The following is a 144,179-nucleotide window of genomic DNA, read 5'->3' as shown; positions in this document are numbered from 1 at the left end:
TATATAAGCTGTACCAAAAACATCTAGGGTGTGGTTCTCCTTTGTGGCGTTAGTCGCGAGAATCCACCCGAACAGCGCTGTTTGTCTCCTACCAAATAAAACTGCGTTGGACTGAATCTCAGAGTTCTGCGTGTCTCTAAGGGGATATTGGCATACCCCTCCTAGAGGGAATGAACTTAAGCATAATTTGTGCAACACTAGCAACACATTTTTGGCACCAATTTGAAGTTCCCTCAAAATGCAAATAGCGGCAGCAGAGAGGAGATTTTTGTTGGTACCATGGCAGGGAAATAAATGCCCCTGAGCTGCCACTGGTCCCGAGGCTGCTCAGGTTTCCCCATAGCCACTATTTACCTACCTACCAAACAACATGCACATTAATTGCATTCACACAATTGACGTCCCACATAGTTTGGCCCAAAGAGAATCTGTGGGAGAGGAACTCTGACAGAGTATGTGATAGAAGCCCAGAGAGGGAGAGAGAAAGAAAGAAAGAAAGAAAGAAAGAAAGAAAGAGGAAGGCTGTGCAAGCTGAAGACCGTATTAGACATGTGGAGCAATTGCATGTATCTTAAACATGTGCTTGCCCCATTCACATACAAAGCAGGTGGTGGTGGGAATCGTCCGTCCGTCCATCCATCCATCTATCTCATTGCAATTATTTATATGCCACCTTCCAGCGGGGGGATCTACATGGAAACGGAACGAGAAGCGCTTTCTGGTTATATCTGGATTTTCTTGAAATCGCTTTGGTCCATCAGGGGCACACGAAGCAGGAAAAGCGGTGTATACAGCACCTAAAAACTGGCTTCCCTAGGTCACATGAAAGCACTTTTCATTGTGGTTGGGCGGAGTAGATGGAAGTGGCCTCCCACTTATGGAATGTTCTCTGAGCATGTGCTAAGGAGAGCAAGCTGGGGCCTAGAAGTTGTCCATCAAGAGTTAGCACCTGGGCATGTGCTAAGGAGGTCACCTGGTGAGATGTATTGTATTTCTCTTTCAAGTATAGTAATTTTTAAATTTGCACCTCTACATATAAATTGGCACATGAACATTTTATGCAAATCTCTATCCTCTTTTGTCCTTTTTTTGGGTGTTATATAAGCAGCCGCCTGATTGCATCCCACCTTGATAGCTTTGCTGAAGGGCAGCTTAGAAATCTTTTGAATAAACAAAAGGAATATTGTTAACTTGTGTTCCTACAAATCCCACACTGTTGCTAGAAAGCTGGGATCACTCAACCATTTCACATCAAGCCCGTCTACACTGAGGAAGCTAAATGCCACTGCCACAGCTACAGCAGTGAAGTGGGACAGAACAAAGAGCTTTTGGCATCATAGGCATGAAGATCAGTATAGAACTCAGTCCAATCGGGGAGCTATTGCTGACTAGAAAACAGAAAGACCACATTCGTTCTGATAAGTTGCTGGGCATAAGTTGCTCCAAGGGGTTGTCCAGTTCAGGTAGATTGCTGCTAATTTGCTTTAGAGCTTTTGTTCCTTTCACAATCTAAGTTGTTGGCATACAGTGGGAGCTCTATTCAGTCTCAGCATTAGAAATATATCTCTTGTCAACCTCCTGCTGCATTAATTTGTGAGTAATCGTTTTCTGTATTGAAACCATTTTTAAAGGAAAATAGGAAATGTAAGACATGCACAAACCTTATATGTATTTCAAAAAAATGTTGCACCTATTATTATTCCAAAGAACACCCATGGTTTCTGAGGAAAGAAGGAGAGTAGTGTGTGGGGGTGAGGTGGGGTGGGGAGATACATTTTCTGTTTGCCACTGGCATGGCTGAAGCTATAGTTGCACTTGGAGCTTGTATTTGTATCTGATTTTTTAATGCCAGAAGATGGGTAGAGCAGTCTCTGGGGTAGAGCAGTCTCTGAGCTAGAGACTTCCTTCTTCAGATCAGTGCCATTTTGGATTTTGTTTCGGAGTACATCTGATCTGCAAGGTCTACATTTTCTGCATACTTACTTGCATCTGTTTATACTGAAATGAAGATAGAAAAGTGTGATTCTCAATTTGATGTGCAATTTTAAGAAGTTAATATTCTGCAGCTATCCCCCACCACTTTTCAAATAAAAAAGTCAAGGATTTTTTTGTCCATTTTCCCCATGTTCCTCATTTTTGTTATCTCAAAGAGGAGAAGATGGACAGTGCCCTGAAACAAACAGAATTAGGTGGGATCTACACATGCATCCGAATGAGGCAGGCTATTGTCCCTGCAAATAGAAAACTAGCACAGCAAGGAAAGGACTGGACGGGAATCGTTTCCTCTGTTGTGCTAGTTTTTTACTTGCACATATCATCCCTACACATATGTAATTCAGTTCTTTCTTTCTTTTAACATGGGAAAACAGTAAAAATGGTATCTCCCATCTAGTGTGGCTATGTGTCCTACTTTACAGAGGCCAATCCTCTATTTGAAGGGCCCAGGGAGGACAGATCTTTATTTGAAGGATCATCCATTCTAAATCAAGTTTAAAGAAAATGAACCACAAGAAATGAGAGCAAACAGGAACCTTAAACTTGCCCATCAACAGCAAATTGAGCAGCTGGCACACAGGACACCATGGCCCTGTTTCTATGACAACGGAAGGAGAAGGGAGGAGTGGCTCACCCGCATTTTTGTAGGAGCCACTTTTGGTCCGGGCAGGGCTCCACGAGGGTGTACATCGCCCCATTCTAAGTGGCTTCACGTAACTTACTTCCAGGTAGGGTGCGGCGGTTGGAGTGAATGTCATCTGAGTGGCAGGGGCTGCTCAACCAATGAGAGTCTCCCCCACCCCCGCACACAAGATGTGAAGTGTCTGCGTAGTAGTTACTTCTCCTTGTGTGCATTTGTAAGACAAGCCTCCCAACGAGCCCCAAGCCTCATTGAATACAATGGGTGTTACTTCTGAGTAGACACACATATGCTTGTGCTGGGAAAGACACAGTGGGGAGAACAGAGGGATGGGAAACCAGCCCCCTTTCTAACCAAACCGATACTGTGCAGAATCTCTATAACGAGGCTGTGAATTAGTTACTTCCTAAGGCAATAAAGCAAACAACAGAGAATTGGAGCCTTGAGATCATGCTTAACTGCACTTAGGCAATTGGGCTTTAAACTGTGCCATTTCAATTGAGGGGGATCTCTGTAAATACTGATGTGGGCAGTCAGAGAGCAAACCTAATCCAGCACAATAGGAGTTACTTCTGAGGAGACACTAATGGGTTTGTTGTGGGAAAGAGGGCAGTAAGCTCAAAGATGGAAACCAGCCCCCATTTTAACCCACAGGATTTCTATTCAGGGGAGAAGCCTCATTGACCACAATGGGAGTTACTTCTGAGTAGGCACTAATTGGTTTGTGCAGGGATGGGAAACACCCCGTGACCAGATTCACCGTGAAAGGCACACCCCTGGGCAGGGCTAGCATACCTGAGGTCAATGCAGGGGTTTGGGCACACAGCAACTATACTGGGGAGAACCTGACTTGAGGAAAAGGATCAGACTTTAAGCAGTCTCAGGAAATCCAGTTTTCCCCTGATAAGCTCTGAGGTGGCTGCTGGATGGCTACGATGTCATGTATCCCTAATGACCTCCACACACAGCCAATTTGGAGTAAATCGCTCATGGAAACAGGCCCCCAGTCATAGCTTTCCCCACTCCGGGGAGATGTATTGTATTTCTATTTAAATGTTAGTAATTATCCCTAAATTTGCGTTTATACATATAAATTATCAGACATATCTGGGTCTTTTTTCACCCTTTTTTAGGGTGTGTGTGTGATGCATCACCTCTCTTTTTGTGATGAATGTGTCCACTTTACTCCGTCCTGAAGTCAAAAACGGCACAGTCTATTTTATCTCCTCTCTATGATTTCATTCCCACCTCATTCTGCAGCATTTTGAACCACCCTCAGTCTGAGCTTGCATGCCCAAAGAATAAGAACCTTTCTACATGAGGCATTTATTGTAGGCTTGTGATTCCTCACTCATAGTAGTTTGTGGGTCCAGGGCCTCTGCCGTGCTTTGCAACCATTATAGTGTTTTGTTTTGCTTTTCTAATGAGGACGGTCTGGTATTTTTGTGAATGGTGGCATGAAACCCTTGATTCCCATGGAAAACAATTTCCCCTAGAGAATGGTTTTGGAGGCGAGCATTCATAACTCTTCATGGATCACTGCCTTGTTGTGGTGAAGGGGCTTGTGTAACTCAGTGAAGCCCTAAGCTATGCCGTGCAGGGCCACCCAAGACGGACAGGTCATGGCAGAGAGTTCTGACAAAATGTGGTCCACTAGAGAAGGAAATGGCAACCCACTCCAGTATTCTTGCCAAGAAAACCCCATGGAGCGTATCACAAGGCTCAAAGATATGATGCCGGAAGATGAGCCCCTCAGGTCGGAAGGTGTCCAATATACTACTGGGGAAGAGCAGAGGGTATTTCCAAGTAGAGCCAGAAAGAGTGAAGCGGCTGGGCCAAAGCCGAAAGGACACTCAGCTGTGGATGTGTCTGGTGGTGAAAAGAAAATCTGATGCTGTAAAGAACAATATTGTTTAGGAACCTGGAATGTCAGATCAATGAATCAAGGTAAGCTAGAGGTGGTCAAACATGAGATGGCAAGATTGAACATCGACATCTTGGGAATCAGCGAACTAAAATGGACAGGCATGGGCGAATTTAATTCAGGTGACCATCATATCTACTACTGTGGGCAAGAATCCCTTAGAAGAAATGGAGTAGCACTCATAGTCAACAAAAGGTGGGAAAAGCAGTACTGGGGTACAATCTCAAAAACGATAGAATGATCTCAGTACGAATCCAAGGCAAACCATTCAACATCACAGGAATTCAAGTCTATGCCCCAACCACTGATGCTGAAGAAGCTGAGGTTGATCGGTTCTATGAAGACCTACAACACCTTCTAGAACTAACACCAAAAAAAGATGTCCTCTTCATCATAGGGGATTGGAATGCTAAAGTAGGAAGTCAAGAAATCACTGGGATAACAGGCAAGCATGGCCTTGGTGCACAAAATGAAGCAGGACAAAGGCTAATAGAGTATTGCCAAGACAACACGCTGATCATAGCAAACACTCTTTTCCAACAGCACAAGAGGCGACTCTACACTTGGACATCACCAGATGGTCAATATTGAAATCAGATTGATTATGTCCTTTGCAGTCAAAGATGGAGAAGCTCTATACAGTCAGTAAAAACAAGACCTGGAGCTGACTGTGGCTCAGATCATGAGCTGCTTCTTGCAAAATTTCGGCTTAAATTGAAGAACGTAGGGAAAACCACTAAACCATTCAGGTATGACCTAAATCATATCCCTGATGAATATACAGTGGAGGTGAGGAATAGATTTAAAGGATTAGATCTGATAGACAGAGTGCCTGAGGAACTATGGACAGAGGTCCGTAACATTGTTCAGGAGGCAGCAACTCAACCCATCCCAATGAAAAAGAAATGCAAGAAAGCCAAGTGGCTGTCTGATGAGGCTTTACAAGTAGCTGAAGAAAGAAGGGAAGCAAAAAGCAAGGGAGAAAGGGGAAGATATATCCAACTGAATGCAGAGTTCCAGAGAATAGCCAGGAGAGACAAGAAGGCCTTCTTAAATGAACAATGCAAAGAAATCGAGGAAAACAATAGAATGGGAAAGACTAGAGATCTCTTCAAGAAAATCGGAGATCTCAAGGGAACGTTTTGTGCAAAGACAGGCATGATAAAGGACAAAGAAGGCAGGGACCTAACAGAAGCAGATGAGATTAAGAAGAGGTGGAAAGAATACACAGAAGAACTATACAGGAAAGATCTGAATGTCCCTGATACCCATGATAGTGTGGCCACTGAACTTGAGCCGGACATCCTAGACAGTGAAGTCAAGTGGGCCTTAGGAAGCATTACTTACAACAAAGCTAGCGGAGATGACAGTCTTCCAGCTGAGCTATTTAAAATCCTAAAAGATGATGCTGTTAAAGTGCTGCATTCAATATGCCAACAAATTTGGAACACTCAACAATGGCCGCAAGACTGGAAAAGGTCAGTTTACATTCCAATTCCAAAGAAGGGCAACGCCAAAGAGTGTTCAAACTACCGCACAATTGCGCTCATTTCACATGCCAGCAAGGTGATGCTCAAAATCCTACAAGCTAGGCTTCAGCAGTATGCGAACCGAGAACTACCGGAAGTACAAGCTGGGTTTCGAAGAGGCAGAGGAACTAGAGATCAAATCGCCAACGTTTGCTGGATCATGGAGAAAGCAAGAGAATTCCAGAAAAATGTCTATTTCTGCTTCATTGACTACGCTAAAGCCTTTGATTGTGTGGATCACAACAAACTGTGGCAAATTCTTAAAGTGATGGGAGTACCAGACCACCTTACCTGTCTCCTGAGAAACCTGTACGAGGGTCAAGAAGCAACAGTAAGAACCAGACATGGAACAACCGAGTGGTTCAAAATTGGGAAAGGAGTACGACAAGGCTGCATATTGTCACCCTGCTTATTTAACTTATATGCAGAGTACATCATGAGAAACGCAGGGTTGAATTAATCACAGGTCGGAATTAAGATTGCCGGGAGAATTATCAACCACCTCCGATATACAGACGATACCACCGTAATGGCAGAAAGCGAAGAGGATCTCAAGAGCCTCTTGTTGAGGGTGAAAGAGGAGAGTGCAAAAGCTGGTTTTAAACTCAACATTAAAAAAACGAAGATCATGGCATCTGGCCCCATCACTTCCTGGCATATAGAAGGGGAAGAAATGGAAGCAGTGACAGATTTTACTTTCTTGGGCTCCAAGATCACCGCAGACGGTGACTGTAGCCATGAAATTAAAAGACGCTTGCTCCTTGCGAGGAAAGCTATGGCAAACCTAGACAGCATAGTAAGAGGCAGAGACATCACCTTGCCGACAAAGGTCCGTCTAATCAAAGGTATGGTTTTCCCAGTAGTAATGTATGGCTGTGAGAGCTGGACTATAAGGACGGCTGAGCACCGAAGAATTGATGCTTTTGAACTGTGGTGCTGGAGAAGACTCTTACGAGTCCCCTGGACTGCAAGGAGGTCAAATCAGTCCATCCTAAAGGAAATCAACCCTGAGTGCTCATTGGAAGGACAGATACTGAAGCTGAAGCTGAAATATTTTTGCCACCTAATGCAAAGAGAAAACTCTCTGGAAAAGACCCTGATGCTGGGAAAGACTGAAAGCAAAAGGAGAAGGGGATGACAGAGGATGAGATGGCTAGATAGCATCACCGATGCAATGAATATGAACTTGAGCATGCTCCGGGAGAGAGTGCAGGACAGGAAGGCCTGGCGTGCTATGGTCCATGGGGTCACGAAGAGTCGGACACGACTGAACGACTGAACAACAACAAATTCATAGCTCTGTGACGGAACCCCTGCTGTGCATGCAGAAGGTCCCAGGTTCAGTCCCCAGCTCCTAAAAAGGATTGGGTACCAGGTGATAGGAAAGACCTCAGCCACTGAGCTACTGCCAGCCACCAGAGGACTGCTGGGGCAGAGGGCAGGGCAAGTAATGATAGGCAGAGCCAAGGGGTTGCAGTAGGCAGAACCAAGGAGAAACAGTTACCCACAGCAGCAACCCATTGTACAGAAAAGGGAAATTAGTTTTGAGATCATGCCTGTAAAGCAGAGGATAGGGCAGCGGGAGACCCACACAGTTGCACTCCTTTACAGCCACATTTTTTTGTTCCAGCAACAACCCCCCTTGCTCAAAGAAGAGAAACTAGTTAAGTTATGTCAAGATCATTCCTACAAAGTGGGGAGAGGGGGTGATCTCTCTTTCTCACACACACACACACACCCACACACACACACACACACACACACACTTTAACACTATTTCATTCTCCCTTTCTTACTTCAAGCACATGGGGCCCAGTCCAGATTGTGGCTGCCCCACCTGCACAAAGCAACAAGCTGTCCCTGCCAGCCACAGTAGACAATGCTGGGCTAGTTGGACAAAGAAGCTGACCTGATATAAGGCTGCTTCCTGTGCTGGGATTCTGTTGGGCAGTCAGAGGTTTTATTGGAAATATATGTTGGGAAATGAAAGTCTGTTCTTCCATCCACTGCTGACTTCGCATCAGCATTATTAGGTACAGGATTTGTATTCATTTATTCCATTTTTATATCACCCAATAGCTGAAGCTCTCTGGGTGGTTCACAAAATTAAAACCACAAAAATACAACAGAAAATACAATATAAAATATAATAGATTAAAACTACAGAATAAAAATACAACCAGAGTAAAACCTAGCAGCAGTGCAGATATTTAAAATGCCATAGCAGATTTAAGACAGCAGAGCTAAAAATCTGGAATGCTAAAAAGTATGCCCAGGAAAATAAAAAGGTCTTCACCTGACGCCACAAAGAGTACAACGTAGGCACCAGGTGAACCTCTCTAGGGAGCTCATGCCACAGCTGGGGTGCCACAGCAAAAAAATAATGCTGTTTTCCTGGTAGCCACCCACCCCACTTCCTTTGGCAGGGGCTCCTGGAGAAGGACCCCTGAAGATGATCTTAGGGTCTGGGCAGGTACCTATGGGAGGAGGTGATCCTTCAGATAACCTGGCCCCAAGCTGCTTAGGGCTTTAAATGTTAATACCATTTTGAATCGGGCCCGGAAAGGGTCTATAGTTGTATATATACTCTGTGCAACTTGCTGCTTGGTATGATAGGTATATCATATGTGCAGAAAGCATGCGTATGCACGAAACTGCCCTGCTGTATACAACGGCTTGTCTAGCGGATCTACTGAGAAGGGGAGTCACCCAAGGGTGATTGGGTGATATTTTGTTCAGCTTTATTCTTTGGGTGGGAAATATATAGGCCATGCATGTATGAGTTTGGGAGCTCAAATCTACCAAGGGAGCATATTGTCTACTGTAGTTAATCCCATTTGTAGATAAGCAGACAAAGCCTCCTTGGCTTCAGCACTGAGATCTGCCTGGCTTAAAAAAAAAAAGTACTTCAGATAAATGTAAATCCATAAGTACAAAACACTTTGTTGGTGATGTGGTTATTCCAATAGGTTACAAATCCCACCAGGTTCTTCCTCCAGAGAAATAGGAAACCTAATAGTACTGTGGCCGCATTTTCTCTTATATCTCTGTTAAGTAGAAGTGCTCGACTAGAGGATTACTTTAGAAAAAGAAAATAAATGAAAACTGAACATAAGAATATAAGTGGATATTTTGGATTCCTGGATCTGAGGTCAGAGACCACGCTCCGACTTTGGATCCAGGAATCTGTGCTCCTCTCCTCCCCTCCCCCTTCCCCTTGCAGCCAGTGTGGAGAGAACTGTGCCGGCTGCCTCTCTGAGGTTGCAAAAGCAACCTTGGAGAGGAGGTAAAGGGGGGCATTTCTGTGGGTGGGGAGGGACTGGAGAAGCTGGCTTATGAAGTATCTCCAGGCCTCTTCAGCCTCCTTCTCTCCCCCTCTGCAGTGCCCCAGCTAGATGGGTGAAAAAGCCCGTCTAGCAAAAATGCAGAGGGGGAGGAGTGTGGAGGTGAAGTTTGCCTCTGCCACTCTTCTTGCTTTGCATTGGATGCCTGTAAGCCTCCAAGTTTGGAGGCATATGAGCACTGGAAGAGGCTTGTGCCCTTAATGTACTGTATTTGTTATTTTATGCTGTTTTTACTTTGGTTTTTATATTGTATTTTATGTATTTTGTATATAAATTGTGTAGAGAACTTAGGATATCAAGCAGTATACAAGTACTTTAAATAAATAAAAATAAAACCTACTTATATAATCTATTCAATTAAGAATTAAATGCTTATATTGTTGTAAACAACAACGGCACAGTTTTTAAAGTTTATAACATGGCTGAGTTTACTGTCCGTCCGTCCCCCCCACAACTGGCAGGGGGAGTGTTACACACGTGACCTGTCCTCATGCTGCCAATGAACACAGGCAACAGAATGTGGCATGTGAGCAAAAGCTCCTGCTCACCAGGCTCTGGTGTTCGGTTGCAGGGAAACAACATGAGATACTGTTATACTTGGCAGCCACACTCCTATCTGAAGACCCCAGTTCCTGGAGTGACCGTGCCATTGTTAAGGCAGCTTCTGGCTTGGGGCCTTCCTAGCTATTTTAATGTGGCTCAACGCAGCCATTCCTTGCCCTGTATAGAAAGGACTGGTTCTGGATGATTTATTCAAAGAGGCGAGGGGAGGAGTGCGAATGAACACAAAATAATGGAGCTGTTCTGAAGTGTCACCGGTGTAATAAAATGCCCTTTAGAGAGTACTAATGAGCCTAGCCATACACAGCTGGAGGCAAGTGTTAAATAAGGCTGGATCTATATACAGCCAAAGGGATCTGACATGAAACAGACCTGTGCTTTCTTTCAAGCTGACACAAATGCTGCCAAGCTACCGTTAGTGAGATCTTTCAGTCAGGTTACTAAGTATATTCCTCAGCACCTTTAAAAATGGTCCCTGCACTTGTAGGCCACAGTTGCAGTTGGGGTGCAATCCTACGCTGGGAGTAAGTCCGATTGAACATAAGAGGTTCACGTCTGAGTAGACATGTGTACAATTGCACTGAAGTATTGTCGGAGGACCAACCCTGTCTCCCTGCATGTCCCAGGGGGCTACATCCATAACAGCTGAGCTATTGCCCTCACGTCCTGCTTGTGGGCTTCCCAGAGACCAGTGGTGCAGCTAGGTCTGGTATTTCACATGGAACTCTTTCTTCCCTTCCATCTCCCTCTTCAAAATTTAATTCCAAGGAAGCTCCCAACAATGGGCATGTAAGAGCAGAAAAGTAAAGGGAGAGAGGATTTTTGCACCTCAAAAACAACAACCCTACACCAGAAATTAGGAATAGTGACTTCCTAATGGTCACCTTAAACACCTTCTGATTAAGATCTCTAATCCCCTAGGGGTGTGTCTTGACAGTTTTTACTTTTTGTTTTAGTCTTTGAGAAATGGAAACTTTATGCATGGCTAGCACAAAAGCCACTGGACCTAACTGTCTGAAATCTGGCAGGTTCAGTCAGCTCCAGAGAGGCTGACAGGTCCCCAGACTCCATGCACTTATGTGGAAGCATAAAAGAATTATAGTTCTTTGCTTGGACAGATTTTCTTGAAAAAAGCAAATTTTACCTGTGACTAGCACAAAAGCCACTGGGCATAACTGCCTGAAATTTAGCAGGTTCAATCAGCTCCAAGGGAGCTACCAGGTCTCCAAATTTCATGAATTTATCATACAAACCAAAAAAGTTATGGCCGTTTCTATTTTCCAATAAAAGTCAATAGGAAAATATTAAAAAAAAAAAGACAATTAGGACAGCTTAAAAGATCCAGGGCACAGCTCAAAAAAGATCTGGGGCCTGTGCCCAGGTGGGCCTCCTATTAATGATGCCCCTACCAAGCAGCATCTGTTTCTGACAGTTCACCAGATGAAAAGGGGAGGCAGGCAGGCAGGCAGGGGCAAACGTGGCGCTGCCTCGAAGTTAAGCCAAGGATAACCTTCCTGGATAACCTTGCTTGCAGTGGCACTCCTATGATACCACCACAAGTCAAAACTGAAAGCATTGTGTTGGGATTTTGTGGCTGGCAAATTTAAGCCATGTGCAAATTGTGTAATTCACATGAGGAGGAGGTGAATATGATGAGCATACAGGGTCTGTAGGATGGCCACTTATGCATGACCCCCAAAAAGGGGACAAGAGAGGACACAAATTTGCATAAAATGTGCACATGCCAATTTATATGTGTAGACACACATTTAGAAATTGCTATAATTTAAATAAGAAACACAATACATGTCACCATAGTGAGGAAGACAGTGGCTAGGTGACCTCCTGTGCACCTGCTCAGTCTGCTGACCAGGTGCTACCTGTTGATGGGCAACTTCAAGGGCCCTTCTTACTCTACCTTCTGATGGTTCTCTATCTTTAAACTGGAGCTGGCCACTTAAGCCCTTCAAATGGAGAATGGCTTCGAACAGAGGACACACCTCTATAAAGTAGGACATGGATATTTTAAGGGTCAGAGATCCTTGCTACAGTCAGATCCCGATAGGAAGGTGACTTTCCCTGCACGTAAGAGTAAAAAATCTGGCAGACATTAATCTTTCCTTATCAGTATGTCTTAGGAGTGGTTCGTATTTGGATAACAAACTCCTCTTGCCACATTGCAAGGTCAGGCCTCAGCTGAAAACTTTGGTGACATGCCAACCGGAGCAGAGATTACAATCCATACTATAACAACCTCCCAAGAGGGCCACTTTTGATATTGTCAGTTGGTGTTATGCCCAAAGCCTCGAGACATGCAGAAGAATGGATAATACTTAGCACAAATAGTAGGAATTACTAAAGGAATGTATGAGTTTATTAACTTCCCAAAGATAGAAGCCCAAAATGGCATGTAACCCTACAACAAGCTAAACTGAAAGGAACACAAAGGCAGCAGAACTATATCCTGTAATAATAACTAGGGCCAAACTAGATGTGACATGGGAGAGCCATGTTCAGGATTGATCGTGGTTTTCAAAAAGAAGCTTGCAGCAGTCCCAGGCCCCAGCAGAAGGGGGGAATTAAATTGGGAGTGCAGCCCTTTTTCTACCCCCCGCCCCACATGCCATTTCTGCTATTAAAATCCTTTCCCCCGTTCTTCCTCTTTACCTTTTCAGGGGTGTTATTGTGCCAGGGTGGGGGAATGTAAAGTCACTTCTTTGCAAAGAGGAGGTCTTCCCCACAGGAGTGCAGCCATTGCCTTTTCCTCCCACTAGCCTTTTGTTTAACCTGAGATCATTTTTGCACTTAACGCAGTCTCTAACATAATTAACATCAATCCTATACAAGTTTACTGAGAGGTAAATCCCACTGATTGCAGATCTAGAATTCAATGGGGCTTACTCCCAGGTAACCATGTACAGAATTGCAGCCTAAGTATACATACACCACTTCATCTTACAAATTGCAAACTGGGCCATTTTCACCCTGCTAAACAACATCTTTCCCCTCCAACCCTCACTCCTTTTTTTTTTTTGCTTAGCATCCAGCTTATACATTTGAGGAGCAATTGATAGGGTTTCTGGGTTCTATGGGAAAGTAGGCGTACGGCACTGGGCCTGTTTCTTCTTGACGATCTTTCTCCCACTGATGCTTCAGAACCTACATGTTGCCACCTTCGAGACCCGAGTGCCACGTGACGGAGTGAGCTCCCGTCTTCAGTCCCAGCTCCTGCCAACCTAGCAGTTCGAAAGCAAGAAATTGCAAGTAGATAAATAGGTACTGCCTCGGCGGGAAAGGTAACAGCGTTCCGTGCACCTCGGTGTTCAGTCATGCCGGCCACATGACCACGGAAGCGTCTTCAGACAGCGCTGGCTCTTCGGCTTAGAAACGGGGATGAGCACCGCACCCTAGAGTCGGACACGACTGGTTGGGGCCACCTTTACCTTTACCTTTTTTACAAATGTTTTAAATAAATAAGTAAAAAGTGCTGTGGTGGGGGCAGGAGGGAGACATTCAAAATGGCTGCCACCTCGCCCAGAAACTCAGCAACATTACAGTTATGATTGTAAAGCAACCATTCATGGTTCAAATTAACCGTAATTTTCTGCTTGATACGTTTGGTCTAGGTTTGGATTGATAAGAACAGCTGTCAAGAGGCTAACTGCAAAAAAAGGGAAACCCAAAGTTACAGAACATAAAATTGCAGTTAATTTGAACAATAATTGCTGAACAATCATAAATGAGGAAAAGACTGTCCATTTTCCTGGCAAGGTTGTGGTCATTTCGAATAGTCCCCTCCTGACCCCGCTGCAACATTTGTAGGAGGGGCAACGTGTGGATTCCAAACCACGGAGGAGGGGGAACATCTCTAGAAAAGCCATGCCTCAATGTGGTACAACAGCTTTCCCATGGAAAACCAATTGCTCCCGTTAAGAAGAGTTATGTTGAATTTGATAGTTTGCCACTCTAATGTTTAGTTGCCCCTTATAAAGGTACCCTGCTGTTACTTTTGAATAATCCTTAGAAAACAATGTAACCCTCTTTCTAACACATGACTACAATCATATTAATTATGCTTTTTAAATATTGCCTATAATATTCTAGCTCTGCACACAATTTTCAAAAGATGGGATCCTCCCTCAAGTTTTGCAGCCTCTAAGACAAATACAAAAGGAAAGAGATCCAATGAGGAATGGAGCTGAACAGGCCAGAAATAAATGAAACTCATGAAAGAAATTCAGCAGTAAAATAAAACTTTTAGAGGAAGCCAGAGTGGTAGGATGCATTTCAGTGGGTAGGGAGTGCCATGCATCAGGGTGGCTAATGCAAAGAGGCAAAGTGAGGGAGAAAAGATTAGAATCCCAGATTAGAAAGAGAGATGGGGAGGGAATGAGCAGAAACATAAGGAGAAGTCATCAAAAGAAGGGGCAAGATCATGTGCAAATGTGAGCAGGAGCAGCTCATACTGAATGCAGGCAGTAATATGAAGTCAAGGAAAACACCAGGGAGGGCCGGAGGGCCCATGACATTTTGCTGCATGAGGTGAAGGACAAGATGGAGCCCCTCATCCACTCCATATACAGCAGGGGTGGGCAACTTGTGGCCCTCTAGATGTTTTGGCCTACAACTCCCATCATCCCGTACCATTGGCTATGCTGGTTAGGGCTGATGGGAGTTGTGGCCCTCCAGAATTTTTGGGCTACAAGTTGTGCACCCCGACATACAAAAACAGACCAGATGGGCAAGTGAATTCTACTTTAACACTGGCAATGGAACAGCATCCACCACTGCCCTGAGGCAGCAGCTGGTTAGCTTAGGGGGTGCAGGGCAGGATGTGTGACACCTGCAGCTCTGTTCTCAACACCTCACTGCCAGAGTCGAACCCCCAGAACATCCGCTGCCTAAGGCAGCCACCTCACTCTGCCTAATGGTAGGGCTGGCCCTGGAAAATGCCATCATAGTGGCATGAAAATGAAACACAAGTGAGGCAGGTAGCCAAAGGGAGAAGAGAAATAGAAAGGATGAGTCAGAAGAAGAATATAGGGGTAGTTTAAATAAGAGAGAATGAGAACTAGAGCCAAGGTTTTTGCTACACTACAATTCTTGGGATACCCCCCCCCCCATTATAGACAGAATCTATAAATGCTTCCTAGGTTAAGATTTGGTCATGCTGGAGCTGGTGGCAGGGACTTGTAGGAGCCCTCCTGTGTATAAATCTGTAATGTTGGAAGTGGGCTGACTTACTCTTTTTGTATTTTGACTTAAAAGCTTGAAATAGAAACTTGTGGTGTTTTTTTAAAAATCCGGTAAAATCTCCAGAAAATGCAGTCATGTCCCAGTTGCTTTTGCGAAACGGTGCTGTGGACTACATAAGATGAATGTGAAAACGTGGCTTCCAGAAGAGCCAAAAGTTCAAGTTTTTGATTGCAGATGCCAACCAAGCTAAAAATATACCATGTGTGAATTCTCGCAGCAAAGCCGCTAACATTTTGCAGATGGAAACAGGGACACTTGTGCATTTGTAACACCTGTTCTCTCTTTGAGTACCCTTACCTCAGGCTTCCCCAACCTAGTGCTCTCCATAGGCATTGGACTACAACTCCAAGAATCCCCCATCTGGGGGGCACCAGGTTGGGAAAGGCTGCCATACCTCCTTCCCTTTCTTCTGGCCCATCTCTGCAGAGCTTGTCCAGCCCCAAGTTCTGAAACAGGGCATGTAGGCAAACTGACCATCAGAGTTTCTTTAGCTGTCACCACCACCTGAAGAATGTTAAATAGAGCATTTAAGCTGCTATCCTAAAATGATGCAGAGAGGAAAGCTTTGGAGATGCTCTATCCTGAAGGCAAAGGGCAGATAACAAAACCGACACAGGGGTGGTGGTGAGAGAAAAGGAGAACCATGAGCAAAATGAAATAAAATGTCAACAAATCCGTTGAACAAATCAAAGTCAAGGGGGCATGGCAGTGAAAAGGGGGAATGCCCAGTATGAAGACTCTGGGTCAGATTAGGCCTGGGGGGGGGGGCGCTAATTCTGAATCCCTACTTAAAAACTACATATAGTTCTTTAAAAGAGACAGGTAGCTACTTCAAATTTTATAGCCTTAGTGGGTACGCAAAAGCGCTCTGACGCACGTGTATTCATGTTTCTGCTTTTAAACTTCTAACCATTGAATAGGCTTTCAAATAGTATGAAATTCCAGTGTCCTTGAGGGACATTCCTCATGCAGAAAAAAATGCTAATAGAAATGGTTCCCTGCAGCTTAAACTCCGGGGGAAAGAAATAGTTTCTTGACCCATTCATTTTTTCGGCAGCCTTATCATCCTGGGCTGTGCTGTCGGCTAGGTATCACATAGTAATGACAGTCTGTGCTTGTCAGTGGTTGGATGGGAGGCCTAAACTATGTTAAGCCCTGGATGAAGGAGGGAGGATGAAGAAAGCGTTAAAACGTAATGAGTGAAAACACTTTTAGCTGAGGCCCTTTCAGGTTACAAAGGGTCCATGCCCCACCCCTGTCCACCCGCCTCCTTGGATCTTGGGCTTCCTACTAGAGACATAGTAATGGCATGGTGGGGCATTTCTACAAGAAAGAGTAAGGAGAAGGAGTAACAGCCTCCACTCTCTCCTCTGGGCACTAGTGAGAATTAGGCCCAGGGAGAAAGGGCAAACAAGTAGGCAGTGGCAAGAAGATGGGCCCACTCAGAGAGGGGGCCCATTGAGGTCATCTTTCATAAGCACGCCCCTCACACCCACAAAATCTGGAGCTGACACTGCCTGGGTCCCTGTAGTGTGTGTGTACTTTGGCTCACTTGCATAAATCATTTGTATCAATAAATCATTCTGTAGCGGAGTTCAGGCAAGCAGATAGTTCTGCCTTTGGGCAGGGGCAGTGGTGTAGTGGAGCCAGGGCTCGCAGGGTTGCCGTGCTCTCACTCTTTTATTTCCAGGGATACTGACATCCTCTGCCACCCCGCTCAGAATTCCTTGTTCCCTCTGAGTTTACCTGCAATCCTCACAGTAGCTGGGGGAAAATGAATTACTGGATTAATAATCATGCAATCCCAGACGTGACTACTCAGGAGTAAGTAACAATATATTGTTTCCTGTTGCAATGCAAAGTATTTTGGGGTGGCTTGGTCTTGAATGGGCAACTGAGGTCCATCAGCATTACAAAAGACTTGCTCCTAGCAGATGAAAACTCCTAGAACTGACTTGTTATGGATCAACACAGCTGCCTGCAATTTTGCACTCCCCTCTGGAATGTGTCTATGGGGGCTGTCATGATAAGCACCTGCACTTCAAGAGCAGAGGTTTTGACTAGAAGGCCTTTTGAGCCTTTTGGACTATATAATTTTTATAAAATTATAGGGGCACTAGAACCTGTGAACAAACATTGTAAACCCCAGAGGCAGCCCTTGGCCTAGAACAAGTAACACAACCCTACTCAGGTTGTTAGTGAGTGCTCTGATAAAAATAGCAGAGGGAGAAAATACTCGATTGTGAACTTACACAGCAATCCTCTTCCTTCCTTGGATTACTAATAGCGCAATCCTAGACAAGTCTAGTCAGGAGTAGGGATGTCAGAGAATTTCGCCACGAATCTCGGGGAAGCCGAATGCCAGCGCATTTGGCCCCCCGAAATTGGTGGCGAAACAGTCTGCCCCCCCGCTCCCCCCGGGACGGGACTTACCTTGGGCGAATCCTCCTGGCGGCGGTGGCTCCGGTGGCGGTTCAGTGGCAGCAGCTGCGGCAGCCGGTCTTCCGACTGGCTGCCACCACCGCCATTTCCAGTAAAAAACACACACACAAAAAATGTGATAGGCTACGTAAAGATTTATGTAGTCTATCACAGCTAGATTTTTAAATGTTTACGTAGCCTATCATGGCTGATTTAAAGGAAAAAAAACCACGCACATACGCAAATGTCGGCGCCCATGGGCACCGCCATTTGCGTTCTTTATTTTGACACGTCTTAGTCTACATAAACATTTACGTAGACTAAGATGGCAAAAATAAGGGGAACGCAAATAGCGTAGATGCTGCGCTATTTGCGTTCTCCTTATTTTCGCCGTAGTCTATGTAAATGTTTTCGTAGACTAAGACGTGTCAAAATAAGGAATGCAAATGGCGGCGCCCATGGGCGCCGCCATTTGCGTTCGTGCGCTTTTTTTCTCTTTAAAATCAGCCGTGATAGGCTACGTCAACATTTACGTAGCCTATCACGGCTGACTGCAGGGACGCAAATGGTGGCGGCTACGGCCGCCACCATTTGCGCACCCGGCTGGCCAGGATTCGGGAGGGGGAGGGACGGAGCGCCTCCCTCCCTGGCCAGAATTTCAGGGGGGAGGGACGGAGCGCCTTCCCCCCGCCAGAATTTCAGGGGGGAGGGACGAAGCACCTCCCCCCCACCTCGAATCAAATTTCGTTAAAGGTAAGTCACTTTCGTACATCCCTAGAGTATACCATACTGAGTTCAGTGGCACTTTTTCCCAGGTCCATTCATGTAGGATGGCATCCTATATGGACTTGTAAAAGAGCCACCACAGAACGGATTAGAATTAGCTGCATAGACAGAGGTAAACATTCAGCCCCCCTGCTCACCCCCTCCATTTTTTCTGCCATCTTCATAGATGAAAGGAGCTATCTGGTAAATTATTAAATACTTTTATAAAAATTAATCAACCTTGCTTCTTAGATCTGAATTGTTATTTCAATAAGCCCCATTTAACCAGTGCAAAAGAGAGCCTCCCCTCACTTCAGTTTCAACTTCAGTTTGTAGAGTTCACCAGCTGAAAGCAAAGGTGTAAATGGCTACAATGAACTCGAGATGGATTAAGTTTTGGCTGAGTACATAATTTATTTCCTTAGACTAGGGCTGGCTGGAGGAAACTAAGGCCAGTAAACCCTGAAAAGCTTTGTAGATTTCACATTTCTTACCAGCAGTTCGAGACCCGAGTGCCACGTGACGGAGTGAGCTCCCGTCTTCAGTCCCAGCTCCTGCCAACCTAGCAGTTCGAAAGCAAGAAATTGCAAGTAGATAAATAGGTACTGCCTCGGCGGGAAAGGTAACAGCGTTCCGTGCACCTCGGTGTTCAGTCATGCCGGCCACATGACCACGGAATCGTCCTCGGACAGTGCTGGCTCTTCGGCTTAGAAACGGGGATGAGCACCGCACCCTAGAGTTGGACACGACTGGTTGGGGACACCTTTACCTTTTTAAGTGTCACACACACCTTCACCTGCATATTTAAGGCTGCAGCCACCCAGTTTTGGCTCTATGCATAGATGGGAAATTTTTTGACTACCCTACTCTTGTTTGCCTCTCTCTTCATGGGTAATCTGATCTTTCAGAATGCACTTTGCATTCTGCAATGATCTAAGCCTTCTAAGGCAGGGATGGGGCACATGGGTGGGGCCTCCAGGTGCCGTCGGATCACACTTCCCATCACCCCCACCATTGGCCCTGCTGGCTAGGACTAATGGGAGTTGTAGTCCAACAACACCCGGAGCGCTGCATATTCCCTAACCATCTCTGATATAAGGGGTGCTCAAATGAACCCCTTCACACATTCAGTCCACGCCTGAGGGGCAGCATCAACACACTTGCTGGCTGTCTGCGTTGCACACCAGCATGCCTGCTGACCATGCCTTTGGCAACCCTTCTAATGCATTCGGCAACAGTGAGAAAGTGGTCCAACACATCAGTACACATGTAGGGCTGGGCTCCTCCACCCAATCCTTGGCCAATCAAGGTTCCCAGAGGGGTCAAGGACCCTGCACCCATACAAGAGCAAGTGTGTAGGGAGTCCCATTTTCACTAATGCCAAATGCACTGCTTCCACGGGGAATGGCCAGTGGGCATGTTCCTGCTGCTACTCCCTTGCACATTCATTCAAGGTATGAGGGGGTTTGTTTGAACAGCCCCCACATATGTTCTTGGATGCCACTGGAAGCCCCCCGCCCCCCTACTGCCCCATGTGAGTGTGAAGGACAAAGTTCCAAAATTCTGCCTTTTCAGACTTCTATTCCTGGCTGCCTAGTGAGTCTTTGCCACTGCTTAGGCAGAATGCACGTTTGGTGCTTTTTAGGGGGGAGGGGAGAGAAATAAATGCGCCTCAAGGATGTATGAGAATTTCATTTTAGTTTGCAAATCATTCGTACTTGCCCCACTTGCCATCCAGAACATGAGCGTATTTCTTCAGAAAACGTTTGCAAATTCTCGAACTTGTGATTGCGTTTGAAAAATGTGCACTTTAAAATGCTCATCCCCCCCCATACACATTTTCATGCTTTAGTCAATGCGGGGGGGGGGAGTGCACACTTTTGAAAAATGCACATGGAAATGCACACTTTTCCCATTCGAGCAAAAACTGAAACAAGTCACAAACAAAACGGGAGGGAGACGAACCGAGCTATGGAGCGGACGTTGGAGAACCTTGGCTTGTTCACCTTCTTTTGCTCTGGCCCAGGCAATGGAGATGGCAAGAAAGAGGAGCAGCAGATGCCACTCCCTGCTTGTTCATGGGCTGTCTGCCTGTCAAGCAAGCAAGTGGTAGCCATAATGAGAAACAGGATGAGGAGCAACAGCAGCTGGTGACAATGGTGGGGAGAAAGTAGACTCACTGAGGGAAGGGGCCCATGGAGGGAATCTTGTCCCAGGGCTTTCCAAAACCTGAAGCTGGCACTGGGGGAGGTCCGATACATTCATGAACTGGGTCAGGGAAGAGATCCACATGCAGAAACAGCTTTATGCACATACAGTTGGTGTAAATGTAGGCCCGCATCTAGATGCATGTCCCTGCCTGCATCACAGACTTTATCCAGGCCCAACTGTACTAGCTGGGGGGGAGGGGGATTGTGGCCCTCCAGATGTTTTGTCTTAGACTTCCCATCAGTCCTAGGCAGCATAGCCAAAGGTGAGGGATGATGGGGCTTGTGGGCCAAAACATCTGGAGGGCCACCAGTTGCCCACTGCTATACTAGCTGGATGAATCTTTTGAGGCAAATGGAGAAGTGTGTCCTCGATAGGGGCTGCCAGTTGTGACTAGTTAATACCTCTTGTTACAGCTGGATTGGGACTAGGGTGGCCATGTATCCTTATATACAGAGGACAGTTCTCTATTTGAAGGGCTGTCTAGTCCAAGTCTGGTTTACAGAGAAAGAACCCTAAGAAAGGAGCGCAGGGGCCTTGCAGTTGCCCATCCACAGCTAGCACCTAGACAGCATGCTCTGCAGTCACACAGGTCATATGGCCACAGTCTTCCTTACTATGGCTACATGTATTGCACTTTAATTTAAAATAGCGTAATTATTTCTAAATCTGCACCTCTCTCTATAAATTAGTGCATGCAGATTTTATGCAAATATGTGTCCTCTTTTGTCCTCTCTTGTGATCATGTATTTCCTCTTTTTTTGCAATGCGTAAGTGACCACCCTGATTGGGACCAGTGTGCTGCAAGCCTCACCTACCTAGCCCCTGGCAGTGGGAAGAAGCATCTTTTGTAAAGAAAGATTCCTAGTCCTCCGAAGATTCTGCCTGAGTGCAACATTAGGAACACGAGTCAGGCTCTTGGGAGCAATTCACACCAGTAATGTGCAATTTCCTAAGAAAATGGCAGTCTGGAGAGGTTGATTCAGTCTGCAGCCCCGCACGTGCCTTTCCAGGGACTTTTAACGACTCTTGGTTCCAGGCAAATTGTTCAGTTCTCCTGTTGGCTGGTTTAATGTCCTGAAGTTGCTGTTTACAAAAAGCAAATGTTTCACTGTTAGCTAATCCGGCTTGTTTGCAAAAGCCCTTAAGGCTAATTTTAATTGCCAGTAAATGATTCTTAACTATATAAATTAGAGCAAGTCGAGGCTGAGCATTTCTGAGATTTTGCACCATAACAAGGAGTTAGGAAATGAATTAGCCCCAAATTGAAAAGGGGAAGGTTTCAATCTGAAGTCGGGCAAATTTGAGACATCATCAAGTAAAGATAATCACTCTGCGGAATAACAATAAGGATCTAGCTTATCGTGTTAACAGAGAATTTTTAATATGCCATTAGCAAATCTGACTGCTTTGGATTTCGGGAGAAAACTCAATAAGAAAGTTAATGAAGAAAAGGGAAATCAGCCAGACCTAAATGCCTCAGGACTATAGTTGCTAACAGGAGCCAAAACTTTGTGTTTTCAGGATGTAGGGTTGCCAAGTCTTCATTTAGAGATGGTGCCTGTCCCTTTAAAGCAGCCTTCCCTAACCTGGGCCCCTCCAGATATTGTTGGACTACAACTCCCATCATCCCTAGCTATTGACCATGCTGGCTAGAGCGGATGTGACTTGAGTCCAACAACATCTGGAATGTCATTGGCTCCTGCTTTAAACGCTCTGAGGCATCACAGAAGAAGATGTAGCCACTGCACTTCTCACATCGACGTGTCCTGTTGCCCCCCCTTCCTCTCCTACCTGCTGTACCAAGCAGTACTGTAGTTTTTCCCCCACAGCAGGCTGAAGAGAAAGCTGAGATACATTTTATCCCAAAGCCTTGGAGCTTTTAAAGCAGGGCTCGGGAAACCTTTTTCCCTCCAAGGGCCAAACTCCAATCTGGCAAATGTGTCAGCTGTGGGTGGGGCCAAAGAAAGACTGGGCAGGGCCAAAGTGGGGCTCTTACTGATGTGAAGCCTACTCAGAAGTAAGCAGGACTGGATCCTGGGTCACTCAACAGCTTCCTCCACCCTCCTCTGGGTGGCAGGGAAAAGCTCTTATATCTGATCAGCGAGTGATTGGAGATATCAGCTTTTCCCTGCCAGGAGGGGTGGTGGTGGTGGTGGACCTGGGGCAGAAGCTGATGGCTGGATGGGGAACCCACACAGGTTGCATCTGGTCCAGTGGAGGCTGGTAGCTCCAATTTCGGTGGGGCTGTGAATCCACTCTGGGTTTCAGTTAGAACCAGACAGAACTCTAAAGGAGCTATCCAAGTTGTGGAACCTATTTTGGGGATAGGATTCAGCACCTTTAGAGTTCTGGCTGCTTCTGATGGAAACCCAGAATGGATTCACAGCCCCACCAAATTCGAAGCCACCAACCTCCACTGATGTGTTCTGTGAGCCAGAGGTTCCCCACTTCTATTTTAAAGGGACAAACACCATCTCTAAGGGTCACCACCTGAGAACCCTGTGGGATGTATGTGTACATCTTCGCCTGCTATGATTTGGTCCTGGAAGTGGTCTTAAGCCAAAGGATCTTAGAGCTGCTTCAAACATTACCCTTCCCTTAAAACAAGGTAATATTAATGTAGGAAATTGTATCTATGGTGAAGCATGAAAAATGTAGGGATGTCAGAGAATTCCGCCACGGATCTTGGTGAGGCCGAATGCCAGTGCATTCAGTCCCCCGAACTCCATGGCGGAACGGCCTGCCACTCCCCCGCCCCCCACAGATATCCCCCAGGACAAGACTTACCTGGGGTGGATGTTCCGGACTTCGGTGGCTCCAGCAGCGGCTTCGGTGGAGGCGGCGGCTGGTCTTCCGACCGGCTGCCGCCACCGCCACAGTTTGCAGTCTGTCCCCCCCCATTCGTGATAGGCTACATAAAGACTTACGTAGCCTATCACATCTGGGTTAAAAAAACAAAACAAAAATGTGTACGCAAATGGCGGCGGCTATGGCCGCCGCCATTTGCATTCCTTATTTTTGGCCATCTTAGTCTACGTAAATATTTACGTAGACTAAGACGGCAAAACTAAGGGGGAACGCAAATAGTGTAGCGGACGCTATTTGCGTTCCCCCTTAGTTTCGCCGTCTTAGTCTACGTAAATATTTACGTAGACTAAGACGGCCAAAAATAAGGAACGCAAATGGCAGTGGCCATAGCCGCCGCCATTTGCGTACGTGTTTTGTTTTTTTTAACCCAGACGTGATAGGCTACGTAAGTCTTTACGTAGCCTATCACGGCTGAATACAGGGACGCAAACAGCGGCTGAAAACAGCGGCTGAAAACAGCTGAAAACAGGGACGCAAAACAGCCGCCGCCATTTGCATCCCTGCTAGCCAGCGGCCAGATATCCGGCTGCTGGCGGAGCCAGCCGGCGGCTCCACGGAATCCCCGCGAAGTGGAGCCAGCCAGCCAGGATTCCATTCCAGGGGGAGGGAAGGAGCGCCTCCCCCCCAGCGGAACCCAGCGGAGCCAGGTAAGCGGGGTTTCATACACCCCTAGAAAAATAGCACAAGTGTGTTTCCTAGCACAAGGATTCAGACTGAGCAGCTGTTGCACAGAAGAACACTCATCACATCCCACTGTCAGGGTGGAAACTGAGCCGATAGAACCCCAGAGCAGTTCTGATTCTGAGGAGGATCAGCAATCTGTGGGAGAGGAGCCAGCTCATCCCTTACAGGCACAGCAGCTGGCAGAGATTCCTCCTGCCGGCATTCCTGAGATAGATAGTGACCCGGGCAGTGAGAGAGTGTGGGAGGGGGGCTTGCTAGACGCTCGACGCAGACGCAGGGAGTGATGAGCGATGGAGGGCGCGGAAAGGAGGCGTAGCACCAGTTTGGCGCGCAAGCAATGGCCGCCTCCCGTGGACCCAAGGGAAAGAGGGAGGACCTCTCCCTAGTCCATAAGTTTAGGGTCTTCAAGTGATTCTCCTTCAAAACGGGGACCAACTGCCTACCCGGAGCATAGGCTACTCTGCTGTTCATTGCTTAGTCTCTGGTGATTAGCATCTGAAAGAGTCATAAAGTTGTAAAAGGCTTAAAGCCTTAAAAAGAATCCTTTCGTCTGTGTCTTGAGGTGGCTATTGGAGTGTACTGAAATAGGCTGCTAGGGTGCTATTCTGGCATTCACACTTTTTGCCAACACAGAAAATCTCCACATAGGAAAATGGTAATGTGTGAAGACAGCCCTTTATGCAGGATATTAATAATCCCTCTGAAGTGGCTATTCAGTTGGAGAAACTGATTACATCACTGAGTTTGAGTTCTGCACATGCCTGGATGCCTCCTCCTTTAAGGAGATTGCCAATCTATCATGTCACAGAATTTGTGGTCAGATGTGCTGTATCTTCTCCAAGTGACAGGCACATCTGATTGATGAGCTGTGAACATCCCTCCCAATGCTTCTCTGCTTGCTTTGCTGGTCTTGTGTTTCCCTTGCAAGTGAGTCAGCTGACTGGCCTGAAGCATCCAGTCTCAGCAGCTTGGAAATTGCTGTCATTGTGGAGGGGTGGTGAGGAGAGAGAGCTGAGCTCACCCAGCAAGTATCTGGGAGGCAAAGGAAAAATGCAACAGTCTACTTCAGGGGTACACAACCTGGTGTCCTCCATTTGTTTTGGACTGCACCACCCATCATCCCCAGGCGGCATGGCCAGGGATGATGGGGAGGCATAGTTTTGCTGGAGGAAAACATGTTGCCTACCCCTGGTCTACTTGATTAGATGTTCTATGAGAGGCCAGGTACCAAAATAAGATCAGAAGCAGTGATGGGTGCACAGACAGGTCGCAGACAGCCAGTGGGCACCAAAGCATTCCTCCACAGCCCTTATATCTCCGTATCAGCCTGCCTGCCAGTCCCAGGCTTCACTCCCTCTCTGAGGAGGAGAAACCCTAAGGAAGGGGTGCTAAAGCCATTTGTGGTGAGGGGCTGGATTGCCTCCCATGGGCTGGATGACATAAATGGGTGTGGCCATGCCCTCTGGCATTATTCCCCAGGCCTCAGCCATTTTGCCTTTTTCCATGCTGAGAGGGGAAGTGGAGATCTGTGCCTCTCTCAGCATGGAGAAAGGGACTCGGCTGCTCTTTCCAGCACTGGCTGAAACTTTGTATGGCAAAGGGACTTGGCTGGCATTGGGAATGATGTCAGATGATCTCTCTGAAATGAAGACAAAGATATCCAAGACATACATGCTAATTACTCAAGTGATGGTGACCAAGGGGGATTTTTCAGTGCTGGAAAATAAAGCTGCAGGCACCAAAGCAACAATTTATTTATTTATTTATTTATTTATTTTATTAAGTTTATTAATCGCCCATCTGGCTGGTCACCCAGCCACTCTGGGCGATATACAATAAAAAGTTCAAAACAATAAAATTCTACATTAAAAACATCACATTTCTAAAATTACCCTAACCCACCCAAAATGCCCGGCTGCAGGTAGGGCCAGGGTGGGCAACATGTGGCCATCCAGATGTTTTGGCCCACAACCCCCATAAGTCCTGGCCAGCTGATGGGGTTTGCAGGCCAAAACATCTGAAGGGCCTCAAGATGCTTATCCCTGAGGTAGGAGAAGCTGGTGCCAATGGAGGCTTCTCCCCACCCTACTTTTAGCCTCTGCATGTGTGTGTGTGAATTGTGGAAAACAAGCAACTGGGGGCAGGGAGGTTTAAATCTCCCCTACCTCTGTGAGGTGGTCCTGATCCAGATTGGAGTGCCCTGCATGGACTTGTGAATACAAAGGAAAGAGAGGGTCAGCTGCATGCTACATATTTAGCATGCCATGTTGTTTGATCTTCAACCATGCTAGGAATGGAAGGAGGCAGAGGCAAAAATGGCTAGTAAAAGGGAAGGCTAAGAGTTGTTTTGGCTTATGCTTCAGTTGTCCTCATTAAATCTGCTTTTAAATGAACGAGTGCCTACTTTGATTTTATAAATTGGAGTTTACTGTTTGTTATTTTAAATATTTTCAGTTGCTGTTTTAATTTATTTAGGGCACAATCCTATGTATGTTTAGACAGAAAAAAGTCTTACAACTCCCAGCATTCCTGGGAGTTGGAGGACATTTTCCTGTATACACAGGCATAGGAGTGCACCTTTAATGTTATATGTAATTTGCATTTTGTTTTATATATTTTATATCTGGTTATTTTTAATGTTTACCTGTTAAACCATCTAGAGGAGGCTGTCTCTTGAAGGGTGGTACATTAAAAAGAAAGAATGGCACCTGTTATTTTGCCTAGAGATGCCATTTTGCACTTGCCATTCTTGTCTTGTGGTTTCAGCAGCTCCTTCCCCACTGTCTATATTGCAGGGATGTGGAATTGGCACCCCTCCAGATAGTGTTGGACTCCAACTCCCATCAGCCCCAGATAGCATAGCCAATGGTCTGAGATTATGGGATTTGTAGTCCAACAACATCTGCAGGGCATTAAGGTCCCCACCCCTGCTCTATAATAAGTTATATCTCCAAGTGTGTGCCTATGGGGTGGATACATCTTTTCTCCAGTGTGCATGCGTGTAAAGGCATGCACCTGAACACTAGGGGAGTGCATAATACACAGATTGCCATTTCCTGATGAAGCCCATTTGAACCCTTAGCAATGATAACACATTATAGGACCTGTATATTATTTTGTACTATATATTTAACCCAAGGAACAAACACCCTACTTGCTTTTATATCATATGACCAGATCCACAAATAGTGATAACTGGGGTGAAAGCAGAGGTGTTGCAAGTACACAGGAGTAGCAATGGGCAAATATTAGTTCCTCTCATTTTTCAGTCAGAGGTTTGGTCCATCTTGAACACTGAGAATTCCTCCAGTCTAGAAGTTCAGTTTGCCCCAAACATTGAATATTAAAAAGCAAACACTTGCATGAAAAATTCATAAGCATTTTTGCACACATTTCTCCTAATACATGCATTTTTGTATGCATTTTTACCTAATACATTGTTCTGCAAGCAGTTTTCCTAATACAATGCATATTTTATCCCAGTGGTTTAACAACAGCAACAACAGAAGCGCTGCTGAAATCAAGAAAGCTTGGGGAGCAGATTTGTGTGTGAGATCCTGTTCTGTTTCTGAAAACAAATTCCAGGGCTGAGCATGTGCTCAGTGGCACCCAGTTGTGCAAATCTATGTCTGCCTTCTTGAGCCATTATTTTGCACCTGGCTGCAATCGGTGGACCTCAGGATTCTAGTGAGAAACAAAACAGACTGTGTAAGCCTACAGTCTGTCCAATCTTGCATTAAGTAACTATAGCTGATCCTCTGTCTAGTGCAGGGTTGGGGAACCTCCAGCTTGCAGGCCTAATCTGGCCCACAGAGTTTCCCCATCCGACCTCCAGAGGTCCCCACCCCCTTTCCCAAGCTCCTTCTTTCCCAGGCCCTCCCTCCCCCAGCGCTAGAGACAGGCAGGTTTTCTCTATTGTGTGGAGAGGAAACCCCACTCTTACCTCTGATCACTGAAAAACTCCCCTGTGATGTCAGGTGGGGGAGGGGGAGGGGTTTAAGGGGGGAGGAGTCTGCCACTGGATGTCATTTGTCCGCAGAGGGATGAGCTGGAAAGCAATCTACATTCTACATTTTTGTATGCATTTTTGGACTGCAAAATTCAGAAAAGTGTGAGTTAGTATCCAAAGGATAACTGAGTTTCAATTCACATAGTGGTTTGAAGGTACAAAATTAGGTAAGTTCCTATTAAAACGTGATCTGAACAAATTTCTGCCCCATCCCTCTTTTCATCTGTTAAACACTGAATTGTATGCGTTGTTGGTAGGCTTGGGGTACTTTGGGCTCTAGGATTGCAGCTGGAGTGTGGGCAGAGACATAAGCATGGGATTTGGGGTAATAGAATGGCTAATGGTGGCTTGTAGGTGCATGTTCATGTGTCTGAGTGTGGGGAATTGGCAATATAATTTGCCTGGATTTACAAAGAGGTGTCTTGGGATTAAAAAAAACTTGGTAAACCCTTCTTTATATAGGATAGCCAAGTCCAGCTTCAGCTGCTGTTGTCTTGCTCTACAACTGTCTTTGGGCTGGCAACTAACTAGCATGGGCTTCCAGAAGCAGAAAGCAGGTTACAGACAGCCAACTTGTCATAGAAGAAGTGAAGTTCAGACCCAGAGAGTTTGGTATGCCAAATCTGGGATGTTCACAGAAGAGTTACTATAGTACCATTCCGAGGTCAAACAAGCCAATAAGCAGGGAAGCAACAACAGTCAAATAAATCACAGAGCAAAGAAAACACAGTCAAGGATGGTCTGGGTTGTAAATCAGGACATTTGCATGAAGCACAGGCAAGACCTAAACACAGAAGCATGAGCCGGAGATAAACGTTTCTCGGAGAGAGGCTGGGTTTCTGCCAGGGCTTTTCAGGGTGGTCAGCTGCGGACTCTGCCCTGCTTGCAGCCGCACTAATCAAGGGTCTTCAGATGCCCTCCTCTGGAGAAGCCCCTGCCTGCACCTAAGTGGAGCCAGCTGTGTACGCTGTTTCAACTGGAGGCATCTCCTGGGGAGTTATGGGAGGGGCCTGCTTCTGCTCAGCCTCTTGAGTTCACCAGTGACACACGGAAAGGGCCGGGTTGTTCATTGGCAGGCTGGCATGGCATTCCTTGGATCTTTCCCTCCAGTTCCTGGTCTGGTAAGCTGTCTTTGCCCCATGAGGAAGAGTCCTCCAGGGGAGGCATGACAGCTGCGTGCACCAGGGAGCTTTGGCTATTGGGTGGTATAGAACTGTAGCTTCATCAGAATGTCCTGTTAGAAGACCACAGTAATGGAAGGTATTGTACTGTTGATGGTGGCGCAGCGAAGCCAGGGATGCAGCACAAACACTTTTTGATTAGCAGGGATGGTGACATCATCTGCCACCCATCTCAGAATTCCCTGTTCCCTCTGAGACACGTTGCACTCCTCACAATAGCTGGGTGTCTGTGTGAATTTTCTCAGCAACAGTATATAGTTGTGAGCTATCCCTGTTGTAATGCAAAGTATTTTGCGGGGGCCTTGTCTTGAATGGGCTTTTAAGATCCAACAGCTTTGTAAAAGACTTGCTTTCAGTAGAGATGAAAACTGCTGGAATTGGCTTGTTGATATGGATCAACACAGCTGCCTGAATGTTGGCCTTTCCTTTGGGGGTGGCGGTAGGGGCGTGGCTATGGGGACTGTCATGAGTGCCTGAACTTCAGAATTTACCACTGCCTGTAGATCAGGAACAGGCAACTTGGTGTCCTCCAGATGCTTTGGACTACAACTCCCATAATCCCTGACCATTGGCTATGCTGATGGGGCTAATGGGAGTTGTAGTCCCAAATATCTGGAGAGCACCAGACTGCCTGTCCCTGTGGTAGATATTTCCCTGCCTCTGCAACCCTAAAAATTACATGAGCCCTTTCAGGATCTGGGTCTGAAGACCCTGATAAGAACCAGTAGGGATGTATGGGGTTCCAAATTAACAGTTATTATTGTTTTTCTTTTTTAGGCAATTGGCTTGATTCGCTTTGAAGGGCTGCCTAGATCTTTATTTTCAAAGGGGCGAATATATGTGCTTTGAGGGGCAGCAAGATTTCAGATTAGTTCCCCAGAATATATTCTGGTCCAGATTTCTTTATAGCAAGGATGGGATTTGCTATTTCAGGGCCATGTTTTCCTCTTAAAAGCACAGCAACACAGGAAGGACAGCTGAATATATAATGGGGTAGCATTTATTGTAGCAAATCATTATTGATACTGTTGACATTGGAACAAATGCTGAGCTATGCTTTTATCAGGGGGCTGGCTAGCAAGTTACAGGATGAACAAATAGTATTCCTGAATATGGAAGGTAGAAAAAACCATGCCATCCAGTAACCACTCTGTGGGGCAGCGCCAGACTCTAATGGGCCGTCGGCATAGTGCTGCCCATTGGCCCTTTACTGCTGAAGCCCCTCACCCATGTGCCCACTCACTGAAGCTGCCCACTCACCTGCACCCCCTGTCTGTCCACCAAAGCAGGCCACCTGCCTGCCCACCCGCACTCTACTCTTTCCCCCCTAACCTGGTGGTGGCCGCTGCTGTCCTGGCTCCTCCTCCTCCAGCTTAGACACCTCTACTGGCAAAGCTCCACAGCACCCAGCCAAGCGCAGACCCCATGCGTGATTCTTAAAGGTCCCCCCGCCTTACACTTTGGGTAGGAGCACTCTTAACTAAACAGATGCTGCCTTTGGGGGGGACTTGGCCAATGAGGGCAGAGGAGTGACATAAAGACTGCCCTGTGCCTTCATTGGTCATGTTCTACCCCAAAGCAGTGTCTGATTGATTCAGATTGTTGTTGTTCAGTCGTTCAGTCGTGTCCGACTCTTCGTGACCCCATGGACCATAGCACGCCAGGCCTTCCTGTCCTGCGCTCTCTCCCGGAGCGTACTCAAGTTCATATTCATTGCATCCGTGATGCTATCTAGCCATCTCATCCTCTGCCGTCCCCTTCTCCTTTTGCCTTCAGTCTTTCCCAGCATCAGGGTCTTTTCCAGGGAGTTTTCTCTTCGCATTAGGTGGCCAAAATATTGGAGCTTCAGCTTCATTATCTGTCCTTCCAATGAGCACTCAGGGTTGATTTCCTTTAGGATGGACTGATTTGACCTCCTTGCAGTCCAGGGGACTCGTAAGAGTCTTCTCCAGCACCACAGTTCGAAAGCATCAATTCTTCGGCGCTCAGCCTTCCTTATAGTCCAGCTCTCACAGCCATACATTACTACTGGGAAAACCATAGCTTTGATTAGACGGACCTTTGTCGGCAAGGTGATGTCTCTGCTTCTTACTATGCTGTCTAGGTTGGCCATAGCTTTCCTCCCAAGGAGCAAGCGTCTTTTAATTTCATGGCTACAGTCACCGTCTGCGGTGATCTTGGAGCCCAAGAAAGTAAAATCTGTCACTGCTTCCATTTCTGCCCCTTCTATATGCCAGGAAGTGATGGGGCCAGATGCCATGATCTTCGTTTTTTTAATGTTGAGTTTCAAACCAGCTTTTGCACTCTCCTCTTTCACCCTCAACAAGAGGCTCTTGAGATCCTCTTCGCTTTCTGCCATTAGGGTGGTATCGTCTGTATATCGGAGGTTGTTGATAATTCTCCCAGCAATCTTAATTCCGACCTCTGATTCATCCAACCCGGCATTTCTCATGATGTACTCTGCATATAAGTTAAATAAGCAGGGTGACAATATGCAGCCTTGTCGTACTCCTTTCCCAATTTTGAACCAATCGGTTGTTCCATGTCTGGTTCTTACTGTTGCTTCTTGACCCTCGTACAGGTTTCTCAGGAGACAGGTAAGGTGGTCTGGTACTCCCATCACTTTAAGAATTTGCCACAGTTTGTTGTGATCCACACAGTCAAAGGCTTTAGCGTAGTCAATGAAGCAGAAATAGACGTTTTTCTGGAATTCTCTTGCTTTCTCCATGATGCAGCGATTGCTGTTGCTCAAAATGTAAATACATACATACATATATATGGGGTGCTGCGGGGCCTGCAGGCATGGCCTGGTGATTCCTTCACCAGCAGGGCTGGCTGGAAGGACAAGGAGGAGGATGGTAGCTGCTGGGCAGGCTCAAGAGCGAATGGGCCGTTCTGAGCCCATGGACTCTTGGCAACTGTCTTCCCACGCTGACCGCTGACGCTGGGCCTGTGGGGCAGAATTCTCCATTCTTGCCACCCTCTCATATTGTTTGAGATATATTTATGGATTATTTGTGTCTTCCCTTTAAGCTCTTGATTTCGAGTATTGCCAGGGAAAAGACTGCCAGTCCCAATCAGAGGTAGCAAATCCTATTGTTTCAACTTTACAGATGGTGTGAATCCTGTTTGTAACGTGTATGTAATCACAAAAGCTCTCTGGAGTAACAGAGTATTAGGAATGGTATCAAAGCCTGCCTAGTTTCTGTGCCTCCTTAAGCTGGCTGACACGCTAGCTTTGGAGTGAGAAAGTCTCCCCCAAAGTCTTAAAATAAGCAAGGAAAGAAAGGTTCCTCCTGTGCAAGCACCGAGTCACAAGCTGATCTCCAAAAATAATAAATTTAGAAAGTGGCAAAAAAGAGAAGAAAGATTAATCCCACTTCAAAACATAAATAAGACCCAAGTAAATAATATTACGCTCTGCTTGGAGGGACTTTGCTAATGAGAGGAATAAACCTTGTTCCTCTTAAGAACTACTAATCCTAAAATATGTGAAATTTGGAACCAAACTGGCAGCAAGGATGTTTGTTAGCACTTGCTCTCAAAGAGAATTATCTTGGCTCTGCTTCAGCCCGCTTCATTGCTTATTTAAGCACAACCTCTCATTAGCACGTGTCATTACAGACACAAAGGCAAACTATCAAACAGAAAGTAAACAGGGAAATCGCCCCGGAAATTGTGCTTCTGGCAAAAACAAAAGTTTGTGTGTGTGGGTGTGTGTTTAAATGTGTGGGCAGGCGAAGAAACTTCCAGTCTATTAAAGGATGGCTATGTAGATATCCTAGGGATGTCCAAGTCGAGCTAGTTATAGGAGTCGTGTAACTACTGCTACCAAAAGCAGCAGCCCTGTGTCTTCTCCTCATGCTTCCATAATGTCCAGTGCAACAAAAATAATGAAGGGGCTGGTGCAACTCCCCTATGAGGAAAGGGTACAACATCTGGGATTGTTTAGCTTGGAAAAAAGGCAAGTGAGGTGCCTTTTGATGGAGGTGTACAAAATTATGCATGGTGTGGAGAATGTGGATAGGGAGACATTTTTCTCCCTGTCTCATAACATTAGAATCTGGGGTGATCCCATGAAGCTGATTGGTGGGAGATTCAGGACAGATAAAAGGAAGTACTTCTTCACACAGCACATAGTTAAACCGTGAAATTTGCTACCACAGGAAGTAGTCATGGCCACCGCTTTGGATGCCTTTAAAAGGGGGTTAGATAGATTCCAGGAGAAGGCTATCAATGGCTACTCATCTTGATGGCTATGTGCTACCTCCAGTACCAGAGGCAGTGAGCCTATGTACACCAGTTGCTGGGGAACATGGGTGGGAGGGTGCTATTGCACTCATGTCCTGCTTGTGGGTTCCTGGTCGACGGCTGGTTGGCCACTGTGTGAACAGAATGCTGTACTGAGTGGACCCTTGGTCTGATCCAGCCTGGCTCTTCTTACATTCTTATCTTTTTAAGGGCAGGCAGCTTGTGGCCCTCAAGTTGTAGGCCAAACCATCTGGTTTGATACTGAATTGTACTGTTTTTGTTCTGCAAGCCACCTTGAGGAGACCATGGTCTTCTTGAAAGGTGGCTAAACACATTCTATAAAAATAAAATAAATACGAATTTCAAAACTGTTTTCTAAATCAGAAAACAGTTTCTAAAAATTGTTCAAAACCTGTTTTGTTTCATCAAGCTTTTGCTGGGTTTAGAAGTTGTGGATGTTAGTGCATTCTGCTACTTTTTAAATATTGATTTTATTTTATTGTTTTGTTTTAAACCTTTTATGACGTTTTGTATAATTTTATTTCGTGTAAGAGGCACATGACTATAAAGTAGGCTTTATAAACAAAGAAATGAATGCATGAATGAGGATGAATAAGCACTCTCTCTTTCATACTGGTTAAGAAAAGGCAGGTACTTACTTGTAACTGTAGTTCTTCATGTGGGTATCTGTGCATTCACACATATGGGCTCTGTGCCTGCACTGAGCTTCTTTTGGGAAACTTCTAAAGCTGAGGAACACTTTTGGCGGGAACCCTTCTCCCACTGTCCACTGAGCATGTCCAGTGGGTTCCCACCCATTCCCTTAGTTCCTTGAGACCGCCTAGTGAGGCCTCAGACCTGAGAGAAAAATCACACCTTGGTATCAAAGCGAATTTGACATTAATACCAAAGTGGGGATGGTGGGTGGGTCGTGTGGATGCACAGATGATTGCTTGAAGAACTACAGTTACAGGTAAGCAACCCGCCTTTCTTCTTCATGGTCCCTGTGCCCCACACATATGGACAATTAACTTGCTCACTTACCAGAGGTAGGTAGGTGTCTCACTATAAGATCGATGACAGCACTGCTCGCCCAAAGGCACCGTCTAAATGTGCTTTGATATCCAGTTTATAGTACTTTACAAATGTCAAAGGCTTTGACCATGTAGCCGCTTTACATAAGTCCAACAATGGAACATCTTTGCCAAAGGCTATAGATGTGGCAACCCCCCAAGTCCAATGCCCCTGGATGTGAGATGGGTGCTGCAAGCCTGACAGCTCATAGGCTAAAGTAATTGTTTGTACAGTCCATGAACCTAGCCATTGAGATGACACAGGAAGACCCTTCTTTGGGCCTCCTTAGCAAACAAAATGTCATCTCACCTTATGGATGGAGGCTGTTCTTTACTTATAAAAGGCTAGTGCCTTTTTGACATCCACAGCATGTAGCTTTCTCTCTAGTTCAGAAGATGGCTCTGTGGAAAAGGATGGCAGTGAAATAGATTGATTGACATGGAAATTGGTGACTACCTTTGGTGAAAAGTCAATGTCTGGTCTCAAGCTAACATTGCCCTTGTGGAAAATTAAGTAGGGATGATTGACCCGGAAAACACAGATTTCACCAACACGTCTGGAGGAAGTGATAGCCACTCAAAAGGCAACTTTCCAAGACAACAACCGAGCCAAAGGCTTGAAGGGTTTAGACAGGAGAGCATGCAAAACAACAGAGAGGCTCCACTGAGGCACCAGAAACCTCACCAGAGGGGCTAGGTTCTTTAACCCATACAAAAACTGCCAGGTAGTGGGGTGTGTAAAAGCTAAAACCCCTGCATTTGCCCTCTATAAGATGAGAGAGCTGCTAAATAAACCCTAAAGCCTCAATCCTTCCTGAAACAGGTGATGAAGAAACAGAAGAATATTTTCAATTGATCCCGTAAATGGATTGAAACCATGAAGTTCAGCAAGCTTTGTAAAAGAAATCCACTTAGATGAATAAGACTGGTGTGTGGCTGTTTCTTTAGCTGTGTCCAAATAGTTTGAACCTCCAAAGGGAATTGAACAGGGTTGCTTACTGTTGGATTCTCCAGGCTGTGAGTCTCAGCGTGTCAAGGCTGGGGTGTCAGATCCTGCCCCAATCCCAAGAAATGAGGTCTGGAGTCTGTGAGAGATGGAGAAATTGTCTGTTGGACAGGAGAAGCAGGGCCATGAACCACAGCTGCCTTGGCCACTACGGGGTGATTAAGATGCAAACTGTCCCATCCTTTGTTAGCTTCTGAAGAACCCTCAAGAGAAGTGGGAATGGAGGGAAAAGGTAAAATAATTCTTTTTTCTACTGGAGATGGACAGCATCGCCCAATGACGAACAGCTGATCCCCACTCCCATGCAGAACCTCTTGCAAATTGCATTCGATAGAGTTGCAAACAGGTCTGTTGCTGGCTGTCCCCATTTCCAAAAAAGATGATGTAGGATGGTCAGGGACATCTGCCACTCATGGGAGGACTGATACTATACTTAGGGTGCCTGCTAAGACATTGTCCCATCCCGCAATGTGAAGGGCACTCAAGAAATGTTTCACTGAATTGCCCACTCGAACACCTTCATAGTTAAAGCTACGAGTTTGGAGGGGAGTGTGCCTTCTTGCTTCTTGATGTGCCAAAACACAGTGAGGAGTTGGACATGTCTGCCTTGAAGGTAAGGCTCAAAAGTATGCATCACTTTCCAGACTGCAAGGAATTCCAGAAAGTTGATGTGATAACTGCTTCTCCTTTGGAGACCATGTACTCTATATTCGGCACAGACCACAATGTGCTCCCCATCCCAACAGGGAAGCATCCATTGTTAATGTCCTTGTAAGGGAAGGCTGAACAAAAGGTAGTCCCCCACAAAGGTTGTCTGGGTGCATCTATCATAGAAAAGAATCCGCTATTCTATCTGGCGTCTCACATCTGTGGTTGAGTCGAAGATGCGGAGCAACCAATTTTGCAGTGGCCACATCCAAAGCCTTGCCCATCAAACAACCATGATAGTAGCTGCCATATGTCTCAGGCGTGTTTGAATCATAGGAGCTGAGAAAAGTATAGGGTAGTGGCTAAAGAGTAACTTCTCTTGTCTCTGCTGAGGGAGATATACTCATGCAACTGTCGAATCCAGTAGAGCCGCAATAAATGGGATCCTTCCAGTTAGTCATAAAGTTGACTTTTCTTCATTGACATATAGGCCCAGTGCCCCCAGAAGGTTCAGAACAATCTCAGTAGCACAATGGAGGGAGTTCTTGGAATCCAAGAAGCCAGGCATCCAGATAAGGGTAGACTTTGATGCCCTGAAGGTGAAGGTACGCATAAACAACTGCCACGCACTTTGTAAAGACTCTGGGAGTGGTTGATAGACTGAAAGGCAGTATACTGAACTGGAACAACTCAGTATTGAGGACGAACTGTAGATACTTCTGGTGGGAGTCGGCGATTGCTATGTGAAAATATGCATCCTTCAGGTCTATGGCTGCAAACCACGCACCCTTTCAGAGTAAAGGGAGAATCAGTGCTAACAAGGTCATTCCGAACTTTCTGGGCAGGATGAACTTGTTCAAGTTCTATACATCCAGAACTGGATGGAGTACCCTGTCCTGTTTTGGGATTGGAAAATAGCAGGAAAAAAACCCATTTTCTGGATGGTATGGAAGCACTCTCTAGATCGCACCCTTTTGGAGTAGAGCAGTTGTCACCAAAAACAAGACTTCTGATGGGGCATCGCTCCAACAGTGTCCAATGGGGGAAATAGTATGGAATTCTATTTTGTAACCATGACTATACTTAACACCCAATTGTCTGTTATTGCTTTCCAGGTGGAGAGGAATCAAACAAGGATAGAACCAAAAAAGGGGCTGACTAGGAAGGCTGTATACAGTAAGTATTGGAAAGTCAAAGCCACCACTTAGATGGGGTCTTGTTCCTACCACATCCCTGACAATATTTAGAAGAGGAGCTTGCTTCTGCTGCGGTTGCAATGACTGGTATCGAGGATAGCGATCAAACAACTCCTTGGTGGAATAAGGCTGTTCAGGACGGAACCACCTACAATGTTTATGGGGTTATTGCTGCTGTGGAAACCCAAGTCCCTTTTTTTGGGCAGTTGTTTCAGCATTTTGGATAGAGTCCATCTATTCATCTGTTTTGGCACTGAACAGCCCCTCTCCATCAAAAGGTGGGTCTTCTATCCTCGAGTGGGCTTCAGGAGTCAGTCCAGCAGATCACAGCCAGGCATGTCTCCAGAGAGCTATAGCACCAACCACTTACTTAGTGTTGCAATCAGCTCCATGATATAAGCTTTTAATCTGCTGCCTAAAAAGTTTGACAGATTCAGCATGGAAAATTCTAGCCTGGTCCTTTTGAGCATCTGGAAGATATGCGCATAGCGAGTCCATTTTTCCCCAAAGGAAGAGTTGGTAATGAGCCATCATGACCTGACAATTGGCAACACGCAATCCAAGAGCAGCCGATGAGTACAGGCATCGACCCAACAGATCTAATCTCTTGCCTTCCTTGTCCACAGGTGAAGCATGGACTTTCTGAGATTATCCCTGTGCTGACTCAGTGCTTATCATGTTGGAACATGGGTGCAAATACAGAAAAGTTGTGTCCTTCTCTTGAACTCAGTACAGAGACTCTAGTCTCTTGGATGCCGGTGCTATCAAGGATGAGGTCTTCCATGACTGATGAACCATCTGAAGGAGAGTCGGGAGGAAAGGGACTGCCACTGGGTTAGATGATTCAGAATGGACCACATCAAAAACTGGATCCTGAATGTATTGTTCAGGTCATTGAACCTCAGTCCCCAGAGATTGAGCCATCCTGCTAACCTGCTCTGAGAAGTGGAACATATCCTCAAAAGGAGATGCTGTCAAGGGCTCCTTGGAGGCCTCTCTCAGTCTAATCCAGTAGCCAAGTCCACACACAAAGGGATTCTTTTCAAAGCTTTATTCCTCTTTTACAACTTAACAACTCTACTGTTAGCAACTAGATATGAGCAGCAGAGTACCTATGCCCTAAGTTGGAACAGTTGGTCCCCGTTTGAAGGAGAATCACTGGCAGACCCTGAACTTATGGGCTAGGGAGAGTCCCTCCCCTTTTCCCTTGGATCCTCTGGGCGCAACCGTTGTTTGTGCGCCAGCCGGGCACTATGCCTCCTTTCTGCGCATTTGGCGCCGCTCCCTGCGTCGGCGTCGCGCATCCAGCAAGTCTGCTTCCCGCGCTCTCTCACTCCCGGGACGGCTATCTATGCTAGGAATGCCGGTGGGAGGAATCCCTGCCAGCTGTTGGCCCTGGGAAGGAAGAGCACACTCCTCTCCCAGGAGCGACTGCTCTTCCTCAGAATCAGAACTACTCTGGGATTCTATGGGCTCAGTGTCCACCCTGACAGATGCTCTGTCTTGGTTTTCCACCACATCATCCAGGGAGGGAAGAGAAGGCACCATAGATGAATAAGATGATGAATCGGACTAGTAATCGTCCACTGAATCATGAGGCATAATCGTCTATTGACTGCAACAGGTGTTTGATCTGCTGGCCCCATAGGCAGGGGTTAGGAGTGGGCAGTATAGTATTTGTGCCTGCAGGTGGTGGTGGGGCACTGGAGGAGGTAGGAGAAAAACCATCCTCTGCTGGAGGACGAGATACAGTTGCCGAGGGGCAAGGATGGTATCGGGGAGAAGTTGCTCCAAGATACCTGCGATGATCATAATAGTGCTCTCAATCCTGAGAGTGATGCCAACCCCTGAGAGGGTAATGTCTCTGAGGAGGGAAAGACCATTCAGAACATCTATCCCAGTCTCGGTGTAGAGATCGTGACCTCTGTCTGTGATAATGTCCATACCAACAATCTGCATCCAGAGACCTGAATGACCGAGGGGAGCATGATTGCCATCTTGGTTCTGGGCTTGCAAATGGAGATGGAAGCTGTCGATCCCGAGGGGGGTGAAAAATGTCGCTTCTGATTTCGGGAGTCATCTCCCAATAAATGACGAGGAGACTGGCCATCTCAGTGTGAAGAAGTTCCTCGGTCCTGAGGAAGCGTTAGCGGGGAAGACACTTCCACAATTTCTCCCTCCAATGCCATAGAGAGTGGGTCCAGTATAGGGGCAGTTGGTAGCAATGCAATCAGCTATTTTATTAATGGCGGTGTTGGAACCCTTGTAGTTGAAGGTTTATCAACACTCTTCTTTTTCTTATACTTTTCTATGCTTTCCGACCCAGATTCCAGGTTTTTAGCTTTTTAGAAAGCTTTTTTTTTTGCTAACGACACCATTACGGAGTGCCCTGGTGTAGGCGGGTCTACCTGGTCCACAACAGGAGCCAAAGATTGTGGAGAGGAAGGTTTGGATGAAGATGTAGCAGCCACTGTCTCCTGTTTTACATTAGAGTTGGTCAGTTATTTAGAGTCCACTGCCAATAAGGCTTTTCTCCAAAGCTCCACTTTCAGTCTATCCGACTGATTTCTCCTTGTCTGCTTAGTGAAAGATTGGCAGAGTGAACACACCTCGTGTAAATGTGATTCTTCCAAACAAAACAGACAGAGGGGTTCATCACACAGAGCTTTTATCCTGCTATTGAGATGGCTCTGTCTTGGAAGTTTGCAGGCTCTTTACATGACACAGTTAACGTCCAAGGTACCTCCTGCAATTTTCCCCAGCCTATCTCGTGTTTTCTCTAAAAAATGTGGTATTTTTTTTCCAGCCCATGGAACAGGAGCGCCATAACCTTCCCATGAAATTCTCCAATAGCAGAAGAAACTGCTGTGTCTGCCTGCTGTGGGCATTTGTTTTCGGTTGCTGGGGGCACAGTCAGGATTACAAAGGCATTGAAGATGGGAGAGGGGTTGCACAGGAGGAGACCCAAGCAGATTTGACTGGTGTGAGGGCAAGAATCGCCTGCTGATTGCAACTCCTGCCTCTGCATTTCTCAGCTGGAGGGAGAAGAGGATAAAATGCCTCCCTGCAATGAAGGGAGACACATCTGATCACCCACCCCACCAAGCTCAGAAGCAATGTCCTCTGTTTATTCAGAGCACCCCATAAAGTTCGATGGGGCTTACTCCCAAGTAAGTGTGCCAAGGGTTGTAGACTTACAGGGTGATCTAATGTCTACTCAGAAGTAAGTCCCACCCCACATAAGTGTGCCAAGGGTTGCAGACTTACAGCACAATCTTACATGCTATGTCTACTCAGAAGTAAGTCAGAGGTTTCCTGGGGGCTGAGAGAAAACAGTACAGCAGACATTAAGCTACAAAAACAAGACTCCCCCCCGCTTTGCACACATGCCAGGGAGGGAGGGAGGCCTCCCTCAGTTCAGACCATGGCTGCAGTGTAAAGAAGCCCTTCCCAATCCCACAAAGAAACTGAAAGTAGGAAGCTCCAGAAAGAGTGTGTTTTTTTGCAGGTTTTTTGCTTAATGTAGAGACACCCAGGGAGAATGGGGATCAGTTGGAGGCAATATTTCATGCATTTGCAAAATGGAGCTTTAGAGGCCATACGCAGGAACAAACCACAGCCGTGGCTTGTCTGATGGACGAAGATAAAAGAAAAATGACAAAAAGACTAGGGTTTTTTTGGATTAAAATGTGAAGGAACAAACTAATAAAATAAAAAAACAACAGGAAGGAGTAGTCCTCAGCACTATTTGTAACAACAAATGTTCTCCTAACATGGATGAAGATCCCGCAGAGGCAACCAGCTAGGCAGTCGAAAGAGAACCAAGGGAATGGGCTGGAATCTGCTGGACATGTGCAGTGGACGGTGGGGGAAGGGTTCCCACCAAAATCATTCCCCGGCTTTAGAAGTTTCCCGAAAGAGGCTCAGTACAGACACAGAGCCCATATGTGTGATGCACAGAGACCATGAAGAAGAACATGCAAAAACAGGTGTGGAATGTTTCATTCCCATTAGTACTCCTGTCTTGACAACCAAGGATTTAGAAAAAGTGGAAGGTTTGCAGAGCTCAGTTGAAACATGTAAGCACAGGCTGTTCTGGTGGCTTTGGATGAAAGTTCAGATTTATACATCTGTTTCTAGCTATGCAGATGCTATAAGGAAAGCATTTAGATGAGTGAATGCTAATTGAGGCAGCAGAGTACCTTACAAAACATTACAGGCAGGAATAAAGGAATTCCACAGCATTAGATTGACCAGAAGGTCCACAGGTTGAGCACAGACAGATGGAGGGAGAGGATGGCTACTGTATATTCACCTGCTGACAATGGCATTCTCCATGGTGTTGAGAGCAGATTTACTGTTATGGCTAATTGCACTGATCTCTGATCTGTCTAGCCTAGACCTGCCAAACATAAATCGATGAAGCAAACTCCTGCTGAGCTGAACGGAGGGAAAGAATTAGTTGCTCCCACATCTCAGAAAGAAAACACAAGAGAATAAATGTGGATTCCACTAGGGTCACAACATTATTATTACAAAGCTGATCTGCAATGTGGTTAACTATTAAACTGCCAATTTTCCCTCCTGCACAGTATTCTGTCTACCAACACTAGAGCTAGGAGTGTGTGCCATCTCCTAGTACATGGATTGGACAGGTGACATTGGATCAGTTATACCAGGTGTGCAGAACTGTTGACCCAGAGGAAAAAGTCAGCTAGCAGCTTCAGCTGATGGTGGCCAGAGCCAAAGTGGGTAGAATTTGCAGGATTGCACAGCATGCTCTCTCCCTCCTTCTCTCTCTGTGTCACCTCATCTCTCTCTCTCTTTTTCCCCTGCCCCCCAACCCTCATGAAATTAAGCTGATGGCTGCATGTGGCCCATGAACTGCAGATTCTCCACCCCAGAGTTGTACCAACAGTTTCTTGCTCTTCCTTCCCTGCATGCCTTAAAGCATGGATGCACAATCTTTTTGATCCCGAGGGTTGTATCAGGTATCTGGTGGGGCGGGGGCGCTCTTGTACACACACATTCACATAGAACTCACTCTCAACAAACAACTCACACACCATGTACTCACGCACAGACCCTCTGGGGAAAAAAAAATGAAAAAAGAGGGGAAAGGAAAAATGCTCTCAGAACAGACATTATTGCTCCTGCCACAGAAGCCCCATTCTTAGAGCATCCTAGGAAGCAGGCAGGAGCCTTCCTAGAACACTCCATGTTCTAGGAATGAGGCTTCTGTGGCAAGAGCCACAGAGTCTGTTCTATACTAGAATGTTTTGCCTTTTTTTCTGTTTTTTTCCTAAGGGTCGGGGGGGGGGGTCCAGAGAGACCACACTTTTTGCACCCCTGTTTTAAAGGCATCATCAGTCCTTGTTGTTGTTAAGGCTTAATCCTGCACTGCTTAAAGTATGGCAGGTGGGTTACCAGAAGTGTTAGGGGACTGCCAGTGGATGCTGGCGTCTCCTATTTCTGTGGGGCAGTGAATCCACTCTGGGTTTCAGTCAGAACCAGTCAGAACCGCCCCATAGCAGTAGGAGCCACTAGCCTCCACTGGGGACTGCTGCCTGGAGGGGGTGGGGCTGCTGAAATAGCTGTGGTCATGCCACCTCCCACTGGCTGAGCTTCCCAAAGCCCAGCCCCAAAGCCCAGTCCCACTGCTTCCAACATCCTCATGTTCCACTCCTGAGGAAGGGGGGAAGCAACGTCCCTCCCCCCCAACCCAGTAAACAGAGGAGCAGAAATATTACAGGAAACACTTAGTTGCAAACAACCATCAGACATCTAGTTTTCCCCTTCCCACTTCATAATATTGAGTAGAATTCAGCTCAATTGTATGTATTTCATTTAAAACATTTATATCCTGACTTTCTTCAACAAGCCCAAGGTGGCTAACAACATCATTTAAACCAATGGGTTAAATCCAGTGTTAGTCTGAAATGAATTCACTGAAATGAATGGAACTTCCTAAAGGATTAACCCCCCCTTCCTTATGTGTCATGGTCCTGATCTAGACCCTATAATGAATTTGATCCCACTGCTAGTCCTATCACATAGGACGCCTCACCCTGAGGAAATGAGGGTCCCAACTCCCAACACTAGTATTACTGGTCTGCCGCCACCATTTCTCTTCCATTACCCTGTATCCTCAAGGATACCAGGGCAACTATGTTGGTGCTGTATAAATTGCCAGCTCCAGTTCACATGGCTATTGACCTCCAGTAAGCCACATTGGAGAAATAACAATGTTTTTATTTTGTTACAAACATTAACAGTTCATGTTCTTCCAAAGCCAAGTAAAATAATCCAACCACCCCTCACAAAGATATTGAACTCCTTTCTCCCACAGCTTCCAGCTCTCCCAACTCCAGCTTCCAACTGTCATAACTGCCTCTCTCTCCCCTTCAACTGTCAAAAACCTCTCAGAACGCCCAGGAATAAAGCTCAATTACCATAAAGTCCCACCATCAGTACAGCTACCCCCAGCAATAAATATAATCTGAACTTTAATAAAAACAATTCTCCTCCCCCATAACTTTTTATTTTTTATATATATATATTTAAGAACTGGGGATGGATGAATACATCTTTATCGTCATATATAGTTTGGCCCTCAATCTACTTTGCTCACGGGTTTCTCTGCTATGTGGTTTCCCCACCCTTATTGTTTCCGCCTATCATCCTTCCTGCTTGCCATTCTAGAAGAGCTCCAAACAGACCAAACCTTCAGCTCCCAACACTGACTCAAAAAATGACAACCATCACTCATAACCTTCTGAAAAATGGTTCCTCGATTATGTACCTGGAGTGATATTCATGATCACTCCAAGCACAAAACAAAACAAACCCTGTTTGTTTGTTCATTTTCATGTTCCTCCCCCTTGTTTAATTGTATTTGCATCTTTAAAGACTAATCCTTTAAGTGCCCGCTGTACTATAAAAAGGTTTATTTTTAACGCTGAAAGAGAAAATTGTGTTCCCTGATTAAATAATCCTTTGAAAGGAAAATGGAAGTGTAAGGCTCCTTGCCATATCATCAGGGACAAATGGATGCTGGTGGAGCTATGTGCTGTGGCTGCTTCTGTTTTCAGCAGCGTGCTTGGATGCACCGGATAACTGACAGGTTAGATGGGAGAACTGCCACACACTCAAGCCAGAGCAAGGTGGTGTATGAATATTTCAGGAGTAACATTTGCAAAGACGTACATTCCTGCAAGCTAGTGATTATGCTGCCTCCATCATGGTAGCACAGCATAAAGTATTCTCTGGTGGACTCTTTGGTCATAATCTAGTCCAGTGGCAGAAGCTGTTAGGTGAAAACTATCCTTGACTGAAATGTACTGGCCTTTTCTGTAAAGAAAAGAAAAGATCCCATAAGGTGACATCTGAAGAGAAGATCCCATAAGGTGACATCTTTGACAAGGAACTGCTGGGGCCAGAACCAGAAGCCTTCTGTAATGTGTGCCTTGCCCTGTGTGTGGAGTTGTCAGAGTATAGCTTGAAATATCTTCCTGGCAGTGAACTATTCCCAAGCTCTGGACTGGCCTTGCCACATGGGCTGGCCATTGGGCAGTGCCAGAGAGGAAAGGTTATAACAGGCTTCCTGTTTGGGTTGGGCCACTTCCTGATAAACAATTATCTTCCTGGATCTGGTGTGTTTCTGTGCATATCTCAGTGGAGACCTCTCGGTCTGGTGCCTTGTCTTTGATTCTTTGGGGGAAAGGATGTAATTCAGCAGTGAAACACATGTTTTGAATAAAAAGGCACAGGTTCAGTCCCTGGCATCTCCAAGTATGGCTGGGAAAGGACTCCTTCCTGAACTCCTAGTGAGCAGCTTTGAGTGAGTGTAGAGCAAACATGGGGAACCTCTGGATTGCCCATCTGGCCTGCCAGCTTCTTCCCCAGGCCCCTCTCCTGACAGGGAAAGTTCTTATCTCCAATCAGCAGTTGAACAGAGATGAGGGCCTTTCCAGGCTGAGCATTGAAAAGGGCTCTCTTTCTCAGCACTCAGCAGGGAAAAGCTTTTATCCCCAATCAGCAGCTGATCAGAGATCAAAGCTTTTCATTGCTGGGGAGAGGGTGTGGAGCCTGGGGAAGAAGCTGCTGAGTGATTCAGTCCTGCTTGCTTCTGAGGCTTGTCCTGCTTACTTCTGAGTAGGCTTAAAATCAGTAAGAATCACATTTGGTCTTGCCCACTTTGCTTCTGGCCCCACCTATAGATGGAATGCCGCCCCAAGACCTTCCCCACATTGGAATTCAGCCCTGGAACTGAAGAAAGGTTCCCCACCCCTGGTAGAGACGATGATACTAAGGTAGATGGCCCAATGATAAGGCAGGTTTTTTTTTTATGACTCCCTGACTCAGCTCCTGGTTCTTGGCACATCTCTGACAACTGTCTGTAAGAGTTTTCTATTGTCAAACAATATTTGCCACTGGGCAGTCTTTCCAGATGTACCGCTCTAGCACCTCCCCCACCCCCTTTCCCCCTTCCTTCTGTTCAGCAAGTGAAGCACACATTTCAGAGGGGCTGTCTAGCCACCTTAGTCGGTTGCAACAATACCAGCAAAGAGTCTTGCCGCACCTTAAAGACTAGAACAGATTTATTGTGGCTGCAAAAGCTTATGCCGCAACAAAATGTGTTAGCCTTTTAGGCTAGGAAGAGTTGTTCGTGATCTGCTTTGTGGGAATCTTGCAACTATTTTTTTTAAACTGTTTCCATGGCTCCTGTCTTAACAATGTTAGCATTCTTAGAGTTAAAGATGCTCATCTACTTCCTCCTAATATATAGTTTGTGTTCTAAATCCTTTTGTCCCTCTTCTTGAATAGAAAGGGAAAGTGGCAAAGATTATTGTCAGGTAGGAAGAGGCCTCTCCAATCTGTCTGTGTGTCTGTCTGAAATACAAAATACATACCAATTCTAAATAGTTCCTTCCTCCTTGTTTCTTTGTACACCAATGGCTGGGTGTAAACAGCTGGAACAGCTCTTTCGAGTGGGATGAAGGGCTAAATGTGATGATGTGGGTTAAAGGAAAACTGTCTTGACTCTTGACAATCTCTAAAGGAAGTGGAGGAGGTGGCATAATCAAGTCCAGGGAGGGAGGGTGAGAAATACGAATGCTGGCACTTGATAAAGTGTTGACATGCCTTGTTTTACCAAAGATTTCTGGGAGGAAAAACATGCCTGTTTGTCCCTGAAGGATGCTGGGGACATGAATCTGCTGCTATCGTCCAAGAACATGTAGAATGATGGTCTAAAGGCTTCTTCACACGGAGCTTTTACTCTGCTACTGAGATTGCTCACTCACAGAAGTTTGCGGGCCCTTTAGATGACGCCGTTAACCTTCAGGGTGTCTCCTGCACTAAATGACCTTTATTCCACTATTAAATAGATCAGAGATAATGAGCTATTAAATTACCCCACTTGCGTTCTGGTTGAGTTTCCTCCATGAAAAAGGAAAAGCTGCGAGAAGAGGAGCGAGATCAATAAAATATATGGAAGGGGGAGAAGGTGGTGGGAAGGGGAGGGGGAGAAGGAAGCACATGTAAAGGGAGTCTGTTGTGATCCTGCATTTAAAACGGAAGCAGAAAGCCCCATTTTAAATGCAGGATTTTAGGCTGGTGTAGAGATGTTCTAAGCCTAATGGCCACTTAAAGGGTATGGTTCACGGCTAAGATTTAACTTAGATAGGAATGCCTAATATAAAGAGAAGAGATATTTGCCAAATGAAAACTATGGTGACTGCTGATTTGGAATGGAAAAGGTCATTTAAAGATGTATGTTTTAAAATTTTTATTATTATGTCTTTATTAGATTTATATCCCACCTTTTTTCCTCTTGCAAGGAACCCAAGGTAGTTTACATGGAACCCAAGGTAGTTTACCTCCTCCTCTCCATTTTATCCTCATAACAACCCTGTGAGGTAGGTGAAGCTGAGAGTCAGTGACTGGCCCAAAGTCACCCAGTGACCTTCATGGTCTAGTAGGGACTAGAACCTGGATCTCCTGAATCCCAGTCCAACATGCTAAGCTTTTGACCCTCTTTACCATACTGGCTTGCACTTTTATACTTCTTATTTTTGGAAAAATAGTCAAATGATAGAGGGAAAAAATCTCATGATTTTAAGGAGCCTTCTAGATGTCTATGATATTGGAACATCTGTGGGTTGGTAGGCAAGAATAGGTCACGGATGGAAATGCAGTTGTCTGGGTCATGCAGCTGGGCTCCCTGCTTCAGCAGCAGCATTCTCTAGGCTGGGGCTGCCACTTTATTGTTTTTGGCAGGGCTCCTGTGCTAACAGGGCATAGCTAAACGTTCAGTGGGTGCTGCTTTCCCCATCACTATATCTCCATGTCAGGAGAAGTGTCTAGTCAGCTGCGCATCTGTTAAAGGCTCGGGAGCTCTGCCAGAAAAGAGGCAGAAACTCTGGCCCAGACTTAAACCACTCATGACAGGTGCCCATCTGTCATCATCCTAAACTCACCTCCAGCAGTGGTGATTCCACAGGTTCCCTTAGTCAGTGGCTTGTGGGGAGGCAACACAGCTCAGTGGTAGAGCACCTGCTTTGCAGCCACGTATCCCAGGTTAATTCCCTGGCATTCCCAATAAAAAGGTATCTCAGGTAGAAAGTCTGGGAAAGGGCTTGGCCTGAGGCCTTGGAGAACTGCTACTGAAGTGAACATGAGGGGGCTAGATAAGGCAGCTGCTGCCTATGCTCATGCTTCCGATTGCCAGAAGCTGTTCCCTTAATATGCTTTGCTGCAGCCTGAATCCATTGCTACATGTCCCTCCCTCAGGGAGCATTTGTAAGCAAACATTAATTCCCTCCTTCATGACAGGCTTTTAGATATTTGGAGTCCAATGTCACAGTTTTTCTTGTAATTGCCTAGTTTTCCCCCCTCTTACCTATAGATGCCCAGTTCTTTCATCCATCCCTAACAAATGCCGTGTGTTCCAAAGCTTCATCTCATTACTCCCCCCGCCCCCGCTTGAATTCTCTGGTGTGTTAAAAATGCAGTGGGCCAAACTGGACATCGCTTTCTGCTTAATCAGCTACAGGCAGAGCTGTGCTGTTAGTCATCACGTTTTGCAGAAAATGTCTTTGATGATTATAATGATACAATGGGTCATAATTGGCCACATTTATTTTGAAATGCACTCAGTCAAGGATGGGCAGAACGTAGATTAGGATCTTATAGTTCATAGATCTCTGGATGATTTGCAGTAGATCTGCAAAGGTGTCTGACTCCCAGTGGTTTAACAATAGCAACAACAGAAGCGCTGCTGAAATCAAGAAAGCTTGGGGAGCAGATTTGTGTGTGAGATCCTGTTCTGTTTCTGAAAACAAATTCCAGGGCTGAGCATGTGCTCAGTGGCACCCAGTTGTGCAAATCTATGTCTGCCTTCTTGAGCCATTATTTTGCACTTGGCTGCAATCGGTGGACCTCAGGATTCTAGTGAGAAACAAAACAGACTGTGTAAGCCTACAGTCTGTCCAATCTTGCATTAAGTAACTATAGCTGATCCTCTGTCTAGTGCAGGGTTGGGGAACCTCCAGCTTGCAGGCCTAATCTGGCCCACAGAGTTTCCCCATCCGACCTCCAGAGGTCCCCACCCCCTTTCCCAAGCTCCTTCTTTCCCAGGCCCCACCCTCCCCCAGCGCTAGAGACAGGCAGGTTTTCTCTATTGTGTGGAGAGGAAACCCCACTCTTACCTCTGATCACTGAAAAACTCCCCTGTGATGTCAGGTGGGGGAGGGGGAGGGGTTTAAGGAGGGAGGAGTCTGCCACTGGATGTCATTTGTCCACAGAGGGATGAGCTGGAAAGCAATCCAGCCCCTGGGGTGGTAGATAGTTGCACCACTTGATACCAGTCTAGGAATGCATCTGTGGATATGTAGGAAAATTCACCCTAAGAGGATGAGGGGAAACATTTGGACCACACCTCATTTCTACAGGGCCAGAAATGGTACATGGGTCTGCACTGCCCCATATGACTCCTCTTAGCCTGAGGAGAGGTTGGAAGAGCTGGGTATGCTGAGTCTGGAGAAGAGAAGATTAAGGGGAGACATGATAGCTGCTTTCAGAAATCTGAAGGGTTGTCATGCAAAAGATGGAGCAGACTTGTTCTCTGTTGCTCCCAAGGGCAGGACTACAACCACTGGGTGGAAAATCAAAGCAGATTCAAGCTAGGCAAAACTTCCTAATGGTAAGAGCTGCTCAGCAATGGAACAAACTGGCTACACCCCCCCCACGGGAACATGGTGCTATGATAATCCAGAGAAGGAGCCCTAGATGATCAGATTTTCTAGCTCTAAATGAGCACCAAAAGCCTTGGGCAGAAGGAATGGAAGTGGCTTGTGACTTCTTGGATTACTGGGCTGACAGTTACAGGCTGGAGCCTTCAGTCACAAGCAGCCCTCCAGGCTGAGGGTCCTGGCACCATGCAGTCTCATTAGGGCTGAAGAGCATGTCGGCCAATCTCCAGCATGCCCGAGGCTGCCTGCCAGCTGCCACCCTCTTTGCATAGCAGTGGATGAGCGTTAAAGGAATGCAAAATGTCTTGTCATGTAAATGGGCGCCGTATGAACTGAGCAGGGCAACAATTCCTATTGACGGAATGGCATTTGCTAAGCATGCCTTGGCTTCTTGGGAAACCCTTCTCTGTGTGCAATCCTCCAGATGCTGCTGGGGGTGGGGTGGGGGCATGGCCATGCTCACTGACATCATCACCCCCCATCTCAACATCTTCCATGCTGAGATAGTTCTATGCCAGCACAGACCTCGGCATACTGTGTATTTCTTTCCATTGTTCCTCAGATAAACATTTTGTTGTTAACCCTGGGTAACACTTGGGTAACACCTACCCTGATACCTACATTACACCAGGGTTGGGGAATATATGGCCCACTAGGTGTTGTTAGACTCAATCTCCCATCAGCCCCAGGCAGTGTGGCCCATGGTAAGTGATGATGGGAGTTGTAGTCCAACAACATCTGGAAGGCTACAGCTTCCCCACACAGTGCTGTTAGCACAGTAAGAACTGGGACAGAACCATCTCTAGGTTACCATTTAGTTCATGCATATGACTTTCTTCTGGCAGCAACCAGATCTCATTAATTCTCAAGCTCTACAGCACTAGGGAGGTGGAAGGAATGTGTTGGAGAACAGGAATCGCCAATCCTGAATGTCATTGTACAGCTGAGGCTCAGAGCCAGTACCATATCTAGCACAGGGGTGTGGTGAGAACAGATGGTCATTCTGTGTGTGGACCTTGGATTACCAGATAGGTCTCTTATTTGACTGGCCTCAACAGTCAGATCATGTTCTGAGTCAGATATCCAGTGTTTACTGGCCTTTCAGAACAGAACCTAACACCATTATCATACAATCAACTATTTTTTGCTGTTGCCCCCACCACTTGGCCACTTGGTTCAGCTACTCATGTGCTACTAGAGCCTACCCTGGCTCCATTCCTGAGCCATCTGATTCTGCCTTGATGTTGTCCCAGTGCACCAGGCTCTGCTCTCCTAGCCCATCCTGTCTCTACCCATTCTTCTTGCCCAAGGGATCCATATTTTGAAAATCAAAAGCTTGCATGTATGCACCAAACTAGGTGAGACAATAAGTGTGTGACTGCATTTTTTAAAATTACAAATATTTACAGAAAAGATTATACAGTGCCCTTTCAATAAAAAAAGCAATTTCATATTAATGAAAAAAAGAGATTAAGGATGAGTATTATTTTAGAAATTTATGATTCCAAAATGTAACAAATATTATCCATCTTTCAACAACCATATTCTCAAATAATTGATTTTCCCTAGCACAGATACAATAAGTCAGTTTCACCATAGTAGCAACATCCCAAATTCTAAATGGTTGCATTTAATGTGTCTGTTCTGTTTTCTAAAATAAAAATTGCATACATGGGAGTGTGAGCTCCCCCTCAACCATGCCATGTTTTGGATGAAAATTACCCCTGAAGCTGCTATTCCCTCCAGGAAGGAAACTATCATCAGCGCCACGTGCCATGTTCTTAATCCCAATGGGGGAGGAGGACATGACTGCTTTTTTACCCCCCCCAGATTCGTTAAATGCAAGTGCCCCCTCCCCCCAAATTATGTGCTGCTGGAATATCAGACTTGTTGCCATTGGGAATTGTTTGTTTTCCTTATTTATGAAATCTCTCTCTCTCTCTCTCTTCATGTCCAAGGTGGCAACAAAATTAAAATAACATACAGCAACAGAATTAAAATAACACACAGCAATGACAACAACAAGATGCAAAATGGTTGTAAGAGAAGTGTGCATTGCATAATGATCCATTGTCATGTTCCAACCCAGAGCTGCAGAGGTGTGCTGGTGAAACACCTGGTTGCAGGTGGTCAGCACCATGGACAGTTCACGGTGTGTGGCCAAGTTGCACTGTCACGCTAGAAGCAGTGCGACAAGTGGCAGGGTTGGGCAGGTTGCAACAGCAATAGCCTGGAGCCATCCATGAGCTTTTGTAGTCCTACAGCCAGTTGGGTACCCCAAACTCCAGTTCTGCACATAAAACTGCTTGGGCTTAAAGGAGCGATGCCCAATCCTCGAGGTGTCTTCTCTGGCAGGGCTGGAAAGCCTCCTTTTGCCACTGGATGTGGTGTGGCATTGGAGGAGGGCAGGTAGTTCTGTAGATGAGTCCTCTGAGAGGAGGGATACCTCCTTAGTTAGAAAAGTTTGAGGTATAGCTCCATTGCATAGGGGTCCCTAGCAGGGCACTTCCTTTGTAGGCTCTCTCCCAGAATGCTTCCTGGCTCCTGCCTTCCCCAGCCTCCAAGTCATTGGACCTCTCCTGTGATAGCAGGGGAATCTGAGTCCTGGGCCATGAGTCCCTCCAACATGGGCAATTGATAGTAGTGTGTCAAATTAAGTATTTCAAAGTATAGGGAAGTGTGTTCGCTCTTGCACATTTTAATATGATACCTTCAACCCTCTTGGGTGAGAGGATACAAGGAGGATAACTTATTCCAACAGATTATGTCCTTGTGGTTCAGGAGAAATTGAAACAGTAAGCCATGCATTTTTTCTCTGTAATTTTTAGTGAGCTCTCCATAATGAGTTAATTAATCCATTAATCTCTTTGTATCATGGAAGATCATCAGAAAAAGAACGTAATGTACATTCTGATACAAAAGGGCCTGTTACAGAAATTGTAGCTAAATTTTTGCTGTGAGTGTTGAGACTATGGGCTGAAAAATGATCTAATTAGAGTAATTCTGGGTTTTTCTGGTTTTTCTGGTTTTTCTGTGAATTCTGGTATTCACAGAGATACCTGATGGTTTTTGGACTTCACTTCTGTAAATTAAGTGATGTTTTTGAATTTTATTCATGCACATTAATTGATGTATAAGTCTTACAGTAAGGTCTGTTGACTGGATCAGTAAACTGATTGCAGATGAAATGTACAAACAGAGGGCTGGGACTTGGCCCTTCTCCTGATTGCCACCAGTTGATGCCCTTCTTCTGACCATATTAGATTGAAAATGGAAGTTTTGTCCCAAGCTATCACTCCAACAACAGCAGTCCATGACAAATGAAGGGTATTATGTAATGCAGGGATGGGGAACCTCAGGCCGGTGGGCCAAATCTGACCCTCCTGGGGTCCCAAAATAGCCCTCCAGGGCTCCCCAGATGGCCACGCCCTTTCCCCCAACCACAAATTGTTTGGTTTTTGTGCTATTTTTCCCCAAATTTTTGTCCTGGCTTTTGTGCTATTTTTTCCCGTGCTAAAAGGTTGAAATGTCTCTTCTAAGGCCTAGTTACTGGCAGTAAGAGCTTGAAGACACAATATGCTGGGGTGTTTTTTTTTTGTATTTTTGGCCCTGCCCCCTTTGCCTTCAGCCCCATCCATCACTGGAATGCAGCCCCCGAGAGGTTCTTCAAAATCACATTCAGCCCTCGGGCTGAAAGAGGCTCCCCACCCCTGGTATAATGCCAAAAATGTGAGCGAGGCACTCTTCAACTGATCATCCAGAAAAGTGGAGCAGGAGGTGGGTGGAGGAGATGTGAGTTATATGTAGAGCTGCTATGTTGCCGCTTGATCCACATGACCTACATAAAAGCATCACATTGATGCTTGAGAACAGTGGTTGTCCTTGGCCGGGTTAATTTATTCATCTCTATCAAATATTCTTTTCATTAAACAAATCCAATGGTGCATTTCTGAAATCCTGCCCTTGATCTAGCAATTATTCAGCGGTTTCTCCCCTCCATTTCCTTACCAGCTCCTGTCCTGCATGTCATGTAGCCCTGGCTGTATAAACCAATTGAACAGAAAAATATCCTCCCACTGGGATTAGAGAAGACAGAAACTCTTCAGGCAATGAGGGGATTTTTTTGGCCTGATTGCTAATGATTACCCACAGGGGAAAAAAAGGAGGCTGGGAATTGGTTCTCTTCCTGGGCTAGCCTTTCAACATGGCTTCACTTTAAATAGACATATGATTGGATTAGGAGATGGGCTAAGCATCGCTAGCTGCACTGAAGGAAAAGGAAGCGGTAGAGTAAAAACAACAACAACAACATAGAGTGGACCCCCCCACACATAATTTACTCAAACGTACTGGATTGCTTGGGTTCATATTAGAGCTGAAATAAATTTGCCATCCCAGGACTGACCATGGCGAAGCCCCAGAGTCCAATACCTGTTAAAGAGTACAACTGTAGTCATTCATATTTGATGTTCAGTACCTGAAGTTCAGTATTACCTCTCACCATTTCATCGTTTATATTTGATCACTAGTATTTGACAGACAATATTTGATATTCGGTGCTTGATATTCATTCCCCGCAATTCTCCATTGTATAGTACCTGTGTGATTAATCATTAATGGACATAAAATAAAGCTGGCGGTGTCCTCATAAACTGTAGACTCGTGGCTCTGCTTCCACTAATCTGTGTTCTAGAGCTGCCACAGCGTAGTGGCTGCGGTGTGAATTAGGAAGTCCCTGCTCTGAATTCTGCCTCCCTTATGAATTTACGAGATCAGGCATAGGTAACCTCATGCCCTGTGGATAGTGCTTTAGACTATAGTGCTTTGGACTATAAGTCCCATCAGCCCCAGCTAGCATGGCCAGTGGTTAGGAATTATGGGAGTTCATAGAATAGTAGGATTGGACAGGGCCCGTGAGACCATCAAGTCCAACCCCCTGCTCAATGCAGGAATCTAAGTCAAAGCATCCCTGACAGATGGCTGTCCAGATTCATCTTGAATGCCTCCAGGGTGGGAGAGCCCACCACTTCCCTAGGTAGTTGGTTCCATTGTCATATTGCTCTAACAGTCAGGAAGTTTTTCCTGATGTTCAGCCGGAATCTGGCTTCCTGTAACTTGAGCCCATTCTTCCATGTCCTGCACTCTGGGATGATCGAGAAGAGATCCTGGCCTTCCTCTCTGTGACAACCTTTCAGGTACTTGAAGAGCACTATAATATCTCCCCCCAGTCTTCTCAAGGCTAAACATGCCCAGTTCTTTCAGTCTGTCCTCACAGGGCTTTGTTTCCAGTCCCCTGATCGTCTTTGTTGCCCTCCTCTGACCCTCTCCAGTTTGTCTGCATCCTTAAAGTGTGGTGCCCAGAACTGGACACAGTACTCCAGATGAGGCCTAACCAGTGCTGAATAGAGGGGAACTAATACTTTAGGGGATTTAGAAGCCAGGTTACCTATCTTTGCACTAGATTACCCTTTCCCAACTTGGTGCCCCCAGATGTGTTGGATTGCAGCCAGTGATGTTGCAGTCCGATACAAAATTTCAGTTTGCATTGGAAAATGTTCTGATGTCCTCAAGCAGGGGTGGACAACTTGTGACTCTCCAGAAGTTTTGGCCTATAACTTCCATCATTCCTCACCATTGGCTATATTGGCTAGAGCTGATGGGATCCATAGGTTAACACCTCTGGAAGAAACACACATACTGTACTGGATGTGGGATTCTGGGCAGTAAAAAAACTCAACACAGAACATGATACATCCCTATATAGAAAGAAAATGGAGTGGATTCTGAAACTAAAAGTGTTCACCCCACAAGGCCTTAATGAAGAATTAAATTTCTTTACTGTAATTGAGCTTTTTTTCCTTTGGTGACACTCTCTTGGTTTTTCTGTGCAGTTAAATAACTACATAGAACAAAAAGTGCAGTTAGATAATCCAGAACATTCTGGACTTCCTATCACTCTGAAATTGCTAGCACCTGAGCAATGGACTGCCTACAGCCATGTATGAGATATTTAATCTGATGCCTTCGGTAATAATTTTACCTGCCAGTTATTGAGTTGAACAGATATATCATTCCGAGTTTTCAGAAGGCAATTCTAAAGCTAGTAAGTACAAAGACGTGTATGCAATTTGTATTAAATTTATTTGCTGTTTGTTGTTCAGTTTAAGAAATCTGATTGTGTATTGTCACTTTTATAGGCCCCTAAAAGAAGCCCCCTAAAAACAATAGGGCTGAAATGCATTAGGTTTTTTTTTTTAAAATAAAGTTATATTTTCCAGCATCTTGTGACACATTCTCTTTCTGTAGATCAAAACATCTGGAGGGCCACAAGTTGCTCACCCCTGCCCTAGAGAGATCTGATTTAGGACGTTTGTTTTACTTATATTTAGTACACAAAACGTTAAAAAATGTACCCCACTTTAATTTTTTGTCCCAGTACACCACAAGTATTTGACCTGAAATATTTGAGTCAAAAAATTAAAGCATACTTAATGTGATTTGAATGTTATATTATGTAGAAAGTTTTATTGGAGTACTTGGTAAAAAATTAGAGATAATAATATGTACTTCCCTTATGTTGTTTAAATTTAAGCAAAAAAGCCCCCAGAGGTACTGAAAACTGTTGACACACTGATTCATTTTAGCAGCACAAAGAAATGCTCATGATCTGCTGACAACCACTCATCTATTTCAACAGATTTCAACTCTCTTTCGCTACCGTGGGGCACTTTCAATTTCGCCATCACCACTGACGAATTCCATTTCACTCTGAGACCTATATGTATTTCAATGATGATGAATTTCATTTCTCTATCATCCAATAGGCGAAGGTGTATGGACAGTTCACAACAATATATGTATTATCTACTTGCTGGGGATAATCACCTGAAAAACATTAATCACAACTTTGAAACTGCCAAGCTTGCCCAGTACTGTATTTGCAATTAGCATCCATTCATTTTTAGAGCTTTGGCTATTGGGTGGTATAGAAATGTAATAAAGAAACAAACAAACTAAATTGTGAAAGGGAAAAAGAAAGGCAACAATGACCTTGTCTATTCTCATTCGATTATTTGCTTGGTTTTGTGAGAACGATAAAAGTTCTCCCTGTTATTTAACAGGAAGATTAAACACATGGTCGTTCCCTATCCAGTGTGGCTTTGATGAAGTTATTTCCCCTGTGATTGGCACTGGCAGCTTTTGTAGCGACAACAACTTGTTGAGGCGTACTTGAGGGTGCAGGAGAACAGAGGGAAATTCTTCAAGTGGTGGCAGCGGATTGGTAATGCCAGCAAAAAACCTGTCGCTCCCACGGGGTGAGGTGTCAGACATACCAGTTTTCATAGCGCTTCGAGTCAGAGCACAGAGAAGCAGAAACCGACTCCCAGAAGCACGACCCCATGCTCTTTGCTAAAATTATAAGGAAGGGCAATGAATCAAGTCACGACGTGCACAGGAGGCTGCCTTATCAGACCATTGGCTCATCTCCCTCAGTATTGCCTATTCCAGCCTTCCCCAACCTGGTGTCCTCCAGAGGTGTTGGACTGTGACTCCCAACATTCCCAGCCAGCTGGGAATGATGGGAGTTGCAGTCCAACACCTCTGGAGGACACCAGGTTGGGGAAGGCTGGTCTACACACTGACCGGCAATGGCTCTCCAGCCTTTCAGTCACGGGCCTTTCCTAGCCCTGCCTGGAGCTGCCGGGGATTCAACATGGGGCCTTTTTGCATGCAGTGTAGCTGCCCTACCAGTAAGCTATGGCTAGGGATCTATGAAAAATTCATTTCAGTTCATTTTTTATCAGGATTTTATCCAGTTCATATCTTCCAGACTAAACACAGACTTGGATGCAGTCTGCGGCCAAAGTCCATACATTTCTGAGCTTGCTATGTGATTTGTGGACCCCACCCCAATAAAAAAGCATCCAACAGCATGTGTACATTTCAAAAATGGATACACTGAGTACATTTAAAAAATGTGCACAATTGATGCGTACATTTAGAAAAATACGCATGGAAATATGCATGGATTTTCATGTGAGAAGGAAAAAACAAAGCTTGCAAAGTAATATGGACTCTGGTTGGAATGAGCTTTGACATGTGATTCGGCACACTTTGTCAAGTTTGGGTTTTGCTGATTCGCACATCAGCTATGGCCTTTCCCAAGCTTAGCCTCCACATAAACATTGGCGATACATTTTTGTGATTGTTGCAGGACTGAAAGGTGTCCATGAGAGGTTAACCACACCACAGTCACCAAGAGCACTTTTGCAAGTGGCTTTAAAGAGTTGGAAATATTTTTTAGTACATGAAAGCAGGGGTGCATTTCCATATATCTAGGTGAATGTCCGTGCTGAAAAGGTATGGGGTTTCACTCTGGGGAGGGTGTGGGAGAGGCTGTGAGGAGGGAGTGTATGACCCTTTGGGCCTACTGCTGATCCTTTAAACACTGTCAAGAGAAGGCCAGCAGTACATCTCCCTTGCCTTTCTCTTTCTCTCTCTCCCCGCCGCCCTTTCTCCTGGGCTATCATGCTAGAAATGAGTCAAGATCACACCTCCACATTTATTAATCCACAGGAACTTTCACTATCCCCCCGTTCCAATTCTGTACTTGCAATGCAATTAAGCACATTCTGAAAGAAGCGAATTAATCTGCTCTTTAAGCAAGTGGTGATTTTTAAATGGTGGTTAAAGAAGTGTATTGAAGGATATTTAATCTGCATTATGGTTCTGCCGGAGGAGGCATGGAGCCAGAATGTCTTGCTCCCCTGTTTGTTCTGTGCATAGCAAAGATGGCTGTGGTGAACAAGGCTTCCTTTTCTTTCTTTGCCTTGTTTCAGGATGGGCAGGACACCTAAATGGATCCAAAATTTCTCTGACAAAAGGGAGTGGGATTATGAGGAGTGTTTGTGTTGCCACGTAAACCTTCTAAAAAGAATGGATAGCCAGGGAGTTGCTCAGCAGGCATTATAAAACTGAGGTGTTTTCATTGTGCTAGTAATTGGTTTAAATGATGGCTTAGAGACTCATTGCCGCATTCATAAAGGTTGAATTTAAAACCAGCATTTCCAGCTAGATTCACTACAGCAGGGGTGGGGAACAGTTCTGGGGTGGGGTGGGGTGGGGTGGGGGTGAATGACCCCCTACCTGGTCTTTTGTGGGCCGGATGATGTCAGGGGGAGTGGCCATGCTTCTGATATCATCTGATCCCTGGCCAAAGCACTGGCTGGAGCTTTGCCTGGCAACCAGCTTTGCTGGGTGTGGGCTTTCCCCAACTGGGAAAGACTCATGTGCAGAGAAGCTGCCTCAGCCAGGGGACATTTTGCCTGTGCCACATCCTCTGTAATGGGGGAAAGTGTGGAGTGGGCGGGTTCCTGCCTCCATGCGCTGCACATCATCCCCATGGGGGTGGTGCGCAGTCCATGAATGCACTCAGATGGACCTGGGAGGAGATAACAGTGGGGATTCCTTCAAGGAGCAGGGCTTGGAGGCCAACTCTCTGGAGAAATCCAGGAAGGCTCTACAGGCCGGAAGAGGAAGCTTCAGTGAAGGCTGGTGGCTCCTGTGTCAACGGGTCAGTGAATTCACTCTGGTTTCACTCAGAACCACTCAGAACTCTAAGGAGCTATCCAACATGCCAAACTCTATCCCCAAAATGGGCTCAGCACCCTGGACAGCTCCTTTAGAATTCTGACTGATTCTGACGGAAACCAACAGCAGATTCACCACCCCATTGTCATAGAGCCACTAGCCTCAACTGGGAAGCTTGCAGGCTGGATTAGGCCCATGGGTTGGGCTTTCCTCATTCCTGAACTACAGGATGGATAAAAACCAATGATTTTTAAAAGATCACAATTTAAAATTTAAATTGGGATAGATAGATAGATAGATAGATAGATAGACAGACAGACAGACAGATAGATACTATCCCGTCTTATCCTTTTTAGGAAGGCCTTCAGTGGCTAATTTACTTGCTATTTTAATTATTCTTTTTTTTTTCTTTATTAACTTTTTTTTAAAATATTGCTTTAATGCTGTGTTGAGATTTGCTGTTGCTAATTTGTCTTGCGGGGGGATGTTTTTAATTTTTAAATACTTATTTGTTGTGAGCTGCCTAGAGCTCTTCAGGGAATAGGTGGGATATAAGCGTTTCAAAATCAATAAAATAAATGTGTAAACTAATTGCTAGGGCTGTGCATTGCTTTGGTCTGAACCCCAAACCCTGATGCAAATTGGGCGCTTTGGGCTGAAGCAGTGCAGTTCTGGAGAGGCTCAAGATCAGGCAAAGGCGCTCCAGAGTGGGTTGCTTTGAGGGTGCTTCGGCCTGATCCGGACAGCTGCCCCGCCCAGTCGAGTGAGACCCCCAGCTCCTTACCTGGACCTATCAGGAGCATCTGCAGCCATCACCATCTTGGATGGAGTCACCATTTTCTTTCAAAATGGCGACTCTTCTTCAGGTAAGAGGAGTCATCATTTTTTTTAAAATGGCAACTCCCTTGCGGAGGCCGATAGTTGCAGGCGCTCCCAACAGGTCCAGGTAAGGAGCAGAGGGGCTTGCTCAGTGGTGGCAGCAGCGGCAGCAGCAGGGGGGCTTGCATGGCAGGGGTGGGGGCTCTTTGGGTCTCCAGATCTTGCTTTGGATCCAGAGCCCGAAGCAGGTTGGCCTGGCTCCGGAGCCAGCTGAGGTGGGTTGGAGCTGATTCGGGACCTCTGAAGGGGCTTCCAGAATGGGTTGGGGTCAGGGGCTGTGCACAGCCCTACTAACTGCTATGATTTGTCACTGCCCTGCTGAATGTCTGACCCCAAAGCGATGAGTGTGGATCAACAGCAGGTTCACTACTTAAAGTAGGGACATCTGTATGCATCTTTTCATGCAAACTTACATGTTTTATTAACTAGTTGATAAACAGGAAAGGATGAATCTGTCAGTTCTGGTTTCTCTCAATTTCTCATTTTTTCAATTTTAGGTTTGATTAATTCCAAACTTTGAAATTTTTAAAAAAGTTTTCATGAAAATTTGTTTGCATTTTGGGATCTATTTCACCGAATGCCTGCATTTTTGCAAACAATTTTCCTGACATAATGCATTTTTGAACCTTATTTCCACTGCACACATTTTTGTGTGCACTTTTTCCTAATATATGCACTCTTGTACATTTTGGGGGGAAGAACGCCAATGCAAAATTTGGAGAAGTACAACTTTTGAAGGATATATGAGTTTTGGTTCAAAAATGCAAAATTAGGCAAGTTCTCATTAAAATGCGAGGTGAACAAATTTCTCCTCCATCCCTATTAATAAGCACTCTTGTTCAAGAAACACATGATTTATAAAACCTGATTTAAATCAATGATTCAGACTGGCCTTTTTCTTGATATTTGACATCATTATTGAAAAACTGATTACAATTACATTGATTTAAATCCATTCATAATGCTAGGCATTTATACTGAGAAGTAACTCCCATGGTGGGCAATGGGGCTTACTCCCTAGTAAGTGAATTTATGACTGCATCCATCTAAATGTATGTACATTTACTTTTACCCAATGGTTAACAGTAAGAATTCAGTGGTCATCTGGAAGAGCTCTGTAAATGAGTATGTTTGGTAGCAACCTGAGTGTGGGGTGAGAGGGAGCCATAGAAGGGATTTCAGTATTAGTTTGTAACAACTATGATGCAGTGTATATGGCTGAATTCCCATATGAGCCCTGCTCATGTGGGTTGACCTTGCCAAACGTATATATGTCATAACATCATAAGGCTGGAATGTAAATATCATGCAAATTATGTTCATGCTAATGATTAATATGTAAACTAGCCATGACAAAACAGCCTGCCTCATATGTGCTATTTCCAGTGGGTGCTTTATCTTTGTATTAGTCCAGGAGCAAAAGCAGCGAAGGAGGGAGGAATGGGAAAACCTACCTACCTGTCCATATTTCATTGTCAGGGAAGACAGAATTTTCATACTAGTTCTGCTGCCCTTCTCCAGCAGCACAGAACATAAATTTGGAGGTCTGCTGCCTCTCGCCTGTCTGTTCTAGGCCTAAAAAACTGCAAATATATACCTTTGTTGTTGCAGGAGGGGTTCAGTTGATGTGATATAATATATAATAATAATAGGATGAATGTCTGTCTGTCTGTTCATCCGTTAGTGCCATAGCTTCCAAGACTGTGAACTTAGACACCTGAATCTTGGCATGCATACTAATGGGATCCTAATGATGGGCCCCTCAGGTTTTTTTAAAAATGTATTAATTAATATTAATTGATTTAAAAGTGGCCATGTAGTTGAAGTCTTCAGTAACATTTTCAGCCACTAGGGGCAGACTTCCCTAACCAGCGCATAGCTTTGCAGTCTATACAGTTTGAAGCCAGGAGAAATTAGTAGGCTGAGGGATAGAGCTATATGCCTATCCCCTCCCCCCTGCTGTGGGGCAGCTTCCCTGGGAAATGGAGTGGACAGACCCCTCTCTCAGGGGGCTGCAGGGGTGCACCATGGCAGGGGCCGTGTCTAGGGATGCCAGCAGGTATGGTTTCACACTGATGGGAGGCACAATGTTTCCAATTCTGGCAGCTGTGTAAGTTTGCTTGAAGGCCTCCCTGGTGTTCTAGAGCAGGAGCTTTATTATTTATAGAGTAACTTCCAAGGTGATTTGAAATGAGTGAATAACCAAGATTCCAAGCAAGGTAAAGTAAGAAGAGAAGTAGCTATAAGGCCTGCTCAAAAAGCCCAAAGAAGAGTTGAGTTGGCCAGGTTGTTAGTCAAAGAATGCATCTTCTTCTACGCAGGAGAGCAAGATGGGAAAAGAAAGCAGAGTGGAGAAAATTAAGGGCGTAATCCTATGCATGTTTAGACAGAAAAAAGTCCTACAACTCCCAGCATTCCCCAGTCAGCCATGATTGGCTGGGGAATGCTAGGAGTTGTAGGGCTTATTTCTGTTTAAACCGGCATAGGATTGCACCCTTAGCCTACTCTTCATCTCCTTCTTTCTCTCAAAAGGAAATGCTGCTGCAGAACAACACTGGGGGCTCCAGAGCAGTGGCTGAATTTCCAGTGTGCAGGGTCTAGTGGAATTTCTTTTTTCTTTTGTTTCTTGCCCTTGTACTCCTTTCTACCGCAGATCCTGATTTGCAGCCTCTTTGGCTCTCTCCCAGCATTTCTCCTACTGCCTCTTTCGATATGTTTGTCTGAAAGCTGGAGGGTTTTGGAACTGGATTTGCCATTAAAGAGACAGATGTGAGTAAGAAAACATCCTGATCCCTTTTGGGAGATATTTGGGAGAAGGAGGACATTACTGAAAAGGGATTGATCTTTAGTAACATCTGGTTTATAATTTTTCACATATTGGATGACTTGCCCAAAACATATAAAATGCCCTACCATCCCCCGAGTGCCCACATGTAAAAGAAGTAGAGATAAGTCAGGGATGGGCAGAAGGCAAGCCATGATCTACTGATAGATCACTGGATGGTTTGAAGTAGATTGGCAAGGATTTCTTATTCCCAATTCTTTGGCAACAGTAACAACAAAAATGACGTCTCCCTCTCCTCCCAAATTAGACTGAATCCCTGTAGAGACTCAAATGTAACATTGTACTTATATATGCTGGTCATCCCAACGTATGGCTCATGGGGGTACAGTAGGTAATGGACTTTCCCCCCCGAACCACCATTTTACCCCTGGCTCCATTCCACAAGCCACTGAGCGTTTTGCATAGCGCTCAGGTTTGTTGGACCTTGGGGCTTGAATAAAAAACAAAGTAGCTCTTGCAAGCCTAAAGGCTTCTCCACATGGGGCTGTTATCCTGCTATTGAGATTGGTTACTCACGGATGTTTGTGGATCCTGTACGTGACATTGTAAACCTCCAGGGCATCTCCTGCACTAAATGACCTTTATCCCATTTTTTAAAAGATCAGAGATAATGAGCTATCAAATTATAGCACATTGTTCCCTTGTGAAAAGAAGACATCCCACAATAAGAGGAGCTAGACCATAGCGCCATCTAGTGACTGTATAATGAAACATACAGGACACGCAGATAGGGGGGAAAGTGTGTGGGGGGAAGGAAGTGCATGAAAAGGGAGTCCATCATGATTCTGTATTTAAAACAGAAGCAGAAAGTCCCACTAAAGTTGAGGGATTTTAGCCTGGTGTAGAAATGCTCTAAGAGTCTGCCCACAAAGTTTGCTTACACCTGATGTTGGTGATAGAAGGAATTACATCCTACTGCAGCAGTCAGCATTCAATAGATTTATTTATTTATTGCATTTATATCCTGCCTTTTTTCCTCTTGCAAGGAACCCAAGGTGGCTTACATTATCCTCCTCCTCTCCATTTTATCCTCACAACTACCACCCTGTGAGGTAGGTTGGGCTGAGAGTCTGTGACTGGCCCAAAGTCACCCAGTGACTTTCATGGTTTAGAGGGGACTAGAACCTGGATCTCCCAGCTCCCAGTCCAACATTCTCACCCCTACACCACACTGGCAATAGATTCCCCTGCTCCTGGTTAACCTCTGTATTAAAGGGCGACTAGAAGCCTCCTCCTCTTAAGAACTGCATATGGGTTTCAGGAATTTTGGACATTTGGTTTGTCCCACCCTCCTATCCTGACCGCCTCATCCCTCCTAATGAATTCTGCCTATTCTGTCCAATCTCTACCCTGTGCTATATTCCCATCCTTCACCATTGTCAGTGAATCTTTTGTCCCTCTGTTGGGGCACCTCTCACTGATTTCTCAGCCTCCGAGTGTCCATGCAGCACCAGTCATCCAGGTTATCTGGCATATCTAAGGTCAAACTAGACATGGCAGGGGCAGCCATCTTTTTTTCTTTATTCTCATGTCTGCCACTTTCTTGTTTTAAGAGGGGTGTGTGTGTGTGAATGAGTCTAATTTTACCAACAAAAAAATGCCTGTAGGTGAAGAGAGTTGAACTCTTCATTGTATCCCATGAAGGGGTATTCCAACCCATATTAAGTTGGGTCCATTTGATACCTGAAAATAAAGGGAAAGAGGGCTTCCTTGGTGTTCCAGAGAAAGACTGCCTTCTCCCATATCAGCCTGCCTGAGTCTTAAGATCTTCTGGAGAGGCCCTTCTCCTTGTCCCACCATCATCAGAGGCACATTTGGTGGGGATGCGAGAGAGGTCCTCCTCGGTGGCTGCTCCCAGGCTCTGGAACTCCCTGCTGAGGAAGGCTAGGTTGGCTACCTCTTCACTGTACTTCCACTGGCAAGCAATGGTATTTGTATTTAGGCAAGTCTTTGGCATGTAAACTGGCCTGTTGGTGATGAGTTATTTTTAATGGGGTGCTTTCTACTTCTTTTATTGGTGTGTTTTAATTTATTTGTTTTTATGTTACGTTTTACTTAAGGTTTTGTTCTGAATCTGTATTTCATTGTTAGCTGCCTTGAGTGCCATTTTTTGGTGGAAAGGCAGGATATAAATTACATTTAAAAAATAAAAATAAACAATACTTCTGATTACCTGTTTCTCCCTTTTTGTATGAATGAACAGGTTTTAAGCACATGTGGGTATAGGTTTGAATAAGCAGAGACATCACCTCGCCGACAAAGGTCCATATAATCAAAGCTTAGGGATGTACGAAAGTGACTTACCTTTCGCGGATTATCTTGATGGTGGGGGGGAGGTGTTCCGTCCCTCCCCCCGGAATCCTCGACTTCACAAAAAGCTTAGGGATGACCTGAAAACAAAAAAGGGCACATACAGGAAGTGGAAAAAAGGCCAAGTAACAAAGGAAGAGTACAGGCAGGTAGCACAGAATTGCAGGGATGGCGTCAGGAAGGCTAAAGCTGAGAACGAGCTGAGGTTAGCGAGGGATGCTAAAAACAACAAAAAGGCTTTCTTCAGCTACGTGCATAGTAAAAGGCAGAGGAAAGAAATGGTGGTTCAGCTATTAAATAAGGATGGCAAAATGATAACAGATGACAAAGAAAAGGCAGAGGTGCTCAATTCCTACTTTGGCTCAGTCTTCTCCCAAAAGAGGGACTATGACCCCCCTGGCAAAGGCAAAGTACAGGCTGAAGGGGCAGGATTGCAGCTTGAGATCAATAGGCATATGGTCAAGGAACACCTAATTACTTTGAATGAGTTCAGATCTCCAGGGCCAGATGAACTGCATCCTAGAGTAATAAAGGAACTGGCAGAAGAACTCTCAGAACCACTGTCTATTCTCTTTGAGAAATCATGGAGGACAGGGGAAGTGCCAGATGACTGGAGGAGGGCTAATGTTGTCCCTCTCTTCAAAAAGGGTAAAAAGGAGGAACCTGGGAACTACAGACCAGTCAGTCTGACATCAATCCCTGGGAAAATTCTGGAGCAGATCATAAAGCAATCCATCTGGAAGCACCTTGAAAACAATGCCGTGATTACTCGAGGCCAACATGGATTTGTCAAAAACAAGTCCTGCCAGACAAATCTGATCTCATATTTTGATCAAGTAACCTCCCTTGTAGACCGTGGGAATGCTGTAGACATCATATACCTCAACTTCAGCAAAACTTTCGACAAAGTGCCCCATGATCTCCTGATGAGCAAACTAGCTCAAAGTGGGCTAGATGAAACAATGATCCGGTGGATCCACAGTTGGCTACAGAATCGGACTCAAAGAGTGCTTATCAATGGGACCTTCTCAAACTGGGGAGAGGTAACGAGTGGGGTACCGCAGGGCTCAGTCCTGGGCACAGTGCTCTTCAACATTTTTATTAATGACTTGGAGGAGGAGGTGCAGGGAATGCTGATCACATTTGCAGATGACACAAAATTGGGCGGGATAGCTAATACTTTGGAAGACAGAAAGAAAATTCAAAGTGATCTGGATAGACTGGAGCACTGGGCAGAAAACAACAGAATGACATTTAATAGGGATAAATGCCAAGTTCTGCACCTAGGAAAAAGAAACCAAATGCACAGTTACAAGATGGGGGATACGTGGCTCAACAACACTACAAGCGAGAAAGATCTTGGAATTGTTGTCAATCACAAGATGAATATGAGCCAACCATGTGATGTGGCTGCAAAAAAGGCCAATGCTATTTTGGGCTGCATTAATAGAAGCATAGCTTCCAAATCCCAGGAAGTACTAGTTCCCCTCTACTCAGCACTGGTTAGGCCTCATCTGGAGTACTGACTGTGTCCAGTTCTGGGCACCACACTTGAAGAAGGATGCAGACAAACTGGAGAGGGTTCAGAGGAGGGCAACAAAGATGATCAGGGGACTGGAAACAAAGCCCTATGAAGAGAGACTGAAAGAACTGGGCATGTTTAGCCTTGAGAAGAAAAGACTGAGGGGAGATAGGATAGCACTTTTCAAGTACTGAAAGGTTGTCACAGAGAAGAAGGCCAGGATCTCTTCTTGATCATCCCAGAGTGCAGGACACGGAAGAATGGGCTCAAGTTACAGGAAGCCAGATTCCGGCTGAACATCAGGAAAAACTTCCTGACTGTTAGAGCAATACGACAATGGAACCAATGACCTAGGGAGGTGGTGGGCTCTCCCACCCTGGAGGCATTTAAGACGAGGCTGGACAGCCATCTGTCAGGGATGCTCTGACTTGGGTTCCTGCATTGAGCAGGGGGTTGGACTCGATGGCCTTGTAGGCCCCTTCCAACCCTACTATTCTATGATTCTATGATTCCACGACTTAATGACTGAACAACAACAAGTGTCCACTTACGTATGTAGTATTTATATAGGTCTCCAACTGCTATGGTTTGGTCTCAAGCTCAGAGTCCAAGGAGGAGGAGCTGACTGAGTCTGAGGCTAGTGCGCTGACTGGGCTCCTGATATTGAGCCTGGGGCCATTGAGCTTGGAGCTGGCAGGCAGGAGCCTGCAGACCCAGGCCTTTCGTGCATGCCAGCAGCGCAGGGAGCGCGCCGGTGGGAGGCTACAGAAAGAAGTGCACATCAGCAGATCAGGGGTTTTTGCCCTTTAAGAATTCTCCATCCCTCAAGCAAGGGGATGGGGCTTAGGAGGGGCGGACTGGTGGCAGAGGCTCGTAAGGCCTCAGTTCACCTTCAGTCTTTGTTGGAGCAAGTTGTTAGGAGCTGCTGCCTTGCTTTCATACCTCATCGGTATCAGCTCCAGAGAGATCAGAACAGTAACTCTCTCCAACAGATCAGACAATGGAGGTTGGTGACTGACTGGATCTCCCACCGCCATTTTTTTTTTTAGGTCCAAAGGCAGCTGTGTCTGTGGGGGAGGCGGGGGGAGGATTTATTAGGACTGTGGCACTGGGCGTGGGGGTTACGCCTTTATCTCCACACCATTTCTCCAATGGAAACACTCCCTCAAAGGTGCTATTAGCTGCATGGGGGGTGGGGGTGGGAAAGACATGTGCCTATGCTGTACCTGTCTTTTCCTGCCTCCATGGCTAATAGTAGCTTTAGTGGTGCGTTTCCCAAAGGAAAAAGTTAACTGCCCCTCCCTGTGTTGCAGACTTCACAGGTCATCCCTATGGTGCCTGCTTATGAGCCTAAAGAAAGACATCTGGAGGCCTGAGCTCAGATCTCCCACATCATGTCTAGTTTGGTCCTCAGGTACATCAGTACCAAGCCATGCAGAATGTTAAGGCTAAAACAGCACCTTGAATGGTGCCAGGCACAAACAGGAAGCCAGTGAAGATCCTAGAGCGCTGGCATAATGTTGAATCCCTGATAGGAGACAGATCACCACATCCCGTATCACTTCCAGTCTCCGAGTGCAGCTCTAAGTAGAGTGCCTTCAAGTCGCCAAATTCACTCTGTTGGTTATGAAGGCATGAAAGATGGTAAAAGGCTGTAGCATCCTTATTAAGTCGTGTTTGTGGAAGGCATTCCTAGTCACCATCGCTGCACCAACTGAAAGTCCAAGTACAGTGATGGATCTAAGAGCCCCACAAGGTTGTAAACCCCCCAAATATGGAAGAGCTGAATTCCAGGAATATTGGGGAATCCACCTGATCTAGATCACATGGCCTGCCCTCTGTCTTTATTCTCATCTGGTCTGGATTCACTTTTAATCTGTGTGGCTGCATTCAGACTCCAACCATGGTCAGATACCAAGAAAGAGTCAAAAGTGCAAAGGGCTGCTGTTATGTCATTCCAAATGTTTGCACAGTTTCTCCCAGTGTCAGTGACATCATGTAAGCATCAGACAGGAGATGGGACAAGATGAAACCTAATGGATTCCCACAGGTAAAGGCCCGATGAGAGGATTAGCAATCCCTCATCGACACTGTCTGGAGATTTCTTATTAGGAACGATGGACGCACTTGACAACACTCCTATGAATATCTGTCTGTTGGGCCCGCGAGCTCCAGTTGGTTTAAACCATATACTTAATTGAGTAGAATAATCAACTAAAGCGTTAATCAAAAATTAAAATTTGCCTCCCAATTAATTGGCGAGGCTGAGACAGGAAAGCACAGCTGCACAGAGACGCCAGCCTCTTCCTCCCTGTGTCAAATTTGACAAGAAAGCAACTTAATTATTGTTTTTCTTTCCAGTTTGTATCGAAAGCTAGCAGATATTCTGCATGTCAGGGTGAACCATCATGACTTTCCTTCAAGTGATCAGAACCACAGGCAGCCCAGCGCTTACTTCGAATCAGGGTCAACCTGTCTCTGTAATCCGAATCTTAAACGATCCTAATAGGATCAGAAGCCATTTTAGTTTGGGTGGTGTTATTATTATAACAGAGAATGTTCTATATCTCATACCCTCAAAGGAATGAATTGCTGGGCACGACAAGAAAGATTAAGAGAAGTTCACTTATTAATAACATTTGTACACGGTTCAGGTCATAGGAGAAGCCCTTCGGTATTGTGTCCAACTCCAGGAAGGATATAGCCGACGGGCACCTACAGCAGCTTTCCCCAACCCAGTGGTCCCCAGATGTGTTGGGTGACAATGACCATGCTGGCTGGGGTTGATGGGAGTTGCAGTCCAATACATCTGGAAGGCACCAGGTTGGGAAAGGCTGACCTAAAGGGGGAAAAAGCTACCCTCTGCCATAAGTACATTATTACAATGATAGGGCGGGCAGGCAGGCAGGCAGGCAGGCAGGGTCTGCCCCACCTCCACCTTCTTCTGTATTTGCATTTCTTCTAACAGTCTGCTCAGAAGTCAGCCGCATTGAGTTGAATGGAACTTACCTCCAGGATAGGTGTGTCTAGGATTGCAGCCTATGGGCTTCTGGTCAGGGAGAAGATACTGTGCAGGTAAAAGACAGGGAGTATGGCTGCATCAATCGTTTGGATTCATTGGTTTTACATTTAATCAACTAAACAGGTTCCTGATTAATTGGGTAGCAGATTTTAAAATATGTAACTTTTAATGCAAGTGCTTGTACAAGCTGGAAATGGCAAGTCTCATCTTAAGAAGCATTTGCCCTTCTCTTGGATACAGGGGGAGTGCCTCTTCTAAGATGATGCCTGCTACACATGCGTGCCTGACTGAAAAGCAAAGAAAGGGTGTGCTTTGCTTTAGAAATGTCAGTTTGGATCTAGCTTGGGTCATACCAGATCCACTGAAATCAATGGGACTGAAGTTAGGCATGACTAAATCTGGATGCAACCCAGTGTTTTTTACTCATATGCATATTAATGCACATTTAATCCATAGATGAATTGACTAAAACTCAATTATTTTAACTGATATGTTGGCCGTACGATGCGCATAAGACAGCACTCCAAAACAAAACAATGACCACCAGTAGTGCATCCAGTTTACAAATGTTATAGATTTTTTTAAAGTATTTTATTTATTATGTTTACATCCCACCTTACCTCCAAGGAGATGCCCTCTTTTTATCCTCACAACCACCCTGTAAGGTGGCTTAGGCTGAGAGACCGTGAGTGGTGACTCAGTGAGCTTCATGGGGGACTGAGGATTTGAACCTGTGTCCTACTCTCACCTTGATCATGATACTGCACAGGCTTTCTCCTGTGCTTAATGAATTAAAATATCTTTTATTAAGTTCTAGTTCTTGTTTCCAGATATCCAGGACTGGCCTGGCCAGTGAAAGAATTGAATGACTCATTCATCACCTGTGACAAGTTCATTGTGGAATGTCCAGGCTTGAAACAGAATTCAACTGTAATTAATTAATTAATTATAATTCTATGCTGCCTTTTAGGGTAAAACCCCTCCCAAAGTAGCTTACATAGAGAAGATAAAATCTAAAACTGCATTATCTAGTCCCAATGTTTAAAAAATAAAGTACAGCCATTTAAAAGAGCAGTTTAAAACATTTAATAATCCAGCAGCACACTCCTATAAACCTAGTTTACACAGTTTAAGAGAAAGCATATTAAAAACAGCAGCCATATAAACTGTTAGAAATGCAGCTCTGTGGCTCAACAAAAAGCAGCTAAAAATTTCAAAGCTCATTAGAAAGCCAGGACTGATGGGAGCCAAATGTGTATCTCTTGGGGAGAGTGCCACAAGTACGGGGTCACCATCAAAAAGGCCATGTCTTAAGTGCCTGTCAACATGGTTGTTCTTGAATGTGGGCCCTGATCAGGGATGCTGGGGCTGAACTTAAGGCCCAGGAGGGACTTTAATGATCAACCTTGTGATTCAAGGGCTCTTGGCTCTGTCTCTCAGTTTTCTCAGGGATGCTGCTTTTCAGCTAAAAGGCACAAAAATAGAGACGATAATCCACCCCCATGGAAAGCAAGCCTGGAACGTATGTCTCCATCCATCCGCTGGCCTTTCGTCTCTCTATTGCTTGACTGCTGTGTTCTGATTTGAAATCCATTCTCGCCCTCCTCACTGTACAATTAGCTGCTTGCTGAAATGGAGCCATATTAGGAAGGCTATCAATGGTATGTTTGATGCTTTCCTATTTAATCTTGCTTGGTGGGAATACTCGCAGCTATTTTCATCACTCTTCCCTCCAAGTTGGCACCCAGGCAGTTCAATCCATTTTCCTCCCCAAATACCTTTTGTAGATTGGAAATGGTCTCTGGAAGTGAGGAAGGTCGGATGCACAAGTTATTCATGGCATCGTTATGACTCAGTATGACTTTTGTGTGCATGTGGGGGGAGAATAAATGAAATAATTGTGACAGGATGTAATAGAAATGTAAGTTGCTATTATTAACAGGCCAAGGCTGTTGCTGAGGCACTAAGGAAGGACCATTTGCATACAAAAATGAGATCTGACCTAAAGCCGAGGATACAACCTCCCTGTTCTTGCAGCCCCATTTCAGGGAAAGGATACTTTTAAAGCAGGGCAGGTAATGAGAAGAACCTAATCATTTAGCTGCAGCCCTTTCAAAGGTTTTGCTATTTATGGCCACGGATACACTCTTTATACACTAAATGGGCCCCAGGTAGTCCAGATGGTAGCTGATTCGAGGAAACATTAAAGCTGTTTCCCACGCAGCCTAATCTTACACTTAGGTCAGATCAAGATAACTACCGCTGTGTCTTTGTTTGCAATGATGTAAGATAGTATCCTATGGCTAGCAAGTGGTGGAGAGAGAGAGAGAGAGAGATAACACACCACCAAAGCAGCAACACCAAACTACAGTGCCCATAGCAAATGAGCCCACTTGGCAGTGTGGTGTAGTGGTTACCCTGCTGGACGAGGACTGGAGAGACCGGGGCTGGATCTACACTTACCACCTTTTTTGTGTGCTTCCAATGAGGTTTCACTGCTCGCCTTTCATACTACACAGTACCTGCCTCGAATTGGAACCAGAATTTCTGTGCTCCCGCTTTCAATACCCTAATATCCCGGTATTTCCCCTTAATGTGCTCTGATTTTCCGCCTTCGCTACAATATCCAGTTGTAGTCCCCTCCCCCGCCTTTCCATATACAGGGGTATTTGTATTTCCCTGTGTCCAATCACAGCTCTTGATGGACCCATGTCTTCTTCCAGCTACTGATCGCATAGCTTCCTCAGCAGCCCCCATTTCCTCAGCAACAAGCAAAGGGCTGGATGGGCATGCGCTTTGTCTGATCTTGGAAGCTAAGCAGGGTCAGCCCTGGTTAGTAGTTGGATGGGTGACTGCCTGGGAATCTGTCTTCCTGCACTGAGCAGGGGGTTGTTGTATCCCTTCAAATGAGATTAAGTTTTATCCCCTCCTATCCCCCGCTCTGGATGTTTGTTTGTTTTTTAAATTAAGGCGTTATCCTTGCAGAATTGGGGCTTCTCCACAATGTTTTTTTTTTTCTAATTCAGGCATGATCTTCGAAGCTTCAAAGTTGTGAAGCATTTGAGATCAGACAGGTGTGCGCAGGAAAACAGCACAGTGCTTGAGTGTGAACCGAGCTCACGCATTCAATGAAGCATTGCAACGGGGAAAATGGGTGAGTGTGACAGGATGTAATAGAATCACGTTATAATGCGAGAGCGTTTAACCCGACGGGACACCGAATTCATTGTGATGGCGGGCGCAATGTAGATCGGCCCCCAGGTTCAGAACTGCACTCAGCCATGAAACTCACAGGGTGATCTTGGGCCAATTACTTCCTCTCCACCTAACCTGCCTCACAGGGTTGTTCTGAGGATAAAAAAGTGGACGTGCCCATGCACTCCCCGCCCGTCATAGAGACACCTTGAACTCCTTAGAGGATAGGTGGGATGTACATGAAGTAAACAAACAACAACAATTCTCACATATTGAATCAGAATCTTCCCATAGCAACTGCTCAAGAGAAGCACTGATGACAGTACTGGGCCTTCCTTCCCTCCTCAGCAGTTGTTGCCCCCTCACATGTCAGGAAATGAATCCTGGTTTGTGTCTGGTCGTGGCAGCCTTGTAACTGTTGCTTCCTCTGTGTCACAAGGAATGATGTTGGACTCCCTGGCAATATTCTTGGAACAGTTGTCCCCAGGGACACTGAGGTGAAATGGAGGGACAAATGGAGGGCAGATAAACTTTTTAGGCTTGTGGGCACATGTGGCAATTTGAAAACATGTCCCAGGCACCACCACAAAATGGGCATGCTTCAGATGAAAGTATCGGCCTGCAGCCACCTGCCATCTTCATTTCCTAAGGATGTCTCTGAGCCCCACATGTGGCCCAGAGGCATTCATGGGGAAAGAAGACGGGAGCAGCTAGGGGCCCTCACTTCGCCATGAAGCGATCCCAGCTACCAGGAAGACATTTTGTTATTTAAGAAAAATAAAAAGTCGAAGGGGTAGGGTACCTTGGTGGGTTCCAAGAAAGGTCCCAGAGGGTGCACTGCTGCTTGACTCCCCAAAACAGGAGTTCCAAGAAGGGCCAAGAAAACCATCTATCACATGCATTTAGCAACTCATAAGCCACTTAGCTCACAGATCCCAGCACAGGGCAACAGTTCCTGGAACCTACAAGTGACTGAAACCAAGATTACTCCTCAAACAAGAATATGGTGGAATCCAAATAAATGTTTATGTAAAGCATTCCCCCTGCCTGGCCACTCCTCAGGCAGAAAAGTTCTTAGAGCGATTTGCTTGCAGTTGATAAAAACAAGACAGTCCATGCCCTCAGGCTTATAATGTAAAAAGACATGACAGAAAAGAAAGAAAGGATGGAGAGGGAAGAGGAACTCACCATTTTGATGTTCCCACATTGCCCCAGAGTAATCTATGTTGGGGCACTGCAAGCCTGTCAAAATGGCAGGTGGCTTCCAGGTGTCCACCACAGATTGTGGCCCTGCATGTGCTGCCTGTAAGTGTGAGGTAGAAGAGGGAATTATCTGCAGCAGTAGTGTTGCAGCTTAAAGTGAATAATTAGATCTTATGTGGAAAACACAAATGAATCTTGTAGCTCAGTCAACATTTTGAAACCAAGGCAGAGCCTAGAACTGAGAAGGCAAATATGGAGCATTTATTATGTATCTGTGATGGCAGGAAGGTCTCTTAAAATAATAATGGGCACCTTGCCCCTTAAGGATGAAATATCTTTAAAGGGATCTGAAAGTTTATTTTTCCCCCCTGGATGGAGTCAAGGAGTCATTGCTCAGGAGGTGAATTTTCTCTGGAGAAATGGTTAGGAAGACGGTAGCCATGGTGCATCTGCATTGTGGGACCGGTCTTTGATTAAACTTTCAAGAGTACAGGCACTTTTGATGTATAATGGAGACAGTATTACTGCAGTCATTGTGGAATTATGTATTTTTCCTCTACAAATGAGCTCCAGCCCAAGACCAGCTCTCTGGGTCCTTGATTAAAACCTTTTCTTTCCAATAATAACTTGCTGAGGTGGAAGGATCGAATAATAGGTAAGACCATACCTTGGCCTTATTAAAGAAGACATCTTGAGTGATGAAAGGAAAGACAGAATATCCGTGACACAATAAACGCACTCCTGTAAAAGAGTGTTTATTTCTTCTATTTAACTTGCCACAGGGATGAATGTGAAATGGGCCTCATGAGATGACTTGCTCTGGATGAGGTTCTCAAGCTGGTCCCTGAGAGGCATCTTATATCTGCAAGAATGGCAAAGAAAGGAGAATTCATGCAGGTGGGCTTAGTAGGCACATCATGAGCTCAAGATTACCTTTGTTTTTGCCCCCTTTGCCTGTTTTCTTTGCTTTTCCTCACACTATGCTTGAATTTCAAGAACAAAGCCCAAGGACCATTTTAGAACTGACCGATTACACCAATTTCCTAGTCAATAGATTGCTGCTATCTGGCACCATTGTGTTATTTTTACATGATGGGTTCTTCCAGACAGAGGGCTGCTAGCGCTACCAGTCAAAAGGCATTGTGTAGCTATGCTGTCTTTCCTTCCTTCACAGATTTCTTTTTCTGGTAAGGAAAAAGATGGAAGAAGCAGTAGGAAAACACAGCCAGTTATAAATTGAAGACAATGTCATCTGGACCCGTTGCGAAATCCTATTTACGAGGCGGAACAACGGCACAAGAAAATCTATATCTAAAATGATTTCTAGGTTGCCTTTAAAAGTGGAAACCTCTCAAGGCAGCGTACAAGTTGAAAACCTCACAAAGTGGAAACAATTTTTTTTAAATTGTAAAAACATGTTTCATTAAAATAGATAAAAACTGGGATTGCCAATTAAAATAAATAAAAACAAAAGTTACCAGTAAAAACCAACAGCCCAGACTTAAGGGAAGGCCAGGGAAAACAAGTGAGTCTTCAGAGCCTTCCTAAAGTCCTGCAAAGACAGGGCCTGATGAATCCCTGATGGAAGTTGATTCCAGAGGTGTGGGGCCACCACTGAGAAGGCCATTTCCCTTGTAGTCACCAGCCTAACCACCCTTGGCAGCAGGCAGGTGAGAACAGGGATATTGGAAAAATCCGCTCAAGAGTCCAATGAGGCTGGATTCCCAAGAATCTGACCTGTGGAGTCTGCAGTGGCTCAGTCCTCCTTACCTGTGCATCCTCTGGATTTCCCACAGGATGGCTCTTCAGCTTTATAAAAGGCAAGATAGGCTAATGGCAGCTGCCATTAGGCTATCATGGGAAAATTACAGCTGTAATTGGTTATTTTATGCTGCTTGCAGCCTTAAAGCCCTTACTTCTACCATAAATGGCAGCCTTTTATAAAGGCAGACAGCTGCCACGGGAAATCCAGTGGACATACCAGGGCTCCGGGAAAATCCACAGGGCCCCAAGCTGCCTGGACTTCCCCACAGCAGAACCCCCCCCCCCCCGGATGTTCAGGGGTTTGCCCCTTCCTAGGTGAGAAGGGCCTCTGTTGATGACCTCAGAGTGCAGGCAGTCTGGTATGGGAGAAAGCAGTCCTTCAATGAGCTTGGGCCCAAACAATTTAGGGCTTTAAAGGTAAAAAACCAGCACTTCAAATTGAGCTCAGAAATGCACTGGCATCCAGTGCTGGTGGTGCAATATCAGTGTCACATGAGCCGACCACCCAGCCTTGACTGGAAGCACCCCAAGGAAGCTGGAAGACGTACGTACCTTTACCAACAGGAAGTAATTTTTCTACAAGTCATATGCCTGCTTTGTGTTTCCTTTGCAAGGGGTGCAATTAAAATTACTATGAAGGAGCACAGTTAGTGAAAAGATGTTTAAAATGTAATGTACTTATGTCCAGACCACCTCTATTCAGAGTTATTTGCGAATAAAGATTAGATTAGATCAACCCTTGTACACACTGTGCCAGGCAGATGTCAGGTTTTAACCGTCACTTGAATTTGGGCTGCATGTCCAGGAGGAGGCACCATAGTTGGCAAGGGTGTGCCACTCAGAAAAGTGCCTTGCCCACACTGTAACAAGACTCCATGACAGAGTACAATTCCACCCCTCCTGTTTACCTTAGCTGCTCACTGGAACTCAGGACTCAGGCAGAATCAGGGAATGTGGAAGAGGGGTGGGACAGAAAGAACCAGAGCCCCCCCCGCCCCAAACTGGCTAGAGGTTGAGCACCCCTGCTCCAGAAATGATCAGGCATTTGTTGCTGGAAGCTAGTTGTTAAAGAAGAGAGGAGGGTGCGTCTTGCTTGCTGTGCCTTGGGAGGAGAGCTTTCTTGTGAAGAGCCATGCTGAGCTGAGAGCTAATGTGTAGAGCAGGGGTGGGCAACTTGTGGCCCTCCAGATGTTTCAGCCTCCAACTCCTATGATCCCTCACAATTGACTATGCTGGCTAGGGCTGATGGGAATTGTAAGGGGGAAAAAAATCTGAAGGGCCACAGGTTGCCCACTGGTGGTGTGGAGGGAGGAGAGAGATGTTGAGAGTAAAGAGGCCAAACCCAGGCTGAACCCAGAACAGCAAGCTTCTAGTTATTCTGCCTTTCTATAATATTCATGAACTGTGTATTAGTTCAGCTGGGATCTCTTTGGAGTTAAATTTTTAATTTAATATTGGACTGCCCTCCCACAACACTTTGGAGTCCTTGATGCCACAGTTAATCAGCATGTGAGTTGCCTCCTTGGCTGATAAGCCACTTAGTACATTCTGCCACACCTGTCGCTAGTTAAGATGGATTCCTCCATCCATCACTACCAGGATCCAGGCAGAAGTATGAAATGGTACATCAGCTAAAGGGCCAAACCATTTCCTCATAAAACTCCAGACGGGTGAGGAAGGGAATGAAGTATGGTTGAGTTTGAAGCAATAGGGAAGAGGGATGAAAGTCTCTGCTGCTGTCAAGGTAAGAATTTCCCGAAATGAGGTTCCAGAAACTATATCCTCCATTGCAGCCACAATCCCCCCCCCCACTTCCATCAGTTTACTTTTAACACCCTACCTTCTAGACTAGAATGTTCTGCAGCTTTGACTCTCCAAGACAATTTAGGGCCTCCAGAGGATTGCATGCAGAAGGCCTGAGTGGGAAACATGTCTGTCTTGCTAACTGAATGGTGTGTGATTCCAAACTGAATACAGAGTTAAAGGATATGGCCTTGCATAGAAGCCAGCCCTTTTAATGTAAGTTTATTCCCCACTCCTTCTATCTTTTCTACTTCACCTCAATACCACCTCCATGGCTTCTCTCTCTCTCTCTCTCTCTCTCTCATTAGATTGGACAACTTGTATTAAGGGTTCCCAGGTTAATGTGCTGACTTTGCTGAGGGGTATTGATAAATGTCCTTACTTGAGCTATCTGGATTGTATACTGAATGGTTTCCCGAGGCACCTCTGATACAACTTGGTATCTGTGGTTGCCATCTTTGTATCTGTCAAGGCTCCTTTAACAACTGCACAACAGGTAGAAATTCAACAGGTGAAACCTTCCATTACTAAATATCTCTATGCTGGGCAAAATTTTCCTGTTAAGTTTCTGTCATGCAGCTGTTTCCACCTTTTCTATTTCTACAAGACAGATAATGAAAGCTTCCCACAACCCCTGCCCCCCACAACCCCTTTCATTTTCAGTAGCATCATGCGACTGCAACCAAATAAAAATGAAATAAAATCTTTAATTAGAATTTTAATAAAGACTGTGACTGTAAGTATTCTTTCTTCGATGTAAATCTGATTGAAACTAGCGTAGCAATATCTGAGTAGATATGTTAATGACCAGTACATAAAATGTCAAAGAGAGATATTTCAGTTCAGGCAGGTAGAGTTTCTGGAAGAAATGGGAGTGGAGACCCATATAAAGAAGGCCAGTGTGGTGTAGTGCTTAGAGTGTTGGACTGGGACTGGGGAAACCCGGGCTCTAGTCCCCACTCAGCCATGAAGCTCACTGGTGACCTTGGGCCACTCACTGACTCTCAGCCTGACCTCTCTCACAGGGTTGTTGTGATGTTAAAAAGGAGAGGAGGAGGATCATGTACACCACCTTGGGCTCCTTGGAGGAAAGGTGGGATATAAATGTAAAAATAAAGAAATAATAATGTGGGGATACTGCAGAGAGCTGTTACTGCTGTTTTCAAAGGTTACATATTTTCACAAGGCGAGAGGCACATTTTATATTGACTTTTCTGTCTCACTGATTTCAATGAAAACCCCTTTTCTGGGCCCCACCCCCTTTCCCCCAACCACCAATCATTTGGCTCCAGGCCCAGAGGTTCCCCACCCCTGCTATAGACAGTACTGGGCTGGATGGATCATGGTTGGATAGGGATGGACGAAGTCACCGGAGCCCACCTTGCCTGCCACTCGCCAGACCCCTGCTGGCCGCTCAACTCTGTTTGGTGTGCCACGCAAGCCACGGGATGGTCTGCAGGCGCCTGGTGTCCCCTCAGCTGCCATTTTGTGTAAAAATGACAAGTGCCATTTGCATAAAATGGTGGCCATAAAAAGCTCCATTTATGCAAAATTACAGGCATAAATGGTCTAATTAGATTTCTGTAAAAAGCTGAGCCACCATTTTTACTCAAAATGGTGGCTCACGGACAAGTGGGGATCCCCATGCTTGCCCAACTTGGCATGCACCAAGTCGGGCAAGTGTGGGGATCTGCGGATTAGCTTGCAAGGGGCCAAGCCAGCAAGAAATTGCTGAGCTCAAGCCCCAATTGGACTCCTGCAACATCCCCTGTGTTTAGACTCTGTACATTTAACATACAGGAAAGATTAGCAAGCATGGAAAGGTGAGGGCTTGTCAACATCTGTATCTACATGGACATCTATATCTGTTGCCCAAGAAAATCATAACTGAATACTTTGGTGGCTGGATAGTGACTACTTCACAATACAGTGACAGACAGCAAGGAGAGAAAGCACCCTTTGCCTTTAATGCAGTGGATGTTCAGCCTTGAATGTTTTGGTTGCATTTCTTTTCTGGGCTTGATTATAGATTAGTTAATTACTCAATATGGACAGGGACTCCTTCCCTGAGCCTGTATAATCAAGTAGATCAATTTGCAATCTCCTTGATGTCCCGCTGACTGGTTGTTCTTTTCTTCCATCTATTTTGTGCTGTTGTCTTGTGCTTATTTAATGAGAAAATTATGTGCTTGCCTACAATAGGTGCCATTTAGCATTAATCAATCCCCCCGCAAGTGATTTATACATTTGAATGACCAGAATGGGCTGAGACAAACATTAGAGGGGATGAGTGGGGCAGAGGAATGCTGGTGTACATGTGGGCCAGGAGTCTCAGACTCAGTCATGTCAATGAGAGTAGAGGAATTCTGGAATCATGAGGATGGGGGACTTCCTGTACCACCTCAGGAAGTGGCCAGTGAGGCAATTATTCTATGAGTGGCTTTAACAAATGATGAGGAAGAATCCTAAGGGACTTGAAGCCTCCTCTCCCTTGCTGCTGAGGACCCAGCTTATATTCTCAGATGCTGGTAACCCTTCACAGAAGCTCCCTTGGTTTTGGGGCACCTGCTTTCCCTGTCACAGCCATGCTGCAGAGCTGGGGTGTAAAACCTCTTTCAGCCCAAGAGCTAAACTCAATTTCAGAGAAGCTCTTGGGAGCCGCATTCCAGTGGTGGGTGGGGCTGAAAGCAAAAGGGGGTGGGCCAAAATACCCCAAATACCAGCATATGTTAGCTTAAAACTGTCCTGTCTTAGCAAACCTTTCCAAACACAGTCCACTTAATTAGACTGGGAGCCTTGCCAGCTGAAGTAGTAATGACTGATAATGGCCTCTTCAAGGCCATCTCTACTCACAGCAGATTGATAAGGGGTTGACCAAAAAGCCAAGAGTCAAGCAGTCCCAGAATCACACCCTGGCCCTGCAAAGTTCTGAGCATGGTATCCAGGCAATGGTGAGTCAAGACAGGTCCAGTCTGAAGGTCTAAGAAGGTCCGGTTTCCAAGGCAGAAGGTCAGGATCACTGAAGACACACAAACACAGGAAGCACACCAAGATGTTGTGTTTAGTGAGGAAGCTCAGTCCCCTGGCATAACTTTTATAGTCCCCATAGCTGGGACATGCCCAACTCCCAGCTGTAACTCATTTGCGAGAGTCTTTTACAGAGCTGAATTCCTTGCTTGTAACCCAGTGCTTTTCCAGAGAGGCTGGGTCTGCTGCCTGTGTTTCATACATTGTTGCTGTTGAGGGCTGGGTAGTCTTGCCATGTCCAGCTCTGAATCCAAGTCATTCTGGAGACTGGAATGGAAGAACTGGAGGAGGGAGGCCCCCATCAGGCACTCCCGATGGGCCTGCCTCTTCTTCAGCTACATGACCACTAGCCTCCTGTGAAACTGTCTCGAACATCCTCATGGAAAGGAGAGCTCTCAAACACAGATGAGGCAAGTTCTTCATTGGAAGAAGACTCTTCAAGGGGGCCATGACAAAAACTCTTACTGCTGTTCCCAACCCTACCTGTAGATGCCCAAAATTGAACCTGGAAACATTTGCATGCAAAGCATGTGCTCTAATGATGAGCTGCAGCCCCATTCCCACAGCAGGGATGTATGAGACTTTCAGTTTGGTTTTGACCAGAATTTACATAGTTAGCTCCTCCCAGAACTGAACACAATCTGAGGTAGAAATTTGTACATTTCTGAGCTTGCAGTGGTGTTCGAAAACTATGTACATTTGAGAGATGCATATGAAAGAATGCATACTTATGAAAATGCACAAATGTGCCTTAATCAATCCAAGAGAAATGCATACATTTCAAAAATGAAAACAATCGATGCACACCTTTGGGAAAATGTGCATGGAAATATGCACAAATATTTATGCGACAAGACCCCCCCCCCCCAGCTCACAATCCGATAAGGACATGAGTTGAAATGAGCTTTGAGGTAGAATTCAGAGAACCTTGATGGTGGACTTTGGAAAATCTGGGGGAACTTTGAGGTGGAAATGGGGGAACCCCATCCCACAGTCATATACGTGTTCCAATTTTTTAATTGAAAAAGAGAGAGGCTTTTATACCGTTTTCTAGCTGTGTTTATTTTCACTTTTAACTACACATCTTGTCAGTATCTGAGCTAGTCCCTGAGTAGGCTGAGTGAGAAGCTGACCTTTCCTTCAGAAGGCATCCTGTGTTAACAAGCATTGTGGAAAATGAGGTGCACCTAATTAGGCAGGGAGATGGGCAGCCAAGAGCTGGCAGAATCAATTGTGGTGGGAAAGAAAGCAATTAGATCTAGCGCATGCAGCCCTAGCGTGGGACTGGATGTGTTCCGAAGCTGCTGCCCCTGGTATAAATAATGGCAAGAAGTGGTTTGTGAGGACAAAATCCCAATGCTGACTCACACACTAGCTTTGTGATGGGCCTCTTAAGAGAGCAAGAGCTCAATAACCAATTGGCTCGCTGTGGCGGGGTTGTATGTCACGGCTGACTGACACCCTATGCCAAAGAGCGATAGAGTCTTGGGAGACGGCTCTGAATGATTGGCTTGTTCTGAAATCAAAACATCAAGCTCTCTTCATGGAGAAAGGAAGGCAGCAAACAAAGGTTACCCCAACAAGCTGGAACAGTAGCTCAAAGTGAACCTGTTCCTGGCCCAACAGAGCAGGAGTGCAGAACCACAGGCCTGGGGTCCAAATCCAGCCCTCCTGGATTCTCCAGATGGCCATGCCCTCTTCTTCTTTCCCCCAACCATCAATCACTGGGTGGTTTCCTAGATTTTGTGCAGTTTTGCCCTCATTCTAAAAGGTTGAAATGCCTCTCATAAGGCTGAGTTCCTGGCAGTCAGAGCTGTAAGCTACAATATGCTGCTCTTTCTGGTATTTTGGCCCCACCCCTTTTTCCTTTGGCCTTGCCCACCACTGGAATGAGGCCCCTGGAAGCTTTTCTGAAATGGAATTTGGCCCTTGGGCTGGAAGAGTTTTTGCGCTGCTGCAATACAGAATCCCTTCCTGAGGAATGTAAGCTAAAAATAATAATTCTGCATCCATAGAGTTAGAAATAATTACTATAATTTAAATAGAGATACAGCACATCTCAGCGTCGTGGAACACTGTGACCAGGTGACCTGTGCGCTTGCCTGTTCAGCCTGCTGTCCAGGGGCTAAGTGTGGATGGGCAGCAATTCCTATGGTTCTTTATCTTCAAGCTGGAATTGGATAGGGGAGCTCTTCAATAGAGGATGCTTTCAAATAGAGGACTGTTCTCTGTAAAAGAGGAGACATGGCCACCCCCACCTGCCCAAGGATGCAGCAGTGCTTCCATTGTTATCTCTTGTTGTTTGAACCAGAACTTGCTGGAGCGTATTCTATAGTTGCCAAGTGACTGTCCAAGACGCTTTCACTGAGATCCTACAAATTGGGTTCTTCAGACCAGCAGTGGATGAACACTGCAGGATGCGGAATCTGAATGCCCCATTAAGAGCAAATGCATTCGATAAATAGCCCCAAAGCACATGGGCTAACCCAGGCATTGTTAAGTTTGCCAGCCTTCCCCCCTGCCCCTGGCTCTGCTTATTTAATGCTGCCTGACACACGGACATTTAGCAGATCAAGCTTTTCTTGGCATGGAGATAAAGCATTTGAAGGGGGTGGGGTGGGGGTGGTGCTTGCTTGCTCAGTTTCTTATAATCAGCTGTTAATGGCACAGGGGCATTAACAGAGAACTTGGGCAACCCTCAGCTGCTTGATCCAAATTTGGGGTTGATGCCGCCCAATATTTCTCTTGGGAGCTTGTCCTCTCATTATGCCTACTTTTTGGAGGGAGGGACTTCACAGTTTAGTAATGCAAGTAATAATTGGCTTCCTCTAGGGGCAAGTGACTATGGGCCGATCTACATTGTGCCCACCATTGCAATGAATTCAATGTCCCGTCAGGCTAAACGCTCTCACATTAAAACGTGATTATTCACACTCACCCATTTTCCTCGTTGCAGTGCTTCATCGAATGCAGGAGCTTGGTTCACGCTCGAGTGCTGTGCTGTTTTCCTGCTGTTTTCCTGCGTGCGCTTGTCTGATCTCGGGTGCTAAGCGGGGTCGGCCCCGGTCAGTAGTTGGATGGGCAACTGCCTGGGAATCAGGCTTCCTGCACTGAGCAGGGGTTGTTGCATTCCTTCAAATAGTTTTATTAAAACTTAATCTCATTTGAAGGGATACAACAACCCCCTGCTCAGTGGAGGAAGACAGATTCCCAGGCGGTCTCCCATCCAAGCACTGACCGGGACTGACCCTGCTTTTATAGGGGTGTACGAAGCAAATAGCGTTGCCCTTATTTTCGCCATAGTCTACGTAAACATTTACGTAGACTACAGCGACCAAATAAGGAACGGGAATGGCGGCTCCCTATGGGGGCCGCCATTATCCGTACGCGCTTTTTTTTTTTTTTAAAGTCACCCGTGATAGGCTACGTGACGATTGACGTAGCCTATCACGGCTGACTTTGCAGATCTAGCCGTGATAGGCTACGTGAATCTTCACGTAGCCTATCAGGGGGCGTTTTTTTTTTTCTTTGATTGCAATGGCGGCGGCGGCAGCCGGTTGAAAGACCGGCTGCCGCTCCCGCCCCGCTCAAACACCCGCCGAACCGCCGGCCGGACCCGCCACGGGGAGGGACATTCGGTGAAGGTAAGTCCCGTCCCGGGGGGGGGGTGCGGGGGCGGGGGGGGTTCGGAGGATTTCTCCCCAAAACTTGTTCGGGGGGCCGAACACGTTGGTGCTCGGCCCCCCGAAGTTTCGGGGAGAAATTCTCCGCCATCCCTAACTGTGTGTAGGGTGAAAGGTGGGCGGTGAAACCTCATTGGAAGTGAAAAAAGGCGGTAAGTGTAGATCCAGCCTAATGATTCCATTGCTTCATCATTGTGATCCCCACACATTGTTAATTGTTTAATTCCTTCTCTATATCATCATGATCATGAACTCAAGTGCCTCGCAGGAAGCTTTGAGGCATCACTGGGATGATTTCCTGCTATGCAATTTCCTTATTTCCCAATCTGTCTTCTTTTATTCCAGTTATTTCTACTGCTGCTGGTTCCTCCTTATCCTGTTGTAGAATTTTATAGGCTTCTTTGGTAGTACTATATTTCCCAAGAGATGTGGTAAATGGAGACTTTGGGATTTTTAAAAACAAAATCCTAAAAAATACTTTTTTCTTACTTCTGCAGCAAATGTCTCTGCTCTTTTTGAAACAAGTAGAGATATCTCCTGGAAAATGTTGTAAAATAGGACTGGACTGTCAGAACTTAAAACCAGAAAGCATGCAGAGACACTCCCTATTGTATAACTGTTTAGGATGTTCATATTTGGCAGCTGGCAATAATGCCAGGTTGGAATCAATTCTCAGTGCAAAAGAAATATACAGAATGTATGGAATCATTAGACTGAGTAACTTGCCCAGAAAGGACGCCAGTTATTACTTGCATTACTAAATTGTGAAGTCTCCCTGAAAGTAGTCATAACTAGAGGAAAATCTCCTAACAGAAATATTGGGAGGCATCAACTCCAAATTTGGATCAAATTTGTGTGTTGAAGAAGAGTCTGTAATTAATGTCCTTTAAGTTTTAAACATCGCTTATTAAGTGATGTCTCCACCCCTCATCGTTTTCTGGCTGATCCTTGCTTCACTTATTTTAAATCAAGTCCATACCTTCCATACCTATTTGAAAGCATGATCTACGTTTTGCCCCTTGTAAGCCCTTTTTGTCCCCATTTCATGGATAAGATGGCTTTTTTTTTTGTTGGTCTGTTTCTCAAATGCCACACTTCTACCAGGAATTACATTTCTTTTGTTTAAAAAGCTCACACAAATCGTGAATTCCTTATATAGTAATATATTTTTTAAGAAATTGCATTTCATTCACACACACACACACACACACACACATATCAAACTCAAAGTGGCATAAATGGGGCTCTCAGGAGGTCTCCCATGTGAGCACTGACCAGGCATAGACATGCTTAGCTTCAGCAAAGTAGCTGCGTTACATGCCTTTACCCCAAATTGCCATACCTTTAGTCATAGTAAAAACATGAAGAGATTTTGGGCAGTTCCACAAAATATGATAGCTGGGGGAGATAATAACCCTACAGTAAATGACCCCTTTATGGATCACTGCCTTGTTGTGGCGAAGGGGCTTGCGTAACTCAGTGAAGCCATAAGCTATGCCGTGCAGGGCCACCCAAGATGGACAGGTCATGGCAGAGAGTTCTGGCAAAATGTGGTCCACTGGAGAAGGAAATGGCAACCCACTCCAGTATTCTTGCCAAGAAAACTCCATGGAACGTATCACAAGGCTAAAAGAGATGACGCCGGAAGATGAGCCCCTCAGGTCGGAAGGTGTCCAATATACTACTGGGGAAGAGCAGAGGGAATTTCCAAGTAGCGCCAGAAAGAGTGAAGCGGCTGGGCCAAAGCCGAAAGGACACTCAGCTGTGGATGTGTCTGGTGGTGAAAAGAAAATCCGATGCTGTAAAGAACAATATTGTTTAGGAACCGGGAATGTAAGGTCAATGAATCAAGGTAAGCTGGAGGTGGTCAAACATGAGATGGCAAGATTGAACATTGACATCTTGGGAATCAGCGAACTAAAATGGACAGGCATGGGCGAATTTAATTCAGGTGACCATCATATCTACTATTGTGGGCAAGAATCCCTTAGAAGAAATGGAGTAGCACTCATAGTCAATAAAAGGGTGGGAAAAGCAGTACTGGGGTACAATCTCAAAAACGATAGAATGATCTCAGTACGAATCCAAGGCAAACCATTCAACATCACAGTAATTCAAGTCTATGCCCCAACCACTGATGCTGAAGAAGCTGAGGTTGATCGGTTCTATGAAGACCTACAACACCTTCTAGAACTAACACCAAAAAAAGATATCCTCTTCATCATAGGGGATTGGAATGCCAAAGTAGGAAGTCAAGAAATCACCGGGATAACAGGCAGGCATGGCCTTGGTGTACAAAATGAAGCAGGACAAAGGCTAATAGAGTTTTGCCAAGACAACACGCTGATCATAGCAAACACTCTTTTCCAACAGCACAAGAGGCGACTCTACACATGGCCATCACCAGATGGTCAATATCGAAATCAGATTGTCCTTTGCAGCCAAAGATGGAGAAGCTCCATACAGTCAGTAAAAACAAGACCTGGAGCTGACTGTGGCTCAGATCATGAGCTGCTTCTTGCAAAATTTCGGCTTAAATTGAAGAACGTCGGGAAAACCACTAAACCATTCAGGTATGACCTAAATCATATCCCTGATGAATATACAGTGGAGGTGAGGAAAAGATTTCAGGGATTAGACCTGATAGACAGAGTGCCTGAGGAACTATGGACGGAGGTCCGTAACATTGTTCAGGAGGCAGCAACGAAATCCATCCCAAAGAAAAAGAAATGCAAGAAAGCCAAGTGGCTGTCTGATGAGGCTTTACAAGTAGCTGAGGAAAGAAGGGAAGCGAAAAGCAAGGGAGAAAGGGGAAGATATATCCAACTGAATGCAGAGTTCCAGAGAATAGCAAGGAGAGACAAGAAGGCCTTCTTAAATGAACAATGCAAAGAAATCGAGGAAAACAACAGAATGGGAAAGACTAGAGATCTCTTCAAGAAAATTGGAGATCTCAAGGGAACGTTTTGTGCAAAGACGGGCATGATAAAGGACAAAGAAGGCAGGGACCTAACAGAAGCAGATGAGATTAAGAAGAGGTGGAAAGAATACACAGAAGAACTATACAGGAAAGATCTTAATGTCCCCGATAGCCATGATAGTGCGGTCACTGAACTTGAGCCGGACATCCTCGAGAGTGAAGTCAAGTGGGCCTTAGGAAGCATTACTAACAACAAAGCTAGCGGAGATAACAGTATTCCAGCTGAGCTATTTAAAATCCTAAAAGATGATGCTGTTAAAGTGCTGCACTCAATATGCCAACACATTAGGAACACTCAACAATGGCCGCAAGACTGGAAAAGGTCAGTTTACATTCCAATTCCAAAGAAGGGCAATGCCAAAGAGTGTTCAAACTACCGTACAATTGCGCTCATTTCACATGCCAGCAAGGTGATGCTCAAAATCCTACAAGCTAGGCTTCAGCAGTATGCGAACCGAGAACTACCGGAAGTACAAGCTGGGTTTCGAAGAGGCAGAGGAACTAGAGATCAAATCGCCAACATTTGCTGCATCATGGAGAAAGCAAGAGAATTCCAGAAAAATGTCTATTTCTGCTTCATTGACTACGCTAAAGCCTTTGATTGTGTGGATCACAATAAAATGTGGCAAATTCTGAAAGAGATGGGAGTACCAGACCACCTTACCTGTCTCCTGAGAAACCTGTACGAGGGTCTAGAAGCAACAGTAAGAACCAGAGATGGAACAACTGAGTGGTTCAAAATTGGGAAAGGAGTACGACAAGGCTGCATATTGTCACCCTGCTTATTTAACTTATATGCAGAGTACATCATGAGAAATGCCGGGTTGGATGAATCAGAGGTCGGAATTAAGATTGCCGGGAGAATTATCAACAACCTCCGATATGCAGACGATACCACCCTAATGGCAGAAAGCGAAGAGGATCTCAAGAGCCTCTTGTTGAGGGTGAAAGAGGAGAGTGCAAAAGCTGGTTTGAAACTCAACATTAAGAAAACTAAGATCATGGCATCTGGCCCCATCACTTCCTGGCATATGGAAGGGGAAGAAATGGAAGCAGTGACAGATTTTACTTTCTTGGGTTCCAAGATCACCACAGACAGTGACTGTAGCCATGAAATTAAAAGATGCTTGCTCCTTGGGAGGAAAGCTATGGCAAACCTAGACAGCATAGTAAGAAGCAGAGACATCACCTTGCCAACAAAGGTCCGTCTAATCAAAGCTATGGTTTTCCCAGTAGTAATGTATGGCTGTGAGAGCTGGACTATAAGGAAGGCTGAGCGCCGAAGAATTGATGCTTTCGAACTGTGGTGCTGGAGAAGACTCTTACGAGTGCCCTGGACTGCAAGGAGGTCAAATCAGTCCATCCTAAAGGAAATCAACCCTGACTACTCATTGGAAGGACAGATACTGAAGCTGAAGCTCCAATATTTTGGCCACCTAATGCGAAGAGAAAACTCCCTGGAAAAGACCCTGATGCTGGGAAAGACTGAAGGCAAAAGGAGAAGGGGATGGCAGAGGATGAGATGGCTAGATAGCATCACCGATGCAATGAATATGGACTAGAGCACGCTCGGGGAGAGAGCGCAGGACAGGAAGGCCTGGCGTGCTATGGTCCATGGGGTCATGAAGAGTCGGACACGACTGAACGACTGAACAAAATGCTGTAACACTGGTATTTCCTGAAGCAATCATATAGTGTGGGGCTGTCCTTTAAAAATCAAGCTTCATACGGAACTCAAAGGTGTGTTTCTTCTGACACAAGAGTTATTTTGTAGCAGCAGCAGATTGCATGCACTGAATGCTGTTGTCATTTTGTACTTTGGCTTTTCCTGTTATTGATGCTTCCTGGCATGGCCCTATGGCTTGGGCTGTCAAGCTATTACTTACTCAAGAATTTGCAAGTGAAATATTTATTTGGTGTGTATTGCTCAGCCATTATGTATTCCTGTGTGCTGTTTTAGAAATTCCATGCTGAGTATTATATCTCTAGGAAACAACACTGGGACTTGAATTGTGCGGATGTCTTTTGCCTTACAAAGATTGCAGCTGTAGACACAAAGGCTCCCTCTTTTGCACAAACAGAGATTCCATATATCATGGTTGAAATGACTGCCTGCTGGCTAAAATGCCAGAGAACAATCCACAAAGTGACTATAAAATAAATGTTTGTCAGGAGCAGCCATTAGCCATCGGAAGAGAGGCTGTGCTTTGCTTTGAGAAACCCTATTACCCTTGCACTTTAGAAAGACGATTTTGCACTGGCCTAGTTAGGAGCTCATTAGAGTTGGCACCTCTGTCTCTTGCCTTCTGTATGAAGTGGCAGTAGGCAACTGCAGGGTGAGAAGGGGATGTGACTGAAGAAATGGACTCCTCGCTGTAGATGGGATGCTTGGATTATTATTTGAGAAGGAGGTCCAAGTTGTGCAGAGCAACAAGGAAATCATAGATGTCTCTCTGAACATCTGGCCATATGGCAAGGGGAGAACAATACTGATTGGAAGGATGGACGCTTCTGACCAAAAGCAGAGCTGTGTGTTGTGAGCTCTGGCATGGTATATTAATAATCCGCAACGTGCTCCTGGGTACTAAGATGTGAGCAGTGAAACAGTGATGCCCTACTCTGCCCATGCATGAAGGCTGCAATTATATTATGTCCTATTGCGAAAGGGGCAGCAAATAATAGGACACATGGAATACAAAAGGGCAACTCAAAGGGTCGTGAGATTCCCCGGAGCCCCTGGCAATGATGACAAAATCTGTTAGAATCAAATGGGAGAGATTAGCTCCTGGTATTTGGGGGCTTTTAACTGATTAGGAAGCCAAACTGCTGTCCGGCACATCGATGCATCATCCTCCACTCCTGTAGTAATTTGCTAGCTGTCACACTCCACACAACTTAATAACGGGTGGCGAGTCACCAGTGAATCACTGTGACAATTGTCTTTGAAATCACAGCGTATTAAATGACCCCTCCATGTCAAGCCCCGTATTGCGGGCAGCGCTTCAGGTCTGCAGCAGAGCCATCGTGAACAGCAAAAGATTAAATGGAAAACAAAAGGCCCTTATCTAATTCACATGATCTTCTGGAAATGTTGCCGTGGCTGCTGGCTTCGCCTCTTTGACTGGAAATGGGATTGTTTTGTTTGCTCGTTTGATGCTAAAGAAGACAAGAAGGAGGAATGTGGGAGAATTGTGTATACCATTGTCAAGTATACACACACTCGATAATGGAGGAAAATAAATCAAGGGGGGGACACAATAAAAACATCTGTATTTGTGAAATTCCACTATAATCTGGAATATAACCTACAATTAATCTGTTTTTATCTACTTCTTTCTTGCAGCAAGAGTTTATTGCAAGTTGACTTCTGGTCACAGAATGGACTTCTGAGTTTATCACATCTGTATTATCATACAGTCTCAACTGCTCTTCTTGTTTGTTTGTTTATTTATTAAATTTATATACTGCCCAAATGGCAGATGCTTTGGGGGAAGTTTACAACCATTTTTTTTTAAAACCCAACAACAATAAAATGACAACCAAAACAATAAGGGCAGCAATGAAAATATTAAAACATAAAATATTAAAGAATAAGTAGTAATGCTAATAATCAGAGTGCCAGATTAGAAATTAAATGCCTGCTGGAAGGGGAAGGTCTTAACTTGGCGTTTAAATGTATATGCCAGGTGGATCTCTCTGCGAAGGGCATTCCACCGAGAGGGGGGCAACTACAGAGAAGACTCTTTCCCTGGCAGCCACCTGTCATGCCATTGTGGGTGGCGGCACCGAGAGACAAACTGATCTTAGCAATCAAGCAGACTGTCCTAAGCTATTAGTCACTTGAAATGAGATGGATCATGGCTCCATATTGTCTTTTTGCTGACCGGTGGGAGCTCTCCAGGGTCTTGGATGGGAGGGTCTCCCCCACCCAAGCTTGCTAACTGAAATCCTTTTGTAACAAGCAGCTGCTAAAAAAGCAAATGCAATCTTAGGCTGCATTAAGAGAAGCATATAATGTCCATGTCACGGGAAGTAATATTTCTGCTCTATTCTGCATGAGTCAGGCCGCATTTTAAATAAATAAATAAATAAATAAATAAATAAAGTGTTCATATCTGGGCAGCACAGTTTAAGAAGGACACTCACAAATGGGATCATGTCCAGAGAAGATCGACCAGGATGGCGAGGGGGCTGGAAATGAAATTTTATGAGGAACGGTTGAAAGAGCTCAGTATGGTGAGCCTGGAGAAGAGATTAAGGAGAGACATGATAGTGGTCTTCATATATCTGAAAGACTGTCATGCAGAATATGGAGCAGGGTTTTCTGAGGTAGCCACCTATGTCTCATTATACCACTTCAAGCTGTAGGTGGGGGCTCACAGGACGACATGCTCTCCCAGACAAAAGAGTGGTCACATGCGCATTGCCAGGATGCTTGAAGACAAATTGAGGGGGGCAGCACACTTGAATGCTGGGGAGGGGAAGGGGTGTAGAGGAAACCAGGATAGGATTCAGACACCCATGTGTGTGTCATTTGAGGAGTGAAGAGAGGGGAAGTCAAGCTCACTGAGCAGTTGGGCAGTGGTGGATTCAGCAACCCTTGTGTATAGGTACATCTGTATGCACTCTGAGATGCTGGAGCTGAGAAACCGTCTCCAGGCACGCTCCACAGAGGATGCTTCTAGCTCCCCACACAAAGGTGGAGCCTGAGGGCCAATTCACACATCCTATATAGAATGCCAGTGAGCTGACGAAGAGGTGCAGAGTAATTGCTTCAATCCCAGTCCACCATCAAACAGCCTCCTTGACATGTTTCTCTGTGGTAATGGGGCAAAATTCAGGAAGACGTGGATGTTGATGCAGGGGCCATGCAGATGAGAAATACCTGCTGCCTGTTTCCATGAAATTATTAATAATATTTGAATCCCACACTTCCTCAAGGGAGGATTTATGGATCCCCCTTTTATTCTCACAACAACCCAGTGAGGTAGGTTAGGTTGAGAGAGACTGAATGGCCTAAGGAACTCCTTAGGTTTGTAGCTGCCTCCCCGATCTAAGACCAACTCTCTGCCAATGACACCACACTGAGACTCTCCTCAAAAGCAGAACCATGTAGATTGCTGAATATACTGATTCTTCATCTCAGTAGCACCTCTAGATAGTCCAAATATTGATGTCTACTTGAATGATACGTAAACTGACATTTCCAGTGCAATCCTATGTCTATGCAGAAGTTCTACTGAATTCACTGGGTCTTTCTTCCAGGTAAGTGGGTATAGCATGGCTGGGGAACCTTAGGTTTGGGGGCAAATCTGGCCCACCTGGGGTCCCAATCAGGCCACCTGGGGTTCCCCAGATGGCCACCCCCTTTCCCCTGGTCCCACCCCCTTTCCCCTTTCCCCTAACCACCAATCGTTTGGTGGCTTCCTGACTTTTATGCAGTTTTTCTCTATTCAGAAGGGTTGAAATGCTTCTGCTAAGGCTTAGTGGCTGGCAGTCAGAGCTTTCAGCTAAGCTATGCTGGTATTGCTGATGTTCTAGTCCCACTCCTTGTGCCTTCGGACCCATCCACCACTGGAATGTGGCCCCCAAGAGCTGCTCCAAAACTGAATTTGGCCCTCGGGCTGAAAGAGGTTCCCCACCCTGGGGTATAGTCCTGCCACCTTAAGACAGGATGCTTTTAAGAAAACCACCATGAACATTCAAGTCATTTCCCCCTACCCCAGTGTTTTCCACGAAAGAGCTGATGCATTATAATACAGGAATTATATTCCTTTATAATTATAATTAAAAGGAAAAGTTAGGCTTCTTCATCAATGCCCTTCTTAAATTAAACATGCTCTTTGATTGCCTCATCATGAAAGGCAATCAACCTGAGAATAGCGTGGAAGATTTTTTAAATACCTTTGCTAAACAAATGGCAGGTTTTCTTATTCTCCAGCGTAGCTGCAGGTTGCCTTATCTATCAGATATCATCTTCTCAATCATAAATTACTACATTTGGATTTCCCCCCCTCCAGAAGCGCTTCTGCACAATGTGAAATTGGCCTAGGAGGAATTAATAATTCAACTTTAAATTTTGAAATGGGCTGTCTGAAGAATGGAAGAAGGTGCAGGATCCATGTTAATGATTCTAGCCCAGGGCCATCTTTGCAACTGATAGGCTTTGATCAGTGTGTGGGGGAGGGCAACAAGGGCCTCCCTGCAGTCTGGTTCAGGCAGCACCTCGAATGGTTAGAGCACCGTGAAGCGGCAGGAGAGTGTCAATGCGCTTTGCTGTGATTGTATTGTTTTGACGCTGGAAATAGCTCTCAAGTGTCCTTTGGGAATGGAAAGTATATATGGTATCTATCATGGGGAGTACACTGCTCATGAAATCATGAAGTAGGGGCATGGTATTCCCTAGACCAGGGTTGGGCAAGGCACAGGCCACATTTGGCCACTGGAGGCTGCCTGTGTGGCTCACCACATGCGCCTTTGCCTCCCAAACCCCCCCATTGGTACCACTGAGGCGGCCACCAGCCGATTCTGCAGGGAAGCAGGGCATGCAGAGATGGGTGTCTTCACACGCCCCGTATCCCACCAACAATCTTGATCAAGACAACTGTGTGTGAAGCCATTGCTGACAGCACTGCAAGTTCGATTTGGGACTCCCTAACTTCAGTGAGCATGCTGTCTTGGTTCTGTCCAAGGAGACATGCTCCACAGATCCAGGTGAGCAGATCACATGCAGTGCTATTTTTTCCTAGGAATGTGATGCTCAGTTGATATGCTACTAACAGAAATCCTTGCTTTACTGTGTTGCCTCTGGGTGAGTACAATTACGTGCCTTGGAAACTGGATCCTTTGGGCAGAGAGCCCAGACCTCACCAGGAGCTAGCCTGTCAGTGATCTGGCTGAATCATGAATTGGGAGGTGGTCCTTTGACAATCATATAACGATTAATCATCGCCGTTCTCCTAAATACTGAAGTTGATGTACAGTCTTTAAAAATAAAATGGCATTAAAATAACCATACAGTTGGAATGTGTGTGGCAGGCTCATGTGCTATGCTCATATTTCAGTTTCTTTGTGGCAGGCCTAAGGGGAGCTAAACAGGCAATGGCACATGTGGGGCGGGTGTGTTGCGATGAAGAGAGTGTTGGATTTGGAACTGGGGCATCTGGATTTGAATCCTTCCTCAGCCAAAAAGCTCACTGGCTGACCTTGGGCCAGTCCATCTAAGTGACTGCACAGGGTTGTTGTGAGGTTAAAAGGAGGAGAAGATAACTGTGTACCTTGCTCTGAGCTGCTAGGAGGAAGGGCGCACTAACAATGTCAACGATAAAGATGACATGATAAGGTGTGTGGACTGACAACTGCCTCAAAAGAGCGTATGAAGCAGGATGGCTGTCACCCATCTCTAGCACAAGCCCTGTGCGATATCTATGAGGCTCTGTTGGGGCTATTGTACAACATAGAGCTTGGCATTGTTTGGTTTGAGTTAGAAAGGCTCACATGACTGCATAGGAATTGATCTAAGTGTCAGGCAGGGTCAGTGCATTCTGGATACAGCTGGTGTCAGCAAGATATTTCCTTTAGCAGCAGTGGGGATGCTGTGTTCCTCCTGATTTTGGAAGCGTGTTCTTTTCTTTTAATCCCCAAGCGTATGCAGGGGCTGGGATTTGGGCAAATAAGTGGCTGCAGGGAATGGTTTAAACTTGCCTACCCATATGCAGTGATCCTGCTATGGATTGCCCCCCCCCGCCACTTACTTTAGTGTAAATAAGAAAAAGAGAGTTAGCAGCACACTTCATATTTAATGTGTCATTTTGCCCCTAACCTTTTGTACCTGGCTCTGGTTGATAGATCTTGAGATTCTAGTAAGACATGAAGTAGATTCCACAAGCCTGAAGTCCATCCCACCCCCACAGCCTAAACCAAGAGCCTCTCCACCCGACTCTCAGTGATCTTTAGTGAAATATGAGAGGGTCAAAGAGTGGAAACAGCGAGGCTAAAGTAATGGTATCAGAAGTCCATCTGGCCAGTTCACCTCTTCCTACATAAGGATACGTTCAATACTCTCCACCTCCAGATTTCTCCCTGGAGTTTGGAGAGCTGAATTACCTGGTCTTGTTTCCAAAATGCATTAGCACTTCTCCATTGTTCCATTTTTTTAATGACTGAATTATGCACAGAGGGCTGTGCGTGTGCAGTTCATGTGCAGTTCACGTTCAGTTCATTAGCTTCTTCCCCCGGCTCTGCATTACCTATGCAATGCAATATGTGTATGTTGATAAAACTCTGCAAAACAAACAAAAAACAAACAATATGGATGTGATTCTTTGTATGGTTCTATCCAGGTTCTTTTGGTGTGATGTTTAACTGACGCACAGGAGCACATTTGCGCATCAGTAAAATTTCCACATAAAAGCAATCTTGATGTCATTTTGCATGATCAGTCTTACATGACATCAATCTTGATCCCATCAAGATGGCTGTTTTGCAGTGTTTTATCAATGTTTGTGTGATCACCGGTCACACTGGTAAAGGGTGGGGAGATGCTAATCAATGAAGGAACTGAAAGCTACAGTAAACTGTGCAGACTTCAGTTCCAGAATCACTTTTAGAAATTCTCCAAAACTTGTTTGCAAGCTAGATTTGACCCTTTTAGAGTAAAACAAGCTACATTTGACCTTCTGGGCACTCTGTGGTGCTCCAGACACCATTGGTCTTTTTCAAAATATATCGTTTTACTTTTTTCAGAGTGTAGGAGCAGTGGTGGGTGGTGGGGCTACACTGGGGTTAGCAGTGGGAGCTACATGTGGCCTGTGGGCGACATGTAGCCTACCCCTGTCTTAAATGGAAATCATCTTCACATAGGAAAACATCTTTACTGTAATGCATTAAGTGTATTACATCTTTGCACTGTGAGTATATGGATCTGGCAGGCACTGTATACTTGGATCCTGAAAAGATGCTAGCCCATGCTTTTAGAGGGGCTTCAAAAAGCATCTCCTTGTACTCATGTACCTGTGTGGGGGTAGGGGAACCTGTGGCCCTCCAGATGCTGTTGGACTCAAAACCACATCATCCTTGGCCATTCGCCATGCTGGCTGGGCCTGATGGCAGGTCCACAAGTTACCCCCCTCCTCCTGTGCAGCCAATAACTTATTAAGGCTCCAGTCCTGTGCACTTTGACCTGGGAGTAAGTCCCCTGGCCTGCCTGCTTCTGAGTGGACGTACATAAGATCACACTGTCGAAAGTGTGTCCTGATTTCCTGCTCTCCCACGCACCCTGCTTTAGCAACAGTGCCCTCCTGGGGCAAAGCAAGACTGCTTTTGAGAAGGCAACAGGATGAGCATGGCCGATGACACTGGTGCTGCAGCGTGCACAGAGAAACAATTTACGACTATTCATTCCACTTTGCTGGAGAGAATGTATGTGCTGTTTGTGAGAAGATCCACAGGGTTCATGCTGTGGCATTCATTGACTCAGCTAGGCCAAGCTATTTACAGGGTTTCATTGTAAACCTGATGGTGTAAATAAAAGTCCCTGCTGTCTGCCATCACTCCCCACCCCACACCCTGTAGACTGACTCACCAATTCAAGACGGCTGTCTGTCAGTAGCAGCTGTCACATTTAATCACTAGGGATATTTTAGGATTTGGCCATTGATAAATGTGTAGGGTGTAATTCTCATGGCTGTAGCAGGGAAGTGATGAAGACTGGGTTAACTTGTGCATCAAACATTCTTTGAACACATCATAGTGGCTACCATAGATGTGGCAGCAGGTCTATACATGAATATCCCACATAAAACTGGATCATGAGCCATCAGAATTATAATGGATGCCACTGCTTAGTTACTCCCCAGACTCACGTACCTTGCCCTACCTGGATTTCACCACCCTTTCCCTGCTCACACTGGGCTTGGAATGCTCCAAAGCAGAGGTGGGAAGTATGCTTCATTGGCTGGTTCTATTGTACCCTCCCTGGAGAGGATAGGAAGGGCTTCCAAGTTTCCCATGCACACCGATATAAGAGGGAATATCAAAGGCTGCCGTTCAAGGTGAGTTGAAATATATGGACATCTGAGCTTGGATTCTTGGGGGATTTATGGGTAGCCATTATGCTGAAGATGCCATTGTTTGAGCTCCAGTTGGTGCTTTAGTAGCTACATCTGACCATTTGGCATGTGGAGGGTGAATGGGACTTCTGGATGGTTGTCAGGTTGCTACTGTACTTTTTTCTAGCCCTACATCTTGACCTGTAACAGCAGCTTGGGACACAGAAATTGAGCAGGTGAAGCTTTTCCTAACCTGGAAGTGAGTGGTGGAAATGTACATGCCTACCAGGACACCAGATATACCTCAGAAGACTAGCTGTGTGGTAAAAAGGCAAAGCATGATCCCATGACATCTTAAATACTAAGCAATTTATTGTAGGGCTGTGCATAGCTTCAGTGCCAAATCCAAATACCAAAGCAAATCGGGGCACTTTGGGGGTGACTCGGTGAGATCCGAAGTGGTTCAGAACAGCACCGAAGCACTCCAAAGCAAAGCGGGTCACCACCGAAGTGCATCAGGCCACCTTTGAGATTCAGAGCTCTTCTGATGCCTTCTGAAACCCAGACAACCTGTCTCCAAAATGTATCAACTTGTGAAAGAACAGGGAAGGGGACTCTGCTGCGTTATGTTCAGCCCTAATTTGGCAACTAGAGGTTTTTTTTTGTATGTCTTTTTAAATTATATTTTATAATGCCTAGACCAGGGGTGGGTAGACTTCAAGCTGATGGGATATACTACCCCCCCTCCAGAACCTAAGATTCACCAGCTGGAGCCATGTGCACAAAATGGTGGCTCAGAAAGGGGTGGACATAGGCTTATAATTAAGGAATAGGATGCCTCTGACGGCATCTTACCTCAGGCATTCGTTTTCAGTACCAGAACTGAGCTCATTGTCCTTTCACTCAGAAATCAATTCCTGGTCCCCACATCTCCCCAGAGCTGTCTTTGTTTTAGCAGCCTAATTTTTTTTGGTGGTGGTGTGTGTGGGGGTTGTTAATGTTAAATATTTGGACTTCATAAATGCTTGGTGCTTACTGTGAATTGCCCAGAGATCTACTAGTAGATCTTGACTGATCTTCTGCCCACCCATGGCCTAGAGAAATCTATTTTAGGAGGCAGTTAATAAACTAACTAACCTCCTAATATTGTGTCCAGTGGGCTTCACTCACCTATGAGGAAGGACTGTAGTCCTAGGACCTCTTCATGCATTACCCTGGTTTGCCACTGAGTCTGTAATCAAGACAGAGAGCTGCAGACAATCACAGCTGCTTCCTGGCAAGCATATCTATCTTTAGGATACGCACGTGTTTTCAAACAGAGGCTCGTGACTTGCATGTCTTATGTTTTCAGGTGCACATTTAGAACATCTTAGGTGTACACCTAAACCTGTAATGTGTGAAGTGGCCCTGAGGTCATCCTGTCCTCAAGTGCGCAGTTCAGTCATTTACAGGAAAAGATATAATGGGGCTGTGCCTGACCTTTCAGCACAAACATTCTAGAAGCAGAACAGGAGAGTGCAGAGAGATTTCACTGATTAGGTGAAATATTGTCTATGGTGGGGAAGAAAGAACCAAAGGTTGAATTGCCTTGAAATGGCATTTCGTCGCAAAGGCCTTTTTCAGTTCTGAGAGTAAATGGGAGAAAAAGCCCCAGTCCAACGTGGCTGTGAGATGTATTTTCTGAGTCTGCTCTGGCAAGGGGGCAGGAGAGCTTGGGATGGATTCTCTTTAGATGGAAGATGTGAGGAGAGAAAGCAAAGAGACGATGCACTCAAACGGCAGGGATGGACTGTACTGCAGGGATGGACAACCTGTGGCCCTCCAGATGTTTTGGCCCGCAACTCCCATCAGTCCTAGCCAGCACAGCCAATGGTGAGGGTTGCTGGGAGTTGCAGGTGAAAACATCCGGAGGGCCACAAGCGACCCACTTCTGCTGGTTTTACCAGAAGCAATCTCCACTGAGTCAAGGTGACCTACTCTCAGGTATGTGTACATCTTTCATTGGGTGAGTTTGGCTGTGCCTGAAAACACAATTTCTACAGCTCAGTTCTAGACATATCTGCTCAGAAGCAAGCCCCATTGCATTCAGCGGGGCTAAGTCCCAGTTAAGTGGATATAGGATTGCAGCTTTACAGTGCAATCCTAGGGTATGTACTCAGAAGGAAGACCAAATGAGTTCAATGGGGCTTACTCACATGTAAGTAGGTATGGAATTGCAGATTTAATCTCTTTTCCAGGAACACACATTCTTCTCTGAGTGTTTGTGCCCAGCTGATGTATAGAAGTCTGATGGAAACTTTCTACTGACCCATAGCTTTATCCAGACACTGGAAGCTAAAGGCTAATCATATTTCCGGAGAGTAGCTGTGTTATTGCAGAAAAAACAACGGTGTCTTTTGGCACCTTAAAGATGAACAATTTTATTCTGGCACAATGGTTATAGGCCAACTTAATCAGAGGCATGTTCCATAATACTCCAAGCATCTGGTGAAGTGGGCTGTGAAGGCTCATCATACTTCTTCTGTAAGGAGATTAGGTGCCTCCCTTCTTAGGGTTTCACTCATATATGAACAAAGTCAAACACTATTAGGTACTTCTGTAGGGATGGTTAGTTATTATATTTGTTCTTGTTACTAAGGTTGGCTTTACAGCCATATTGTTCACATGTGTTAAGTGCATAATGTCATCTTTCCTTTTGGATGATCACGTTGACTGAAGTCATGTGGGGAGATGCCAGAGTTCTCCTTGGCTCTTCTTCCTATGCAGTAAGTAGCCATACTCGCTGTGGTAGACAGAGGTACCACGTGGAGGGGAAGCGTGGGCCACATCTCCTCATAGTCACAAGCATGAACGAACAGTCTTGCTGTTATTGCATAATTCCTCTTTGGGGCCACCTACATCCCCCTTTCTTCATCATTCTTCAAACTCCCCTCTCAATGTCAGCAGAATGGGACATTAGATAGATAACCTTTTGGAGCCTGTAGGCACACTTGGCAAGTTGAGAAACTGTCATGGCCCCCACCACAAAATGGCTGTCATGGGAAGCGTGGCTACTCACAAAGGAGAAGTAACCTGCCCAAAAGACTGAGTTTTGAGAGGTGGGGCTTGATCCCCAGCACACAAAACAACTTTGAACCCACAGTTTTCAGTGCAAAAAGAAATCTATTTCACAGAAGGCAGCCCTCCTCAGTCAGCAAACACATCCCCCCATTGCCTTTTCTCTCTCACCCTAGTTCATCACCCATCGATCCCACCTCTCTCACCCCCCCCGCTCCAGATACCTCAGCAGGCACCAAGAAAGGTGTCCGGGGGTACACTATTGCCTATGGGCACTTTGTTGCCTATCTTTGAAATAGCTGATTCATCTAAGACAGCTTTCCCCAACCTGGGTCCCTCCAGACATTTTAGACTGCAACTCCTATCATTCCTGACCACTAGCCATGCTGGCTCGGGCTGATGGGAATTTAGTCTACATCAGGGTTCCAGGTTTTGGACACCTGATCTAAGTGAGCTGGGATAGAAATCCACATGTCTATGAGTTTTGGGATAAAGCTCACCTTAGAAAAGTGTGCACAAAATGCAAATATTAGGGAAGGTGCGCACAAAATGCGCGTATTTGAGAACTGTGCACAAAGCTGCATTTCAACAATGAAAAATACTTGGAAAACTGTGTACCCTAAAAATGCACTCAAAAATTGCAAACATTAGGGAAAATGTGCACCAAAAAAGTCCACATTTCTGCATGGATTTTTTTTAAAAAAGAAAAATTGCAAACTTGTGGAAAATTGGATGGAACAAGCTTGGCCATAAAAATTCAACTATCATGGCAAGAACAAGGTTGGCAGATAGGTCTATCCCTAAGCAGGGCATAAAAGGAACAGCCATCACCATTGCTTGCCCCCCCCCCCAACAACTGGTATTCAGAGGCAGGGCGGGCTCCAGGTTTTTGAGGGCCCTTGGGCAAGGCACTGTCAAAGGGCCCCTCCCTCAGTGAGTCGACCTCCTGACCACCATTGTCACCAGCTGCTTTTGCTCCTCCTCTCTCTTATCATTGCTACCACTTGTTTGCTGTATAGGTAGAGAGCCAGGGAGCAAGTAGGCAGTAGCATCTGGTGCTCCTCCTCCTCCTGTCTGCTGTCTTGGCCAGAGCGAGAGACAGACTAACAAGCTGGCTGCAATGGTAAAGAGGGCAAGCAACTCCGGGAGGTTCTTGTCAGTGCTAAGACCTATATTGACTCTGAACATGGATATTCTGTGTGGCTGTCGGGGCTATTTGTTGCTAATAAACCCATCCATCATTAATTTGTCTAATCCCCTTATAAGAACACCTAAGACAGGGATAGGCAACCTGGTGCCCTTCAGATGTTTTGGCCTGCAACTCCCACCAGCTCCAACCAGCATGGCCAATGGTCAGGGATTATAGGAGCTGTAGTCCAAAATATTGGAGAGCACCAATATGACATAAATGAACTTCAGTCTTGTAATCAATTGACAGGCAGAACCCAGCTACTCCTGCAGGAGAAGATACAACTCTCAGAGAAGTTCAAGCTAATTTGTGTCAGGTTCCTGTAACTTGGAGTGTCACTTGCACTACCATTAAAATACCCTGGACATCAGAATTCCCAAGGATCTGGAGCATCGAGAGCATATATCGCACAGACTGTGTCTATTTGTTATTGATAAGGAGTAGTTGCTATGAAACTTTAGATCATTAATATTTATTTTATAGTATAAATAATTATGCATAGCTCTTTTCAAAGTATTTACAATAAATGCTTCACATACATGATCACCTTGTAATCATTATCACAACACCATCAGGTGGATCAGTGTTGTTATCCCCATAAAGCAGGTGGGGCAACTGAGGCCGAGGGGAGAGTAGTTTTCCTAAGACCATCTAGTGAGTTCAGGGCAGAGGACACACAAAACACACACAGACACACAGATGGATCAACACAGGCTGCAATTTTGGACTCTCCTTGGCGGCATGGCTATGGGAACTGTCACGATGAGGGCCTGCACTTCCAAATTTACCACTACACCACTGCTCCTGAGTCCATTTGCCTGGTGAGAGAGGGCACTGAGGCATGATTGTGTCAAGAACCTGGGCAAGTTGCTAATTTCATTCATCCACCAGGCTAGTGACAGGAAGGCTGGCACCAAGAGATTAAACTCCCAGCACGTTATAGATGTGAACGGGATCCATTCATCTCTTTGCATGGGCCTTCTTAACTAGACGACCTCCTGTGGAGGTTAATCCAAAATCCTGTGGAAGTTAGTCCAAAAAGTGAGAAGGCCAATCTCAACACATATAGCTCTTAAAATAATAGTGCAAAGCATAAGGACATACTTAATTTATACCTACGAGTTCGAAGGTCTCCCACAATTACCCATAACAAGACTGTCTAGTAGGGTCACCATCTATAAGCAGAGACCTGCTGGCAGGGGTTACGGGAGAGAAAATACAGGCATGGGGAACTGGTGGGATTTAGGACCTTGCCCCGTGTAGCAGGTACCCATTCTTGGCTGACTCAATATGCCTCTTATTTAACAGCTACTGGGGCTGGAGTTAAGCTGCACTACTGCTTCTTATCGGCTACTTCTCATTCCTCTGCAACTGCCTGGTTGCCTTGGTAATGCCTGTTACTAAGCCATATGATTGCTAAGGCTGATCTTGTTATGATATTTTTTTTTATGCAGTAGGCCTTTTCCTTTGGAATTTGGAATGGCAAGGGCTAAGCTGTTACTGTTCATACATTTCTATTCACCACAGGCCTACGAGATCCATATCTGGCAAACAGGACCAGACTGTGGAAATAAATATTAGTTTAGAGAGGTGCATTTCTAAGCAACAGAGGATGGTTCTTTTGCAGGCCTGCTGTCAGCATCCAACCTACTGGGGGATTTACAGACAGTCCTCTGTTTTGAAGGTGTCCTCTATTTGAAAGGCTGTCCAGGCCAAGTCCAGTTTAAAGACTGAAGGAGAAAAAAATGCCTTTTGGTATACTGCATGCTGAGAGTCACATAGGAAAGAGGATGGTGGCTGATTAACTTATGGGCTGATTAACTTACTGTACATGAATCACAATGCCTATCAGAATCCTTGTCTCTGGAAACCGGAAAAACTCCCTGTAAGAAAGTCCCCCCCCTTGTTTACTTGTTTGTATAAATACCAAAGTCACCTATTGTTCTGGGTCCAGTCCCGAGGGGCCTCACTGGCAACTCTGGACTGCACCACACCTTGGTGTTCTGGTAATAAACATCCACTCAAACAAAAGTCAGTGTCTGTTCTCTGGCTGAGCCTGGCAGAAGGGTAAAATTCTGCAACAAGATAAAGAACCATCAAAAGGAAGAGCTGGACCTTGGAGTTGCCTATCAACAGTACCTGTGAGCAAAGTACACACAGGTCACCTGGTCACAGTCTCCCACATTATGGTGAGATGTATTGCATTTCTATTTCAGTTAAAATAATCATTTCTAAAGTTGCATCTGTACATATAAATTAGTGTAATCCACTGGTATATTTTTCTTTAAGAATTCTGAGCAGGAATATTCCTGCACAGGCTCAGTAAGGGAGTGAGATAAGGACTGGCCACCATTTTAGGCAGTTACCAAAATGCAGAGTGGAAGAAGCTTGCTTTCTCCTCTCTGTAAGAGCCTGAACCCTTGAGACAGGGCTGTTTACAAAATTGTTCCTGTGCTGCTGGATCCTGGTCCACTTTGAGAAGATTGCTGCAGAGCTGGAGTGAACTGAGTAGAGACTGTTTTCTTTCTTTGGCCAGCAGAAAAATCAAGCTTCAGAGAGAAGTTTTATTTATATTTTTGTGGACTCAAGCTGAAAGACAGAACTTTGGGAGGGCTGTGCTCCGTTTTATTCTTTTGGTGAATTGTTATGCATGCAAAATTATTACTTGTGCATTACTATTGTTTTTAATTAAGACATTAAAATGATATATAAAAATTGTCCTTGTACAAGGCCTTTGTGGTGAGTCCCTTTAGAGACCCTGAAGTGTCCCTTTAGAGTGACCCTTTAGAGACCCTGAATTTATGTAAACCAGCATCCTGTTTTGCCCTCTTTTCTGCTGATGTGTAACTGGCCACCCTGCCACCAGGGCCGACACATTGTCTGGGCCACCCCAAGTGTCCACTACTACTTATACCTTCCCCTGTGGCAGTGCTGGTACAGTTGCTGGTCTTGCCCTCATCCTGGCAAGCAGGCTTACCTGGCAGCAGGGCTAGAATGAGCTGTGAACCGAGCAGGTGCTCAAATCCGGTTGGCACCTATCAGCAGCTACATTTCACCTCCCACAATGCTGTGGGAGATAAAACATGGCAACTGCCTGCCAGGCGCCGATCAGAGCTGAGTAGCTGCTTGGCTCCTGGCCCATAATAGTACCACCAGATAAGACTGCCTGCTCATGAATGTGATGGTGTGGGGAGGCTGGTGGCGTTGCTGAGGACAAAAGAGGGCACCAATTTGCATAACATTTGCATATGCTAATTTATAAGTATAGAGGCAAATTTAGAAATAATACCTTTAATCTAAAGAGAAATACAACACCACTGTGGAGAAGACTGACCAGGTGGCCTATGTGCCTGCGGAGTCTGGTGTCCAGGTGCTAACTGTGGATGGGCAACTTCAAGGCCCCTGATCTCCCTTCTGATGGTTGTTTATCTTTAAACTGGACTTGGCCTGAACAGCTCTTCAAATAGAGGACACCTTCAAATAGAGGACTGTCCTGTGGCAGCTCTTCAAATAGAGGACTGTCTTCTGCAAAGTGGGACAACTGGACCCCCTGACTTGGGGAGGTGTTGGTGTTGGGAGGGTCCACTGAGGGCAGCCTGTGCAGAGTCCCTTCAAACCTGAAGCCGGGCCTGTTCTTTCAGGTTTCGTATAGAAGAAATGGAGTAAGTGGTTCTAGACCAATCCTTCTGCTCTGAAACAGGATATCCTGTAAATAAAGCACCAAATTCCTGCATAGCATGATCTTGAAAAACTTTCAAGCAAAAGGGCTCCACATCCCCTCTGGGCAGCTGCTACATGTTAGGAAGTGCTTTCTAACATTTAACTCAAAATCCACCTCATTTATAATTGGCTCTTTATAGGTTGCTCTTTTATCGTATGTTCAGCGGACAGGGAAGAAGTTCTGATTCTTCCATCTGAGATCCTTTGTAATATTAAGAGTCAGCATTTCCCACAGTCAGATGTGTTGGACTGGGGATGATGGGAGTTGAATGTCCCTTCTCCTTCCTATGCTTCTCTGTCCCATCTGAAACGAAACGTTTCCCTCTTCCCCTGCCAGAATGTATGCAGTTTGCCTTGAGTATGGGAACTTTCACACTTCCCCGAGAACATGGATGAGAAAAGTCCAAAGTTTTATTTGGGGGTGGCAGGGAGAGGATTGTGGGAACAGGATATGGAAGATGCTTGTGCCTCCTCTTCCCACCATATCTGCATCACAGCCTGGAGCCTGTGTGTGTGTGTGTCTGGAACCACTGCAGCTAAACTGCCTATAGCATTTGGTTCCTTCTTGCTGCTGCTGCTGCTGCATATTAACTAGCATTCCTTTTGCCAGCTCTCCTCCTCCTGAGTGCTGTAGAAGAACAGGCCAGGTCCAATGTGTGATCTTGGGGCGTCAGGCCATTCCCAGAATAATACCAGTGCTGATATGACTTTCATATGCTTAGAAAGATAATCACAGAGAAAGAAAAGCGTGGCTGCTGTCACTCAGAATGTTAGATGCGGGAAGGCTCCTATCTAATGCACCCATATCTCATTTCACCCAGCACAGCCTCTGAGAATGACTCTCACACAGGAAATGCTCGTATGTATAAATGTAAAACATGTCACAAATGAAAAGGTTTACCTTGTTACTAGTGAGAGAGGCAATGAGTGCTCCAGGGAGAGCTGCTCTTTCTATCTCACTGTATCCATGTCTATCTTGGATGCCGCACTATGATTTATTTGTTCATAGCGTTTTCCCCCTGCTCTTCAGCCAAACAAATCTCCCAGAACAGCTTATAAAGATTAATACGAAGACAAGTCTTTGGAATTATATTGCAAATGTTGCTTGCAGACAGGCGTAGTGCCATCACCTACCACCCTTGGGCAGATACTAGGATCCCAAACTCCCATCAGGGCACACCAGCACTACGGACAGATGAATCTCTCAGTTTAATTTTCTCCCGCATGCAATTTTTAAAAATCTTCCCATCTCAAATATGAAGAAATTGGCAAGTTTTGGCAAATGCTCGTCAAAAACTAATTGAAACGAAATTCTCATCCGTCCGCACCAGCCAAATTCAATAGGTCCATGGGGAGGAGCATGATGCACCTGTCTGCCATGCAGTTGCCAAAGATGAGGACCCTGTCAGGAGAAAAGAGGTGACAACCCTAATTCAGCACCACAGACAGGGCTGAATACACAGGGATTCAAACACCAACTTCTAGGAGCTAAGCACTCAAAGCCCTGGTCCTGGAATATGAATATGTTCTCAGTTTATCCACATTCGATTTTTAAAAAAACCTCAAGTTCTTGCTATCCCGAATATGATGGACTTTGCAAATGTGGGTAAATTCTTATCAAAATGAAAGTCTCACTCATCCCTAACCAACAGCGATGTCCGCCTTGGGTCTATGAGCTGTCATTTTAGATTTCCTCCGATTGCCCCCCCCCAATTTGTTTTGTTTTGTTTTATTTTCATCTCTTTTTTTGAAAAAATGTAGGTCGACTTTCAGAGTCGTTCCAAGGTGGCTTACAATAAATAGGAACTATAACATTGCAATTTTGATAATACAACACAATTCAAAACCACGAATTACAAATATCAACAATTTCAAAAACAGCCAACAACTGTACCGACACTTAATAATCCATTTAAAACTCAACAGCAGTCTAAAGCAAGGGGCCAGAAGCATAATCAGGAAGATAATCTCTTTTTTTGAAAATACTTTTTATTCTATTTTTTTTATCTTTATAAATGAAATAACCAATACCAACAACCTAATCAATACAATTTCCCCACAATACAGTATTCTTAGGAGGACACAGCAATAACGAAGGAGGAAAAGAAAAAAAAGAGAAAGAAGAAAAGGATTAAATTTAAACTCCATTACACAGAAACTTCAAATCCCATTCCACTTAAAAATTATACCTATAACACTGGCAATATTACAATTCAATACAGTCTAAATAATCAACCTTACATTTCAATATCATATCATCAGTCTTATAGCAAGGAAGCAGGCCTACAGTTCATTTCCAGTAACCATATATTGCCCTTCAGCTAATATATAAATTAAAGCTTAACAATTTAACCAGCCAAAGATGTTAGGCACCAATAATGATAGTAATAATAACAATAAAAAGGAGATTTAAAAGGATTAATAATAATATTAACAAATCACTAATAAAATTTATAATATATGATAAATCTTAAAATCAACCTTACAACAATCACTAATATATTTTGTACTAAATATATAAATGAGTGTGCACATTTCTATACACCCTCAGACAATAAATTTAAGTACAGTATAACATATCCTTTTTAAAAAGAAAGGATTTAAAGAAAAAAGAGAAAGAGAAAGGGAAAAAAGTGAGAGAAGATAAACAAAAAGAACGGATATATATATATATAAGCAATTATCTCTGGCGTAGCCTGAATCTTCCAGACTAAACAAAGTCCGTTAGCAAAACATGTTTGTAGATTCCAGTTCATGGTGGTAGAGCAGAACTCTCACGCACTTTTCCATTTAGCCACGCCTCTGCCATTTCATGATTTAGAAACTTCTTCATCAAGCCTTCAGAAAAAATGCAAAATATAGCAGGATATTTTAAGTGATATTGTAAGTTCATTTGTTTTGCCAGATTTTTCACCTTGGTAAATTGCCTTCTTTTATCAGCAACCTCTTTGGTGTAATCCGGAAATAGCATAACTTTATCTTGTTTCCAAGAACGGTTTCCACCCTCTCTTGACAAATGCAGGATATAATTTTTTGTGGAGATTCTTGCAAATTGGACTATAACCATATAACCAGTCCCTTGGGCACTTGACACATGGAATGCCTGCTCAATATCAAATGAATAATCAGATGGCACAGGGAGTATCTCATGCAGGAACTTATCTACAAAAGTAGACAAATTTACATCAGTAGATAAATTTTTAATACCAATTTGCCCTGCGTACAGAAGCCTCGAATTGAGAAATTCTGACCGAGCAGCCCTATTTTCTCCTATTTAGATAGGAGGTTCAAAACAGCTTTGAGCAATGATTTAGCTCTGGCAGACTAGCTCCGGAGTCCAGCCCCCCTGCTACTACGCAGAGAGAGCTAATATTCCAAAACTTGATCCAAAGCTGCTCCTGCCCCCCGTTTTCATTCCAGGGGGGAGATGAAAAGGTTTTTCAACCTTTTAAAAAGCTGTTTGAGATAGCGTCCCACGGAAGCTCCGCGGACTGCTGCGAGGGCGACATTGGCTCCAGCCGGAAGTCATCAGGAAGATAATCTCAATTAAAAGCCAATTGAAACAGATATGTTTTCAAAGCCCTTGAAGGCCAAAATAAATGGGGTCAATGGCACATCCCCGGTACAGAGGTCCACAGATGAGGGGCCACCACTGGGAAGATGCTGTGCCTAGTGCCCACCATTCTCACAGATCTTAATGATGGGCCAGTGAGCAGGTTCTGTGATGCCAGTCTTAGGGCTCGAGAGATTCATATGCATGTAGGCGGTTTACCATTTTCAATTTCCCACAATGCCCCAAATCGATGGTATGTCAAGGGCATTGTGGGAAACTACAAGGCCATCTACAATGGCTGCTCATAGCTACCCACCTTTGCCACCAGATAAGCCTGTGGCCATCTCCCCCAGTGGGGCAGGGAGCCCAGTAGAGGGCATTTTGCCGAGGGTCTTTCATGTATACCTCGAAGTTTCTTAGGAGAGCATTCTTGCATCGTTAACATGTAAGCAGCAAGCAGCCCTGGGGAGTGGGATGGCCTGGATGGGGGTAGCTTTTTAATTCAGGAGCACCAATGTGCAACCACTTTCTACTGGGCCCAACTAAAATGACTGCATTTGGTAAAGACTGCTTCATGCCCTTTATGGTTGCACAAAAATGCTTAGGAAGGCTAAATTAGTGCAAGGGTTCAGCTGCTAGCTCCAAGCCTCATCGAATCGGATGCAGCAAATGAAGATGCTCAGTGCTGCTTTTTGTACTTGAGTCCGGATATCCATGTAGAACAGCAGTGGGGAACCTCCAGCCCATAGGCCAAATCTGGCCTATGGAGGTTCCCCATCTGGCTCACAGAGGGCCAGGTGGGAGGTTATCTCCCACCACCAGAAATCAGTTCTCCATGTAAAGAAAGTACACTAGTGTATCGTACACACATTGATCATGTTTCCCTTTCATTGGGAATGATGAGTCTTTACTTGTCCATGCTTCCATCTTGTTGGCTGCACATTCCATTGTGAGACTATCACACCTGAGATGGTTCCAGCATTCTAAGTTCTCTTATCTCATGTTCACGGTCCTGCTCTTCTCTTTACATTATTTAGATTGTGACTGAAGAAGAGATTTTCTAGCTGACATAGAAGATTGAAATTCACATGCACACCCCTGCCACTCATTGCAGATTTTGTGTCCCATAGAAGCATTTTCTAAGAGGTTTTCACAAAACCTCTTGTGGTGGCTCAAGTTAAAGTCATACGAAGATTATTTTGTTTCCATAATATGCTTATCACATGCACACAATCCCCTGGTATCAGAATCACTTCAGCGGCTCTACGAGGCCTTGGTGGGGATTCAGTAGTTGATCTGTCTGATCCCTAACTGCTATTTGCTCTCAGCCCCATCAAATTATACAGTGGCTGACCTGGTCAATGAGACTTTCCTGAGCAGCTGTGACTCATGGGTGAAATACCTCAAAGCTGTTTAGCATTTTAGTAATATCATCTCAGTGCCTGCAGAACTAAAGCTTTGTAGGTATGGGTGACAGTATATTGTGAGCTTCCACAGAAAAGCTTCTTGGCACTGACCCAAAGGTCTGTCTCATCTCAATCTGGATAATTCTGTTCCCAAGCACCTAAGGGCTCATTTTCTGTGGGGCGGTCAACCTATGTTACTGTCGTATACGTAACAAATGAGCATGCTACAGAAAAGGCTAGACGAGACCTCTTCTTTTCCAACACATATATACGTTGGAGGAATCTTTTCTCCCCACACCCCTTTTCCTTTGTATGGGGGAGTATTCATTCACATGAGCTGTGCATTTGCAGTTTCAGGTGGTACATTCCAGGCCCCAAGACACAAGCTGAGCACCTCAGTGAAAACTAGGCCTGATCTATTATTTATTTATTTACTTATTTATACAGCACTAGCTGTGTACATTGTGCTTTAGAAAGAACAGATGTCTTTGTTGTGTGTGTAATGTCATTCTAGAGTTTAGTGCTACAGTTGTAGAGAGGTAGTGATTTGACCAAAAAATGCATGAAATTGACCCAATAATTAGAGGGGAAATGGTTTCATGAAATTGCCCCTCCCTGCACTTTGTCGCCAACTGTTTTACTGAATTGTTTTATTGATTCATCAGCACATTTACTTGGATGCAGGTCCCACTGAACTCAGTTACATCTGATTAGACATGCACAGGATTGCACTGTGCCCACCCTCCAGGAGATAGCATGGGATAGCTATCTGTCTTTTAAAACTTTCGATCTTCTTTTGAATAAATCATCTTTGGGTTTTTGCAAGATGTTCTTATTTTTAAAAAAGAAAATAAAAGAAATCCAAATGTAAAGAAAGTGTTTCCTAGCAGTTCAGTTTTAAAACTAGGGTTGCTTGGAATAACACACTATTTGTTCCACGGAATAACAAAGTCATGCACTAGACCTTGTGTTTGTTTCTGGAGAAGCGGGGAGTGATCTGGAAGTCGGGGGTATATCCACCACCCCCTTGTCATGGTCAGATCACTATCTGGTGACGTTGGACTTCTCGGTTCCACAACCCCTCCGCAGGGGTGGAGGACCCATTAAAATGGTCCGCCCCAGGCGTCTTATGGATCCAAATGGATTCCTGAACGCGCTTGGGGATTCTCTGGGGCACGCCAACGGCCACTCGGTCGAGACCCTGGTGGGTGGCTGGAATGCCGCAATCATTGGGGCATTAGATCAGGTGGCTCCAAAACGCCCTCTCGTCCTGAACAGGGCTCGGACTGCACCATGGTTCAATCCACGGTTACGAGCTCTGAAACAGGAGGTGAGACAGCTAGAGCGCCGGTGGCGGAAGTCTCGCTCCAAAGACGATCAGACACGGGCCAGAGCTGTATCTTCAGCCTATCTCGTGGTGGTGAAGGCAGCAAAAAAGGAATATTATGCTGCCTCTATCGCGTCTGCAGAGTGCTGTCCCAGGAGGCTGTTCCAAGTGGTCCGGAGCTTGGTCGGTCCTGTGGCTCCGGAACCACTGGAGCATTCTAAGGCCTCCTGTGAGGCCTTGGCAAGGCACTTTGCAGATAAAATTGATCAGATTAGTTAGTGAGCAAGAGGCGGCCTGTGGCAAACCAGTTTTGTGGGATCGGTTCCAGCTTCTTCCTCCTGATGAAGTGGACAAGGTGCTTTCATCTGTACAGCCAACCACCTGCTTACTTGATCCTTGCCCATCTTGGCTCATTATGGGCTGCAGAGAGAGACTGGGTGAGGGTATCAGGGCGGTGGTGAACGCCTCCCTTGAGGAGGGAGTGATGCCATCAGCCCTCAAGGAGGCAGTGATAAGACCGCTCTTAAAGAAGCCCTCCTTGGATCCTCAAGTTCTGAACAACTTTTGCCCAGTCTCAAATCTGCCATTTTGGGGCAAGGTGATTGAGTGGATGGTGGCGGTGCAGTTGAAGGCACACTTGGAAGAAACTGATTATCTAGACCCATTTCAGTCGGGCTTCAGGCTTGGGCATGGGACAGAAACGGCCTTGGTCGCCTTGGTAGATGATATGAGGAGGGCTCTGGATAGGGGTGAATGCTCCTTCCTTGTTCTCCTCGACCTCTCAGCGGCTTTTGACACCGTTGACCACGGTATCCTCCTGGACCGCCTGGAGGGGTTGGGCATTGGAGACACCGTATTGCGGTGGTTCCAGTCCTTCCTCTCCGGCAGGTACCAGAGGGTAGCACTGGGAGAGGAGGTTTCGGACCCATGGCCACTTACTTGTGGGGTGCCAAAGGGTTCCATCCTCTCCCCGATGCTATTTAACATCTATGTGAACCTGCTGGGGGCTATCATCAGGAGGTTTGGGGTGCGGTGTCATCAATATGCGGATGACACACAGCTCTACCTCTCGTTCAAATCTTCACCAAGGTTGGCCGTAGAATCCCTGTCCAAATGTCTGGAGACGGTGAGTGGCTGGATGGGGAGGAATAAGCTGAAGCTGAACCCTGACAAGACTGAGGTACTTTTGGTGGGAGACAAGAGGAGGCTAGGGGATGTTGACCTGGTGTTGAATGGGGTACGGCTACCCTTGAAAGACCAGGGCTGCAGCCGGGGGGTCATTTGGGACTCCCAGCTGTCCATGGAGGCTCAGGTGTCAGCTGTGAGCTGGACAGCGCTGTATCAACTCCATCTGATATGGCGGCTGCGCCCCTTCCTTCCCGACCATCTGCTCCCATCGGTAGTACATGCCCTGGTCTCCTCTCGTTTAGACTACTGTAATGCGCTCTACGTGGGGTTACCCTTGAAGATGGTTCGGAAACTGCAGCTGGTACAGAACGTAGCGGCTCGCCTGATTAAAGGCAGCCGCCGGCGAGATCACATCACTCCAGTGCTGAAGGTGTTGCACTGGTTACCAGTTGTTTTCCGGGCCAAATTCAAGGTGTTGGTTTTGACCTTTAAAACCCTATATGGTTCCGGCCCAGCCTATCTTAAGGAGCGCCTCCAGCAGCACCAGACAGGCCGCTTAACAAGATCAGCCTCGGATGGCCTTCTCTCTGTCCCATCAGCCAGGACAGCTAGACTGGTGGGGACGAGGGAGAGGGCCTTTTCTGTGGTGGCCCCCACTCTGTGGAACTCCCTCCCTAGGGAACTCCGCCATGCCCCCTCTTTAATGAGCTTCCATCATGCATTAAAAACGTGGTTGTTCAGGCAGGCATTTGGGGTGGGTTAGGGTATTTTAGAAAATGTTTTTATGGTAGAATTTTATTGTTTTAAACTGTTTTATTGTATGTTGTACATCACCCAGAGTGGCTGGGTGACCAGCCAGATGGGTGATTAATAAATTTAATAATAATAATAATAATAATAACTATGAGTTTATATATTTAATAAGTCTGCTGTGTTCACTGCCCTTTCTATAGAGGATTATTTATTTAACTGTACTGCACCTCTTGAGTAACATGAGCTGCTAGAGGAATTATCCACACCCTCTGTAAAAATGTGTGGTTTTTCTGTAGATATTCAACTGTTGTCTACTATAATGGTGGCCCTCCAGTGACTGGCCATCTTTTATTAAAGCAGCCATTTTGAATTTCCCAGAATAGGGCTTTCTGGCAAAACATAATAGCAGCCACTCTGATTCTCTTCCCTCCCAAAAGAATTTTGCCTCACGCACTGAAATATAGCCAAATTAAAACATCCCATTTTCAGATGGGTGAAACAGCTGAGAAATGGTCAATCTGGTACAGCCCTAGCTTAGTCACTAAGTGGCTTTGGACTTAATTATATCTGAGTGGAGTCAGGAGTTTTCTGTCTCTGTTCAGTTCTTGCTGGACAGAGACAATAAAATTCTTGTCTAGCTTCCTGGCTGGTGTGTCCTCTAAGTCTTCTATGACATCTGTATTCATCTGTGGCACGTCTACTATAATGACCATTTCTATACTTTACCCTCCAATTGTCATGTCATGCTTTTCGCTGTCCCTGGGAAAACCCGCACACTCCAAATGTCCCAGTTTCCAGGAATCCTTTCTCTCTCCCATCCTGGTTCCCCTTTGTGTATTGGCCACACCTATAGCAGCTAATGCTGAACCCCAGCGTGGGCATCACAAATCAAGTGCCATGGAAGGCCCGGAGAGCAGCCTATAACAAGCAAATGTGTCTGTGTGGGCAGGCAGCAGAAGTTGTTTCAAAGAAGAAAAGAACTTGTTTTTGTGAATAGTTGCTGGAGTGGGGGAAATGAGGAGTGGGTTGCTGTGTGGAGGGAAACAGAATGTGCGTGTTCTCTGGTTGTAGTTTGCATGCAGTAGTGGAGGACCTGGCATTTCATTTCTAAAAAGAGAGGTGCTGGGCTTTAAATCTGTGTGGGAGATAATATGCCATCACTCTGTAAACCCTGCTCCTTAATTTTAAGTGCGTGGGGGGTGGAGAAGCTTCAGTTACTGAGTGGCGAGAGACCGTATGCAGGGCTGCATATGTTCAAGGCAGTTTCCTTGTTATAACCGGAGTGTTATTTCTACTTAAGAATTCTGTGCTGTTGATTCACTGACTGATCTTGGCCTAGCATTTGTTGCTGTGCTTTGATGTTCCTCAGTTATAAAATGATCCTGATATCCTTTTAAATGGCAAAAATGCAACGTAATACATCCGTGTATAGTATATGTCTCTGAGTATGCTCAGTGCTCTTGTCACCTTCTGCTTTGGTTCCCACTATCCTGTTCCATCATGGTGTGAGGTGCACAGGGGAGTGGGTAGTTCGGGCAGAGTCTCTTTTGGGGAGGCTGTTACACTCCCATTGGAGGAATCCTCTTCAAAGGAAGAGCAAGAGCTCCTGGAGACTAAATACACTGAGGAGCAGCCCATGCCAGAAGACTGGGAGGCAGACCTGGAGGAGCCTGCACCCTCAAGGAGTCTGTATCCTCAGGGAAGATGTCCATGGGTCCATCTCCCCAAGAAGAGGGCAGTTCTGTCTCTGAGATGGAGGCTGAGTGACCACCTAGCCCCCGAGAGCAGCAATGTCTCAAGAGGCAGGCGAGAACAATCACTGTAAGAACAGGTGCTCGGCTGTAGAGGAGGACTCCTTATGAACAAAGGGCTTCTCATGAGCAGGGTCCTCCTCAGAAGGAGTTCTGCAGCTGAGTCCTGGGTGGGGCTCTCAGTTTATAAGCCTCAGTTCTCAGCCGGGAGGACTGCTGGAACAATGTCTATACCACCTCCAGTCCCCTTGCCTCTGACTACCTAGACTGCCTTCTATTGGACCTTCTGTGAGTAGACCCTGCATTGCCTAGAGACTTCCATCTTTGGACTCTTCCTTGCCTGGTGCAGTACTCTTTCCTTAAACCTTGCTGACCTAGAACTTGGATTGTTTTGCGACTTTGCCTTTCTACCCATCCTTATTTGGTGCTGTGCTCTTGGTGTGAATGCTGTTGCCTTGACCCCTGCCTCTGACTCTACCTAAGGACCTCTTCCAGCCTTGATCCTCCCCTGGTAAGCAGGACAGAGGCCAAATCGGGTAGAGACAGGCAAAGGCAGGTCAACCCAGGACAAGTTGCTTTAGGGTACGATCCTATGCATATTTAGACAGAAAAAAGTCCTACAACTCCCAGGATCCCTCCAGCCAGCCATGCTGGCTGGGGCACGCTGGGAAGTGTAGGACTATTTTTCTGTCTAAGCATGCATAGGATTGCACCCTCAGTCACGGAAATCAGTCTCATGGACAGCTCCCAGGAGGTCCTGCAGGCTGGAGCTCTCCTTCCTATTGCAGCTATAGGTGGTTGTTATCTCAGCAGAGTACTGAAGTCCTATACAGGCGGACAAGGTCTCTGCTATAGTTGACACCACCACTCCCCGAAGGAGCCAGTTGTAGTGTTTAAATGGCCCTTGCCTGATTTTGTATAGATTGGCTTCTGCAGGGTCAGGAAGATGGAGGTCTCTTGGGGGCTCGTCTTCTGAGTCTGAGGATATGGCCATGTCCTCTAGTAGGGAGGGCTTGGGAGAAAGATACTGGAAGTTCTCCCTTGGGTGGAGCAGCTGGCACCTCATCTTCCTCTGAGTACTGGGCTATTGTGGAACTCAGGTTGGGGCCGTGACACTGACTTTCTATTTGCAGCACATCTGGATCTGCACTGTATTGCCTCACCATTGTCTATCAGGCCATGGCATAGGGCTGCGAGTCCTGACCCTCATGCACAAGAGGGTCTCTGTTTTCATCTGTGAAATAGGAAGGTGCCTTATACTGAGTCAGAGCATTAGTCCATCTAGTTCTGTAATATCTACACTGACTGGGGTGGCTGGCCAGGGTTTCAGACAGGATCTTTCCTAGGGCTGATCCAAACATCTGGCCAAGTGGAATTTCTCCACATTTAGATGGGTCGTGTTTATGAAAATCCACCCGAATATTTGGGGGGTGCAGCAGACATCTGGGGGGCAGTGGTACTTACACTTTTAATGATGAGGTGGTCCACAGGTTTTTGTTTTGTTTGCCTTTACTTCTTTTTTCACTTTTAAAAGTAATGCCATCAGTGGCTCAGCAGAGCATCCGGCAGCACAGCTGCTGGGCGCTTTGAAAATAGGGCCACTAATGCCCCTGAGAAATGACACTCTGTGCTGATGTAGCATCATTACGATGGGTCTTGTTTGGGAAAAAAAGATGGCTGCCCATTGTAACAACCCCTGGGGGCAGCCATCTTCCCCCTCCCCCAGACAAGACAGAATGTAATTTCCCGGGGCACTAGTGACCCCATTTTCAAAGTGCCTTGCAGACATGCTGCAGGATGCTTTGCCCAGCCATGGCTTTACTTTTCAAGAGAAAGAACAAGTTAAAAGAGAAGAAAAGGAAGAAGCCCTTGGGCTGTGTTATAATTCACTGATACCTCTCCACGTGAAAGCCACTCAATCTTTGCTCCCTCTTCCTGAATGTCTCTGTACTCTCCCCACCCGCTTCCTTGGGAAGAAAGTTTTCCTAATCCTACCTGAGATGCCAGGGACTGGACCTGGAATCTTCTGCGTGCAAAGCGTACATTCTGCCGTTGAGCTATAGCCCTCTTCCAAATGTGGGAGAATATGTGTAATGGGCCTAGAGCCCTTATCCAAGAGTGAGACCAAGGGTGCACTGTGTTTCCCATACAAAGACATATCCATTGTACTGATTTAGCACTGCCTGCTATTTAGGTTAATCTTGGAAATATAATAAAAATGTATAGCACATTCAAATAATCTAACAGTGGACATTATCCAGGTGGCATTCCACACTCTGGGCATCTCTACACCAGCTTAAAATCCTGTTTTTAAAACAGGGCTTTCTGCTTCCATTTTAAATGCAGGATCACAATGACTCCCCTTTTCACCCGCTTCCTGTCCCCCCTGGCCTTTCCCCCTCCTCCTCCCCGTATCTGAGTCTCCCATGATCGTTCATTGATCTTGCTCCTCTTCTTCCTCTTTTCATGGAGGGAACTCAAGCGGAACACAATGGGGTAATTTGATAGCTCATTATCTGCGATCTATCTAAAAACAGAACGAAGGGCATTTAGTGCAAGAGGTGCCCTGGAGGGTCATGGCATCATGTAAAGAGCCTGCAAACTTCCGTGAAGGAGCAATCTCAACCGCAGGATAAAAGCTCTGTGTGAAGAAAGCCAGAGTCATGCTGCTGTAAAAGGCCAGTTGCCCTACTGCCATGTACACCCTGATCCTGGCCCCCATCACCACTCACTCAAAATCCCTGCCCAAGTTTTTAACTGTACTCTGATTCAACTCCCAATGGCCCTTGAGGCTAATTATATATCTGTCTCCACAGCAATGCCAGGATGCATTTGTTTCAGTGGTGTGAATCCTCTTCCTTCAAGCACTTGTTTTCCTGCTTCATTAAAATATATGTACTTCTCCCTCTTGTTTCTTTACCTTCTCTTTCCTCATGATGCTCCTGAATCCAAAATTAAGTTCCAGGTGATGGCTTGAGCGAGCTAAGCAAGAGAGCAAAGGAAGAACTCTGGTACAGACTTCCCCATCTTGCTCAAACCACTCTCAGGCAGAATGTGTTTTTGCTTTTGGAGAGGCCTGAGAGAAAGAGAGAGTGTGCCTCAAAGGAAGATAATTATTGTGAGTGGATTAAATGTCATCAGGTCAGGTGTCAAAACCAGAAGCTATACCAAATGTAGGCGTAGTTCTTACTGAATTTTGTCAACTTGTGTCAGGGCTGCACCACTTCAGACCGCAAGTCAGGGGCATGCATTATGCCATTGTCTGCCTATACAAAAGTAAATAAACAAATCCCTCCACACAGAAAACTAGATGTCAGAAAGAAGCATTCTAGCCGAGCCTTCTTGCCAACATGCTTTTCCCTATATGTAGGAATCATTTTGGGGACGAGCATTCCATCACGCGAGCCTCCACCTGTAGTGACATAGTCCAGATACAGGTTTATCACCTCAGTGAGAACTAGGTCTTAGCAGCAGTCAAAACTACATCCTGCAATAATTAGGGGGACAGGAAAGAGAGGTGGTGGTGTGGATGCTTCTCTTCTAAAACCACTCCTCAGGGTTTGAGCTGGAGATCCTGTTTTTCCCCTTGCAGTGGTTATCTCAGTTGTAGTGCAGCTGGGATCCTTGTTACTTTTCCTGAACTGTTATTATTGGGTGGACTAAATACATAGACATAGATATAGACACAGGGCTTCTTCACACAGAGCTTTTATCCTGCTATTGAGATTGGTTACTCATGGAAGTTTGCGGGTCCTTTAGATGACATTGTCAACCTCCAGGGTGTCTCCCGCACTAAATGACCTTTATTCCATTTATTTAAAGATCGAGGATAATGAGCTATCAAATTACAGTGCTTGAGTTTCGCTTGAGTTCCCTTGGGAAAAAGGAAAACCCGCAATGAGAAGGGCTAGACCAATGAAACATATGGAAGACTCAGATAAGGGGGGAAGGGGGGAGGAAGTGTGTGTAAAGGGTGATCCTACGTTTAAAATGGAAGCAGAAAGCCCCATTTTAAATGCAGTCTTTTAGGCTGATGTAGAGATGCTCATAGACATAGATATAAACTGGGGGGGGGGGAAATTGCCCTACTGTCAGTTTTCTGGTGATGCCCCATTTTACTGTATCCTCCCCACCCCACACTGTCTTGCCCTTATTTCCCTGCCATGTCCCTTTTCTCACTGTCCAGATGGAGGTCCTGGCTCTTTGCAGCTTTGGGCATTTTTTGTATACCTGTCCTGCCTTAAAACACTGATGGTCACATATTACAATTGCACATAGCAGTCATGTCAAACCTTTTTACCCCAAAAAATCTTTTTAAAAAGACAAAGAGAGAATTCCTATTTTACTCACATGTGCATTTATTGTTAATATGTTGGCTTGAATGTATATGCTGCCCGCTGGAAGCTGTTGGACCACATGGTGAACCACTGAACTGCAGGGGATAGCATCTTCATGAAGTTCCTACAGGCCCTGGACTGACTCTACCTACCTAGGATGGCCATTAGATCTTCTTGGACAGGAAGGAGAATAAGAGCTTTTAGCTCTACTTGAGCCTTGCTTGAGCAACAAGGTCTTCCTGAACTCGGGATGTTGCTGTATCCTGGGTTATCTTCAGTCTTGACTTCAGGTTTACTCTTCAGTCCTGACTACTGCCTTGTCCCATGGCTCCTGGCAGGGCCAGCATCAAGGGTCGGCATGGTTGGGCAGCTGCTGAGGGCTACATCCCAGCAGAGGCCCACTGACGAGAACCCCCCTGGAGTTGCTCCTCCTCTTCACCATGGCAACCTGCTTGGTCACTAGCTTCTGGCTCTGGCCCAGACAATGGTGGTGCAAAGGTGGTAGTGTGAAGGAAGGAGGTGCAGCAGGTGTCACTGCCTACCTTCTCACAGACACTCCGCCTGTCAAGCAAGTGAGTGGTGTCAATGATGAGGAAGAGGGTGACAAGCAGAAATAGCAGTGGCTGGCAATGGCTGTGAGAAGGTAGACCCACTGAGGGAAGGGGCCCATTGAGGGTGTCTTGTGCAAGGGTACTCAAAAACTTGGAGCCAGCTCCTGTCTCGTCTCAGACTACTTCCCATGGCGAGTCACAGAAAACATGCCAGTTTAAAGATAACAACGTTGCAGTTCATCAAGTGATGGAAATAAATGCATGAGGACCTGAATACTGGTTCTGTATTGAACTAATATTTATAAAGCTAAGAGAAGACTTAAAGGATGACTCCCACCTCCCACCCCCATTTTGGTTGCATTAGATATACTGCAGAAATGTTTTGAAAGAAGTTTCCGGAAGGGTGGAAATAATCAAATCAGGTGCATCAAGAGGGCTGCCAAGCACCCAGCAAGCATGAAGGAGAGACACAGAGGAGTTGGCTGCCTTGAGATAGAACTCAGGCTCAGCAGCAAGATGACATTTTGCTGAATCTTGGAGTCTGATTGGATCATAAAGGAGTTGAGATTAAGGCACTGAAATCTATACAGAATGGAAGATGGTGGCTCGTTAGATGAGTTGCCCTCTGATGGGAATCTGTCCAAACAGCTTCGGCAAACTTTATAGTTTGCTGTTGTTATTGTTGTTTCCACAAAACTTTACAGTGTGGCAACATAATCGAAACCCCATTCCTGTGGCTTCCAGCAAGTGTTCGTGCATATTAGCCAGCCATTATAGTTAAATATCAGCATGGGGTCTAGAGTTTACCTCACCCTCTGCAGATTCTGTAAGCGAGTTATGTATTGCTTGATTCATTGTTGCAGAGTACAGGCACACTAAGTGAAGAACAGAATTGAAAAATGTCAACAAGCACTCGTAGAAATGAACACGGGATACCAGTGCCTGATTCAAGATGAATGCCCACATGCAGTCAGGAATCAAAGGTATCCAGGATAAAGACAAAAGCCTAGAAAAACCTGGGGTTTTAAAAGAAACACACACACCCGTTTACTTTATAACCACCTTCCCAACCTGGACTCAAACACTCATCATCTCAAGCTAGAAGGACCATTTGGTTTAGATGGATGCAATTTCCCATGTTAGTTTCATGTGCTATTGCTCTTGTAGTTAACTGTTCAAACTGTTTTAAAATTAGTCCCTGCACCCCCAACATCTTCACAACAGGCAGTATCCAACACTGCCAAACCACTTACACTAGCAGTACATCAATAGTGTAAGTGTCCTGTAGCGGTACATCATTAGCGTAAGCTGGTGCAATGAGTTTTCAGGGGAAACCTGTTCCACCAGCCTGTGGTATTAGTGTACCGCTAGTGGTACATCCCCCTTCATGGATCACTGCCTTGTTGTGGCGAAGGGGCTTGCATAACTCAGTGAAGCCATAAGCTATGCCGTGCAGGGCCACCCAAGACGGACAGGCCATGGCAGAGAGTTCTGACAAAATGTGGTCCACTGGAAAAGGAAATGGCAACCCACTCCAGTATTCTTGCCAAGAAAACCCCATGGAACGTATCACAAGGCTAAAAGATATGAAGCCGGAAGATGAGCCCCTCAGGTTGGAAGGTCCAGTATACTACTGGGGAAGAGCAGAGGGTATTTCCAAGTAGCACCAGAAAGAGTGAAGCGGCTGGGCAAAAGCCAAAAGGACACTCAGCTGTGGATGTGTCTGGTGGTGAAAAGAAAATCCGATGCCGTAAAGAACATTTACATGTTTAGGAACCGGGAATGTAAGATCAATGAATCAAGGTAAGCTGGAGGTGGTCAAACATGAGATGGCAAGATTGAACATTGACATCTTGGGAATCAGCGAACTAAAATGGACAAGCATGGGCAAATTTAATTCAGGTGACCATTATATCTACTACTGTGGGCAAGAATCCCTTAGAAGAAATGGAGTAGCACTCATAGTAGGGATGTACAAAAGTCACTTACCTTTCCGCAGATTATGTTGATGGTGGGGGGGAGGCGTTCCATCCCTCCCCCCGGAATCCTCGATGGAGGGGAGGCGATCCGTTCCTCCCCACCGGAATCCTCCACGGCCGGCTGTGCTCCGTGGCAGCTCTGCAGAGCAACTGGCCAGGCCCAGGCCAGAGCCATCCGCAGCCGGATTTCTGGCCGTGGAGGGTTCTGGGTAAAAACAACAACAACCATGTACGCAAATGGTGGCGGCTATGACCGCCGCCATTTGCGTTTCTTATTTTTGGCCGTCTTAGTCTACGTAAATATTTACGTAGACTATGATGGTGAAAATAAAGGGGAATGCAAATAGCGTAGCGGGCGCTATTTGCATCCCTTTTTGATTCACCGTTTTAGTCTACGTAAATATTTACGTAGACTAAGACGGCCAAAAATTAGGAACGCAAATGGCGGCGGCCATAGCCGCCGCCATTTGCATACGCGGATTTTTTTTTTTTTTACCCAGCCATGATAGGCTACATAAATCTTTACGTAGCCTATCACATCTTGTAAAAAAAAAAATGAAACGACAAGACTGCAAATGGCGGCGGCGGAGGCAGCCGGTCGGAAGACCAGCCGCCGCAGCTGCCGCTGGAGCCACTGCTGCCTGGAACATCTGCCCCAGGTAAGTCTCGTCCCGGGGGGATCTGTGGGGGGGGGGCGGGGAGGTGGCAGGCCGTTCCGCCACAGAGTTCGGGGGGCCGAATGCACTGGCATTCGGCCTCACCGAGATCCGTGGCAGAATTCTCTGACATCCCTAACTCATAGTCAATAAAAGGGTGGGAAAAGCAGTACTGGGGTACAATCTCAAAAACGATAGAATGATCTCAGTACGAATCCAAGGCAAACCATTCAACATCACAGGAATTCAAGTCTATGCCCCAACCACTGAGGCCGAAGAAGCTGAGGCTGATCGGTTCTATGAAGACCTACAACACTTTCTAGAACTAACACCAAAAAAAGATGTCCTTTTCTTCATAGGGGATTGGAATGCCAAAGTAGGAAGTCAAGAAATAACCGGGATAACAGGCAAGCATGGCCTTGGTGTACAAAATGAAGCAGGTCAAAGGCTAATAGAGTTTTGCCAAGAGAACATGCTGATTATAGCAAACACTCTTTTCCAACAGCACAAGAGGCGACTCTACACATGGACATCACCAGATGGTCAATATCAAAATCAGATTGATTATGTCCTTTGCAGCCAAAGATGGAGAAGCTCCATACAGTCAGTAAAAACAAGACCTGGGGCTGACTGTGGCTCAGATCATGAGCTTCTTGTTGCAAAATTTCGGCTTAAATTGAAGAACGTAGGGAAAACCACTAAACCATTCAGGTATGACCTAAATCATACCTGATTTAAGGGATTAGACCTGATAGACAGAGTGCCTGAGGAACTATGGACAGAGGTCCGTAACGTTGTTCAGGAGGCAGCAATGAAATCCATCCCAAAGAAAAAGAAATGCAAGAAAGCAAAGTGGCTGTCTGAGGAGGCTTTAAAAGTAGCTGAGGAAAGAAGGGAAGCAAAAAGCAAGGGAGAAAGGGGAAGATATATCCAACTGAATGCAGAGTCCCAGAGAATAGTAAGGAGAGACAAGAAGGCCTTCTTAAATGAACAATGCAAAGAAATTGAGGAAAACAATAGAATGGGAAAGACTAGAGATCTCTTCAAGAAAATCGGAGATCTCAAGGGAACGTTTTGTGCAAAGACGGGCATGATAAAGGACAAAGAAGGCAGGGACCTAACAGAAGCAGATGAGATTAAGAAGAGGTGGAAAGAATACACAGAAGAACTATACAGGAAAGATCTGAATGTCCCTGATAGCCATGATAGTGCGGTCACTGAACTTGAGCCGGACATTCTAAAGAGTGAAGTCAAGTGGGCCTTAGGAAGCATGACTAACAACAAAGCTAGCGGAGATGACAGTATTCCAGCTGAGCTATTTAAAATCCTAAAAGATGATGCTGTTAAAGCGCTGCGCTCAATATGCCAACAAATTTGGAACACTCAACAGTGGCCAAAAGACTGGAAAAGGTCAGTTTACATTCCAATTTCAAAGAAGGGCAATGCCAAAGAGTGTTCAAACTACTGTACCATTGTGCTCATTTCACATGCCAGCCAGGTTATACTCAAAATCCTACAAGCTAGGCTTCAGCAGTATGTGAACCGAGAACTACCGGAAGTACAAGCTGGGTTTCGAAGAGGCAGAGGAACTAGAGATCAAATCGCCAACATTCGCTGCATCATGGAGAAAGCAAGAGAATTCCAGAAAAACATCTATTTCTGTTTCATTGACTATGCTAAAGCCTTTGATTGTGTGGATCACAACAAACTGTGGCCAATTCTGAAAGAGATGGGAGTACCAGACCACCTTACCTGTCTCCTGAGAAACCTGTACGAGGGTCAAGAAGCAACAGTAAGAACCGGACATGGAACAACTGATTGGTTCAAAATTGGGAAAGGAGTACAACAAGGCTGCATATTGTCGCCCTGCTTATTTAACTTATATGCAGAGTACTTCATGAGAAACGCCGGGCTGGATGAATCACAGGTCGGAATTAAGATTGCTGGGAGAATTATCAACAACTTCAGATATGCAGACGATACCGCCCTAATGGCAGAAAGCGAAGAGGATCTAAAGAGCCTTTTGTTGAGGGTGAAAGTGCAAAAGCTGGTTTGAAACTCAACATTAAAAAAACTAAGATCATGGCATCTGGCCCCATCACTTCCTGGCATATGGAAGGGAAAGAAATGGAAGCAGTGACAGATTTTATTTTCTTGGGCTCCAAGATCACCGCAGATGGTGACTGTAGCCATGAAATTAAAAGACGCTTGCTCCTTGGGAGGAAAGCTATGGCAAACCTAGACAGCATAGTAAGCAGAGACATCACCTTGCCGATAAAGGTCTGTCTAATCAAAGCTATGGTTTTCCCAGTAGTAATGTATGGCTGTGACAGCTGGACTATAAGGAAGGCTGAGCGCCGAAGAACTGATTCTTTCGAACTGTGGTACTGGAGAAGACTCTTACGAGTCCCCTGGACTGCAAGGAGGTCAAATCAGTCCATCCTAAAGGAAATCAACCCTGAGTGCTCATTGGAAGGACAGATACCGAAGCTGAAGCTTGAATATTTTTGCCACCTAATGCGAAGAGAAAAGTCACTGGAAAAGACCCTGATGCTGGGAATGACTGAAGGCAAAAGGAGAAGGGGATGGCAGAGGATGAGATGGCTAGATAGCATCACTGATGCGATGAATATGGACTTGAGCACACTCTGGGAGAGAGCAGAGGACAGGAAGGCCTGGCATGCTATGGTCCATGGGGTCACGAAGAGTCGGACACGACTTAACGACTGAACAACATGCACCAGTAATGGATAAGAGTGCTGCCTTCATTCAGTCACAGTGCAAAACAGAATCCTGGTGTTGTTTGACATAAATATTTCTTTTTTGCACTGTGATTTAACCTTCTCCTTGTCCCACCATCATCAGAGGCACATTTGGTGGGGATACGAGATTGGTCCTCCTCGGTGGCTGCTCCCAGGCTCTGGAACTCCCTGGTGAGGAAGGCTAGGTTGGAACCCTCTTCACTGTACTTCCACTGGCAAGCAATGGTATTTGTATTTAGGCAAGTCTTTGGCATGTAAACTGGCCTGTTGGTGATGAGTTATTTTTAATGGGGTGCTTTCTATTTCTTTTATTGGTGTGTTTTAATTTATTTGTTTTTATGTTACGTTTTACTTAAGGTTTTGTTCTGAATCTGTATTTCATTGTTAGCTGCCTTGCCATTTTTTGGTGGAAAGGCAGGATATAAATTACATTTAAAAAATAAAAATAAACAATACTTCTGATTACCTGTTTCTCCCTTTTTGTATGAATGAACAGGTTTTAAGCACATGTGGGTATATGTTTGAATAAGCAGAGACATCACCTTGCCAACAAAGGTTCGTATAATCAAAGCTACGGTTTTCCCAGTAGTAACGTATGGCTGTGAGAGCTGGACTATAAGGAAGGCTGAGTGCCGAAGAATTGATGCGTTCGAACTGTGGTGCTGGAGAAGACTCTTACGAGTCCCCTGGACTGCAAGGAGGTCCAATCAGTCAATCCTAAAGGAAATCAACCCTGACTGCTCATTGGAAGGACAGATACTGAAGCTGAAGCTCAAATATTTTGGCCACCTAATGCAAAGAGAAAGCTCCCTGGAAAAGACCCTGATGCTGGGAAAGATTGAAGGCAAAGGGAGAAGGGGACGGCAGAGGATGAGAAGGCTAGATAGCATCACCGATGCATGAATATGAACTTGAGCACACTCCGGGAGAGAGCGGAGGACAGGAAGGCCTGGTGTGCTATGGTCCATGGGGTCACGAAGAGTCAGACACGAATTAACAACTAAACAACAACAGTGGTACATCAATAGGGTGAGCAGACTGGCAGTGTTGGATACTACCCCAAAATTGTTTAAATTCCTGCCTTCTAAAAAAGTAAAAACAAAATTGGTTTTTGGCTTACATTTTGGCCATGTTATTCATCCTGCACCTTATTGTATTACCACACTACCTAGAATAGCTAAGTTGGCTGGGTGAGTAAGTTCCAGAGGTTAAAGGAGGTGGTGAGCAGGAAATACAGATATCCACTTTGTGGCAGTGGTGAGGACCAAAGAAGAAGGGCCTGGGTTAGCTGGTTTGTTCCCCTCCCCTCCTTCACATGATGAAGGCTATGGCCTATGCCATCACAAATGCACATTTGGATGTGCATCTGAATGCACATCTTTACCCACATTCTGTCTCTGTACCACTACATGTGACTACAACTGGATCCACATCTCCCAGAATCATTTGTGGTGTGCCTGAAAAGCCACTTCTCTGTTACTGGAGAACAAACGTCAATTTCTCCAATTATGGGTTGCTCCACACCAAAGGGGTTGGCAATAGATTCATAGGTAATCTCTCTGTGTGTGAGAAATTGCAGCAGGTCTACTGAGATGGCTTCTTGTGCCAACCAGAGAATTCTGCAAGGGTCCCTTAGAAAAGGGTCCCTTTGGTCATACAAAAGTGTGTCTCCCACTGATCAGCAGCCCTCTGGAAAGGGCAGCCTCTCAATTCTCCATGTTAATGGTGCAAGTCCATAAACTGAGGTCCATTGAAAAGTGAGATAGTTGAGCCAGTGCCTTGCTCAAGATCTCAGCTTTCAGTAAGACAACATCTCTGGTCTCTGTGGTAACCTATTTATTTTATTTTATTTTAACCAAAAATGGCAGTTAAGGCTGCTATTTGCATTTGCCATCTCTGGCATTAAGGGATCCAGGAAACTACTGTGACTTCTTTGTAGTAGCATTTGCAGCAACTACAATGGAAAAAGCAACAAGTGTTTATAAACAGGCAAATGGTAATATTGTACAACGAACACACAAGATCCAGCAGGAGTTGCGGCACCATATGCATTCTCGCAATCCAGAAACACAGCCCCGTTGCTAACCACAAGGAATACTGGAGGAATGTACAGATAAACATGTGAACTATGGAAGAATATACAGGTTCACGTATATCCTGCAAGAATGTGCAAGGAAAAAACTGCCCACCTCCTGAACACTGAAAGGTGGGCCAAGAACAGCAAGAGACACCCCTCAAAGATTATCCAAGTTTTGTTATTAAAGCACAACGCTTTGGAGTGGGATAAACAAGATGCTCTAGCAATCCACTCATGTGGATGTCAGATGGACCCCGACTCTGCAATGCAAGCAGGTATGTGTATCGTACAGTCTGCTAAACTGGTGTAGAAAAAAATTGGAATGCTTTTTTAAATAATGTCTTAAAGTAATAACGTTTTAAGAATGGGCTCAAGAGCATTTGGAGTGGTGTTTCAGTTTGTGTATAAGCACGTGTCTGCGTATGGGCATTGGGGTGGTGTGTCCAAATTGAGGGCACAAGACTACAACTTGGTGTGTGCTTATCTCTTTCTGTGAGGGTGCATCACGTTCATGTGCGTGTGAAAGAGCATGCATATTTTTGAATGCATATTTCGGAGCAGAGTTTGGGTGAATGTATGAGCCCTTCTTTGATCATGACCATTAAAAATCCTAGCTATACATTATTTTGAAAGGGTATGGATGAATTATGTCAGATGGTGCACGTTCATGAATGTCCTCCAAACATTTATGTTTGCAAAAGCATGATTGAGAACCATCAGTATTTGGGCTAGTATATATTATTCATGTTCAGTCCCATAGAGTTAGAGCACATTATACTCCCCTTGGAGATACTACTAAAAACATGGTGGGTTCTGTATTACTGTCCCAGTTTTAACATGCTCACTGCCTTGTGGATGGCCCTGTCAGGTTATGAAGCACCTCTTATGTTCCTGGAAGCTACTAGTGGGAGCTCTGACACTCTCTTTGATGGCAGACAGCTGCATAGTAAGCTTCTTTTTTTAAAACAGAAGTTTGGTGGGGGGTGGAGGGAAAGGGGGAGAACTCACCACAAGGCAGGCATCCTGGTCGGCATTGCTGGGCAACTGCTGAGGTCCATGTCCCAACAGAGCCCGCACTGCCAACTCCTAGAGATGCTTGACCCTGCTAGGGCTATTCCTTGCTGTTGTTGCGCAGGGCTGCCCCAAGACATTTGGCCGCCTGAGTCAGAACAGGAAATGGCACTCTCTCCCTGTCCCATACAAGGGACAGCGCATAATATCTCACAAAACCTGAGGTTTGGGTCTCTCCTTGGGGATGTGGTTATAGGGACTGTCATAATGAGCGCCCGCACTTCAAAACGGACCGATACAGCACTGGTTGTGTGTGAGAGACAGGTTGGGCTTGTGCTTTGGTGACCAGGAACAATACCTTGTTGCATCTCTTACCTTTTCCTCCAGGTACGGATGCCTGAGTGTTTCATTCAGTCTCCATTTCAAAGTGAACTGACCAGATCTGCACCTCCTGGACAGATTGGAACACAGATTGGAACATAGCCGTCCTCTGGATTTCGCACTTTTCCGAACGTTGGGATGCTGCAGTTCTTGGCTGCTAGTTAGGTAGGCAGTTCTGGGGAGAGACGGGGTGGGGAGTTGGTCAGAGCACCATCTTCCATGGGGAGGGTGGATTTAGAGGGGTAGTGAGGCAGGCTTAGGCTAATTACTGACATCTTGTAAACAATAAACTTTTGTTCTATTTTTCTGAATTAAACCTATGTGCCAGCTGGGTCTTCATTTATGCTTCTTCGTACATGAGCACATATTAGCCAGCACCCACTTCTGAAATTATAAGGAACAGTAGCAGTGTTAAATCTGACACACTTGGCATTAATTGTGGCTGGGTAACAGAGTAGCTAAGGCAGTGGGTACAGCTGATTCGGCAATGGTGTCCCACTCCTTGGCTTATTATCACCTGTGCCATGAATTCGTTAGGGGGGTTGAAGTAAGCTACTTTCTCTTACCTGAAGTATTCTTGGCCAAGGAAGCGTCAAGTAACACAACATATAATGGAAAGAAAACTAGAACTGGATTGTGAGGCCATTTGAGTAAAAAATGTCACTGAGGCAAAAAATTACTAATACTTCAGCAAATCTGCCTTATTTAATAACTATCACTTTTGAATGAAAATGCACTGGAATGGACCTCAAAGCTGTGAAATCTAGATTGTAAGTGAGGAATCCAGCTGCAGGGGTACCGTGTGTGTGTGTGTGTGTGTGTGTGTGTGTGTGAGAGAGAGAGAGAGAGAGAGAGAGAAAGAGAGAGAGTAGGGGGAGGTTTTACAGCATTAATGAAGATGTAATCATCTGTGATTTGTGTGCTTTATCAGCGTGACGAGGAGATTTTTTCCCCCTGTTTGGCATCAGCTCTAATAAAGATCAAATACTATAAAACCAGCAACAGAAAGACAGGAAGGAAACTAGGATTTGATGTGTAAGAAAAAATATCTAGGAAGTAAATAAATGTTTGTAATGGTTGTGTGAGAGCTGTTGTTGCCATGGACACACATCTAATATAAATGTGCCATTCTCAATAGGCATGGCAGTGCAACAAGAGTATATGCAGCAGCACATAAGTGAGTGACAGAGTCAAAGATGCAATTAAGAATAATTCCAATGGCTACATTGTTATTAGCCACATATCGCTGTGTCAAAGCACAAGGATGCTATTTTGTGGCTCATGTCCTTTGTCGCTAATATAAGCTGTGTTCATTTTTGCCAAGACAACTTTCATTTAAATAGCAGGTGTCACACGGTGAAAGATTACAGGGTAGTTTACCCAGGAGATTGTGCATGTCCAGTGAACAAAACACTGGATTTGGACCTGGGAGACTTGGGTTTGAATTGTAGGTGCATCGCAAATTTTTTAGGAGAACTTGAGCAAACAACTATTCCTCAGCCTCCATCCGTAAAATGGGAATGATAATGAACTACTTCACAAGGTTGTTTTGAATGTAAGCAAGACACAAAATGCAAAAGTGAGACTCTATTTTGTTTAAAACTTTTCAACATTTTTATGTGATGTTTTAATACACTATTGTATGTTATGGTTTTAAATTTTGTTTTGTAAACCGCTCAGATAGCTTTGGCTATTGGATGGTGTAGAAATGTAATAATTAATTAATAATAATTAATACTAGAAATCCTAGATGCATGGTTGCTTTTAATTTCTGAAATTACAGTACCACAAAATGATGAGCAGTTTGAAGGCAAAGCCAGGAAGGGAATTAGATCTGGGTGGGGCACAGCTGGACAACTGAGCTCTTTCTCCAATCTATCAAACTATACAGCTTTGACATAACAGCCTCATAGAATGAATGGAGATTTGTCAGTGGATAAATGAAGGGGCAAGCTCACTCAAGCTTGTAGATGCAGTTCAGAATTGATGATGATGATTTATTTCATTTCTATACCGCCCAATAGCCGAAGCTCTCTGGGCGGTTCACAAAATTTGGCAAGGATGGCGACTGCAGTCTGAAGGTTGGACAGACTGCAGAGGGAGAAGTTATAACATACCCTCCAGCATTTCACAGAGGAAATTAGGAAGATTAAGGGCTCCATAAACGTCTGCTCAATCAATGGGACTCCCCCTTCCTCTCCTCTGCCTCTGCGCGCGCGCACACACACACACACACACACACACACTCTAGATCTGCTCTCATGGGTCCCCCAATCATCTCAAGCATAATTGGGGGACATATGGGGGACTGCAGGGGAGGCTAATATGTTCCACCAGCAGTTTCTGTTCTGCTGCTGGATGGACAAAATTGGATCCCCATCGTCCTGGGAAAGAAGCTGGCAGGCTGGATGATATATAGATCGGTACAGGTATAGATACAAATTGCATCGTCAGTGTGCGTGGTTACAGGGTACAGCAGGACAGGTCCCTGTCTCGAGGAGCTCACAATCCTGTGGACTCTTGTGTAGTTGTAGTCACCCCTATTTACACTGTCAAGGATCACTGCCCATGATCTCTATCCTGACACATTATTCTCATTAGTGCTGTGCCGAACATTTCCCCCACTTTTTTTGACCATTCTCATTCAATTTGATAGAAAAGAAATTGCTTTCGAAAAGACATTCAAAGGAGAAGAAAATTTCAGAGAAATTCTCTTGGGTTGGGTCTGGCTTTCTTGTGCTTACCTTGTTTAGGAGGTGGCCAAGGAGTGTGTACCAAGTGTCACTTTTTTCACTGTATAATCATCTCTCCAGCAGCTTGCAGCCTCCTCAGCTCCCTACACTTCAATTACAGTCCAGGGGAAGACATCCTGAGAGAATCCCTCCCTTTTCAGATCAGGAAGCAAAATTCAAAAAGCACCTCAGAACAGGCCTCGTGAGAAAAATAAAATGATGGCCATTCTAATTTTCTTCTACCTAAAAAATTTCCACCTCCCTGCAAATATAGCCAAAAGAAGACAGTCAATTTTGAGGTGGGGGAAACACCTGAGAAATGGTTCTTGTCACTTCGGTACAGCCCTAATAGAAATCAAAGGGATGTTCAGATCTTGACCAACTTTTCAGCGGCTGACTTTTCACACTGATTTCAATGGATACAAGTGCCACTAATTTAGTCTGGATCCAACCCAATGTGCTTGCATACCTTTAGGGAGCTATACTGGTGGGAACATGGCCTGTCCTAAGTCCTGCTCTCTACATTTTCCTTCTTAATTGGTTGAGCTGACCACAAATTCTGCACTCCTGCCACACCTGGAATTGTATGAAGAGAGGCCCTTGAGACTTTATAGCCCAAGCTTTAAAAAGCCAGCACTGCAAAATAGTAGAACCCGGGAGCCATACTTTTCAAAACCTGAGACAGGTTTCAAAAAGGAGGTGTGTGTGAACTGTTGCCCAGAGACGCACACACTATTGTCTAACCACATCATTCTGCTCCATGTTTCTTGGAATTCCAATGGGTCTGGAGGCAAGGTATGAGCCCCCTTCTTGCCCCATAGGTGTTGTGTGCCTCTGCTCTTATGGATGGCAGTGGGAGGGCAGTGTCACAACCAGTAACTCTTTACACCCTATTTTGCTCTTGTTTGCCCCCTGCTCATCAACACTCTGGGCTTATGTGGCTGCGCTTTCTTTGATCTGCCAGTTCCTGGCTCTAAATGCCACCAGCTGATCTGTCACTTTGTGTTTATTCTTAGCTACCTTTAACAAAAAAGTCTGTGAATGTCAGAGTACTTTCACACAGCAAAAGCTAATGTTTAGCTCAGCTGTAGTTTCATGTTCTTTGTGTCCACAAGCGTACTGATTAGGGAAGAGGCAGGCAGAAAATAGATCTCTGGATGTTTTGGACATCAGTGGCATTCCTGACCATTGGCCATGCTGGCAGGGACTTATGGGAGTTGAAGTCCAAAACACCAGGAGATCTACCATCTGCCCACCACTAGATTAAGGAATGGAGGCTGGAGCTTAAGGCTGGCCCATCAGGACTCAGGGCTCAGGGATCACAGAGTGCCCACTGAGACACATCGGATCTGTTGTTGTTGTTGTTCTCCGCATGCATATACTGTAGATACTGCCTGAGTTCCACCACTGCATAGACATATATGTGCCTAAATAAATAATTTAGGTGTGGAATGTACAAAGTGCTTGCACATTTACAATATCTGTCCGTACACTGCAGCTTGAAGTTACCACACAGAGCACATCGTTGGTTTGTAAGAGCAACATAGTTTGTGTACGATGATCTCCTCTTGTAAACAGTGAGGCAGTTTAAAAGGCACAGACTCTGTGAGTACAATGAAGAGGTTATCGTGTGCAAAAAAGTTAGGAGCAGAGGAAGCTGCTTTATACAGAGCCAGACCATTGATCCATCTAACTCAGTTTTGTCATTACTGCCACCCATCATCCCTCACCATTGGCCATGCTTGCTAGGGCTGATGGGGGTTGCAGTCCAACAACATCTGGAGGGCCACAATTTGCCCACCCTTTGGTTATGCTGATTCATTGCCAGGAGATCTCTGGGGCTTCAGGCAAGGGTCTTGCTCAGCCCTACTTCGAGTTGCTGGGGCTTGAACCTGGGACCTTTTTGCATGCAAAGCAGGTGCTCTACCAGTGAGCTGCAGCCTCTCCTCTTCAAGGGAACCCCTAAAGTAGGGCTGGAGAATGTGTGGTCCTCCAGATGTTGTTGGACCGCAACTCTCATCATTCCTCACCACTGGCTGTGCTGGCAGCTCAACCACATCTGAAGGGCTACAATTTGCCCACCCCTGCTTTAGGGGGATGTGTGGCCCTCCAGATGTTGTTTTGGCCTACAACCCCCACCAACCCTAGCCAGCATAGCCAGTGGCGAGGGATGATGGCCATTGTAGGCCAAAAACATCTGGAGGGTGTTTCCACCCAGCTGGGTGGAAGTGGTTTCTGTTTGATCTTGTCAATCTGGCTAGTAGCACAGCTAATGGCATTTTCACTGTTACACTGGCCTGGTGTGTGCGTGCGTGTGTGTGTGCCAGCTCCAGGCTTTGGAGGGCCCTTCTGCAAGACACCCTCAATAGGCCTCCTCCATCGGTAAGTGTACCTTCTCACCACCATCGTCACCAGCTGTGATGACTCGTTCTCCTCTTTGCCATCATTGCTACCTCTTGCTTGCTGGACAGGCAGAGAGTCGGTGAGCAAGTAAGCAGTGGCATCTACCGTACCTCCTTCTCGTCACCACCATTGTCTGGGACAGAGCGAGAGGCAGGTGAACAAACAGGTGGCAATGGTGAAGAGGAGGAGAAACTCCAAGGGACTCTTGTCAGTGGGCCCCTGCTAGGGTGCGGGCCTTGGCAGCTGCCTGGCCATACCTACCCTTGACACCGGTCCTGTCTCTGGTGGTGGCAGAATGAATGACAGAGGATGGGCACTGCAGGTAGGAATTGGCATGCAGTGTCAGCCAGCCCCACTTTCCTTCCTGGATAGTGCCACTAGGATATCTCAGCTTTGTTTGCGCCCGCTTTTTCTCCCCTCCCCCTGCCTGATTGCACTCCTGGTGAGCTGCTCTTCTCCATGAGCGAAGGCGGCTGCCTGGCCTCCGTTTGCTCTCCCTCCCACTTACCGCCTTCTTCCTGCCTGCACTCCGAGCCCCTCAAGCTCAAAACAAATTATGGCTGCTATGTGGGGAACTTGTTCCCAGTGACTCCTAGAAATGAGCAGCAAAGTTCAGATACAAATAAATTATAGACTGGAGTTAAATTGGTCAAAGGTGTCATTTTTTTCCCTTTGAAGAAGGGGTGCAGTCAAAGCTACAAGTGAGCTGTTGTTAAATGAGTGTAGTTTAGGGAGATGGATGTAGAGGGGGGCCCTAAAAGGGGACCAAATGTGTCTGAAACATCTAGGGGCTCACTAAATTGGAAACTGGTTTTACAGGTGAAGGTGGATATTTGCAATTTCACCACCGAAATATTGAAAGCACATTCCCCTCCAGCCCTTTGCCATGTTTATGAGATCCAAATTTGCCCAGATATATTACTTGGCTTGGCCACGGTGCTCACTTCAGTCTCCTGAAAATGTTTTTTTACTCTTTAGCTGGCACGTATGAGACACATACTCATCGCCCTCTGTCAGGAAATTTATGGATGGATATGTTTAATGTGTTAATATTTGGGGCCAGCCCAAGATGTTTTGCAACCTTGAGCCAAAAGACAAAATGGCATTCCCTTCTGTTTCCACCCACCCTTTTCTTATTTTAGTCCCTGCGATGTGGTTTTCTCTTATACCTGGTGTTGTATTTTATACTGTGTCAACATGTTTATTACTTTATATTATTGATTTCATTGAGGTTTTATTTGTATGATGACGATGATGGTGATGGTGATGATGTTTGAAATTGTCAAACACCAAGAGAATTTTATTTTATAAGGCCCTCCAACATCTTACCAATGCTTGCTCACCTCTCTGCCTGGCATCAGCTCACTGCCTTCTGGGAGGCTGGGTTCACGTCTTACACATTGCATGCCATCCCCAGCATTGCTGATGGTCTCACTAGAATGACAGTCATTATTTTTTATTAAGGACAATTCCACATGGCAGCATTCCAGGAAATGTGTCCCAAGTCTAGAAACAGATTTGGGACACAATCCTATGCATGCTGGTTGGAGAATGCTGGGAGCTGTAGAATTTAGTTTGGTCTAAAGATGCATAGGATTGCACCCTTAGTCATAATTAGAGTGAGCCACTGAAATAAATGAAACTTAAATTAGTCATGACTAAGGATGGGCAAACTCCCCAATGTCCAATCCAGGGTCAGGGGGGTCGGGTCTGCTGCAGGGAAATCTGGGCTACTTGGGGTCCCCTGGATTTCCCTGTTTACAGCCACAATTCAGGTAGAAGTAAGGGCTTTACGGCCGCAAATGGCATAAAATATGCCAGTTATGCCTGTAATTTTCCCACGATAGGCTAATGGCAGCTGCCATTCACCAATCTTGTTTTTTATAAAGCCAGAGAGCTGCCCCACTCTCTGGCTTTATAGGATGAATATGCAGGTATGGGGGGCCGGTCCGCTGCGGACTCTGCTGGTCAGATTCTTGGGAATCCAGCCTTATTGGAGTCTGCAGCAGATTCTCCAGCATCCCTAGTCATGACTAACTTCATAGTATGAGTACGTCTGGATCCACACACACCCTGGCTTTTCAGTTTAATCCTGTAGCATTCCATCAGAGGCACAGAAAGGGTGTGAGGAGAGACCCCCTCAAGCAAGGAAACACATTTTCCTCTTACTTCTAGAAATCAGAAGCCAGTTATGGTCAGTGCAGTGGATTCTTTTCTGTGGGATCATCCACTCCAAAGAGCAGAAGGAGGACCAGTAGAGTACAGGTACCCCCCTGTGCAGATACCACAGGGTTCAGGGGTTTCCCAGGTGAAGCTAGTGGTGATGCTGCCTGGAAAACAACAGTGGGATATGCCCTCATGTCCTGCTTGTGGGCTTCCCAAAGGCATCTGGTTGGCCACTACAGGAAACAGGATATTGGAGTAGGTAGGTCTTTATCCAACCATCTTTGTGGATATGGAGCAATCTTGGTCCTTGTTGCACTGTTTTTAAGGAGAGTTCTCCCCTTACGTTTTTGTTTTTAAGGATTTTTTTTTTTTGGTACTTCTGCAGCCCTCAGGGTTCCCCCTGTCCTACCCTCCCAAGGCTTAGGCTCAACTAGCAGACCAGTGTCAGTGACTAGGAGATCCTTGGGAGTTCCACACAGATCAGAGAGCAGAGACAACAAGGCAGCCAGCAAGAGGACCGAGGAACTGCCACAAGCAGGGTATCAGGCAGCAAGAATGGTCAGTAAGCAGTCCGCAAGGTACTCATGAGAGGTTCACTCCAAGGGAGAGTCAGGGAAGGCACCACAGCCAACAAGGTTCAGGCAGGAAGTGCAATCCAAAGGCAGTCTGGACGTCTTCATGAGGGGCTCAGGCCAATGGAGAACTAGGCATCCTACAGCTGGAGCCAGAACAAGAGGATAGATGTTGTTTCCAGCAGCTCTTCCAGGTCCCAACTGCTTCTTCAGCAAAGGTTGTCAGAACCCCACCCAGGATCCAGCTGCAGCTTCTGAATAACTTCTGGAAAGACTCCTCTTGACAAGCCCCCTCACTCCCAAGGAGTCCTCTACTGCAGCCTGGCAATTCTCATGAGCTCAGGGAGTCTGGCCTGCCTCTTCAGCCTACGTCAGTCCTGGGAGCTTGAGGTGTGTCTTTCCTCTTCTAACTCTGAAGCAGATCCCCCCTGCTCCTGCGGGGGTAGGTCCTGGGTGGGCCTTACTGAGGGCCCAGGCTCCTCCAGGCCTTCTGGCCATGCCAGGTCCTGGGCCTCAGCAGCTGCTGGAGGCTCTGGGTCTTCCTCCAAGGAGGACTCATCCATTGGGGGCATGATACCCCCAAGCATGCTGATACCTCCTTCATGTTTCTCAGTGGCTCCATTTTGCCTCCATTTCTGTTGGCATTCACCACCTGAGCTTGCTATTAGAGGGGGTGATTCTGAGCATACACATGACATGAAAGTTCTGGAGGGCGCCGGGTTGGAGAAGGCTGAGATCAGTCTTTGGTATGATCCTGCCGTGCTCTTCTTGTTCTCTTTACTCCTGTAAAGAACAAAATCCCCTCCTCCATGGAGGCTGGTCTAGTGAATGTGGGAAAGTGAACTTAAAAGTGGGATGTCCCCATGGAGGAAAGTATCGCATATTCACCAGGAAGTAAAGAAGTTAAATCAATGTGACATGAGGGGGGAGAAAGAAGCAAGAGGCCGAACTCACCGGCTTCCAGAAAAGAAATCCTCTCCCCTTGAGAGCTTAGTACATTCCACAGAAGAAAATGAAAATTAAATTGCATTCCTTCACAGTGCGATGTGCCAGGCACAGTATCCCCCAAAGGCAGATAGCCAACAACAAAATACATGCCAGAAAGCAAAGCAATAGATAAAGTCAAAGTGCTCTGAGTACAAGCAAGTAGTAGAATAAAATCCAAAGACAGGAAGGGGGCCCAGCCCAGTCATCACCATCTGTCAGAGCAGCCCAGTCGCTGGAGCTGTTTCCACCTTGGGTGGACTGAGAGGTAGCAACGGCTCCCTTTCGTGCTGCTGATATAATCCCTGCCAAGTGCCACATTTTAAAGCCCCAGATTTGCTTGGCGCATGGCTTCTGGGCTTCTGATCTGCAGCTTGAAGCAGATCTAAGCCCATACATGTGTCTCTTATCTGGAGCTGCATGCACAACCAGGATGTTTTATGCTCCGACTGCATCATCCCCTTGCCTTGCTAGAATAAAATGAGGAAGGGCCCCGAACACCCTGCTCTGAGAGAGAATGACCTTTTTGTGTGTATTTATATTGCATTCATTTTAATGGAGACCTGTTGATAGATTAGGAGTCTGAGACAATTCTATTGTATTCTTCATTTAATTGCTCAGCCTCCCAAGACAGAATTATTTTGAGCAGCCCTCTGTTTCTCCATGTAGCATGCCCTGCTGATCTTCTTGTACTTCAGTAAACTCATCCAAACTCCCAAGCTTAGAATAATGTTTCTGAAAGTCTCTCTCTCTCTCTCTCTCTCTCTCTCATTCTCTCTCTCTCCCCCCCTACACACACACACTGCAGCCTTCCCCAACCTGGTGCCCTCAAAAAAGTTTGACTCTAACTCCCATTATTCCCAACCAGCATCATGGGAGTTGTAGTCCAACACACCTGGACAGTACCAGGTTGGGGACATCTGAAATAAGGCATGAGTGAGCCTGCTTTATAGACTCTGGACTGCAACTTTCTATGCGCTTGGTCTCTGAAGTAACCCAGGAACATCTGGTAGAGGCATTTTTCATGAGCCACATCTCACTAAATCAGTTTGTATGTTTATCACAGTAAGCGTTGCACTCACTACCCCAGGTGCAGGGTGCTCTCTAGATGTTTTGCTCTACAATGCCCATAATCCCTGGCCACCAGCCATCCTGGCTGGGGATTATGGCAGTATCAGTCCCAAACATTGCCTAACCCCTGAACTGTCCCTTTTAGAGTAGCCTTCCCCAGCTTGGTGCCCTCCAGATGTTTTTGGATAACAACTTCCAAATTCCTGACCATTGGCCATGCTGGATTGGGCTGATGGGAGTTGAAGTCCAACACATCTGGAGAGCGCCAGGTTAGGGGAAGGCTGTTTTAGAGTGTCATTACACCACCATATTCTCAGTACCCATTGCAAGGACAAGACAAAAAGGGTTCTTGTGGAAGGGAGAACTATTATACCAGGGAGGTGCGGTGTTGTGATGGGTTCCTCCATTGAGTGGTTTGGCTCAGCTGCCTGCCAACCAGCCAGCAGCTAAAGATGCGCTCCTCATTCCATCCAAAGGTATGCTTGCTTGCTTATTTATTTATTTATTTACAATATTTATATACCGCTCCACATCAGAAGATTTCGGAGCGATGAACAACACGGCAAAATAATAAAACAGCAGGTTAAAAGAATTAAAACATTTTTTTAAAAGACAAACCCCAACAAAGTGGAACTTAACAAACCACAGCTGGACATACAAGGAAGGCCTCTTGAAATAACGTTTTCAGGAGGCGCCGGAAGGAACACAATGTTGGCACCTGCCTGACCTCTAAAGGCAGGGAATTCCACAGGAAGGGGGCCACCACACTGAAGGCTCTTCTCCTGGTGGACTCCAACCGGGCCATAGGTCCATGTGGAACCATCAGGAACATGCCCTCTGATGACCTCAGTGACCGGGCAGGTTGGTAAGGAAGGAGTAGGGATGGCGGAGAATTTCTCCCCGAAACTTCGGGGGGCCGAGCGCCAACGTGTTCGGCCCCCCGAACAAGTTTCGGGGAGAAATCCTCCGCCCCCCCCGCCCCCCACCCCCCCCCGGGACGGGACTTACCTTCCCTGAATGTCCCTCCCGGCGGCGGGTCCGGCTGGCGGTTCGTCCGGTGTTCGAGCGGGGCGGGAGCGGCAGCCGGTCTTTCGACCGGCTGCCGCCCCCGCCATTGCAGTGAAAGAAAAAAAAAAAACACATCCCCTGATAGGCTACGTGACGATTCACGTAGCCTATCACGGCAAGATTTGCAAAGTCAGCCGTGATAGGCTACGTGAATCGTCACGTAGCCTATCACGGGTGACTTTAAAAAAAAAAAAAAGTGTGTACGGATAATGGCGGCCCCCATAGGGAGCCGCCATTCCCCTTCCTTATTTGGTCGCTGTAGTCTACGTCAATGTTTACATAGACTACGGCGAAAATAAGGGCAACGCTATTTGCGTTGCCCTTATTTTCGCCGTAGTCTACGTAAACATTGACGTAGACTACAGCAACTAAATAAGGAACGCGAATGGCGGCTCCCTATGGGGGCCGCCATTCGCGTACGCGCTTTTTTTTTTTTTTTAAAGTCACCCGTGATAGGCTACGTGACGATTCACGTAGCCTATCACGGCTGACTTTCCAGATCTAGCCGTGATAGGCTACGTGAATCGTCACGTAGCCTATCAGGGGACGTGTTTTTTTTTTTTTTTTTACTTTCGTGTTCGCGGCCGGGCAAGGCGGGAAGCCTCCTCCCCGGCCTGAATTTCAGCCGGGCGAGGCGGGAAGCCTCCCCCCCCGGCCTGAATTTCGGCCGGGCGAGGCGGGAAGCCTCCCTCCCCCGGCCTGAACTTCGCGGGGGGAGCAGCGAAGCGCTCCCCCCCACCGCGAAAAAGCTGCGAGAAAAGGTAAGTGACTTTCGTTCACCCCTAGGAAGGAGGCGCTCTTTCAGGTATCCTGGTCCCAAGTTGTTTAGGGCTTTGTACACTAGTACTAATACCTTAAACCTGGCCCAGTAGTGAATAGGCAGCCAGTGCAGTTCCCTCAGCAGAGGAGTTACACGCTGAAAAGGGGCAGCTCCTGACAACAGCCGAGCTGCTGCATTCTGCATTTCTTCCCTTCTAAGAGAATATTAGCCATCTCTGTAGGGACACAGTTGCCTTTATTTTTGTGGGTGTCAGTCACACATAATTTAGGATTGCATTTGAGATGCTCCCCCCCCCCCCAGTGGTTCTGACTTCGCAACTTGTTCTAGGTGCCATGCTCGCCCTTATTTCTTTTCTTCTTCTTTTTTAAAAAACAAAATAATAATAGGATGGTGGTTCCCCCCCTGAAACAAACGTTCTTCTTTTTTAAAGACAACCCCTCAAGTAGGAAAGAACCTGACCTGATACTGTACCGCAGCCTTCCCTAACCTTGTGCTCTCCAGATGTTTTGGATGACAACTCTCAGCATTCCTGACCATTGGCCATGGTGGCTGGGGCTGATGGGATTTGAAGTCCCAACATCTGGAAGGCACCAGGTTGGGAAATGCTCAGTTTGAAAAAGGGCAGCATCAACCTATTTATCTTAAGTTATCTGACAGAGAGAGAGAGAGAGAGAGAGAACCTGAAACACCTCAAGATTTTGTCAAACGGCATATTTTCCATCTGGGAGAAATAACCAGGCCTCATTCCTGGGGCGGTGGGATTCAATAATTTCAGAAGTCACCTGGGAGTGAGATTGAGATTGCTATTGAGACTGACAGCAAACTAGGAAGCATTGGTCATATGAAGAAGGATGAGGAATGTCAGTAGGATGAATTGGATGATGTCCAGACATGTATTAATTAGAAATGAAATGACATTGCACAGTGGAATGCCATGCTGATGACAAAATATGCATTTTAAAAAAACCAGTTGGAAGCTCAACAGCTGGAAAAAGCAGAGCAGTAAAGAGATCTCAGGATATTTCTTGCAAACAAGATGAATTGGAGCTGACAACCTGATGCATCTGTAAAGAGATCAAACACAATTCTCCAGTGAATTAAGAGAAGCACTTCTAGTAACCCAGTTTTAGGGTGCAATCCTATGCATCTTTAGACAGAGAGAAGGCCTACAACTCCCAGCATTCCCCAGCCAGCAAAGGGGAATGTCTAAACATGCATAGGATTGCGCCCTTAGTCATTCACATTCAAGGTGGATGAATTCAGAAAAGGACAGGTGCCAAGAAAAGCAACCAGAATGACTGCAAGAACAGGGAACTGAAGTTATGACATGAGCTGAATTGGTCTGTTTAGCTTAGACAAAAGGGGGCTGAGGGGGATGATATGACGTATTTGTGGTACACAAATCAAAGGCTACAATTTGGCCATTTGAGTCATTTCTATACCACTTCAAGGTGCATACAAATGTACAATAAATTAAAACCACAACAGCTGTACACTGGTAGGATACTCGACCATGTTCTCATTGGATGTACCTATACCTTGTGCTCAAGAGAAAACTGGTTGTGCAAGTTTGAAGCAGAAGTTGGCTGTGCACAGCACTGATTGGCTAGTGACTGTGTGGTCAAAATGCCATTTCTTGCTCATCCCTGGAGGAATTTTGCAACTTTTAAAAACCCATGCCTTTTCTTTTCCTTTTAAAGCTGCCCTGTACATGTTGAACTGATTAAAAGTGTATGCAATGTGTTTGTTTTGTAGTATTTTTAAAAGCTGTCTTTTAGAAAGAAAGATGGAAGGAAGTGAGACTCATCTCGCAGGAGAAAACAACAACAGCTGTTACTGTTTCAAAGTTTGCACATACCCCAAGATTGAAGGTTAGCATTCGTAAGGTTGTTAATTATTGAGGGCATACAATTCTAGAATAGTTTCCCACAAATAGTTATGGGAGTAATTAACCTCACAGGGTTTAATTTTTTAAGTAGATAAATGTATGAAGGAAGTTTCTGATAAAGGAAAACCAGATCAACCTCTCCTGCCTTGAGTTGAGTGTGTGTATGTGTGTGTGTGCGTCTGCATGCGCTTGTGTGTAATTGGTTGACTGCCTGGTGAGAGGTCACCACACTGCAAGTCACACCAGTGGGCTGCCCAGAGTGACCTTTTGGTAAGCAGCTTTGGCAAAAGATCCAGCAGAAAATCATGCCTGAGTGTGGTGTTAAGAAGGATTTTTTATTTTTTTTCTTAAAAGGGTGCAGGAAGAGTTCCTGTTTTAACAGTTTAACAGTGAGCTCATTCTCATAATGAATAATCTTAGTAAATCAAGATTACTGATTAAGGGCACAATCCTATGGGTTGTGCCCTCGATGATCGGAAGCCCCCTGAACTCGGAGGCTTCTGATCATCCAATTCAGGGTGGGAGGAGTGGCGGAGGTGATCTTTGCCTCCTCGTCCTCCCATCCTGCATTTTTTGTTAGGTGGGCTTTTCAGCCTGCCTAGTGAAGGCTTTTCAAAGGGAGAGGGAAGGAGGCTGGCAGAGGCTCTTCTCCTGACCTCTCCAGTCTTCTCCCTTCACCACCCACCAGAACGCCCCTTCACCACCCACCAGAACGCCCCTTCACCACCCACCAGAACACCCCTCCCCCCCCCACTCTCTGAGGTTGCTTTCCTGAACTTGGAGGCCAGCTGGTGCAGTTCTTTCCATGCTAACTGCAAGGGGGCGGGGGAGGGGGCAGATCTCTGGTTCCCCCTTCCAAGGTCAGAGTGCTGTCTCTGACCTTGGAAGGGGGAATCCAAGCAATCCTATGGTCCCTCAGACAATGTCTAGGGACCATAGGATTGTTCCCTAAGGGTCGTATCCAGTGTTAGTCCAACCTAGAGTAGACCCATTGAAATGAATAGGACTTAAGTTAGACTAACGTTGGATACAACCTTAATTATTAACATTTGTTGATTGGAGGGTTGTTTTAAAAATGATAATTGACTTCTTGATGTGTGACTTCAGTCGGAAAAAATGCCTATTGGAGATAGGATGTACTCTGGTGTATTAGCCAATTGGCAATTTTGGCAGTGCCCAGAGTCTAT

This window comes from Heloderma suspectum, chromosome 1 (assembly GCF_057233095.1).
Source record: "Heloderma suspectum isolate Gila_16-S chromosome 1, 16-S_ref, whole genome shotgun sequence".
Lineage (NCBI taxonomy): Eukaryota > Metazoa > Chordata > Lepidosauria > Squamata > Helodermatidae > Heloderma > Heloderma suspectum.
This window is presented reverse-complemented; position numbering follows the sequence as displayed.